At 44.5% G+C, this 144,179-nt stretch overlaps 1 protein-coding gene across 1 annotated transcript; it reads right to left on the bottom strand.

Moving 5' to 3' along the window:
* Positions 1 to 33,464: 33,464 nt before the first annotated feature.
* On the bottom strand, positions 33,465 to 93,242 carry MSH4 (MUTS-like protein 4). The gene is made up of 24 exons (XM_087381518.1): positions 93,130 to 93,242; positions 92,072 to 92,281; positions 91,953 to 91,988; positions 91,740 to 91,852; positions 91,384 to 91,429; positions 91,100 to 91,146; positions 90,760 to 90,867; positions 89,170 to 89,245; positions 88,390 to 88,462; positions 88,111 to 88,256; positions 87,934 to 88,019; positions 87,353 to 87,492; positions 87,123 to 87,265; positions 86,972 to 87,022; positions 86,822 to 86,885; positions 35,583 to 35,726; positions 35,389 to 35,459; positions 35,126 to 35,184; positions 34,852 to 35,008; positions 34,635 to 34,687; positions 34,409 to 34,507; positions 34,161 to 34,275; positions 33,809 to 33,931; positions 33,465 to 33,635 (listed from the first exon to the last, which is right to left on the bottom strand). Exons 1-24 carry the CDS (start codon positions 93,211 to 93,213, stop codon positions 33,465 to 33,467), a joined length of 2,415 nt encoding a protein of 804 aa, XP_087237644.1. The 5' UTR covers positions 93,214 to 93,242.
* Between the last annotated feature and the right edge of the window lie 50,937 nt (positions 93,243 to 144,179).

Here is a 144,179-nt window from a genome sequence, read left to right as displayed (position 1 = left end):
CACTGTGCCGAGAGGACTGTTATATTCTCTCAAAATTCAAGACATTGACCTTTCTTGAAAGCTTTCCTCAAGCTCTGTGGCACTGTTGACGTCCCCTTTTGCATCGTGGGCAGCGCTTCACAGCTTCCTGTGGCCATTTCTTATTTAGAGTTGGCGTTGCTCAATGGATTTCTTAGATACTGCAGTAAATTTTTAAGCTTGAATGGCATATATGCTTGCGATGTTGCGTTCCTGATTGCTGACCTTCAACTTGCCAAATGGATTCACGCTATGTATGCTGACCTTTCCTTGGGCTTGTGTGCTATACAATGAGCGTCATGTTCGAAAGGTTGAGAGCAGCTACAACCATTGAATGTTTGAGGAGCATTGAGACCCATTCCACATAGAATCCAATATAGATGTCGATCGTGCCTAAAGAAGACGTGGGCAGACAATATTGAGGAGGAATTCGAGCTAATTTTAGAGATTATTGATGACTATAACGAGTTTCCTGGTATCCTGATGCGACCAGAGTGGACTCAGGAAAACCACGAATATCACTCGGAGTTTCTGCAATATTGAGGAGGAATTCGAGCTAATTTTAGAGATTATTGATGACTATAACGAGTTTCCTGGTATCCTGATGCGACCAAAGTGGACTCAGGAAAACCACGAATATCACTCGGAGTTTCTGCAAATGTTTCAGAGGACTCAAGAAAGCCACAAAAATCACTTGGAAGTTGGTGTAAAGTCCCCAAAGAGTTGATGGGATATGGTGGCACCGAAGCAGAAGAGCAAGGTAGCAATTGATGGACATGTGAAACCAAGCTAGTGCAAGAAAAGAGCGAGGTAGCAATGGATGAACAGTTGCAAGTGACCCAAATACATCTATGAGGGAGGCAGGAAGAAAATACACAAGAGGCAAGACCATGACATGGAGACGCTAGGCTCTAGAACAAGTAGCTGAGTCATGTAGAGAATCCGACTAAACTTACCACGAAGTCTTTGTACACCTTGACAAGCAACACTAAGGTCATGCACAATCCATTCCACCACTGGATGCCGTATTGCACAAGTGCAAAGGAAGAGGCATGGAGACAAAGGCAATGCAAGTACAAAAGTATGGCTAGGAGTATGGAGAGAAAGGTGAAGGTGCCATGGCTTTTGTATTCGATGCCCAGGGACTCTGGACCTTGGAGATCGTGGACGAGTTAAATATGTTCTTTGCAAGGGCGTGAGATGACACAATCGACACTATTGACATGGACGGCGATGCTATTAGGGAGCAATGAGATGTGGCAAAGAAGGCGAGGGAGCATGTGGTGGAGGTGCACCTAATTATACTTTTTCCTTTAGGTTATCACAATACAAAAAATGAAAAAAAAAGATGGTAAAGAAATCAATATATGCTACCAATACTCCCTCGAAAAAGGCTTGCTAAGAATGACTTAAAGCACCTTAAACAAAATTCTTAACACAATGATTTCAATTTGATCTAAATTCAATTTGTTCTTTGGATATATGTTCCATAAGATGTCTTAAAACCTTTCAAATTTAGTTTTTAATGTGATGTATTTTTTAATTGCTTTTTCTCTTATTCGTTTTATCTATATGCATTGTGATAGTGTTGCTAATTCTATCTATTTCTTGGCATTCAAATTACTCAATGTACAAATTCATAGCCATTTAAAAATGGAGAAATAAGATGGCAAGGCCCTCAATATGCGCTACCAAATGCTCCCTCTATAAAATATTGCTAAAAATGACTTCAACCACCTCAAAAAATGATTAGGTGTTTAAAATAATATAGTTTAAATTTGCAAATTCTAAAATAATAAAATATGGAATTTAATAATAAAGCAATCTTTAACCTATTAACCACTGGGAAAAAAAGGACATGTGCCAGTTTAGAGAACAAGAGCTTGCCACGTTTCACAACGAAGGAGGTCCTAGATGGAGAAAAGGCAGGCTTTGAGTAGGGAGGAGGTGGAAAGACAAGAGGCAACTTGAGGATATGGAAGGTCTCAGAGCCTTAGATTAAGACTTAGCTAGAATTTCGAAAGCCAATCCAAGTTTCTAAAGATCGACATCATGCATCACGATGAAATGAAATCTTGAAGAGGACGCCGATCAACGCATGTGCCAAACGGAGTTTTGAGTGTTTAAAATATGCATTTGTTTCGGCCTTCGTCATTTTTTAATTACTTTTTAGTTGATCTATTTCCTTGATTCGAGCAAAGCAGACAAACGGGAGCTCCATTAGATCTAGACAAAGGAAGCAAATTCTACCTTGCAGCATTTAATTTAATAACCACCATTGCTGGATTACTCGAAACTCTTCCACTAAAAACTAATAGTATAATCTCTTGAAGAATAGAGTCACATTTACAGAAGGAGCTAAATGGAGTGGTCATATGCGTGCTTTGGCACAAAGTGCTTGATGCGCTCCGCCTGATGTTGAGATGATGGTCCTCTTCTAATACACAAAGTGGATATCTTGCAACCTCTTACATTACTCTTAAGCCACAGCCAGTTATGAGACCATTCACATAAGAAATTGATCGAAAGATGGAAGCATAACTCCCTGATGGCATTCTTCTCAATGGATTTAATCTCAGCTTCCATAGCTTTCTGCCATGCTGGATTATGCTGAGCATCCTTGAAGCTCTAAGGCTCATTTTCAGCTTCCATCACTGAGGTCATCAAAGCAAAATTGACCTTTTTCTGATTTTTCTAAGTGTTGGCCCTAGTTTTCCCCAAAGTAGGTTGAACCTTAGCATCTTGAATGGTCAACCTTGCCCAACGTGGAATAGATTTCTCTGCTATACCACTCGGGGCTGCATTAACATCTTTGGTGGCCTCACGACGTTGATAATGTTTCCAAACATGAGGCTGTCTATTCTCAATAATTGGCTGCAAATCTGAAACATTTGAGGGAGAGCCATCCTTAACATCTGGCAAGCCATCTGAACTATGAGAAGTAGAAGGGGAAGCATCAAGAGACTCCATCTCATCACTAGATGATGTCCAAAGAGGTGTCATCGTATGGTGGCAAGTCTGCACTAGCGGGCTGCATACACTCATTCTCAGCAAAGAGAACATCTCTGCTGATTATTACCTTCCTGGTAGCGGGATTATGAAGCCTAAATCCCCTGCTTTCAATGCTATACCCCACGAAAATGCATTTGACACTCTTGTCATCAAGCTTTGTCCGATGTGCATCTGGAACCAAAGCATATGCCACTGAGCCAAAAACTCTGAAATGACTAACCTTTGACTTAAAGCCAAACAAAGCCTCAAATTGAGTCACATTAACCAAAGCTTTGGTAGGGCATCTATTCTGAATATAAGTGGTTGTCACCACTGCTTCTCCCCAAAAAGCCTTTGAGACTCTCTTGAATTTCAGCATGCATCTCGTCATCTCCATGAGAGTATGATTCTTCCTCTCAGGGATTGGATTATGCTATGGTGTGTAAGGGCATGTCAAGTGATGTTTAATCCCATGCTGCTTCAAAAATCCCCGGAATAGATATTGTCACTGCTGAGATGAGCTACTGCTCCTCCCCGTGAGCTACTGCCCCCCCCTCTCCCTCTCTCAGCCAGCCCCCTCTCCCTCTCCCTCTCCCTCGCTGCCCCCCCTCTCCTCTCGCCAGCCCCCTCTCCCTCCTCCCTCACCCTCCCTCTCCCCTTCCTCCTCCCCGCCCTCCCTCTCCCCCCCCCCCGCTGCCCCCTACCTCTCCCTCCATGCTGCCCCTACCTCTCCCTCCCCGCCCTACCTCTCCCCCACCCGTCAGCCCCCTCGCCCCCCTTCTCCTCCCCCGTCCCCTCCCCCGTCATCCCTCTGCCCCCCCGCTGCCCCCTTCTCTTCCGCCCTCCCTCTCCCCCGCTAGCCCCCCTGCCCCCTTCTCCTCCCCCGCCCCCCTCCCTCGCCCTCCCTCTCCCCCCGCTGCTCTCTCCCTCCCCGCTGCCCCCTTCTCCTCCGCCCTCCCTCTCCCCACCAGCCCCCTCGCCCCCTTCTCCTCCCCCGCCCCCTCCCTCCCCCTCCCTCTCCCCCCTTCGCTGCTCTCTTCCCCAAGGAGACCCCCCCCCCCCCCCCCAAAAAAAAAAAAAAAAAAAAAAGAGTTAAAAAAAATAAAAAAACCTCCTCCCTCTCCCTCCCCACCCCCTTCCTTCCTAACTCGGCTCCCCACGCCTCCCCCTCAACCTACCTCTGTCTCCCCCTTCAGTCTATCCTCTCCTTCCCATCCCCTCTCTCCTGCCCTCTCTTTCTCCTTCTTCCTGTGCCCCCGTTCAGGGCGTCCTGGGTAGTAGTTTCACAGACGGAGCTTTTTCAGTGTTCGGCCTTTTCACATCGATTGGCGAATGGATCCCCATTCAGCCAATCTCCATCCACCTCCACCGGCCGCGAGAACCATCATTTTTTCAGAAGACAAGTTGCAGCAACTCAAGAAAGATGTGGAATTAGAGGGCTCCACATCACTTTTCGCCCGCATCTTTGGGTCACATCCTTCCAAATCACCGGCTAGAGACTGGATGTTGGCGGCATTACCAGGAGACCTTGCCCCACACCTTAGGGATATTCGACTTTTGGGACGTGGATTCTTCCAAGTAGTTTTCGACTCCCACGAGTCCACAACCCTTGTTCTCAAAGCTAATCCCCTGGCTTTGGGTTCGAAGAGGATCTTTCTTTTACCCCACACCTTGGGCTTCGATCCGGTCGAGGAGGACAAGCAGGTCACATCACTGTTCATTAGATTTCCTGGTCTTCCTCAGGTCTACCATCGACTGCTTGCCACTATCGGAGCCACATTCGGAGTGGTCTCACTGAGATCCCCTCCCTTCCTGGCATGCCTTCTTCCTTGGCAGAGGCAGTCAGTGCAAACAGGGTGCCTCGTGTTAGGGTCATTGTCACCCTAACATCTCAGATGACCACATTATGCTTCAGCGTCCAGACGGCTCTCTCTTTCGACAGAGAGTCGAGATTTCAGGTAGATAGGACCAGTGCACGATTTGCGAGACCCTTGGGCACTTTGCTAGAGACTGCCCAAGGAAGAGAAAAAGACCCAAGAGGTCTTCTGGTGCGGCTCCTTCATGTACTACCACGACTGCACCTTCCCAGCACCCTGTACCACGCACTCCAAGACCACCAAGAGCAACAGGGTGCCCTGCTTCGTGCACCCCAGGACCACCAAGGGCAGCAGGGCGCCCAATGCCCACAGCACACCTAGTACCACGATGGAGAGCTATCAGAGCGGCTCCCTTACCTCAGGAGGAGACTTTTGATCATGTTCAGACAGACGCCTTCCAGACTCCAGAGGTGGATGTTGCTGCAGCCCCAAACACTACAGTTCCACATCAGGAGGGGCCTTTAGATCCACCAGCCCCACTCACTTTGGTTTCTGACCCCTTGGTTTCTGACCACAAGGGGGATAGAGGTACTTCTTCCCCATAGACTGTTCTTGCCACAGTCAGGATAACCGAGAAAGTGCAGGCGCAGATGAGGGCTCCTGATTCCTCTTCACCCTAGCCATAGGCCTCCTCAACCCCCAGCTCCAGTTGCTGATAGAGGCCTGGCAAGTCCTTCTCCTCCATCTTCCACAAGTGCAGGTCTTCTTCGCACTCCTCGGCCAGACTTGCTTATCAAGAATTCTTTTTCGGCACTGGCAGATTCGGTGACTTTCATGGATGATGAGGAGTTTGTGCCCTCCATCTTAGGGGTCCTGATCATTTAGATTCCTTCTGACAGGGCCTCCCTTTTAGCAGGTGTGGGGATCCTTTCACTTGTTGAGTTTCCTGCCCTCAGCAGGAGTGTTTCGGCCAAGGGGAAGCTGGTCTCCTCTACTAGGTCGGGTAAGCCTTTCCATCCAGCATCCTCCTGTCGATGAGCATAGTCAGCTGGAACATACAGGGCCTAGGCGGAGTTCGACACCGTCGCCGTAGGTAGCTAATCCGGAACCAGCTTCATCCAGGCATCAATGGAGGTGCTATTGATATCCTTTTTATCTAGGAACACAAGCTGGATGCCAGTGATTGCTCTAAGTCTGGCAAACTGCTTTCAGGACATACCTTTTGGTCGCTTGCTATGGGCACAAGGGGAGGTACTTGCATTTCGGTCTCTCTTTCTATTCTCCCCTTGGTTGCTGGTCATGGTATTATCTCCCCTTCTAGAGCTCAATGGATCATTATTTTGATTGGAGGGCGTAAGATTGGTCTTCTCAATCTTTATGCTCCCAACAACAGAGGGGAGCGGATCTCCTTTTGGAAGGAGTTACTCTCTTGGGCCCCCATTACAGATTCTTGGATCATTGGTGGCGACTTCAACATGGTTGAGTTGCCTTCAGACAAAAAGGGAGGCAGACAGGGTGGAATTTATTCTTTGGAGAGGGCAGCCTGGGATGCCTTCCTCTTTCAGTTCAGTGGCAGGGACACTTGGTTGGATGATGCCTTTCATCTTATGCCACAGTCACTCCTGTACTCTTGGTCGAACATGAGAATACACATGCCCATTCATGCACGGATTGACAGATTTTATGTAGACGATTGGGCACTTGACAGAGGAGGATCTGTATGCATTTCTACTGGGGTTTCCACCTCAGATCATTTTCCAGTGGTGTTGCAGATTCTTGAGCCTCATCGGAGAGGACGCTTTGCTAGTGTCAGGATTTCAAATGCTTTTTATGTAGAGGAGAGCCTCATGGAGGATATTTTACAGATTTGGGTTTCTCACATACAAGGTGGAGCTGTCCACCCATCTCAGGTAACTGTAGCCTTATCCGGAATTAGTGACTATTATCATAAAGTCGCTGATTCTAGGAGACGTGAGATTCTCAGATGTGAGATTGGTATATGCTAGCAGTTAGCGTCCCTTCAGAGGGAAGAGCAGAAGAGGCCCACAGATGCTTGGATTCAGGAGCGCCTTGCTGCAGCAAGGGTTCATTTGCAGACATTGTTGGATCAGATTGGATCAGATAGCAGAATATGCCTTTCATGCACGAGAATCCTTTTGGATTCAAATGGGTGGGTCAACAAACACTTTTTCTCTACTCATGGGCCCAGACATAGTAGAGATAGTGTTTTGCAGCTTGTTGACTCAAACGGGGTGTTACAGTTAGATCCTGATGCTGTCATGCATGTAGCTTCAAATTTTTTTGCATCGCTTCTTACTGTAGATCCAGGCACACAGGCCATTGATGATGCCAGAGAGGTTATTTGGTAGTGTATCCTTGTATTGGTGAAGGATGAGATGTATGTTTCTCTGGATGCACCTTTCACCAATGCAAAATTCAAGACTGCATTACTTGCCCTTCACAAGGGCAAGTGCCCAAGTTCAGATGGACTTACCTCCTCCTTTTTTATTACTTTTTGGGAGCAGATTGGTGATCACATTACATCAGCCCTGCAGGGCGTGTGGGACTTTGGTGAGATGCCAGACTCACTTACAAATGGTCTCATTCATCTCATCCCAAAGGGGGGTAATAGGAATCTTGTGTCTCAATGGAGACCCATCACTCTATTGGGCACTTTTTACAAGATTCTGGCAAAAGCCATTAGTCTACGGCTACAGGTTTTTCTTCCAGATTTGATTCATGACACGTAGAGAGGGTTTGTGCATGGCAGAAGTATTTTTGATAATATTTTCTCATTTTGGAGGCCTCAGAATGGGCCATGCAGAGCCGCCAGAGATTGGCCATTCTACTCTTGGACTTTGAGAAAGTTTACGACGAGTAGACTGGGATTTTTTAGAGGGTACTCTATCTCGCTTTGGTTTTTCAGATGCATGGATTAGAGGAGTATCCTCTCTATACAGATCAGCCCATAGCCAGTTGCTCATTGGGGGGGTAAGAGGGGACAGGTTTCAGATTTCCATATCCGTCCGCCAGGGATGTCGTCTTGCCCCGTTTCTTTTTCTATTTGTGGCGGAAGCTATGAGTATCTACATTAGATCTCAAGCTGATATTTATGGGATGAGGCTTCCTATCCGCCGAGAAGAAGAGCTCCTGGATAGTGAGTTAGCAGAGGACACGGCTGTTTTTTTGGATGCCTCCCCCAGGACAGTCACTTCCTTCCGGACAGCCTTGGATTTGTTTTGCACGGCTGCAGGTGCACACATTAATTGGCATAAATCCAGTGGTTTTTGGATTTGCGAGGATGACACCCCGGATTGGGGTAATGATATTGGCTTCACTTGGGTATAGAGGGGCATCTCCGTTAGATATTTGGGCTGCCAGGTTGGGGTGGGCATCTCTCTTTCACAACAATTTGCTCTGGTGTTGGAAAGCATCAGAAGAAAGCTCCTTTTTTTAGAGCTCAGCCAAACTTGACTTGGCCTCCAGGGTGGTGGTGGTTAACCAGGTTCTTCTAGCCACAGCATGGTTTGTATGCTCTTGTTGGTGCCACTCTAGGGATTGTATCACTCAGCTTAAGAGGCCTGTACGAAACTTTTTATGGAGTGGTCTAGATGGCACAACTGATGTTACAGCCAGGGTGGCTTGGGAGACCTTGATTCTTCCTACAAGAGAAGGGGGTTTGAATATCATCGACCCAGATCTACAGTGCAGAGCTTTACTCTGCAAGTTCGTTGTGAGAGGGCTTATGCCAGGGCAAGAGTCTTGGAAGGATTTTTTTATCAGATGCATACAGTCTCGCATGCCCACTTCAGGAGAGGATTGGACACACAGTACTAGATGGGTTTTCACCACAGCCCACCTCAGTTCTCCCTCTTCCCCTCTTATGGTTGCTATCATGAAAGCATGGGCCAGCTTCAAGAGTACTCTTCGCAGGATTCCCCCATCCACCCGTGAAGAGATTGAAAGGCAGCCTATCATGTGGAATGACAGGATTTTGGATGAGCTTGGTAGACCACTTGGAGCTTCTCCTTACATGCAGTGGCCAAGATGGGAGAGGGGCCTTGCATCTACAGTGGGAGAATGGAAAGCCTTCAAGAAGCTTCCTGTAGACCAACAGGCCCAGATGGTTCTTAACCTCAGAGGGAGTGCAGGAAGAGTCCAACAGATTGATGCAGCCTTGCCCTTGGATTGGGTGGACACAGATGACATGCCTATTACTTGCTCCACCTAGATGGGGGCATTTTCCAGATTGGGAGTTCCTTTACAGGTGATTGCTTTTCTTGACCCACATAAGGATGCCTTAGTATTTGATGTTTCTCCGGGGGGCAGGCTATCCAAATCCACAGACGATATCTTGTTGGAGGTACCGTTTCAGCCAGTCAGGATAGTGGGCTTCATGGAGCATGGCTCTCTTTCACAGTGGTACTTGGATCCTAACCCGTGGATCCTGACTACTTCCATGCTTCATCGATGACAATGCGACAGTCGTGGTTGCAATAAAGAGACGATTGCAGTATGTACACAACTACGCTTACGGCCCGGTCTGGCCAAACGTAATCACCGCTTCTCCTCGCCCTTGGCTTATGGAGGTTGTGACTCTATGGAGGTATCCCAATTAAGTTTTTGCAATGGGACCCTAGGGAATGGGAATGGATAGATGAAGGGCACCGAGAGAAGGGCATCCCCTTCTTTCGTTACACGGTCAGTAATGCCAGGAAATTCAAACTCAGCTGTAGGGGTTGGAGGCCTACCAAAGCTCATCATTGGGAGAGCTTTTAGATTCCTGCTGACTTGCAAAAAAAATTTTGGCAGAGACTCTGGAAATCCCACCGGAATAGAAAAATCACTCTCTTCTTTTGGCTTTCTATTCATGGTGGCATAGCAGTAAACCATTGGAGGTCCAAGTTCGGAGCTGACCCTTCTTGCCCTTGCTGCCTTTCTGCTTTGGAGACAATACAGCACTGCCTTTGGGATTGCAGACAGGCGAGAATCATATGGAAGGGGATTGCAAGACTTTTCAGCACTTTTGTTCACCTACCTTTCTATATGACCTGGGGATCAGTGGCTTGGCTTACTCTTTCAGGGCCCCAGGTATTTTTTGAGAGACTTGATTCCTCTTGGGCTCTTCACATCCGACGACATCTTGTGGAGTCGTGCTCTCTAGAGGATGTTTCGGCCACTCTTTTCAGGGCTGCTCACTCCTCAGTTGACTCTCCATGGGAGATCCTAGCTAGCATTGCAGGATGGCACATTTGGAGAGCCAGATGCACTGAGGCTTTGGAGGGTTCTCAGGTTCACCCTTCTCAGATCTTGGCCAGTACTTGGACAGATATGATACACACTCACACTCTAATGGCCATTTGGGCGACCATGCAGGGATCATCTCGAGCAGCTCGAGCAGCCTCCTCTAGGAGAGTTACTTTTCTCAGAGATTGGAGAGACTCTCTCTTCTTTGCTGAGACTTCTACAGGGTTGAGATGGCATTTTCAGCCTTAGCCTTGGTTTCTTTCTACCTCATTCCTCTGAGGTGTTTTTTATTACATGCTTACCATGGTGTATTTCTGCACAGAGCTTGCTCTAGCGGGTTTCTTTCTTACTTAATAGAAGTCTCTTCTTTGGGGGAAAAAAAAAATCCCTGGAATGCATGTGACATGTACTCTCCCCCTCTATCTTCTTGAAATTCAACCAACATATGTTGATCATGGGCAATGTTTGAAATTGAAATTAGGATTTTCCTCAAATCTGGAACATACCAAACATCTCGGATATACTTAACTTTCCCATTATCAAGCTGAATGGGAATGTGCCCAACTCGGATGATGTCTTGAGAAGCATCATTGGCACATGTAACCTGTCTGCCATGAACAGGTGTGATGCTCTCAAACCACTCCTGGCAAGGAGTCATGTGCTTAGTAGCACCACTGTCGATATACCATGTATCACTTGCAACAAGGGAAGCATCCCTTGATTGATTTTCAGCATTCAAATTCCCCCTCGCATCCATCTTCTTACTAAATGTAGCAAACACAAAATCTCTATCACCTTGGGCAAGATGAGTTTCACCATGTGCATCTATAGCACGAGTTTCAGTGGGGGCAACAAAATTACTGCTAGAGCTATCCCTTTGCCTTTTCTTTTCATTGGCAATCCTTTTCTAACACTCTACAATGTAATGTCATGGCTTCTTGCAATAGTTGCATTTACCCGTTTTCTGATTTTTGCTTAAATTGCTTGCATTCCCCTCCTTGGGCTGAGTTGTATGGCTGTGTTTTGGCTCAAACTTTTTCTAAAATTTGCCCTTTCCACCCATGGCAAGCGCTTGTCACCTTGACGAGAGGCTTTAGCAACATTTGAGCATCTCTCCTCTTCCTGCAACAAAAGCCCAACTAACTCATCAAACGAGAGTGGGGCTGCCCTGAGAACAATGGTCAATGAAGTGACGGATGTGCCATATGAGGGTGCTAAGCTATTGAGAGTAATAGAGACGAGCTTCTTGTCTTCTATTTCCTCATCAATACTTGCGAGCTGATCACGTAGATCAGTGATCGTGGCAATATGATTAGTGATGGCCTGGCCTTCCTGCATCTTGAGATCCTTGAGCTAATTTGTCAAGGCAATAGCCCTTGCCTCATTCTCAACATGATACATGTCATCCTGCCTTTGCATCTTTGCACGACTTGATAGTCATCATAACGTGCCTCTTCACATTTGTGGCAATCAAAAACATTGCTTGGGCACTGCAGCGGTCAAACTTCTTCTGCTCCTCCGTCGATGCTATGGGACTAGCAGGAGGGGCTGTAGCAGTCTGCTATCTACCTGTAGTATCTACCTGTAGTCTGACCCGAAGAAGCTGTGCTGGGTGTAGATGAGCCTGCTGGTCTCACCTCATCCCCACTAACAATATCCCACAAGCCCTTACCAACCAAGATGTTCTTAAGCATGAATGACCACAAGGCATAGTTTGGTCCATCCAGCTTGTCACCCTCGAACAAATTACCAAAACTATGGGAAAGAGTTGACATGATGCAAAATGGGATACCCACAAGCTGCAAATGTACCTGCAAAAAGAACTGCAAGTCCCAAAAGTGCAACTGGCTGCAAATGTGCCCACAAATCCCAAACAAATGCTTGCTACAAATGCAAAGTACGATTGGTTGCTCTGAAATGCCACTGACTGCACAATGCAATCGCTGCAAAAATGGCATAAACCAATCACTGCACTTTGCTACAATCTGAAGTGCAATCCCAAACTGAAAATGCACAACCCAAATCTGAAATAGCGCACCCACGAGTGCTCAAATGCATCCACCGGAGCTCAAAGGCATCCACAACTGTAAAGTAACTCCAAATGCACCCAACAATGCAGAGTATCTGCAAATGCACCTGAGAGTGCAAGAGTATGGGCTGCAAAAACAGTCCCGAAGCAAAATACACAGCTCAAAACACTTACTGAAAGTGCATCTAGGCCCGAACCACCTGCAAAACAGTCCACTGACTGTGTGGGCAAGCTGGAGATGACAAAGGAGCTGAAGTGAGCTGCTTAGAGCTGAATGAAGCTGTCGGGAGTACTTCTGAACAAAATACATGTGTAGGGAAGAGCCTGGAGAAGTATGGAGATGCCTGGACCTGCTGGAACACACCTGGGAGAAGCTAGAGCTGAAAAGGGTCCAGATCTGAGAAAAAATGCCAAAAAACTGCCGAAAACTACTCGAAATCACCTTCCGACAAGTCACACGGACTCCTAGCATTGTCGCGCAACTGTACGGACAAATCCGTACGGACATACAGACAAAAAACAGAATTTTTTTTTTCGCCCGAAATGGTGCGGAACAAGTTTGTTTGTATGCGGGTAGCTCAAAATTTTCGAAAACGTCAAAATCGGACCTCAAAAGGTAAAAAAACAGCCGCTGGACTATTGGAGCTACCTCAAATGAAAGCTAGAGAGCTAAATGTGAGAAGCAGAAATGCGCACTAGAGCACCAAGCTTGCGGGAGTCTGGAAGCAAGCACGGGAATGGGTGCACATACAAGAAAGCTCCAATAGAAATGTTCAAATGAAACAATTCAAGTACTTGGTATATATAGTACCCAAGTACTATTGGTCAACCATAGGGTGGACTTTATGCCTATAACAACATATCTTTGTAATCTCTTACAGCTGCTAGTCGGTTTTTGTGGAGCAGGCCTTGGGCCTATATAAAGAGGCCATTGGGCCTCATTCATTCATCACTTGGAGCAGCCCTCAGGATAGCAGACAGGAGCAGAAAAGGGGGAGCCTTAGGCCTACATTCAAGAGGACAAGGTGACCTAGGAGAAGCTGCAGACTGAGGTAGAGTGGCAGCCCACCTAGGTTGGCTTCCGGATAGCAAGGTGGAAGGGATCTAGACAAAGAGTCTACATATGCTCGAGGTGGAGTACGCGGGATCAGAGATCTAGAAGTGCCAAGCTTGTAGTTGAAGAACCTTTTGGTATTGTATCCTATCATAGTTTCTAGACGAACGGAAATATAAAGTGTTGCTTCTATATTTGTCTCTGAGTATTGTCTATTTACTGGGTTGCACATCTATGCACATAAGTTAAGGAGTTTGTGATTCCACACCCCACACCACATTGTGTGAGCTCCTGGGCATTATTATCAATCTTCCGCTGTGCGTACCCTCTGTTGGATCTTTTCTAACACTCGCCCTCTCATGCATTGCTTCCTCTCACCTCTGCTCATCCTATTGGCTGCCCCTTCCGCTTCTCTCTATTTTCCTATTCCACCTACTTTGACCGTTTCTGCCTCACACCTGCTCGTTTCTTTCTGCTGCATATCCTCGTGACTGGCCGTTTCTACCATGTCTATTTGTCTGCCCTTTCTGGCCTTTTTGGTCTACCTACTTGTTCACATCTGCCTTCTACAACAACAGAGGTAGTTATGGTTGACGGGGTCCCGAGGGTTTGCATCATTGTTGCTGACTCCTAACATCTTTGATGATCATATTATGCTTCAGATACCAGATGGCTCCTTTTTTCAGTAGAGAGTTGAGATTTCAGGTCAGTGAGACGAGTGTCAGATTTGCACTTTTTGGGCATTTCATTGGAGATTGCCTAAAGAAGATGAAAAGGCCCAAGAAGACTCCAAGTGGCACCTCCCTTCAACAGGGTGGTCCGTGGTTCTGTGGTGCCCCCTGCCCCTACTCCCCCTCGTCTAAGATGGGTTGTGATCTCCACTGGTAGAGTCTTAGGTGCAGTTCCAGCAGATCAGGAGACCCCTTCTTTGGATCCTGGCACCCTTAACAGCCCCGTTTACCTTCAGTTGAGCAGGTACTTCATCTTGATTCTTGAACGTGGTCCTAGAGGGACCCCTGCCTCCATTTCCACTATTTTGTAGGCACGGATCCTATGGACTCATCCACATTTTTAGGTGGTTTAGGATCATTCTTTTTCATCTTTGGCTGATTGCCGAGACTTGGCCAAGTTTATATCCTCCACATTTGTCGACGGTCATCCTCCAATTCAAATTAATAGAGTTTTGATGTCCACTGGTTTGGGGATCCTTCCCCAATGGAACTTCCTCCCCTGCATTATTCCAAGAGATCCTTCTTGCAGGTGGGGGTGCTTCTACCACTAGGTCGGGGAAGCTGTTTTAGCCATCTTCCTCCCGTCAATGAGGATTGTTAGCTAAAACATTCGACGCCTTGCCAGTATTCCTCATCGCCATAGATGGCAGCTGATTCATAATCAGCTTCATCCAAGTGTTATTGGGGGCTGTATTGACATTCTTTTTATCCAGGAATACAAGGTGGATGGTGGAGATTGCGAAAAGTAACGTAGATTGCTTTCAGATCATAATTTTTGGGCTCTTACTTTGGCACTAGGGAAGGAACCTATATTTCAGTTTCAAATCCTTTTCTCTACCTAGTTGTTGGACATGGTATCATTATTCCCTCTTGAGCACACTAGCTTTTGCTTTTGATTGGTGGATGTAAGGTTGGTTTTCTCAACCTTCCAACAATAAAGGGGAACGTGTGTGGTTTTGGAAGGAGCTGTTATGCTTGGCCTCCATTGTAGACTATTAGATTACTGGAGGTGACTCCAACATGGTGGAGCTACCATCACATAAAAAAGGGGGAGCTTTCACTCTCTTGAGAGAGCTGCCTATGATGCCTTCTTATTTCAGTTTAGTGGCAAAGACTATTAGATAGATGTTGCTTCTCACGCTATGCCTTCATCACTCCTTTTTTCTTGGTCGAATGGGAAATGTCACGTGCCCATCCATGCACGTATTTTCAGATTCTATGTTGATGATTGGGCACTGCCTACAGGATGATTAGCAAGACTCTAGGAATTCTATTCAAATCAATTTCTAGTGGTCTTGTCAAGTTTTGAGATGTGTATTTCTGCCTACTCTGCTAATGTCTAGATTTCAGAGGCCTTGTATGTAGAGAAGCCTCTCTTTATGCAGTGTTACAGATTTGGGTAACTGCTAGTACCAAGAGACATGATGGTATATGTAAGCATTTAGCAACCCGACAGGGTCGAGAAGAAGTGGCTTGTAGATGCTTGGATTTAGGAGTGTCTTGCTGCCAGCAAGGGTCCAACGACAAACACATTCTCGACCAGAGAGCTGAATATGTCTTTCACGCACCAGTCTTTTTGGATTCAAACACTTTTCCTCTACCCTTTGCCAAAGAAAGTGTTTCGCACCTGGTTGACTCTGATGGGGTTTTGTAATCAGATCTTGATGTCGTCATGCATATTGCTTGCCTTTGCCAAGGTCTATATGCAATGCCCAAGAGAGTAATGAGCTTCTAATGGGTAACCAAATTTATGCCCCTCTTGCTTTGAGTCTGAGCTGCTCCTTGCTGCCCCTTCGTCCTACACCCTTGTCCCCTCCCTCCCCTCCCTTCCCTTCCCCTCCCTCCTCCTTTCCCTGCCAGCCCCTCCTCCTGGGCTGCTGCTCCCTCCCTCGCTGCCCTCTCCCACTCCCCTCCCTCCCTCTCCTGCTACTCCCGCTCCCCTCCCTCCCTCTGCCGCTGCCCCCCCCCGCTCCCCTCCCTCCCCACTCTTTGCTCCCTCCCTCCCTACTCTCCGCTCCCCTACCTGCCCCTCCCTCCCTTCTCTCCCACTCCCCTCCCTCCCTACCCCCCGCTTCCCCTCCCTCCCTACTCTCCGCTCCCCCTATCTATGCCTCCCTGCCTACCCCCCACTGCCCCTCCCTCCCTACTCTCCGCTCCCCCTACCTGCCCCTCCCTCCCTACCCCCAATTTTCCTTCCCTGCCCCTCCTTACCCCCCCACTGCCCCTCCCCCCTTACCCCCCTGCTGCCCCTCCCTCCTTACCTTCCACTCCTCCTACTCCTGCTCCCCCCTACCCCGCTTTCCTTCCCTTCCCCCGCCTCTCCCTCCCTTCCTCCGCCCCTTCCTCAGCCCCTCCCCCGGCCTCAACATCTCCCTCCTTCACTCCCCCTCCCCTCCTTCGAAAAGGCCCAAATGATTTACTCCAGCTTCTCATCCTACTTCTACACGCGCTACCAGAGCCCCCCCTTCTCACCCAGGACCTTCGGGACTAGCCCCTAGACCTGGACCCTCTTCTTCAGCGCGCACAGAACGATCAGCACGTCCTACTCCTGTCATCCCCCGTTGGATGCTTGTGAGGCTTGCTGACATGCTGCCACCTCTACAGGCAGGTGATATTCCTGTAATTGTTTCAGGCATAGATGTGGTTGCCCTAGTCCCCCCACTTTCTCATCAGGAGGGGCAGCCCATCTCTTTAGGTCCTATCACTGATGTTCCCCTCCCCTCTGTTAGTCACACTTCACCTCTTGATAGAGGTAAGGGGGTTATTTCTCCTACTCCCTCGAGTGCAGGGATTCTTTGCACTCATGTGCCAGTTCCCTCTTACAGGAACTCCTTTGTAGTACTGGCAGATTTGGCAGAGTTTGAGATAGAGGAGGAATTTGTATCCTCTACCCGGGGGGATCTGGTTATTGGGATTCCGTTGGATAGGGTTTCCCCCTCCGTTGAAGTGGGGTTTCTTTCACCAGTTGATTTCCCTCCACTTGACAGGAGGACTCTATCATAGGAAAGGATTTTCTCAACCACCAGGTCGGGTAGGGCCTTTCACCCAGCCTCCTCCTCCCGTCGATGAGGATCGTTAGTTGGAGCATTCAGGGCCTCGGTGGTATACTTCATCACCGCCGTAGGTAGCTGATTTGTAACCAACTCCATCCAAGTGTTTCAGGTGGTTTTAGCCAGAAAAGTAATCGAGGCCAGAGGCTAGAGGCTAAGTATGGCGACGCTCAAAGGCCATAGAGAAAAGGAGATCAAGAGGGCGAAGGGATGTCATAGGGGTGAAAAAGGAATTAGAAGTGGAGGGAAGGAAAAGGGAGACTATGACACAAGGGGAAAGGGAGAGGGGGAAGAGAAGCATGTACATGAAAGGAGGAGGAATGTTGAGATGTAGACATCAAGGGAAGAGAACCATACTTTATTTGAAAGAAGGGATGAGAGGGAAATATCAAAATACTAGCTAGGTGGCTTTACAAGAATGAGCGTGTCAATCAAGGAATAGCCCCTTCCTTTTATAGCCAAAAGAGGGGGTCTCTCCACATTAAAGTATCCTCCCACATGCATGGTGTGTGTGAAAAAGTCTCCCATGTGGGCTAAGTGGGTACGCACTCTCAATTGTGTGCGACAACCCTTTGCCTCAATTTTCCACATAAATCAAGCCCCATATCTCAAGTCTATGATACTCCCTTGGTCTCTTTCCAATTTTATAATATGTTCAAACCTCTAGGAGGACAAGTGGAGGGTTGGCACAAGGAATCTTGCCACCTCATCCTACTTTCCCCATTATTTAACTAGCTCTCTTGGTCCTTCTAAACCTCCCCCACATGGGCCTATCTCATATGGAGGGTATAACTCAATATAATATCCATCTCCACCTATTTTATATTGCTTCTCCCATGGACTTTGAGCCATATCTCACTAAATGCAGCCTAGGTGGAGGGGTGGCACATGGAGGAGCCATGCCACCTTGCATTTTATAATATTACTATTATGGATTATGTACAACACACCTTATGGGTCCTCTTACATGGAAGGGTGGCACATGGTCATGCCCTGCCACCTCAACCTTGGGCCCTATGCACACCATATTTTATTATACTATTGCCACATATACAAACACACATACATATTAATGCCTTTTTCCTTAGAGAATTTTATCCATAACAGTTCCCCCCCCCAGGCAAGGAATGCACAGCATTTCCATGCCTGGGACCATCACGCACAAAGAAAGGCTTGAGGTAACGCTTGTTGATCACCTTCTTGCCATATGGTTCATGCAGCTCCTGAACTTGTACAGACCCATTGCTACGTTCTTTGATGACTTTGTATGGACCAGCCCATAGTGGCAGAAACTTCTTATCCATTTGGTGGTCCAATCTGTTATCAAAGCATAGCACAACATCCCCCTCAGCAAAGTGTCTTTCCCATCCCTTGCAAATCTTAGCATCCAATCGGGCCTTTTGTCGATTCTTTTGGATCTCTGTTTGGTGTAGTGCATGGCGTCGGGTCTCATCTAACTTCTCAAGTTGTACCAATCTGGCCTCTACATGTTCATCTTCTGACATCCTCTGTTCCTGTGCCAATCTCAAGGCCGGAATCTCTATCTCTAGTGGTAAAACTGCCTCAGTACCATACACCAACTCAAAAGGGGTGTGACCTGTAGAAGTTTTATGAGTGATGTTGTAAGCCCACACGGCTTCAGTGACCTTCTGATCCCATTGGCTCCTATTCCCTGCGGCCATTTTTCCCATGGTTTTACAAAGGAGGCCATTGGTCCGCTCTGTTTGACCCATGGATGCTGGATAATAGATGCTAGAAGTGTGATGATCAATGCCCATGCGATCCATGAGTAACTCCACTGCTTCATTTAAGAATGGACTCCCATGGTCAGAGACTATCTCCATGGGTGTCCCAAACCTTGTGCAGATACGTTCAAATATGAAACTTGAAACTGCCTTGCCATTTGCAGCAGAGAGAGCGATAGCTTCAGCCCACTTAGTGACATACTGAGTGGCTACCAAAAGATACTTCTTTTTGCGGGCAGTCATGGGCAAGGGCCCGACAAAATCTATTCCCCACTTCTGAAATGGATGGATGGACATCACAGGGTGATGTTGCCCGGGACGCAAATCCTTCCTACCAAAGAATTGACATGGACAGGTTTTGCAATACAAAGTGACATCTTTGAACAAGGTCGGCCAATAGTATCCAGCATGTAAAATCTTCTTAGCTGTATAGTCACTGGCATAGTGGCCTCCACAAAATCCATCATGATAATGCTTCAATACCTTAGGCACTTCATCTGCATCAATGGCCCGTCTGAGTACCCCATCCATGCCTTGACGGTACAACACCCCATCAAGGAGGGTATAGTGCCTACTATCTCTGCGGATCTTCTTTCTCTCATAGCTAGTACTTTCTGAAGGAAAGGAGAAAGCGGTCAAAAACTTGTAGATACCACCATACCAAGGATCCCCAACTTCTATGGCTGCTACAAGGGTTACATCAAGGCACTCCTCTAAATCAATCAAAGCATTCTTCAAGTTGGAACAACCCCCTTTTACAATTTTGAAAGAAAAATCATATTCTTGTAGAACTGCCAACCATTTGGCCAACCGGCCCATGGGATTTGGTGATTGAAGAACCTGCTTTGCAAGACCAGTGCTAGTGAGTATAAAGAAGGACTTTCCAGCCACATAATGCTTAAATTTCTCAATGCAAAACACCAGAGACAAGGCATGCTTGTCGGCCCCTGAATAGCGTCGCTCAGTGTCGAGCAATTGTCGAGAAGCAAATCGAACGGGATACATGAACCGATCCTCCCCTTGCTGGAGAAGAATACCTGCCAGAGTGTGCTCACCAAACCTAGGATTGATATAGAAGGTCTTTGACCAGTCTGGATTGCGTAGAATGGGTTCTGAAGCCAGAGCATTCTTGATTTGTGCAAACCCATGATCACAATCCTCATCCCAAGAAAAATCAACCCCATCTTTTAATAGCATAGTCATGGGCCGTGTCAAAGCAGCATACTGATCAATGAAGCGGCGATAGTATCCTGCTAGATTGACAAATGAGCGTACCTGACGTTTGGTTGTAGGTGGAGAGAGCTTGAGGATGGCTTCTACCTTCTCGGGGTCAAGCTTGATGCCCTCGGATGAGACAACATGTCCCAATAACCTCCCTTGTGTGGCTCCAATGGTGCATTTCTCAGGGTTGAGACTGCCATTTGCATCATTGACCCTTTGGAAGGCCAATCTAACCTTCATGATGTGCTCCTTTCGTGACGAGAATATACAGAAATCATCTAAAAACACCTCCAAGAAATCCCCCAAATAAGGAGCAAACACCATCTGCATAAATCTTTGAAAGGTGGCAGGAGCATTGGTGAGGCCAAATGGCATTACTTTGAATGCAAATGTCCCCCAGGGTGTGGCAAATGTGGTTTTAAGCACATCTTCCTCGGCAATTCTGATTTGATAAAACCCAGAGTAACCATCACAGAAAGTATACATCTCATGACCACTTACCTTCTCAAGAATGAGGTCTTGAAAGGGCAGAGGATGATGATCCCTCTTGGTGGCAGCATTGAGTTTCTTATAGTCGATGCAGACCCGCCACTTGTTGTTTTTCTTTGGGATGACTACCACTGGTGAAACCCATTCAGTATTGTGAACCGGAACAATAAACCCAGCCTCTACAAGCCTCTGCAACTCTGAGCGCAAAGCGTCGGTCTGCAGGGGCCCTAATCTCCGATACTTCTGAGCCACAGGCTTTGCATCAGGCTTTAGCTCTATCTTGTGCTCTATGGCAGTCACATGGCGAAGGTGGTGGTAGCTAGTTGCAAAGAGGTCAGGGAAATCTTTGAACATTTCAAGAAACTCGTCTTTCTCACCTAGAGTGAGGTCTGGAGAAAGCATTGATTCGAGCTGTTGAGGACTAGCTGTTATCTTTTCTGCAGGTGGCAGGGTCGGAGACACCCCCATCATGTAAGCTTCCTCCTCTGAGAATTCGTCCCCCCCGTCTGATTCTTCCAGGGACTCAGACACTGAAGATGAGATAGTATCACTGTCATGCTCCTCTTCTTCTTCCGGTTCCATGGCACCAGGTTGCACTGGGATTTTCTCCTTCGAAGCACCAATTGTGTCCTGTCTTCCAATAGCTAACTGCATCACTTTTTCTCAACCATGGTCTCCCGAGTATGGCAGGGTAACTTCTGCCTGTATCTTCAATGTCCACTACATAGAAATTGACAGTGGTAGTCAACCCATTGACAGTGATGGGCAAATCCTCAATGACTCCCATGGTGGAGAGTCGTCGACCATCTGCTACCTTGATTCGAGTGGAGGAACACCTTGTACATTTCAAATTCAATTTCTTCATGATGCGGGGCACCATGATATTACATGCAGCTCCCCCATCAACACACACATTTTTGACACGGCAATTATCTATGATGACATCTACTGTATGCGGATGCCGATCGATTTCTTCAGAGATAGAAGATACCTCTCGTACCTTTCCCTTTTTCTTGCTCTTCCTTGTTGAGAGACCTTGCTGTAGCTCACGTCTCACCTTAGGGCTTAATGCTATTAGTTGAGGGAGTGTGATGCTCAAAGACCGATGAGCAAGGTCCTGAACGACCGAATAGTCCTCTTGCCCTGAGCCGATGGGAAAATCCGAGGGTGACCACTTACTCCTGCGAGATCTTTTAGTCTTCTCTGTTGGTGGGTCTGCCATCTCAGCATCTGAGGGCTGTGAGAAGGACACCTTCTTCCTGGGGCGGCCTGGTCCACGGTTTGGAGAGGGGTCCGAGGTAGCACGAGTTCTTTTCCCGAGATCAAGGATCTCCACATCAGAATCCTTAGTGCCCGACCCACTTAGAAGATTCACCCTTGGAATATTGGGGCATTCTGTGGATAATGACCCTTCTGGTGGCACTCGTAGCATACAACATTAGCACGATCTCTTGGAGGGCGGTTGGCTTGATTTCTGATGCCCACCATCTCAAGCCGAAGATCATTCAGGGCCTTGGCTAGGTCATTGACTCCAGGTTCTGTTGCAGGGGGGGCCTCTTTAGTTGGAGGGGCCACGGGAGTAGAGAGGAGGGGAGCTCGTGGGCGAGGCTGGGGAAATCTTCGAGGCGGAGGATGAGGATATCCACCTTGTTGAGGATAAGCATCTAAGGGAGGACCATACATTTGAGGTGGAGGCAGTGGATACATCCCTGATGAGGGGTGGGGGTATGCCCCTGAGTTAGACCCCCCAGGTTGTTGTTGCAGGAATGAAGGGCAGGAATGGAGGGGGATGCGGAGGGACACTCGTCTTCTTTGAAGCGGGGTCAGACTGAACTTTGTCAAACTTTTGAGCAATCTCATGTGCTAGCACCATAGTTTCTGGATTCTCCCATTTAAGCTTGAGGCGGAATTCATCACTCGCTCCTGCTACAAGGTAGCCCAGCACATGCTGAGTCATTCTAGCTCGAAACCCAACATTGTCCTCCTGTGTGGCAATCAAACGGTCTAGGAGCATGGCCGCTCGATCCACATATCGACGCGCCGTCTCACCTTCTGACTGCTTCAAATTTGCCACCTGCAGGTACACATTCTCCGGCTCCTCTTCTTTGCCGAAATACTCAATCATTGCTGCTGTCAACCTTGGCCAGCTTTGGCGAACATCTTCGGCTTGCTTCTCATACCACACTTGAGCCAAACCTTCTAGAAATGTGGGAAGAACCAATAGCCATCTGTCTTCAGTAAAAAGTTGAGAGAAACACAACGGTGCTTAAAAGCCACAAGATACTCATTTGGATTTTCTTCTACCCGTCCACAAAACACGGGAATGTCAGCCATGCTTGGAAGATGGAAAAGAGGGGCTTATCTATGGACGAACAATAGTAAGAGGAAGCTTGAACTGAAAATCGGGTGAAGATACATCCAAAAAGCACACATAGGCAGGGTAGGGTGTGACTGGTGTAGTGTGAAATATTACACGAGAAGAATCTTCAGCATAGAATAGCACATAGACAATCTTAAAAGGACCAACCCTCATGATATCACATTGATCATTACACGCGAGGGTTAGAGGCGCGGTGTTGCATGAGGTTGTTCATCAAGGCAAACAAGAATGCCATGACAAATGTCAACAGTTGGAGAGCTTGCACATCACCTTCAGCTTCTTCCAGTTCTTGTAGTCGCCATGCTATTTCTTCAAGGGGTGTGCGGTCTGGCATCCTTCTTTTGAGCAATGTCCTTGAGAACCCTCCTGATGATCTTCCGAAGTCGGTGAACTCGTATCAAGTACGCCCAACACTTAGTTTCATGATGACCACAACCTTTGCATTCCTTACAAATGATTACCCTCCTTCGAGGCTTGCGGCTTTGTTGGGGTGGCGCTTCCACTCGCGTCATGCGTGATTGAAATACAAGCTTCACGTGCCAAGAAATCAGCAACAAGATTTCGAGCTCGAGGGATATGCTGAATTTTTACCTCTTCAAATTCGTTGCAAAGTTCCAAGGCTTGTTGATGTCGTGGAACCAAGCCTTTGCTCCGCACCTTCCACCTTCCACTAACTTGTTCACACACTAGTTGAGAATCTCCTTGCACCTCCAATTGCTTGGCATGATGTTCTTGTGCCTTTTGTAGCCCAAAAATGAGCGCCGAGTACTCAGCTTGATTGCAAGTACTTGCGGGTGAAGACTTGCTGTAACAGTACTCCTCACCACCCGGTGAAGTGAGCTTCACACCCACGCCAGCCGCCTTGGTCGAAGGTTTGTAAGCTCCATCAAATTGAAGAATCCAAGATGTCATCACACCAGGACTAAAATTCGGACATCCCAAGTTTCTCGGTAGTCCAAGATAGGTAGGAGGAGAGGGTGGGGAGAATTCAACACTTGAGCCAAACGTTCAGCACCAAATAAACTTGCAATCCTTTGTTGATAGTTTATCTTAAGCCCAAAAAGAATTACAATTTGAAGCTCGAAATGAGGCACAAAAGGCTGATTAGGTACAAATGGATTCCTTGGTCGAAACATTACCAACCATAGCCGAGGCCTAGAAACCTTTGTAATGAGATTGTGAATAAACCATATAGGACGAGCTTTTCCACAGGAATCAACAAGCAGATGCGCCAAATCTCCCCCCAAGCTTGGGGAGCATCCCACCCTTCGATGAAAGATACCGTTTTAATTACCTCTGAAGCAGCAAGTAGTTCGATCACCGCACAATGAGTAGAAGTAAAGTCAAAATCCTCCCAGCGTATCAGTAGTTCTTCACCATGAATCATCCACGGTGTGTCATTCCACCCATCATCACCATCAATAATGCACTAGACAATCAGCCATTGAAGGTCGACATGAAGATCAAGGAAGACATCTCGTGCATTGGTAGCCGTAAGGTGCGGAGGAACAGGCACCAATTCCTTAAACGCGTCAAGAAGTGACATAAATGTCCCCCCTTCTCGTGAGGAGTTTGTCCGTGAAGTGAGCTTGGAGAAGTTCTGAATTGGCAATCTAGCAAGAGATGTGGATAGAGCACATAAAATGAAATATTTTTGCTTTTACAGCAAGAGCAAACTCCTTACGGTTAGAGAGTTACAGCTCCTGCAATTTCAATATATGAACAAAAATCATTACATTTTTACCACTTCCAACTTGTTGGCCCAATGATAAGACTTTCTTTTGTGAAGGGGGAGGTCTTGGGTTCCAATCCTACTCTTTAATAAAAAGAGAGGAGAGGAGAGGAGAAGGAGAAGAGAAAGAGAAGGAGAAGAAGAAGAAGAGAAGAGATAGGGGGGCGCGGGATCTGCTGTTACTCTTTTGCAGGGGCTCAGAAAACAGTCTGCGACCAGAGCTGTCGAGAGAACTGTCGCACAGAAAACTGTCCGCAACCAGAAGTCGTAGCAGTCCAGAGAACTGTCGCGCAGGTGAGTGCAGAAAACTGTCCGCAACCCGAAGTCACAGCAGTCCAGAGAACTGGAGCGCAACCCAAAGTCACAGCAGTCCAGAGAACTGGAGCGCAGAAAACTATCCGCAACCCGAAGTCGCAACAGTCCAGAGAACTGTCGCGCAGGAGACGCACGAATCGAATGCACGCACAGTAGCTTAGAAAGAGCACAGATGGTATAGTTTTGTTGATGTAACCCGTACGAATAGAAGATTCACCACCAGCCGTGGAGATTCGGATCCCAGCAGCCACACCAAAACTTTTAGCCGGAAAAGTAATCGAGGCCAGAGGCTAGAGGCTAAGTATGGTGACGCTCAAAGGCCATAGAGAAAAGGAGATCAAGAGAGCGAAGGGATATCATAGGGGTGAAAAAGGAATTAGAAGTGGAGGGAAGGAAAAGGGAGACTATGACACAAGGGGAAAGGGAGAGGGGGAAGAGAAGCATGTACATGAAAGGAGGAAAAATATTGAGATGTAGACATCAAGGGAAGAGAACCATACTTTATTTGAAAGAAGGGATGAGAGGCAAATATCAAAATACTAGCTAGGTGGCTTTACAAGAATGAGCGTGTCAATCAAGGAATAGCCCCTTCCTTTTATAGCCAAAAGAGGGGGTCTCTCCACATTAATGTATCCTCCCACATGCATGGTGTGTGTGGAAAAGTCTCCCATGTGGGCTAGGTGGGTACGCACTCTCAATTGTGTGCGACAACCCTTTGCCTCAATTTTCCACATAAATCAAGCCCCATATCTCAAGTCTATGATACTCCCTTGGTCTCTTTCCAATTTTATAATATGTTCAAACCTCTAGGAGGACAAGTGGAGGGTTGGCACAAGGAATCTTGCCACCTCATCATACTTTCCCCATTATTTAACTAGCTCTCTTGGTCCTTCTAAACCTCCCCCACATGGGCCTATCTCATATGGAGGGTATAACTCAATATAATATCCATCTCCACCTATTTTATATTGCTTCTCCCATGGACTTTGAGCCATATCTCACTAAATGCAGCCTAGGTGGAGGGGTGACACATGAAGGAGCCATGCCACCTTGCATTTTATAATATTACTATTATGGATTATGTACAACACACCTTATGGGTCCTCTTACATGGAAGAGTGGCACATGGTCATGCCCTGCCACCTCAACCTTGGGCCCTATTCACACCATATTTTATTATACTATTGCCACATATACAAACACACATACATATTAATGCCTTTTTCCTTAGACAATTTTATCCATAACAGTGGCCCCATTGATATTCTTATGCTTCAAGAGCATAAGTTGGATGGTAAAGAGTCAGGTAAGCTTCTTTCTGGCCATACTTTTTGGTCACTTGCCTTGGGCACCAAGGGAGGCATTTGCATTTCTATCTCTTCTTCGATGCTCTCCTTGGTCATTGGACACGGAGTCATAGTCCCCTCCAGAGTACAGTGGGTTATTTTGTTGATTGGTGGGCGTAAGGTTGGCTTTCTTAACCTTTATGCACCTAACTTGAGAGGGGATCGTGTCCTCCTTTGGAAGGAGTTGCTCTCTTGGTCCCATACTGCAGATTCTTGGATTATTGGGGGCAATTTCAATATGGTTGAGATGCCTTCAGACAAAAGAGGGGGTAAGGAAAGTAGCATTCACTCCCTTGAGAGAGCAGCATGGGATGCCTTTTTCAGTTCAGTGGCAGAGATGTTTGATATGATGATGCTTTTCACACTCAGCCACAGTCTCTTCTGTTTTCTTGGTTGAACAGGAGAGTAAGGATGCCTATCCATGCACGGATTGACAGATTTTATGTGGATGATTGGGCATTGGACAGAGGTGGGACAGTATGCATCAGCGTTGGGGTTTCAGAGCCTCGGGTGAGAGGCCGCTCTACCAGTATCAGAATTCTAGATGCCTTTTATGCAGAGGAGAGTCTCACAGAGGCAGTGCTACGGATTTAGGTTTCTGACTTGCAGGGTGGGCAGTCGTTCCCGCCAGATGTGGCTGCAGCCTCACTGACATTAGCAGCTTTTATCATTCTATTGCTGGTATCAGGAGAGGTGAGATTCACAAGCGAGAGATTGCCATTCGCTGGCAGCTCTTCAGAGAGAAGAGCAGAAATGGCCTACAGATGCTTGGATTCAGGAGCGCCAGGATCAGAGGGCAAAGTATGCCTTTCACACCAGAGAGTCTTTTTGGACGCAGATCGGAGGTAGAGTCAACAAGAAGTTCTTCTCTACTCTTGGCCCTAGACATAGTAGAGAGAGTGTTTCGCAGCTTATTGACTCAGACGGGGTACTTCAGACACATCCAGATGCCGTCATGCAAATTGCTTCAGATTACTATGCCTCCTTTCTAACTGCAGATCTTGATTCATAGGCCAGAGATGATGCTAGACAGGTTGTTTGGCAGCATATTCCTATGTTGGCGGATCGAGGTATGAGAGCCTCACTTGATGCACGCTTCACCAACATAGAGTTCAAGACTGCTCTTACTGCCCTTCATAAGGGTAGTTGTCTAGGGTTAGATGGACTTACACATTTTTTTATTTTTTTTGGGGATCAGATTGGGGATTACATCACCTCAGCCCTGCAGGGCGATGCTAGACTCACTCTCGGAGGGTCTCATTCATATTATCCCAAAAGGAGGTTGCATTAATGTCTCAGTGGAGACTGATCACCTTACTGGGCACATTGTATACGATCTTGGCGAAAGCCATCAGCCTGCGATTGTAGCCCATCCTACTAGATCTTATACATGACACCACGCAGACAGGCTTTATCCATGCCAGAAGCATTTTTTATAACATATTCTCATTTTGGGAGGCTTCTGAGTGGGCTATGCATGAGGGCCATAGAAGTCTATCCTACTCCTGGACTTTGAAAAAGCATATGCCAGGGTAGATTGGGGTTTTCTAGAGGGAACCCTTCTTCGCTTTGGATTTTCAGATTTGTGGATTAGAGGGGTTTCTTCTCTTTACAAGTCAGCCCATAGCCAGGTATTCATTGGTGGAGTCAGGGGAGACAGGTTTCAGATTTACAGATCAGTCCGACAGGGATGCCCTCTAGCCCCCTTTCTAGTCTTATTTGTGGCTGAAGCTATGAGCCTCTATATTAGAGCTCAAGCTGATATTTTTGGGCTGAGACTTTTGTTGAGATAGGAAGAGAGTTGCTGGACAGTGAGTTGGCAGATGACACAACTATTTTTTTGGATGCCACTCCACAGACACTCACCTCTTTCAGGACAGCCTTGGATTTGTTTTGCATTGCAATAGGAGCTCACATTAACTGGAACTAATCCAATGGTTTCTGAATTAGTGATGAGGACACTCCAGATTGGGGTGCTGATATTGACTTTACTTGGATTCAGAGGGGTGTCTCCGTCAGGTATCTTGGATGCTAGGTTGGGGTGGGCATTTCTCCAGTACAGCAGTTCGCTCCTGTGTTGGAGAGCATCAGGAGGAAACTCCTATTTTGGAGTTCAGCCAGACTTGACCTTGCATCCAGAGTGGTGGTTGTAAACCAAGTACTGTTGGCTATAGCCTAGTTTGTTTGCTCTTGTTGGTGCCAATCTACAAGCAGTATCACTCAGCTCAAGAGACCTATCAGGAATTTTTTGTGAAGTGGATTAGACGGCACTTCAGATGTGATAGCCAAGGTGGTTTGGGAGACTCTTATTCTACCCACCGAGGAAGGGGGTCTCAATAGTATTGATCCAGACTTGCAGTGTAGAGCCTTGCTCTGCAAGATGGTGGTCAGAGGTTTGATGCCTGGTCAGGAGCCATGAAAGGAATTTTTTCTTACGCAGTATACAGACATGCACACCTTCTCAGGGAGGAGATTGGATGGACAGCCCTAGATGGGATCTTTACATCAGCCCATCTCAGATCTCCTACCTCCCCTCTCATGGCTGCCATTCTGAAAACTTGGGACAGCTTCAGAAGTACTCTTCGGACAGTTCCACACTCCTCTCGTGAAGAAATTGACAGGCAGCCCATCATGTGGAATGATAGAATACTAGATGAGCATGGCAGATCACTGGGCGTGTCACACTACATGTAGTGGTCTAGATGGGAGTTGGGCCCCGCATCCACGGTGGGCGGTTGGAAAGCTTTCAGGATGCTTCCAGAGGATTAGAGAGTTCGTTCAGTTAGTCACCTCAGAGGAAGTGCAGTCAGGATGCAGCAGCATATAGATGCAGCCATACCAGTGGAGTGGATGGATACATACCATTTGCCTATTTCAGAGTCCACCTGGTTGGGGGCTTTTACGAGGACAAGTATCCCTCTGTAAGTTATAGCCTTGTGGGATGCACATGAGGATACCCTTGTCTTTCAGGTTCATGCAGGAGACTGACTCCACAAATTTTCATGGGACATTCTCTTGGAGGCTCCTTTTCAGCCTATCAGGATTGCAGGATACATGGAGATGGGTAGAGACTCACAATGGTATCTTGATCCAGACCTCGTTCTCCTAGCTCTTGGATCTTAGAAGCTTTGGTTGTATGGAGGGTGTTGGAAGATGAAGCCAAAGTGAGTAAAAAATGAGTGTACTAGTGGTTTTATAGTCTAGTGAGTCCTAGACATGCCACGTGTCATATTGGGAGATATCCCATAGACATTGTGACTTTCTAGAGTCTAGTGACACACTATATATTGTTGTACTTGTCTATCGTCTAAAATATCAGTCAACATGAAGCTATCAATACATTGTGAGTATTTTGGTTATTGCCTTGCACTTGTACTTTCCTTCATTTCCATTTTTCCTTTCATTATGCTTTCCATATTTACATTCCGTTCCTAGCTAGCTACCATGTCTCTTCATATGGTATCATAGCCTTCCTTCCTAGCCCTTCCCTTCCTCCTTGCTTCTCCATGAGGTAGAGGGTGGCCGGAAAGAGAAGCTGCCCTCTCTTCTCTTGGAGGAGCTCCCCTTCCCTACTCCTCTCCATTGAAGGCTTCATCAACATTGGGATTCTCCTCCAATGTTACCTTCTCCAACTTAAGCTTCTACCACCTCTCTTCCCTTTCCTTGGTGAGCTCTTCTCCTTCCTTCAGCTACAAAAACGTCCTGGAGTGGTGTTGTTTCTGTTGCTCTCTATGACCTGTGGACGATGTAACGCTTCTATCCGGATCTAGAAGTAGAATCACGGCTTTGTGTCTTCGGCAAAGTTGTACCTTGAGTAATACAAATTTCGTTTTTACATCATTTCAATCCGAGTTTTTTGTGAAAAGTTACAGCCCTTGCAAGAAGTGACGAAATTTGTTTCTGCACACGAATTTTGCCCGCCATTTGCTCCTTCTGCCCGACATTCTCTTGGAGCTGCTCCCCGCAAGTTGGTGCCCGTATTCTGCCTTTCATTCTCTTGAAGCTGCTGTCCTTCTACTTCTTATCTGCCCGTCACTTGATGTGAGCTCTTGACATTACATTACGGTGACTCCTTCACATGACTACTCCAAACTTTGGTGAAGACTTCCCGAGCTAAATGTGAGTTCTCCGATACTACTTCGACACACTCCATTACAGTGATCTCTTTGATTAGTGCATTACATCGAGCTTGATGTAGACCACTCTACATCAACAAGTGACTTCTTCAACATTGCTTATTCGATCGGTGCCTAAGGTACTTTGCATTGATTGTCTTCCTGATTGCTCAAGGTACCTGAGGCTTCTACTTCAACATTAGTGACTCTCCTTCTTGCATTTTGAGAGTCATCATGTAATTTCTCCATGTAGCTACCCATGGACTTCACCGAGACATTTTTTAGGGCATTCTTGCCTAGCGCTTCATCGACATCGTCATCGACTCGCAGGGATGTGCACACATGTGCATTAGCTATTTGGAGGACATCTCTTTCACAAAGAGATATTTTTATTTATTACTACACGCTTGATGTATTTTGGGGTCCTCTGCCCTGGGTATCTAAAATGATATGTATTGAGTGTTTAATTTTCATCTAGTCTGAAGGTCCTTTGCCTTGGATAGTCATCCTAAAAAGATGTATTGGTTTTCCCATTTTAGTGTGTGGCTTCCTAACATGTCCTGTTATGAAGCCAAGGGGGGATATACTGTGGAAGCCATGTATTGGCTTTGATAGGTTTAGAGGGGGATGTACTGTGGGAGCCATATGTATTGGCTTTGATAGGTCTCGTTAATCAGGCCTGGCCAAGTTCCAGGATGGTGGTGTATTCCTAGACCTATGAACTGGTCATGTAGCCATGCTATAACATGAGCCTCTGAGCATGTTGAGTCTCAAGCCATGAGAGTGCTTGGATCAACCTCTAAACACGCTCAGACATTAGCATCTGAGTTACATAGGGTGCACAGTTTGATGACCGTCATTGTCATGTTCTATTCTTGGTTCTATTCCAATACTCCCTCACCTTAGACCGTCATTGTCATGTTCTGTTCTTGGTTCCATTCCAGTAGTCTCTGACCTTGCATTCATGGGAGGGTGTTGAAATATGAAGCCAAAGTGAGTAAAAAATGAGTGTACTAGTGGTTTTATAGTCTAGTGAGTCCTAGACATGCCACGTGTCATATTGGGAGATATCCCATAGACATTGTGACTTTCTAGAGTCTAGTGGCACACTATATATTGTTGTACTTGTCTATTGTCTAAAATATCAATCAACATCAAGCTATCAATACATTGTGAGTATTTTGGTTATTGCCTTGTACTTGTACTTTCCTTCCTTTCCATTTTGCCTTTCATTATGCTTTCCATATTTCCATTCCGTTCCTAGCTAGCTACCATGTCTCTTTAGAGATTCCCCTATTAGACAGTGGGATCTAGGGGAATGGAAGTGGATAGATGCAGGGCACCGAGAGAAGAGCATCCCCTTCTTTCGTTACATGGTCAGAGATGCCAGGAGATTCCAACTCAGTTGTAGAGGGTGGAGGCCCTCTAGAGCTCCTCATTGGAATACTTTTTAGATTTCTGCAGAGATGCAAAAAAACTTTTGGAGGAGATTTTGGAAATCCCTCAGGAATATGAAAATCACGTTATTCATCTGGCTTACTATTCATGAAGGGATTGCAGTGAACCTGTGGAGATCCAAGTTCGGGGCTGACCCTACATGTCCTTGATGCCACTCAGCGGTTGAGTTAGTGCAGCACTGCCTTTGGGAGTGCACTCAAGCGAGGACGATTTGGAAGGGTGTTGCTAGGATACTTTGCATTTTTCATAGAGCACCATTCTTCATGACTTGGGGATCAGTTGCTTGGTTGTCACTCACTGGTCCTCAGGCTTTCTTCGAGGGGCATGACACAGACACAACTTTGTTTGTTCGACGACACCTTGTGGAGTCATGCTCCCTCCGGGATGTTCCATTTACTCCATTCACAGCTCCCCACACTTCTATAGACACATCTTGGGAGATTCTGGCTAGTATTACAGCATGGCATATTTGGAGAGCCAGATGTACAGAGGCTTTGGAGGACTCCCAAGTTCACCCTTCTCAGACTATGGCCAGTATCTGGGCATATACTATACACACTTTGATGGCCATTTGGGTGAACATACAGGGAACCTCCAGGACGCTACTGCTAGGAGGGTTGCTTTTCTCAGAGTCTGGAAGGGTTCTCCTTTCTTCTCTGACTGTCCGTCAGGGATGAGGTGGCATTTTCAGCCACCACCTGGTATTTTTATTTGCTCATTCTGAGCTGTTTTTTCTCATGCTTGACATGATGTACTCCCGCACTTGAGCTTGCTTTGTGGTTTTTATTCATACTTAAAGTAATAACTTTTCTTGAAAAAAAAGATCAGGAGAATGACACCCTCTATAAGTGAATTAAGTATATCACCAGAGTCCAAAACGCTTCGCACAGAAGAAGTGAAATGATCACTAATAATGTCCAAAAAGTAATTAAGAAAGAGGGGGCCAGCCCTTTTGGATTCAAATGGGAGGGAGAATCAATAAACACTTTTTCTCTACTCTTGGCCCAAGACACTAAAAAGAAAGTGTTTCTCAGTTGGTTGACTTTGATGGGATTTGTACTCAGATTCTAATATCGTCATGCATATTGCTAGCCTTCAAAGATGATATATTCCGCTCGCACAACAGGATAAAAATGAGAGTCGGAGGAAGGTGTGCTAAAACGTTGAATGATGCCATAGCAATTGTGTTGAACTATGATTGGACAATGATGACATTATTTAGTGGGTTTATTCCGAAGCAAGTATTTTACAGGGGGCTGAAGGATGCATCCAGCTCAAATCACTAATATAGCAAAGGTTTTAGAAGATGCATACACTTGGGATGATCTTTCTTTTGAGCTATAGCACATGACAAATGGTGAAAGAAAATTATCCAAAAAGTGACTAGAAGTGGATGAACGAGACTAAAAGGAGAAGGGAGGGGCAGCAAAGAGAAGAGAAAGGGGCTAAGAAGAGTGGAAAATACATGTCTAGAGAGGAGGAAGTAGCAGATAAGGAACACATTCACCGCTAAAGACCAGGATGACTAAGTTTAAGCATATCTGAAGTCTCTATCCAGTCCAACCCACAACAGCAAAAGAAAAGATTGGCATATTGCTAGAAATATTCCTTTCATGTAAGAAAAGATGGCATATTGCTACAAATATTCCTTTCATGTAATGATATTCTCAATTACCTAAAACCAGAATACATATAATCAGGTACAATAATAATATCAATTCTAGGTTCACCCAGGTAAATTTCCATCTGTGTAACCGTCCTTCAGATTCTGTAGATAGCTGCGAAGGTTCTCTTCACTAAGGTTTGCATATTTCAAGCACATCAGCCTTTGAGCAACATGATAGTCCTTGCGAAGTGGAAAAGTTGAAGAGTAACCTAGATTCATTCTTCCAGCCTCCTGGACCACATAAAAAAGGTCAACTTAGGATTTACAAACATAATATCCTAGACTTGGCCTGCGGCCACTGCTTAAGGTGCATCACCTACTAAAAGGCAAGTTACAGGCCTACTTTCAGGAGACGCAAAAGAAATTTCATTATGTGACATGATATTTTTTCTTATGGGCCACACCTTCTCGGTCAGCCTCTCCGTAATCATTTTGGCTTCTTCAACTACCTTCGATGGAAACCCAGCCACTTCACAAAGCCGCAGTCCATAATGAGGAACGTCCGCATGACCTTCTTTTAGGGAAAACTGACGTCCATACATTGCAAGGATTAGAATGTGTGAAGAAAAAGCTGACGTAACCAATGTTTTGAAAATATATTCGTCCACAAGTTCAGCTTCTTGTTTTTAAAAATCAGGGTGCAATTTTTAGCTGGATCAAACAACACTTCTATAGTTATCCGGTTCTATGGGAAGGAGTGAGCAGGCTGAAACTACAGAGAACAGCTAATCTTTGTGCTGAAGCCCATGTTTTAACCTTGAAATCAAGACGATTATTTGTGATCTGTACATGAAAATGACAGGCTTTCACATTGGGATAAAGACTGGAAAGCTCCACAAGCCTTTGCATGTGAGTTGCAAAAATAGTGTACCTAATCCAAAAAACAAGACGAGAAATCACATTACCCTTTGAGGTAAATTGAGCACAATGTAGAAACAGAGGACTGTATCTCCATTAGCGAGCAATTTCTTGATGTGAAACATATGGGTGTGCTTGGTACTTACGCCTTGAGTGACAATAGATATTCACTACAGCTCCACGCAATAGCCATTCCATCCACTGACGATGTTGCTCGGCCGAGCTCATCAAGTAAAACTAAGCTTCTGCGCACCAATATACATGAAATAACACAACTCTGAGGCAAAGCTATTGCTTCTTGTATTTAGGGAATTTAAGAGACAAGACACTTTTGGATGAGGATACTTTAAAAACTCCCAGAAGATCCTTTACCTTGGTGTTACATTTTGGAGTAGAAAAGCTGTCTCTCTCATCTCTGTCATGAACTACAGAAATGAAGACTTCATCATGAATCCCACTTGAGAATCAAGCAGAAAACGCCATTTTCTTTTCCCATGTGCGTGTGAAAGGCGATTATTAAAGTGTTTTGGCTTACTTATTATTTAATAATGGCACTGGCACAGCTGTACTCTGCTACAGCATATATTACCGTGCTTGAATTGGACTCTATGCTATCCCCAGAACCTATGCGAGTGAATATGTGATCCACAATCCTAAAAGATGCGAATCGAGCAGGAACATAGCATCCAATGTGTGCCAGTATTGCTATCAAAGCAACTTGGCGAAGATATGTGCTTTTCCCACTCCTGGTGAAACGCGTATGGACAGAGCAATAGTGATCAGCAAACAGAATATCAGCAGTGCGAAAAAATTTCTCATGTACAGAAATATAAATCACTCATCAACAAAAGGAAGCATGTTACATGTTGGGACCAGTTACAAGGACCATGTTTGAGGCCTCTGAAAGGAAAGTGTTGTTTGCCTGCAAAATCATTCTACCATTATTTGAAATCAAACTTCATGACTCTGAGATTACAGACCAAGCCAAGCATAATTTACAAACTCTGGAGAACCCATGATGAAGTATTCTTATCTTTTTGGGAAAACGACTTGCAGGTGATGCTGAGCTTATTCTGCCCTTACCTTTGCAAGGCTATGCAGGCAATTGGGGTTTTTATCTGCTTACCACAAAGTCTTCCAGGTACAAAGCCTCCAATACAGGATGCCGCCCAGCTTCTATAGCTATGGGTCCGTCATCTGCATTAACATTACAAAAGCTCAACTGATAACTTAGCTAAAATTGCTAAATTTTATTTATTATAATCGGTTGCCAAACTGGGATGGACTGGAGTGTATAAATTATTAGCCTATGCATTGAACCTGTGAACTCTGGTCGAGTATAGCTTCCAACTTGCTTGCTTGATACCATGTACGCAAAAGAATTTACCATCATGTCCAAGAGAGAAATGGACTCTGACAACAGTGTAAGAAGTGGGATATCTTCCCTCACTTTGTTGATAACTCCTGCACCAAGTACTCACATAATTGATTAAATGAAACGTATTGATTTGTTCATATCTTAGGCTGATGCACAAGTTTTCTTCTATCTTAACACTCACGGACATTGTAAATGCATCTGCAAAGACTTTCCTGAATTAACAAATGCATCATACTTATTAAATCAAAAGATTAAAGGGTTTCATATTGAAATGAACGCTACAAACCTAGATTCCAAGATGATGCTAGGGATTCCTATTCTTTGTGCAAATCTTTGCTTATCAATTCATGAGAGAAAAAGGGGAAAAGCTTGTTTCCACAGATGAGGACAAAATAGTCCAAAAGCCAAGGGTGAGGCAAAATTCCACACTAAATGTGATACTGTAACATCCATACTCCAAAGAAAATGTTAAGGGAATACCAAGCAAACATCGAAGGTCCAACAAACTCGTGTTAAACATTATAAGCATCACATAGAACCAAAAAGTCCCACAATAAATCCAGAAGTACAAGCCAGCTAGAATAAAGTCTTCACACTATATCTTGGAAACTTTGGAAGTCACACAGAATAATTGATGCCCTTTTTACATACATATATATATGTGTGTGTGTGTGTGTGTGTTTGCTATTGGGCACTTTGGACTCTATGGAAGGATAGAAATCATAGAGTCTTTAGTGATCCTACTTTTTCACTTTTTTCTTTCTTTAGGTACCCTCTGCAGCAGCAATCCTTCTATCATTGTTTGCAGACCAAGTACATAGATCATGATGTATATGTGTCCTATGTTGAGGTTTCATCTTGATGTATTTTCCATCATCCTATTCTAGGATGGTGATTCTGTAATATAAAGCAACTCAAATTTTCACCCAAAAAAAAGTGTGTGTGTGTGTAAACTAACTTTTTTATTCTATCCAATCTTACAAATTATAATTTTATATAGAACAAACAATAGAACAAAGGAAAGAAATTATAAATAAATGAGAAAAAGGAAAAAGAAAAAGGAAAAATCCTCATCCCGCGAGCAGCCGACAGCACTCTATTGCCGACTTCATGCTTCCGCTGTCTCATCCACCTAGATGGCCTTTAGAAAAAATTATGAATAAATGAGAAAAAGGAAAAAGAAAAAAATTAGTAAGCAAAGCCACAGTTATGTTCTCATTTGTACCCAAGCATAAGTTGCCATCTGGGTTTCAAAAGATTCTGGAATCTCTGAGTAAACCGACCACTTATTAAGCTTGAAATCCCAACAAACACTTCGATAGCAAAAAGGAAGAAATAAAGCAGAAAATAAGAATAAGAAATGCACACAGAGAGAGAGAGAGAGAGAGTTTATTAAAGTTGTCGAAAGACCGATGGGTCTATGAGATTGTGAGAATCCTCATACAAACAAACTTTGAGAGTGGAGCTACTAAACGAGCATCCACACCAATGCAAAATGCAAAAAGCTAGTGCTAGGTACTACAAACTCATGACAGAGTGATCGACTACACATTCGTATCATCATCCTCATCCTGTTTGAAATTGACAACAGACGTTCATTTTCAAGTGCGCATGGCGGATCATCGCAAGGTGAAGCCTATGGGGGCGGTCAAAGGTGTTCACATGAAGATTGGAGGAGTTACATTCTTGTCCAATTTTATCGTACTTGATATGACTGAAGGTGAGCAGACTTATCCTCTACTTCTTGGCAGACCATGGTTACGCTCAGCAAGGGCCATTCAAGATTGGTTAAGTGATGAAGTTCGGTTGCCTTTGGGATCCATATCCCTAGAAGTAGACATGGTTACTGGAAGGGCTTGTCACCGACCAGTGGAACTTGGGGAAGAGGATTTTGAAGAAGAAGGCGTGGAGGAGGAGCAATGGGCACTAGGGGATTGGCCCATATGGAAAGAAGAGCTGGTCTATGTGGAGGACTCACCCTTCCAAGATGAAACCTATGCAACAACAGCATGAGATGATGGTGAGAGCTTGATGTACTTGTTGGAACATGATGGACCAGATGAGGAAGAAGGTGTCATCTTGGATTGGATGGGGGCCCTGGGATGCTTAGCCATCAACATGGTGGAGTTGTGCCCAGAAGTGGATCCTGAAGCCCATCTTGGTACTTCACAGAATGCGTAAGAGGTGAGCCAAGAAGCCTCTGCACCACCTGGTTTGGCTGACCTAATGTATGAACGGATGCCTTTTGGTCTTTGTAATAATCCCCACCTGTACCAATGGTTGATGACCACATGTACCAGACAAAGTGGTGGAGAAGTCAGTAGGGTGACTCAAAGACAAGACCATGAAGCAGCAATGGAGACACACGACACACATGCCTCATACCAGGAAAAAGACCATGGGGTCACAACAAAGGAAGAGGATGCTATACAAGAAGATGATGAACTGGCTGAGCACAGTGATGGTATTAAAGAAGACACTCATGAATCTGCAGAAGAAGAGGATGAACACATAAATGATGTACTGGCTGAGCGCAATGATGGTATTGGAGAAGGCACTCATGGATTTGCAGAAGAAGAGGATGACCACCTACTTACTGATGTCACTCGAAGGCGGGTGGTGCCGGAAATGACTCTTGGAAGGGTATTGAATCCATTGTGCATCCTAACCAACCCAGAAGAGGCCAAGAGATTGGACAACTTGAAGGAACCGTCCACATTCACACTGGAGTCTGGAACTTCAGACCTGCAAGGCAAGCCCATAGCATACAAGGAGAAGAAGATGTCGCGGATGTTATGCTCTAGCCGAGATAGCATGACCTCGGATAGATCGGTGGGCATTTTCTCTTAGATGACCAACTTTTGTAATAATTAATGTGCGTAATTAAATGGTCAAGAGAAGTAACTGCCAAGGTCCTAGGTGAGGGCGTAATGGCATTGACTAGATAGTTCTAATAGGGCTTGGGCCTAGGTGCATCTAATGTGTAAATTGCCAAGGGGCAATTGTTTTAAAAGGGAACTCCAAGAGAGGGGTGAAAAAGGATGCATCTAAGTAAGGGCCTAAATTGTGACATGTGGCCAGGAACTATCTAGGGAGATTGGGGTCTCAAGGATAAGGATGAGGAAAAATCATGAAGAAATATACGTAATGAGACGACTCCTACCTTGAGAGTTTGGCTGGGTGGATAAACGAGTTGCCAACGCCCGTGACTACTCGAGTTTAGGAAACGAGCTTAGGGAATCTGTAACACTTGGTATCAGAGCACAGGAATTTAGAGAGGGTTCGAGGGACAGACGGAATCTATGCTGGCGCTACTCGTGGATTACGAAAGGGAAAGGCGTGGAGCTGAAAAACAAATTGATATCCAAGTACGGAAGCACTTTTACGTAGGTTTTGTGCTGTCGAATCCGATGAGCAGATTGCGCTGGCGAAAGAGAAGCTGGACAGGTTGCGGATGTTTTAACCCGAGCATGGGAGAAATAACAGGGTAAAAATAAGGCAAGCCTTTCAACGGATGTGTAACGCGGGATTGAAACCGCTAGAAAACCCACGGTTGGTGACGTCGTGACGCCGTTTGGGAAACTGTCCTATCAGCGCAGCGTGGGAAAGGAATCGTGGGAGACCTGAGTATACAACGCTGAGCGGTTGCAGAATCGTGAGCCTGTGAGAAACCAGTGACGTCAAGATGAAATAGTCGACTACATTAAACAAGGTTGAAACGAGAAGATAGCCACGTAAGGAGTCTATTACGTTCGTTCGTTGGGAAGATAGTCGCAGGTGCGTTGATTGACGACAAATATGATTCCAGCATGACGTGTCAAGGCTCGTGACGGAGGGGGTCTTCTGGTTGAAATCAGAATAGGAACGCAAGTCTGCACAATGGGATTGGAACTGGAGAATCCAGGAAGCATTTTTTCCCTTTTTTGAAAGAAATCCTGAGTTGTAGTTAATTTGTTCTATACAGCAGGGATTGTCGTTTATCTTTTATGTGTATAAGAAATAGGGGGGAAATCCATTATTTTATTTATTAAAAAAAAAAAAAAACCGCCCAACAAAGGAAGAGAAAAAAAAAAAAAAAAAAAAAAAAACCCCATCTTCCACTGTGAAACTATGGAAGCAGAAGGACAGAATTCAAGAGTGAATCCTAGTGAGTCTAGAGTACAGTCTACACAGCAGATGTCACATCAGGCAGCACCTACTTTGATTGGTACGATTTCGATATTAGAGGATGCTTTACAGCAGATTATGAACCAGCAGCTTCAGGTGAATGCTGGTCAAAATGAGATCAGGGAGATGGTGCAAGCCTTGTCGGCTAGACCGTCTAGGATTGATATGGGCAAAGCTCCAGCAGAGCCAGAGCCCAGTGTACATTCCTTAGAGCGCGCAAGGGTCAAAGTGCCTAATATTGCTAATTATAGACCGGAGAAGTACGCTGGTCGGATGACCGAGCGCAGCTCTGATGTGATCGAGGTTTGGTTGCACAAGTGGGAAGAAGCCTTCGCCATTTGTGAGATTAAATCCGATCTAAAGAAAATCCGCGAGGCCACACACCTGTTTATTGAGGCAGCGGACAGATGGTGGATAAAGCAACAGAAGGATCAAGTTGCTCCAACCACCTGGGAAGGGTTCAAAGCTGAATTCAAGAAACACTTTCTCCCACCTGATGAAGAATCCTGAGCTTGGGATGCTTATAGAAATCTTCGTCAGAGGAGCTTGTCAGTGGCAGAGTACACTGACAAATTCAGAGAATGTGTTATGAAAATAACAGACCCTCTCCCTATGTCGGTTCAGTTAAAAGACTATATCTATGGACTGAACGACAAGATCAAAATGGAAGTTCGGGCTAAATATGTGACTACATTAGATGAATCTATAGCAGTAGCCCTCAACTATGAGGATGCCAGAGGTAGATCTGGTGGATTTGTGCAGGCAGGGACTCAGTATGAGCACCCGAGGAAAGGGGGATTTCAGAGGAAATGGGTCTCAAAGACAAGTGTCTCGCAGCCAAGTGGCCAAACCAAGCAGGTGAAGCCGGTTGAGGGACCAGTAAAGTCAAGTACCACCGTTGGGGTGAAAAGGAAAATAACTCCAATGGCAGCCCGGGCTTGGTCAAAGTCCTCATTGACCCCTGAACAAAAAGAGAAAGCTAGGAAAGAAGGATTGTGCTTCGGCTGCCTTCAGCGACATCAGTGGAAGGATTGTCCACTGAACAAAGATCGTCGCACGGCTAATATGATAATATCTGAATGCGACGTAGAAATGCAAGAGAGTCCCAGTGCGGAACATATGCAGATGCAACTGGCGGGACCTTCTCAGAGGTTAGTACCTTGTTTGTTATGTGTATCTGTTGCTAAGTTAGTGACGAGTGCACCTGATAACATCCTATCTAAGCCCGCAGCAACGAGGTATACAGCCTTCAATGATACGGAGTTAATTAAAATGAAAGGGCAAGTAGCCGGTCATGATGTCATTGTGTTGTTTGACTCAGCGTCAACTCACAATGTGATTAACTCCAAGCTCGTGAAGAGGCTGAAATTAAAGACAAGTCCATCTGACTATGCGTATACAGTCAGGATGGCAGACGGAAGTTCAACTGAAGTATGGGAGCAGAGGGTTACCCAGTTGGAGCTTCGGATTCAGGACTATACTGAGAAGCTTGATTTTGAAATGACCAAGCTTGCTCATGCGGATATAGCCCTGGGAATGGCGTGGCATTCTAGTAAGAATCCAGCCATTGATTGGAAAAAGCACGTATATCAATTCAAAATGAATGATGTGCTTTATGTCTTGCGAGGTGAAAAAGATATACCTCAGGGACCGTTGGTTTCCGTGATGGAAATCAGAAAGGCTCAAGTAGAGTTTTTGTACCTTTGCACCGCATCGGTAGAGCCGGTGGATGAGTCTTCGGCTAGCACTGATGTTACGCAAAGTGGTGAGATGGCCAAGCTGGCTAATCTTATAACAGAGGAGTTCTCTGAATGCTTTAGGGATGAACTACCTTATGGGTTACCTCCAGAGCGGAATGTTCAGCATAAGATTGAACTGATCCCGAGGGCAGAACCTGTAAATAGACCTCCCTATAGAATGAGCTTTACTGAAGAAGCGGAGGTGCGTAGGCAACTGGAAGAATACCTCAAGTTGGGGCAGATTCAACCAAGTTTCTCACCTTTTGCTTCACCAGTGATATTAAAGAGGAAAAAGGATGATACGTTTCGCCTCTGTATAGATTACAGAGCATTGAATAATATCACTGTTAAGCACAGGTATCCGATGGCTCGGATTGATGATTTGCTAGATGCATTACATGGAGCCGTGATTTTCAGCAAGATAGATCTTAAGTGCGGCTATCATCAGATCCGGATTAGAGCCGAGGATGTGCATAAAACCGCTTTTAGAAGCAGGTTTGGTCATTATGAGTTTTTGGTAATGCCCTTCAGACTTACCAATGCTCCAGCGACCTTCGTCATGCTTATGAACGATTTACTACGTCCGTATATCGGAAAGTTCATAGTACACTTTATTGACGATATCTTGATATTCAGTAAAAGTGTTACTGAGCATCGTGAACACTTAAGGATAGTGTTCAGTACTTTGAGGAAAGCCAGTCTTTACGTGAATAAAAAGAAAACTATACTGTGTATGGTTAGGCTTGAGTATTTAGGGTTCATAATTACTCCACAGGGGGTAGAAATGGATCCGAAGAAAGTGGCTGTGATACTAACTTGGCCAATCCCTCAGAGTCTGACCGCGTTGCGATCATTCTTGGGATTTGTCCAGTTTTATAGAAGGCATATCAAAGGATATTCCGGAATAGTATCGCCATTGACTGATCTGACCTCAGATAAAGTACCTTTTATTTGGGGACAGAATCAACAGGAAAGTTTTAACACCATAAAACAAGCTGTGGTCTCAGGACCGGTGTTAAAAATAGTTGATCCCCAGAAACCGTTGTTCCTAGAAACCGATGCAAGTGGCATTGCGGTAGGAGCAGTCCTCCTTCAAGAGGGAAGGCCAGTAGCCTTCGAAAGCAAGAAGCTTTCTCCCTCTCAAAGGAATTGGCCAACTCATGAATTGGAGTTGTATGCTGTTATCCATGCTTTGAAAACATGGAGGCATTATCTGTATGGTTCAGAGTTTTATGTGGATGTAGATCATGATACTCTGAAACTTTTTTGTAAACAACCTGACTTGAGGGGCCGCCAAGCTAGGTGGGCAGAGCTCATGCAGGAGTTTAATCTAACGATTCGGTACCGAAGAGGAAAAGACAATAAGATAGCTGATGCGTTGTCTCGCATTATGCACAATCTGAGTTTCACGGTATTAGAGAGTGCTCTAATGACCGAGATCAGAGAAACTCAGAAGGTGGACGAGTTTGTCCAGAGCTTATGGCCTAAGGCTCATGTGTTAAAACCCGGGGAAAATGAAAAGGATGACCTGGCATCCAGAAAAGGCCAAACTTATGCAAGATATACCATAAGGGATGGTATGCTAGTTAGAAATGGCAAGGTTGTAGTACCTGGTCAGAATGATCTCAGGCAGAGAGTCATTCGACAATGCCATGATAGCCCGTGTGCGGGACATCCAGGAGTCGAGAAGACCTATGATCTCGTGAAGCGAGATTTCTTTTGGCCAAAGATGAAAAAGCATATTCATGAATATGTGACACGGTGTTTCTCGTGTCAGGTAAGTAAGGCCGAGCGGGTGAAGCCACCCGGACTTTTACAGCCCTTGGAAATACCACTAAGCAAGTGGGAGAGCATTTCCATGGATTTTATTGTAGGACTACCTGCAACGCAAGGAGGGTATAACTCTATCCTTGTGGTGGTTGATCGTCTAACCAAGATGGCTCACTTCATTCCGACTAGAGAGTCTATTAGTGCCCCGCAAGTAGCGGAGTTGTTTATTAGACATATATTTCGTCTGCATGGATTGCCTAGATCCATAGTGTCAGACAAAGATGTCAGGTTTACCGGTCACTTTTGGACAGCGGTATTCGAGACACTGAGGACTGAGTTAGGAATGAGTAGTGGGGATCATCCTGAGACGGATGGTCAGACGGAGAGAGTCAACCAGACTTTAGAGGATATGCTGAGAGCATATGTGTCATTGAGGCAACATACATGGGACAAGTGGTTGCCATTGTTGGAGTTTGCCTACAATGATAGGAAACATTCATCTACTGGGTTCAGTCCGTTTGAACTGAACTATGGTTATAGGCCAGCCAATCCAACTATAGTTGGAGTACCTCAGAAAGTGCCTAGTGCCGCGAACTTTGTAGTTCAGATGCGGGAGATGCTAGCACTTGCGAGAGCTAATATCCGCCAGGCTATGGACAGAGCCAAGGTGTATGCGGATGAAAATCGGTCTATAAGAGTATTTGAAGAAGGAGAAAAAGTTTTTCTCAGAATTCCTTCGCACTCGAAGTCGTTGACTTCAGGAGAGTGTGCTAAGTTATCACCTCGATACTGTGGGCCGTGGTTAATTCTGAAAAGAATAGGCAGTGTAGCCTATAAATTAGAATTGCCACAGGGGTGTAAGGTGCACCCGGTTTTTCATGTTTCGCGCTTAAAGAAATTTTTGCATACAGGTGACTCACTAATCGAAGGTGTGGTTTTGTTTCAGGAGATAGAGGATACTGCAAGACGCAAACCAACAAGGATCCTGGACCGAGGAACAATGCAAATACGAAATCGGAAGATACCCACGGTGTTGGTTGCATGGCATGGTCAGCCTCTATCGGAAGCTACCTGGGAATCCGTGTACCAGTTGCGGAGAGCATTCCCAGATTTCATCATCGAGGACGCTGATGCTTGAAGAGGGAAGGAATGTTATGCTCTAGCCGAGATAGCATGACCTCGGATAGATCGGTGGGCATTTTCTCTTAGATGACCAACTTTTGTAATAATTAATGTGCGTAATTAAATGGTCAAGAGAAGTAACTGCCAAGGTCCTAGGTGAGGGCGTAATGGCATTGACTAGATAGTTCTAATAGGGCTTGGGCCTAGGTGCATCTAATGTGTAAATTGCCAAGGGGCAATTGTTTTAAAAGGGAACTCCAAGAGAGGGGTGAAAAAGGATGCATCTAAGTAAGGGCCTAAATTGTGACATGTGGCCAGGAACTATCTAGGGAGATTGGGGTCTCAAGGATAAGGATGAGGAAAAATCATGAAGAAATATACGTAATGAGACGACTCCTACCTTGAGAGTTTGGCTGGGTGGATAAACGAGTTGCCAACGCCCGTGACTACTCGAGTTTAGGAAACGAGCTTAGGGAATCTGTTATAGCGGACCTTGCTCTACTTGACTTATAAATGTCAGAAGCTGACCCCCCAACGACACAGAATGTTCTTGAAACTACATACGAGGTGGATGGACTACCATATAGAGGAATGCTCAAGCAAGCATAAAAGGGCAAAAAGAGAATGGGCCCAAGTGCTGCCTCTAGATCTCAACCATTTCCAGAAGACACCCAACCGTCCTTTCCGAGGTCTTGGATGGAAGAATTAGTGGGGGATTTTTCCTTGGATGATAGTCCTGCACATCCAACAGTGGGAGCATCAGAACTGAACAACTCCACATCAGAAAGCATACCTCAGGTTGACCATGCTAGGGATTGGAGGTATCTTAACATTGGGATAGAGGACCAACCACGACATCTCAAGGTAGCCAGTTGGGTCTAGGAGCATGATTATCTCCTTGCTGCATTGTCTGACTTTTTTCAAGAGTATGTCGATGTCTTTGCCTGGTCATATAAGGATTTAAAAGGAGTACCCGCCGCTGAGTTCATAGAACATCGCATCGATCTGTATGCAGAGGAAGACCCGGTGATCAAGGGACCATATCGCATGAATCCAAACTATGGCAAGGCTGTCCATGCTGATATTCAAAAGATGGAGAAGCGGGGTTGATCTACCCTGTTGACTACTCCGAATGGCTTAGTGGCATTGTAGTGGTGCCCAAAAGAGAGACTGGCAAACTCCGTGTTTGTGTCGACTATAGGAGTTTGAATACTGCCACACGTCAAGATAGGTTCCCTCTCCCCTTCACTAACAGGGTGCTAGAAACCGTAGCCGGTCATGCTCTCTACTCTTTCATGGATGGATACAATGGGTACAACCAGGTTTGGGTGCGAGAGCAAGATCAGTTGAAGACTACCTTCGTCACCGAATGGGGAACTTATACTTACCGGATGATGCCCTTTGGTCTATGCAATGCACCGGCAGCGTTTCAACATCTTGTCACCAAACTCTTCCAAGAGAACATTGGAAAGTTTCTCGAGGTATTCTTGGATGACTTCTCAGTGTTCAATGGTAAGAATGCTTCTCATCTCGAACCTGTTGTTCAAATTGATCACATGAGTAAAGTTGAGGTGGGTTTTTGATAAGTGCAGAGAGGCCAGGTTGTGCTTAAATCCTAACAAGTGCTTCTTGCTCGCCTTGCGAGGGGTTCTTCTTGGCCACATTGTCTTTGCTGAGGGAATGACTATGGACCCAGCAAAGGTGGAGGTGATATTGACCTTGCCTATTCCTCGCATACCCTAGGAAGTCAAGTCCTTTTTGGGACATGTGGGTTATTACAGAAGATTCATCCGGTTCTATGCCGACATAACGGTGGCGCTGACGGAACTTCTTCACCAAGAACAATCCTTCACCTGGTCCGCACCTCAACAACTGGCCTTTGAGAATCTCAAAGACCGTCTAGTGAAGGCACCCATCTTGCGGCAACCTCAATGGGATGTTACTTTCCATGTACATGTAGATGCAAGTGGACTGGCAATTGGCGCTATATTGGCCCAACTTGATGAAGAGCACAAACTGGACCTACCTATGTATTTCACGAGCAAACAACTCAACGGAGCAGAAAGAAATTATAGCACCACTGAACGTGAGGGTTTGAGCATGGTCTATGCCATGACAAAGTACCGGCATTATCTCTTGGGCAATAAGTTTATAATCATTACTGATCATCAAGCTCTCAAGTACTTGTTGAATAAACCCACGCTTGGGGGCAGACTTGAGATCAGGACGATTGCATCAACCTGCAAATCACTTGTCAAGGATCTCTTCTGGTGAAGCAGCCACATGAGTTGATGATGACCTTCCAGATGTGGGCCTCTTCCGTGTCGGTGTCACAGTACCAAAAGATGACTGTCTGTTTGCGGTGGACTGCTTCCCACCATGGTATGCAAACATTGTACATTTGTTGTCCATAGGTGAGTTCCCCAAAGGACTGACCCCAACACAAAAGCGGAGGCACATTGTTCAAGCTGCTCCTTTCAAACTTATTGCGGGTTAGCTATACAAGCTGGGGAAAGACCATATTTTAAGGAGGTGTGTGCTCCCTCATGAAACACAACCCATCCTTCAAGAGGCTCACTCAGGAATGGGGGGAGGTCATATGGCTCCAGAGACCACGGCTAGAAAAGTGGCCAAAGCCGTTCCAAGACTACTATGCTCATGTGCACCACTGTGACTCATGTCAAAGAGGTAAACCAAAGCCTACTCGGAGGGAGTACCTATCCCTTCAACCCTCCAACCTTGTACCACCCTTCTATAAATGGGGATTGGATTTTGTTGGACCAATCTCTCCTGCCACTTGAAGAGGGAACAAGTACGCCCTGATTGCTACCGACTACGGCACCAAGTAGGTGGAGGCCAAGGTTGTGAAGACATGTACCGCTCAAGTTGTAGCTTCCTTCTTGTATGATCAAATCATCTCAAGGTTTGGATGTCCTGTGAAATTGATGAGTGAGAGGTACCCATTTTCTCAATGATGTTATTGCTGACCTCATCACCCAACTACAAATCATTCACAAAACATCTAGCTCATACTACCCTCGAGCCAATGGCTTGGCTGAGAGTCCCAATCGGACCATGTCTCATATTGTGGGTCGCTTATGTCATTGGGTATTCACCATTTCAACTAGTTTACAGCCTGGAGGCGGTTATGCCCTATGAATTCCACATGAAGACCACTAGGATTATGGCAGAGATGGATGGTAACTTGGAAGCATGCACGCTTGAGTGATTATGGGATCTTGAAGCCTTGGATGAACATCGCCATGAAGCAGTCCTTGCTCAAGAAGTATGGCAGAGGAGGCAGAAAGCATGGCACGATAGGAATCTCAGGAAGAGGGAGTTCAAAGTTGGTGACTTGGTCTTGTTATATTCGAGTAAGTTCCTGAAGCATAAACCAAAGTTCATTAGTGGGTGGACAGGTCCTTTCTACATCATCAAAATTATTCCAAGTGGCAGAGTTTACTTGGCCACCTTGGAAGGGAAAAGGTTAGCAGCACCCGTACATGGATCAAGGGTACGGAAGTATTATGTTCAGTAAGCATATCTCTCATGGTGATTCTTGTATTACCCTTACTTTAAAAATAAAAAAAAGGGTGTTCTATCTCCTTCACTTTGATCTCTAGGTAACCCATGTCATCCCCTTTCAAACTCTTCACTCTTGTCACTGGTCATCCAAGTGACAATTTGTTCACCCTGGTTCACTATGCTCACTCTTGTCACTGGATCATTCCAGTGACATCCTTGTCCCTCCTGGTCACTCTGCTTCACTGGACACCCAAGGTTCACTCTTGTAACCCTCCTTCACCATGTTTACTCGTCACCCTGCTTCACCATGTTCACTCTTGTCATCTTGCTTCACCATGACCACTCTTGTCACTGGGTCATTCCAATGACAACCTTGACACCGTCCTTTACCATGTTCACCCTCCTTCACCATGTTCACTCTTGTCACCCTGCTTCACCATGACCACTCTTGTCACTGGGTCATTCCAATGACAACCTTGACACCCTCCTTCACCATGTTCACCCTCCTTCACCACGTTCACTCTTGTCACCTTGCTTCACCATGTTCACTCTTGTCATCCTACTTCACCATGTCCACTCTTGTCACCTTGCTTCACCATGATCACTCTTGTCATCTTGCTTCACCATGTCCACTCTTGTCACCCTGCTTCACCATGTCAACCTTGACACCCTCCTTCACCATGTTCACCCTCCTTCATCATGTTCACTCTTGTCACCCTGCTTCACCATGATCACTCTTGTCATCCTTCTTCACCATGTCCACTCGTGTCACCCTGCTTCACCATGTTCACTCTTGTCACCTCATTTCCCATGGACTCATGTCCCTTGGTCTTCCAATGATCACTTTCTCCCTTTGCCTCCATCATCACTTGGTCACTTCGTCTTCCCAGTGACAACCTTGTCACCCGTCGTCCCAGTGACAACCTTGTCACACCGTCGTCCCAGCGACCACCTTGTCACCTTGTCATCCCAGTGACAACCTTGTCACCCCGTCGTCCCAATGACCACTTGTCACCTTGTCATCCCAGCGACAACCTTGTCACCCCGTCGTCCCAGTGACCACCTTGTCACCACCTTGTCACCTCGTCGTCCCATGACAACCTTGTCACCTTGTCATCTCAATGACCACCTTGTCACCTTGTCATTTCCGTGACCATCTTGTCACCTTGTCCTCTCACGACCACCTTGTCACCTTGTCATTTCCGTGACCACCTTGTCACCTTGTCGTCTCAGTGACCACCCTACCACCTTCTCATCTCCATGACAACCTTGTCACGTCCTTCTCAATGGGTGCTCCTCGTCATTCCAACGACATGGAATGACAACCTTGTATTGGGTCACCTGGGAAAACTTTCGCTATTTTTGGCAACGCTTGCTAAAATTGGAGGGAACTCACTATGTTGGGCAATCTTTGGCTGATTTGGGATAAAGTTGGCTATTTTTATGCACCTCGCTATTTTTAGCTCACCCCCTCTATTTTGGCCATCGCTCCATCCTTGAATACTCCTCTTGCACGTTGGCTTGCCACTTCTCCCTCTCCTTGCGCCACCTGCTCCAAGCTCTCCCTCTCCTTGCACCACCTTGCTGCAAGCTCTTGCGCCACCTCTCCTCCTCCCCTAACCTCCTCATCTCTTCCTACGCAGCCCTTTCTTCAGCCATCAGCCTCCCTCCATCTCCTACGCAGCCCCTAAGCCCTCAGCCCCCCCTCCATCTCCCACGCAACTCCTTCCCTCCCTTATCCCCCCGACGCAGCACCCCCCTCCTCTATCAACCTCCTACCTCCCTCGCCTCTCCAACAGCGCACTCCCTCTCTCCATCCTCTCCAACAGCTCCCTCTCACTCTTCTCCATCGCACCCCCTCCCTCCCTCTCCTCTCCATCGCAAAACCCCCCCCCCCCTCCCTCTCCATCTCACCTCCCTCCCTCCCTCTCCTCTCCATCGCAAACCCCCCCCTCCCTCTCCTCTCCATCGCAAACCCCCCCCTCCCTCTCCATTGCACCTCACACCCTCCCTCTCGCAAACCCCCCCCTCCCTATCCTCTCCATCGCACCTCACACCCTCCCTCTCCTCTCCATCGCAACCCCCTCCACCCCCCCCTCCCCCTCCCTCTCCTCTCCATCCCCCTCCCTCCCCCTCCTCTCCATCACACCCTCCTCCCCCTCCTCTCCATCACACCCTCCCTCTCCTCTCCTTCGCCCCACCCCCCTCTCCACCGTACCTCACTCCCTCCTTCTCCTCTCCATCGCACCCCCCTCCCTCACCCTCCATCGCACCCCCTCTCCCGCACCCCCTCCCTCCCTCTCCTCTCCATCGCTACCTCCCTCTCACCTCTCCATCGCACCTCCCCTCCCTCCCTAACCTCTCCATAGCGTCCCTCCTCCCCTCGCCTCTCCACCAAACAGCCCCCTCCCTCCATCACCTCTCCATCGAATAGCCCCCCTCTCTTACTTCTCCATCAACAAACAGCCCCCTCTTTCGCCTCTGCATCAACATCCCCACCTTCCTTCCCCTCGTTCTTTGGTGCATCATGGAGCAACTTCCGCCAAGCAAGTTCATGCCACAATCACATCCTAAGTACAAGCCTCGCCTACCGAAGGACACTCTCTTCACTCCCTTCTATGCCACGATGAGTTCCAAAGCTCCTTCGGATCCCACCCTCGGGTCTTCTCCTCTTCCCACTTCTCCCCTTCCCATGCAGGATTCCCAGGGGACGCCTTCTAGGAAATCCCCTGAAGACATTTCACGTCCGAAACGCCCTCGACCAGACATCACAGTGATTTCGGATGAGGATCGTGCCCATCCCTCATAGCGGGCTTCACCCACCTCCTCTCACAGTGCGTCAGCATCTAGTTCTGATCATGGTGGTTCGGACTACTCTCCTCCAGCAAGATCTCAGGCCCTCGACCCTAGGTATACAAACTTCTGTTCGATCCCAATCTCTCGCTCTCATCTGTCTTGTCCACGTCGGAGATTGAGGCATTATTCCACGCAAAGTTTGACAAAGTGGTTTTTCCCTCAGTGGATGGGAAGCTGTGCATGACTTTCATCTGGTCTTATGACACGGATAGCGACACCTTTGAGTTCCTCAGTTCACGACACACTCTTACACCAGCCCTAGTGTCCACTTACCTGCACCTTCCCACCCTCCCAGTCCAGCCAGCTTTTAGGGAGTCACAGTTGCTTCTTTCCTTCCTTGCACAGTGCAAATCTCAGCGGAGGGGACACGAGTGTCGTAAAGCAATAGATGCTACAAGCAAGGAAGCCATCATCACCCGTTACTTCTTTTCATGCATATATTCTACACCAGGGCATTTTTTTATTACGAAGGGTATTCGGCCAGCCCTCAACGCCCTCTTCATCACTCAACCATACGACTTTGCTGCATTCTTTTGCTCCTCCTTTCGAAGTACAATCCGCAAGCGTTAGGGTACACATACTTGCAATGTGGCCCCCATCTCACGTACTTTTTGCATCAGTGGAGTGCAGCGTGCCCTTCCCCTCTGACACGGATCCTTCCTTCACCTTTGACCTCTGCATCTCCGACAGTTATTGCCACTTCCACTCCCTCATCTTCCTCACTTATTGTTCCTTCCACCTCTTCAGTTTCCCCCACTATTCCATCTTACTTCCCTACTCTCCCTCCTACCTTTGCCCTGCCCCCTCCCTCCCGTCCTCCATCCCCTCCTCACCATCTCTCCCCTTCGACAACCCCCACTTCTTCCACTACTGGAGTGTCTCAGCAACAGGTGATCGATGTCCCAGATACTCCTCCAGTGGAATCAAGGGGCCAGGTGCTACCAATACTTTCCGCGGGCACAGGATCAGGAAGGTGACTGTAAGTTTGCACATTCCTTCTCCTATATGTACAGTCAGTGATCCCATCATCGCCGCCTCCTCCATCCATGATGATTCTGCAGCTCCCATGGCCTCCACGGACTAGTTCGTTCCACTTTCCATGCCACACGTTAGTTCTGTGGAGGTACCCTCTTCCTACAGGGCACCATTATCTCAGGCATCTGGGGGTTTTGATCTCTCGTTGGCATTGGGCCTTCGCTCTCCTCTCAGTGGGGTGGTTGCTCTCTCATCAGGACAGTAGGCTCCTTCTCTCACCCCTCGGTGACATCAGCCATGTCCCTCATCAGGACAACAGGTTTCTCTCTCTCAGGACAGCCAATTCCCTCTCTCTTCATCGTCACTTCCTCAGGACAGCAGGTTCCCTCTTTCTCAAGATAGCAAGCTCCCTCTTTCATTGTCAATTCCTCAGCTCCAATATTTCTTCCTCCTCGATGACATCGGATGGGACCACCTACCATAGCTCCACCCGGAATAGGTCCCACTATTTTTGTGGCCACTTCCTTGCCCCTTGAAGCTGACTGTGCTCCTCTCAAAGCGAATGACATGTTGGACCACTATATCGCAACATCCTCGGGACAATCATTCTCTATTGATGCATAGTGGGAGGTGCAGAATCAAGATTACGACAAACTCCTTCGTGAGCTCAAGCGCACACGCTCTCCTGTGGATGTGGAGGAAGAGGATGTTGACCAGGTCATGACCATTCCGTTGCGCAATGCCTTGTCCACCGGCGCTCTCAGATCTACAGCTCCTGCATGCGTGCTTAGTTTGGATGCCCTCGCCCTGGTGGAGGATTTCGACAAGTTGGAAGATCGAGCCATGGCAAGAGTTTTTGAGGAATTTGGTGAGATCCTAGAAAAACTAGACAGGTTGAGCTACGGGGACCGCTATGCTTGGGCAAAGTGCTCTGTTCACATGGTGCACAGGATCCTTGACGACACATTCAATCAATTTGGTGTAGCACTTCTCAATTCCACGGGACATACATAGCGCATACAATCTCAGATGCAGCACCTTCGATTGGAGTATGAGCGTCTCACGCACACACAGCAACAGGGATGGGAGTCACAACTTGCAACAAAGGAGGCTCTTTGGCACAAAGACAAAGATAAGCTTCAAGGGCAACACCGCATGGAGCAGGAGGATTGGAAAAAGCCTTGTACTACTACTCTTCCAAAAAAGATTGGCCTCTGCATAATCCATTCATCCTCATTCACCGGCACGGTGAATGATAGTGGCGGGGAAACTGTTGCAGATATTCAAGTTCAAGCATTCAAATTCAAGCCGAGCTGACCAGGTGACAACTATGCTAGGGAGCTGTCCAGATGACAACCATGTCACCAGTCCCGACCAGGTGACAACTATGTCAGGGAGCTGTCAAGATGACAACCATGTCACTGGGTGACAACTATGTAAGATAGCTGACCAGGGTGACAACTATGTCAAACAGCTGACCAGATGAGGGCTAAGCGGCACACAGAGAGGTGTACATGGGGTATCAGCGAGGTGCATAGAGAGATGCACATGGGGTAATCATATCACCAACTCGGAGGAGGCTGGCAAGTCAGAAGTAGTTGAAGCCATGAAGAATCCTAGGGGTGGAATGGCTAAGAGACTGAGAGCCACCACCAGTGAGAGGGAGGAAATGAGATTTTCAGCGAGAGAGAGGGACCCTCCACGAGAGCGGAGGAGATCAAGGGGATGGGGAGAGGAGGGAGAGGGGCATCCTAGGATTGTAAGGGGAATAGGAGAGTGACACGGAGGTTTTGGGTGACCTCTCCTAGTGTAACGTTGTGATGTCCTACTGATGTACTTCTCTTCTACTCTGAATACTATGCTTCTCCCCCTCTCTGTTCGCAACTGTAGCTTCCCTTCATCCCGTGTATTTCCCTCTTCATCCCCCTTCACTTGGTATAATGGTCCCTGTGTTATGTGGCTTGAGTTCTCTTGTGTTCATGTTGAGGGATGGCTCTTGTAACTTCATTTCGCTAGGCCTTGCATCACTCTTGCACCTCTTGCACTCGCTCGCACCTTCGACGACACCATTGTTTTCATGCATACCATCATTGACAACATCGTTCTACATGCACCGTCGCCGCTCACGACATCATTCTACATGCACCCTGGGTGACACCAGTGGCCCTCGCTTACTTGATCCTCACACCGGTGGCTCTAGCCTCCGGTAACACTTATGGAAGTGTTAGGACCCCCCTCCCTCCTGCCTCAGACAATTTATGGCGATCATGGTGGGACACTGCTAGTGATGAGTAGCACAAGTGAAGTGGTGATCTAGGGTCCTAGAGAGAGGTCTTATGCCGAGTAGTTCTGAAACATTTGAAGGAGCTAGTGAGAGGACTAGGAGGTACTTGAGGAGAGTGGAGAAAAGACTTCCGGTAGACCAAACTCAGTACAAGAAGCATTACATGCGACATAAGTTTGCGAAGTCCTCAACTCGAGCACAAAGTGAGCCCATTGGAGCAGTAGCCAGAGCAAGTAACTTCATCGACACTCTCATTGACTTGGATCAACAGAAACCCTAGTTGTCAGATCCGGACTCTGGAGAAGAAGAAGTGCAAAGCGGAGAACAGGTGAAAGAAGAGGTTATGAAGGACGAGGGCTTCTCAGGGACTCATCAAGATCAAGGCAGCCCCTCTCCTCCTCTTGCAACACGAACCCCTCCCTCAGACAATGATACACTTGAGTGTGAGAATGTGATCCATGGTCCTATGATGGCGTCGGAATCTAGCTTGTCCAGTTGCTCCAAGTCCCCGGCACTCTATGAATCGATTGACCTCAAAATCAAGCACTGATGCATAAATCTTGGACATGACATGTCCAATCATAATGGTCCTGTAGTTCTTCGGGCTCATGGGATCCCCTGCCTTGTGGATGGGTGAGATAGTGTTAACAGTCGAAGTGCGTGGAAACCCCAAACAAATAACTTCATTAAAGAGCTTTGTTAAGATCGGGGCTAGAAGATCAATCCCATATGAGATAAATTCAATGCATAGGTCCTCATGATCTTTCGCTCGGCCATTATGAAGTTTCACAATGGCATCCTTCACTCCCCCCCTAGTGAAGAGTGTGCAGGATGTAGGGCGAGATATATGTGAGATGTCAGAAACTAGCTGATTTGGGATATCGTAGAGCGTGCGTGCATCGTCATACTAGATCTGAGTGTCTGTGAGTGGTGAGGAGGACCGTCCCTCTAGAAAACAAAATATTTAGTAGTTTCTTCTCGTTCCAGTGAACGAAATCCAACTTCTTCCAGCGTACCAATCGACGATACTCGCGTAGCGTCTCCGGTTCGTTCGTAAGGTTATTTTTGGTTTCGAATCTGAGATGACAGTGTAAAGCCTTGTACTCATCATAGTACCAACTATTAAGTTACAGTCCAAGGTGGTGGTGGACGGGTGGAGCGAGTGGTGTGAGGGAAAGCGTGAAGGGCAGCCTCGTGTAGCGAGCAGGTGATCAGGGCAGCACGGTCCTCTGGTAGGGGTATGAAGTCAATATATGTGAGAAGTATGTAAAGGCCGGCTGAGTATATAGGTGAAAGATCGTGATCGAAACGTATGTCATGATAGGTGGTGTAGGAGATCTGTGGAGTGGGAGATGCTATGAGGCAGGGTGTAGAGATGCTAAAGAAGAGGTATGCATGATCAGCCCCTGTAGAGGGAGGTGTGATAATAAAATCCGTGATGCGAGATGTGAAGGCAGGGGATCCCATTATGTGATTGGCAACACTAGAGCCCCCCCCATGTGGAAAGCATGTGAGCCCACTAGACCATCTATCAAGACCATGATAGATAATGAGATCATGCATCCTGCCTAGATCTAAAAAGGCCTATCCATAAGATGTGACAAGGGCTCTCTTGTCAGCCGAAACATGCAGCATAACCTACTCCCTCAAGGTCAATGTCTAGTAGTAGAATGGAATCGTCCCTGAAGTTGAGGAGTGGTACCTGACGAGTGCTGCCTTGTGGCTTTGCTAAGATCGGGGCTAGGAGGTTAATCCCATATGCAATGAACTCAGTGCATAGCCCCTCAAGATCGGGGCTTTGCTAAGATCGGGGCTAGGAGGTTAATCCCATATGCAATGAACTCAGTGCATAGCCCCTCATGATCCTTCGCTTGGCCATTATGAAGTTTCATTACGACATCCTTTACCCCTCTTTACCCCTCCTCTGTTATGCTCTAGCCGAGATAGCATGACCTCGGATAGATCGGTGGGCATTTTCTCTTAGATGACCAACTTTTGTAATAGTTAATGTGCGTAATTAAATGGTCAAGAGAAGTAACTGCCAAGGTCCTAGGTGAGGGCGTAATGGCATTGACTAGGTAGTTCTAATAGGGCTAGGGCCTAGGTGCATCTAAATGTGCAAATTGCCAAGGGGCAATTGTTTTTAAAGGAACTCCAAGAGAGGGGTGAAAAAGGATGCACCTAAGTAAGGGCCTAAAATGAAGACATGTGGCCAGGAACTATCTAGGGAATTGTGGGTCTCAGGGATAAGGATGAAGGAATTAACGATGGGTATTATGAATGATCACGCATCAGGTCCCTGAGAGTAGGCTGGGAGGAAAATAAAGAAAGCCATCGCCCGTGACAAATAATAAAGAAAGAGAGAAGTAGAAGTAGCGTAAGTCTAGAGTTATCGCATGAGTAGTGACGATAAGCAGATGTAGCCTTACATTTGGTATCAGAGCGAAGGTAAGGTAGAATCCGTCGTTTTGTGACGGACAGCAGGTGAAGGATCAGGGGATACGGGATGAGTGACGTGCACGATCTACGACAAATTAGAATTGCTGGCTGTCGTGACGAGAAGACAATCACGTCCGGTTGACAGTCTGAGGTTGCGACAATTTGCTCATCGTAAGACTTCTAAAAGAGAGCGGGATAGCGGAACATGAGGCGACGATGAAATAAAACCCGAAATCTTTTTTCCCCAACATTCCTTGGCTTTGTCGATCATACAAAAAGTCTGGAAGGACACCCCGCTATTTGAGGCTTGACTTGACGCAGCGGCTGGTAACGGGCTGAATCGTGATAATTACCTGCGTAGTGGAGAGATTTACTAGATAAGAGAAACGACGACAAGAGATTAGGAAGAACATTACGCAGGCAACTAGCTGCCACTTTCAATCAACGCAAACAGACGACGACGAACAACTGGTGGCGAGCCTTCAATCCCTCTTGATCAACGCACACGTGATGGCGGACTTGAATCTAGGAAGCATCTTGTCTTTCGGAAAAATTCTGAGTTGCAGTTAATTCGTTCTTACAGCAGGGACTGTTGTTTATCTTTTTTGTGTATAAGAAAAGGGGGAAATCCATCATATTAAAAAAAAAAAAAAACCCCAATAAAGGAAGAGGGAAAAAAAAAAAAAACCCATCTTCCACTGTGAACCTATGGAAGCACAAGGGCAGAATTCAAGAGTGAGTCCTAGTGAGTCTAGAGTACAATCTACCCAACAGATGTCACATCAGGCAGCACCTACATTGATTGGTAGGATTTCAATATTAGAGGATGCTTTACAGCAGATTATGAACCAGCAACTTCAAGTGAATGCTGGTCAAAATGAGATTAGGGAGATGGTGCAAGCCTTGTCGGCTAGACCGTCTAGGATTGATAAGGGCAAAGCTCCAGCAGAGCCAGAGCCCAGTATACATTCCTTAGAGCGCGCAAGGGTCAAAGTGCCTAATATCGCTAATTATAGACCGGAGAAGTACGCTGGTCGGATGACCGAGCGCAGCTCTGATGTGATCGAGGTTTGGTTGCACAAGTGGGAAGAAGCCTTCGCCATTTGTGAGATTAGATCCGATCTAAAGAAAATCCGCGAGGCCACACACCTGTTTATTGAGGCAGCGGACAGATGGTGGATAAAGCAACAGAAGGATCAAGTTGCTCCAACCACCTGGGAAGGGTTTAAAGCTGAATTCAAGAAACACTTTCTCCCACCTGATGAAGAATCCCGAGCTTGGGATGCTTATAGAAGTCTTCGTCAGAGGAGCTTGTCAGTGGCAGAGTACACTGACAAATTCAGAGAATGTGTCATGAAAATAACAGACCCTCTCCCTATGTCGGTTCAGTTAAAAGACTATATCTATGGACTGAACGACAAGATCAAAATGGAAGTTCGGGCTAAATATGTGACTACACTAGATGAATCTATAGCAGTAGCCCTGAACTATGAGGATGCCAAAGGCAGATCTGGTGGATTTGTGCAGGCAGGGACTCAGTATGAGCACCCGAGGAAAGGGGGATTTCAGAGGAAATGGGTTTCAAAGACAAGTGTCTCGCAGCCAAGTGGCCAAACCAAGCAGGTGAAGCCGGTTGAGGGACCAGTAAAAACAAGTACCACCGTTGGGGTGAAAAGGAAAATAACTCCAATGGCAGCCCGGGCTTGGTCAAAGTCCTCGTTGACCCCTGAACAAAAAGAGAAAGCTAGAAAAGAAGGATTGTGCTTCGGCTGCCTTCAGCGACATCAGTGGAAGGATTGTCCCACTGAATAAAGATCGTCGCACGGCTAATATGATAATATCTGAATGCGACGTAGAAATGCAGGAGAGTCCCAGTGCGGAACATATGCAGATGCAACTGGCGGGACCTTCTCAGAGGTTAGTACCTTGTTTGTTATGTGTATCTGTTGCTAAGTTAGTGACGAGTGCACCTGATAACATCCTATCTAAGCCCGCAGCAACGGGGTATACAGCCTTCAATGATACGGAGTTAATCAAAATGAAAGGGCAAGTGGCCAGTCATGATGTCATTGTGTTGTTTGACTCAGCGTCAACTCACAATGTGATTAACTCCAAGCTCGTGAAGAGGCTGAAACTAAAGACAAGTCCATCTGACTAGGCGTATACAGTCAGGATGGCTGATGGAAGTTCAACTGAAGTATGGGACCAAAGGGTTACCCAGTTGGAGCTTCGGATTCAGGACTATGCTGAGAAGCTTGATTTTGAAATGACCAAGCTTGCTCATGCAGATATAGCCCTGGGAATGGCGTGGCATTCTAGGAAGAATCCAGCCATTGATTGGAAAAAGCACGTATATCAATTCAAGATGAATGATGTGCTTTATGTCTTACGAGGTGAAAAAGATATACCTCAGGGACCGTTGGTTTCCGTGATGGAAATCAGAAAGGCTCAAGTAGAGTTTTTGTACCTTTGCACAGCATTGGTAGAGTTGGTGAATGATTCTTCGACTAGCATTGATGTTACGCAAAGTGGTGAGATGGCCAAGCTGGCTAATCTTATAACAGAGGAGTTCTCTGAATGTTTTAGGGATGAACTACCTGATGGGTTACCTCCAGAGCGGAAAGTTCAGCATAAGATTGAACTGATCCGGAGGGCAGAACCTGTAAATAGACCTCCCTATAGGATGAGTTTTGCTGAAGAAGCGGAGGTGCGTAGGCAACTAGAAGAATACCTCAAGTTGGGGCAGATTCAACCAAGTTTCTCACCTTTTGCTTCGCCAGTGATATTAAAGAGGAAAAAGGATGATACGTTTTGCCTCTGTATAGATTACAGAGCATTGAATAATATCACTGTTAAGCACAGGTATCCAATGGCTCGGATTGATGATTTGCTAGATGCACTACATGGAGTCGTGATTTTCAGCAAGATAGATCTTAAGTGCGGCTACCATCAAATCCGGATTAGAGCCGAGGATGTGCATAAAACCGCTTTTAGAAGCAGGTTTGGTCATTATGAGTTTTTGGTAATGCCCTTCGGACTTACCAATGCTCCAGCGACCTTCGTCATGCTTATGAATGATTTACTACGTCCGTATATCGGAAAGTTCGTAGTACATTTTATTGACGACATCCTGATATTCAGTAAAAGTGTTACTGAACATCGTGAACACTTAAGGATAGTGTTCAGTACTTTGAGGAAAGCCAGTCTTTATGTGAATAAAAAGAAAACTATACTGTGTATGGTTAGGCTTGAGTACTTAGGGTTCATAATTACTCCACAGGGGGTAGAAATGGATCCGAAGAAAGTGGCTACGATACTAACTTGGCCAATCCCTCAGAGTTTGACCGCGTTGCGATCATTCTTGGGATTTGTCCAGTTTTATAGAAGGCATATCAAAGGATATTCCGGAATAGTATCGCCGTTGACTGATCTGGACTGATCTGACCTCAGATAAAGTACCTTTTGTTTGGGGACACAATCAACAGGAAAGTTTTAACACCATAAAACAAGCTGTGGTCTCAGGACCGATGTTAAAAATAGTTGATCCCCAGAAACCGTTGTTCCTAGAAACCGATGCAAGTGGCATTGCGGTAGGAGCAGTCCTCCTTCAAGAGGGAAGGCCAGTAGCCTTTGAAAGCAAGAAGCTTTCTCCCTCTCAAAGGAATTGGCCAACTCATGAATTGGAGTTGTATGCTGTTATCCATGCTTTGAAAACATGGAGACATTATTTGTATGGTTCAGAGTTTTATGTGGATGTGGATCATGATACTCTGAAACATTTTTGTAAACAGCCTGACTTGAGGGGCCGCCAAGCTAGGTGGGCAGAGCTCATGCAGGAGTTTAATTTCACGATTCGGTACCGAAGAGGAAAAGACAATAAGGTAGCTGATGCGTTGTCTCGCATTATGCACAACCTGAGTTTCACGGTATTAGAGAGTGCTCTAATGACCGAGATCAGAGAAACTCAGAAGGTGGACGAGTTTGTCCAGAGCTTATGGCCTAAGGCTCATGTGTTAAAACCCGGGGAAAGTGAAAAGGATGACCTGGCATCCAGAAAAGGCCAAACTTATGCAAGATATACCATAAGGGATGGTATGCTAGTTAGAAATGGCAAGGTTGTAGTACCTGGTCAGAATGATCTCAGGCAGAGAGTCATTCGACAATGCCATGATAGCCCGTGTGCGGGACATCCAGGTGTCGAGAAGACCTATGATCTCGTGAAGCGAGATTTCTTTTGGCCAAAGATGAAAAAGCATATTCATGAGTATGTGACACGGTGTTTCTCGTGTCAGGTAAGTAAGGCCGAGCGGGTGAAGCCACCCGGACTTTTACAGCCCTTGGAAATACCACTAAGTAAGTGGGAGAGCATTTCCATGGACTTTATTGTAGGATTACCTGCAACACAAGGAGGGTATAATTCTATCCTTGTGGTGGTTGATCGTCTAACCAAGATGGCTCACTTCATTCCGACTAGAGAGTCTGTTAGTGCCCCGCAAGTGGCGGATTTGTTCATTAGACATATATTTCGTCTGCATGGATTGCCTAGATCCATAGTGTCAGACAGAGATGTCAGATTTACCGGTCATTTTTGGACAGCGGTATTTGAGACACTAAGGACTGAGTTGGGAATGAGTAGTGGGGATCATCCTGAGACGGATGGTCAAACGGAGAGGGTCAACCAGACTTTAGAGGATATGTTGAGGGCATATGTGTCATTGAGGCAACATACATGGGACAAGTGGTTGCCATTGTTGGAGTTTGCCTACAATGATAGGAAACATTCCTCTACCGGGTTCAGTCCGTTTGAGCTGAACTATGGTTATAGGCCGGCCAATCCAACTATAGTTGGAGTACCTCAAAAAGTGCCTAGTGCCGCGAACTTTGTAGTTCAGATGCAGGAGATGCTAGCACTTGCGAGAGCTAATATCCGCCAGGCTATGGATAGAGCCAAGGTGTATGCGGATGAAAATCGGTCTATAAGAGTATTTGAAGAAGGAGAAAAAGTTTTTCTCAGAATTCCTTCGCACTCAAAGTCGTTGACTTCAGGAGAGTGTGCTAAGTTATCACCTCGATACTGTGGGCCGTGGTTAATTCTAAAGAGAATAGGCAGTGTAGCCTATAAATTAGAATTTCCACAGGGGTGTAAGGTGCACCCGGTTTTTCATGTTTCGCGCTTAAAGAAATTTTTACATACAGGTGACTCACTAATCGAAGGTGTGGTTTTGTTTCAGGAGATAGAGGATATTACAAGGCGCAAACCAACAAGAATCCTGGACCGAGGAACAATGCAGATACGAAATCGGAAGATACCCACGGTGTTGGTTGCATGGCATGGTCAGCCTCTATCGGAAGCTACCTGGGAATCCGTATACCAGTTACGGAGAGCATTCCCAGATTTCATCATCGAGGACGCTGATGCTTGAAGAGGGAAGGAATGTTATGCTCTAGCCAAGATAGCATGACCTCGGATAGATCGGTGGGCATTTTCTCTTAGATGACCAACTTTTGTAATAGTTAATGTGCGTAATTAAATGGTCAAGAGAAGTAACTGCCAAGGTCCTAGGTGAGGGCGTAATGGCATTGACTAGGTAGTTCTAATAGGGCTAGGGCCTAGGTGCATCTAAATGTGCAAATTGCCAAGGGGCAATTGTTTTTAAAAAACTCCAAGAGAGGGGTGAAAAAGGATGCACCTAAGTAAGGGCCTAAAATGAAGACATGTGGCCAGGAACTATCTAGGGAATTGTGGGTCTCAGGGATAAGGATGAAGGAATTAACGATGGGTATTATGAATGATCACGCATCAGGTCCCTGAGAGTTGGCTGGGAGGAAAATAAAGAAAGCCATCGCCCGTGACAAACAATAAAGAAAGAGAGAAGTAGAAGTAGTGTAAGTCTAGAGTTATCGCATGAGTAGCGACGATAAGCAGATGTAGCCTTACATCCTCTAGTGAAGAGGGTGCAGGATGTGGGACGAGGCATGTGTGAGAGGTTAGGGACTGGCTGATTTGAGATGTCATAAAGTGTGCGTGCATAATCAAACCAGATCTGAGTGTCAATGAGCGGCGGAGGGGACCGTCCTTCTAGAAATCTCCGCCAGAAGTCCTTCGAGTTGTTACGAAACAAAATGTTCAGTAGCTCCTCCTTGTTTCGACGAACGAAGTCTAGTTTCTTCCTCCGTACCAGTCTACGGTATTCGCGTAGCATATCTAGTACACTTGGAAGACTGTTTTTGGTTTCAAATCTGAGTTGCCGGCATAAAGCCTTACACTCATCATCGTACCAACCATTACAGGGTACGGTTCCAGGGGGTGGTGGGCGGGTGGAGTGGGTGGTGTGGGGAAAAGCGTGAATGGCAGCCTCATGTAGTGAGCAGGTGACAAGGGCAGCACGATCCTCTAAAACGGGTATGAAGTCAATATAAGCGAGAAGTATGTACAGACGGCCAGAGTAAGAAGATGAGTGATCCCGATCAAATCGTATATCATGGTAGGTGGAGTAAGCACTGAGTGGGCAGCCTTCCAAGGAGGAGGAGGTAGAGTAGCTTCATTGGCCTCCCTCACCTCAACCTCTTGGAAGGAAAAGGAAAAGAGAGAGCAGGGCTAGGAACATGGCTCTGATACCATATGAAGAGACATGGCGGTAGGAGAATGCCAAGCTAACTAGGAACGGAATGGAAATATGGAAAGCATAATGGAAAGGCCAAATGGAAAGAAAATGAAAAACAAGTGCTAGGCAATGATAACCAAAATACTCACATGTAGATAGCTTGATGTTGATCGATATGATAGACAATAGACAAGTACAACACTATATAGTGTGACACTAGACTCTAGAAAGCCATAATGTATATGGGATAACTCCCAATATGACACGTGGCATGTCTAGGAGTCACTAGACTATAAAACACACCTAGAACACTAATTTTAGACTCACTTTGTCTTCATATTCCAACAGCTGTTACAGCCACCTTTGGATCTACTACTACTCCAACCACACCTCCTACACCTGAACAGGCTAGATGGGATGGTAGAGATGCCCAAGCGCATTCTATCATTGCTTTTTCAGTGAAGAGACATATCATTCCTCACATTCGGTCTTGCAAAACATCAAAGGTTGCGTGGGACATCTTGGCTTACCTTTACCAGGTTCGCAATGAGGCATGTGTTGCTTTCTTACACAGGCGAACGGAGAATGTCAAAATGTAAGAGGGGGACAGCATGGATGCATACATCACAAAAATCAAGGATTTTCAAAAGAAACTCATTAATGTGGATGAAATTATTTCAGATGCTTAGGTAGTGTCCATGACACTCAATGGACTTCCTGTACCAGGGGTTTGCTACTACATCGAGGTTGGTTGCCATGGGCAATCCCAACACTTACATTTTCGACCAGCTTGTTTCCCTTCTCCTGTAGGAAGAGCAGAGTCGCACAAATTGTGTTGCCTCTCAAATTGCAAATCAGGCTTTTGTCGCTAATCACAAAAATAAGGAAAAGAACGGGCAAAATTACAGCAAACCCAAGCCTTCTGGAGGCTCATCTACTGCTGGACACTCATCTAATTCTGCCCAGTCTGATGCAAAGAAGTAAAACAGCAAACGTTGTAATTATTGCTAGAAGCCAGGACATGACATTTCTGAATGTCGCAAGTACATCGCTTCTTAAAGGAAAAAGCAGCAAAAGGGACTTGCTGTCACTACTACTGCTGCTGCCCCAGATCATGGTCATGAGGCAGCAACATTGCTCACCATGAGTGGGCTTTCACGGTGACATGCTAGTACCATCCAAAGAAGCATGCTATATCCTTGTCTATCTTAGATTCTGAGTTAGATTGGTGCTTCGACAGTCGTGCTTCCAAGCACGTCACTTCTTGAAGATCACTCTTTCAAACATTGGGGACTACTCCACATGGTGGCACAGTGACGTGCCAATAATGCATCATATCCCATGAAAGGGATTGGCCAGGTTGAGGTCACTTCAGTTTCAGGTGATATGATAAAGTGCATGGATGTTTTGTTTGTCTCAGGTATCAAGAAGAACCTCATCTCCATTGCAGTCATATCCTTGAATGGCTTTCAGGTTCTCTTTGATGGCTATCGATGTGCCGTGTATGACAACCGTTACGATGACATCATAATATAGAAGCTTGGTTAAACTGCATTCACAAAACATGGTGGTTGCTCTCCCAACCATGCATGCACTAGTTAAACATGTTTGTGAGGGATGCTTGTTGGGCAAAATGCACCGTTTCTCATTTCCAAAGGATAAGACAGTTGGTGCATCCAAGAAGCTTCACCTTGTGCATAGTGATGTGGGGCTACCTTTACTTTTCTACCTTTGTGGATTACTACACCAGATTTGCTTGGATATGGCTTGGATATACCTTTGTGTTCCCATGCTTCAGACATTGGCTTGCCATGGCTGAAAATGAATCAGGGAACAAGCTCCTTACTCTACACACTGACAGGGGAGGAGAGTACATGTCCCATGAATTCTCTGATTTTTTGGCAGCTTAGGGTATTATTCATCAATGTACAGTGCCTTATACTCCGTAGCAGAGTGGGCTGGCAAAGAGGAAAAATCAGTCAGAGCTGGAAATGGGCAGGTGCATGCTCAAAGGAAAGTCTTTGCCAAATAAGTTTTGGTTGGATGCTGTCATGTGCTCCAACTTTGTGCTCAATCGGGCACCCACAAAGTCATTCAAGACTATCACACCTTACGAGGCATGGCACGGTCGCAAACCTGAAATTTCTCATATGCGGGTGTTTGGGTCATTGGCTTATGCTCATGTGCCATCTCAGCTGAGGCACAAGCTTGAAGACAAAGCTGTAAAATGCATATTTATTGGTTATAGCACAAAGAGCAAGGAATACAAGTTGTATCAGCCCAACACGGGCAAGGTCATTGTTAGTAGGGATCTTGTACCTTGGCTGGAATGCAAAAAACAGCCTACTGTTGATTCCTCAAATGTCTTTGATACATTGTTGCCTCTTTTTCAGTCGCCCACAGATCCAGAGCAGCTAGTGTAGAGTGTTGTGCCATACACTTCTACCAGTGCACATCCTCAATAGTTCCTGCTTAGCCTGATATGCCTTTAGTTGATGATCATGCTATTGAGTAGGCAGTTGCACAGGAGAGTGCTATCCATAAGACGTGACCAGGGCTCTCCTATCAGCCGAAACACACAGCATAACCTACTCCCTCAAGGTCAATGTCTAGTAGTAGAATGGAATCGTCCCTGAAGTTGAGGAGTGGTACCTGACGAGTGTTGGGTACAGGAAGCAATGGAACGGGAGTGGAGTGCGGGAAGCAAACAACAAGCTGGAGCAAAACATAGTACTGCTCAAATGGATAAGAGGAAAATACAAAGGGTGGCCTATATGGCCCCCAAGTCAACCATATGGTTGACCAAATAAGTCAACTCATAGAGTTGACCTGACCTACAAAGGCTCATACCAGGGCTAAGTGCTAACAAACCCCCTTCCATGGTATGGCTGAAGTATCTTGGAAATATCTCAGGAATACCTGAAAGCTACATCATGGTTGCACATATTCGTCCCAGAGGGATATAGCAACCTATGATATGTACAGAGTGATCCCTCACGTAACAAAAGGAGGCAAGTGTAAAGCATGTCGAAATGCCTCAAACTTGGTCCGTGGTAAAGCTTTCGTGAAAAGATCTACCAAGTTGTCCTCGGAGGGAACATAGGACAACTGGATGTCTCCACCAGACAATCACTCTCGAACATAGTGATATTGGACTTCAATATGCTTTGTGCGCACATGAAACACTGGGTTTCTAGCAACCGCCAAAGCACTCTGGCTGTTGGTGTAGATCATAGTAGAGTCCGGCTGAATGATATCAAGATCTGCAAGTAACTTGTGAAGCCAAACACACTCTGCTGTAGCTGTGAAAGCTGCTCTATACTCGACCTCACAACTGGATGTGGCAACTGTAGGCTGCTTCTTACTGAACCAAGAGATGCATGAAGCTCCAAGCAAAAAATAGTTGCCGCTGTGTCACATCCTAGTGTCGTGACATCCTGCCCAATTGTTGTCTATGAATGCATGCAAAACAATTTGGAGCCTCTGAACCGTAGAGTAAACCCAAATGCTGCATGGCCTTCAAGTATCAAAAGATCCACTTCACTGCTTGCCAATGCTGCGTACTAGGCTTGTGCATGTACCTGCTGAGGTGGGAAATGGCATACTGAAGATCAGGCCGGGTATGACAAAGGTATATGAGGCAACCAACACCCTATTGACAAAGGGATGCATCAAATGGCGGACTTCCATCCTCGGAGGAGAAACGAAAGCTAGGCTCCAATGGAATAGAAACTGGCTTGCAATCCTCGAACTGAAAGCGATCAAGGAGTTTTCCAATATACTTGGACCGACTCATCATTATATTCCCCTCAACATATGCACACTGTATTCCCAAATAATAGTACAACTGGCCCATATCTGTCATGGCAAAAGACTGCTGTAAATCAGCCTTGAAATCTGCAATTTGTTTCATATTTGGCCTAGTGATAAGCATGTCATCCACATATAAAATCAGAATTAAAAATTCTGATGCACTCTTTCGGACATAAAGAGTGGCCTTGGTTGGGCATTTCTAAAAGCCAAGGGCTGTCAAAAATGCATGTATCTTCGTAGACCATGCCCGGGGTGCTTGCTTCAAGCCAAAGAGGGCTTTTCTAAGCTTGCAAACCATATTTTGAGAACCTAATTGTTCAAAACCAGGTGGCTGAGTTACATTTCCTGAAGATCACCATGAAGGAAGGCAGTCTTGATGTCTAGCTGATGAACCTCCCAATGCCGATGAGATGCCATAGCAATAACAGACTTGATAGTAGTAATGTGTGAGGTGGGAGAAAAGGTCTCCTCAAAGTCAATGCCGTGCTGCTGTGGATATCCCTTTGCAACCAAGCGGGCTCTGAGGCGGTCAACACTGCCATCAGCTTTCCTTTTCACTTTGTATACCCACTTTGTGCCAATGGCATGCTTGCCTGCTCGCAAGTCACACAACTCTCAAGTGTTGTTTGCATGAATGGATTCAAGCTCAGCCTTCATGACATCCATCCATTCCTTGTTGTCAAAGGCATCCTTGTGACATAAAGGTTCCTCTTGTAAGCAGTAGCAACCAAAGCTACAGCCAAATAGTTACCATGCATCTGTTTATGCGCACCTCTAGTGTGGCCTCGAAAAGGCAGCTTGTTTGGTGTCCCTGTGTGTATCCAAAAGCCATCTCGGGATTGATTTTTGATGTTTAATGGCAGCACTCTCCTGTGCAACTGCCTACTCAATAGCATGATCATCAACTAAAGGCATATCAGGCTGAGCAGGAACTATTGAGGATGTGCACTGGTAGAAGTGTATGGCACAACACTCTGCACTAGTTGCTCTCGATCTGTGGGCGACTGAAAGAGAGGCGACAATGTACCAAAGACATTTGAGGAATCAACAATAGGCTGGTTTTTCCCTTCCAGCCAAGGTACAACATCCCTACTAACAATGACCTTGCCGTGTTGGGCTGATACAACTTGTATTCCTTGCTCTTTGTGCTATAACCAATAAATATGCATTTTACAGCTTTGTCATCAAGCTTGTGCCTCAGCTGAGATGGCACATGAGCATAAGCCAATGACCCAAACACCCGCATATGAGAGATTTCAGGTTTGCGACTGTGCCATGCCTCATAAGGTGTGATAGTCTTGAATGACTTTGTGGGTGCCCGATTGAGCACAAAGTTGGAGCACATGACAGCATCCAACCAAAACTTATGGCAAAAACTTTCCTTTGAGCATGCATTTGCCCATTTCCATCTCTGACTGGTTTTTCCTCTCTGCCAGCCCGCTCTGCTACAGAGTATAAGGCACTGTACATTGATGAATAATACCCTGAGCTGCCAAAAAATCAAAGAAACATGTACTCTCCTCCCCTGTCAGTGCGTAGAGTAAGGAGCTTGTTCCCTGATTCATTTTCAGCCATGGCAAGCCAATATCTGAAGCATGGGAACACAAAGGTATATCCAAGCCATATCCAAGCAAATCTGGTGTAGTAATCCACAAAGGTAGAAAAGTAAAGGTAGCCCCCAAGAGATGATGTCCGTATCGGCCCGCACACATCACTATGCACAAGGTGAAGCTTCTTGGATGCACCAACTGTCCCATCCTTTGGAAATGAGAAACGGTGCATTTTGCCCAACAAGCATCCCTCACAAACATGTTTAACTGGTGCATGCATGGTTGGGAGAGCAACCACCATGTTTTGTGAATGCATTTTGACCAAGCTTCTATATTATGATGTCATCGTACCAATTGTCATACACGGCACATCGATAACCATCAAAGAGAACCTGAAAGCCATTCAAGGATATGACTGCAATGGAGATGAGGTTCTTCTTGATACCTGGGACAAACAAAACGTCCATGAGTGTGATCGTATCACTTGAAACTGAAGTGACCTCGACTTGGCCAATCCCTTTCATGGGATATGATGCATTATTGGCACATGTCACTGTGGCACCATGTGGAGTAGTCCCCAATGTCTGAAAGAGTGATCTGCAAGAAGTGATGTACTTGTAAGCACGACTGTCGAAGCACCAATCTGACTTAGAATCTAAGACAAACAAGGATATAGCATGCTTCTCTGGATGGTACTAGCATGTCACCGTGAAAGCCCACTCATGGTGAGCAATGTTGCTGCCTCATGACCATGATCTGGGGCAGCAGCAGCAGTAGTGACAGCAAGTCCCTTTTGCTGCTTTTTCCTTTAAGATGCGATGTACTTGCGACATTCAGAAATGTCATGTTCTAGCTTCCGACAATAATTACAACGTCTGCTGTTTTTCTTCTTTGCATCAGACTAGGCAGAATTAGATGAGTGTCCAGCAGTAGATGAGCCTCTTGAAGGCTTGGGTTTGCTGTAATTTTTCCCGTTCTTTTCCTTATTTTTGTGATTAGCGACAAAAGCCTGATTTGCAATTTGAGAGGCAGCACAATTTGTGCGACTCTACTCTTCCTGTAGGAGAAGGGAAACAAGCTGGTCGAAAATATAAGGGTTGGGATTGCCCATGGCAACCAACCTCAATGTAGTAGCAAACCCCTGGTACAGGAAGTCCATTGAGTGTTGTGGACACTACCTAAGCATCTGAAATAATTTCATCCACATTTATGAGCTTCTCTTGAAAATCCTTGATTTTTGTGATGTATGCATCCATGCTGTCCCCCTCTTACATTTTGACATGATGTATGCATCCATGCTGTCCCCCTCTTACATTTTGACATTCGCCATCGCCTGCGTAAGAAAGCAACACGTGCCTCATTGCGAACTTGGTAAAGGAGAGCCAAGATGTCCCACGTAACCTTTGATGTTTTGCAAGACCGAATGTGAGGAATGATATGTCTCTTCACTGAAAAAGCAATGATAGAATGCGCTTGGGCATCTCTACCATCCCATCTAGCCTGTTCAGGTGTAGGAGGTGTGGTTCGAGTAGTAGTAGAGCCAGAGGTGGCTATAACAGCTGTTGGAATATGAAGCCAAAGTGAGTCTAAAATTAGTGTTCTAGGTGTGTTTTATAGTCTAGTGAGTCCTAGACATGCCACATGTCATATTGGGAGTTATCCCATATACATTATGGCTTTCTAGAGTCTAGTGTCACACTATAGAGTGTTGTACTTGTCTATTTTCTATCATATCAGTCAACATCAAGCTATCTACATGTGAGTATTTTGGTTATCATTGCCTAGCACTTGTTCTTTCATTTTCTTTCCATTTTGCCTTTCCATTATGCTTTCCATATTTCCATTCTGTTCCTAGTTAGCTTGGCATTCTCCTACCGCCATGTCTCTTCATATGGTATCAGAGCCATGTTCCTAGCCCTGCTCTCTCTTTTCCTTTCCCTTCCAAGAGGTTGAGGTGAGGGAGGTCAATGAAGCTACTCTATCTCCTCCTCGTTGGAAGGCTGCCCACTCAGTGCTTACTCCACCTACCACGATATACGCTTTGATCGGGATCACTCACCTTCTTACTCTGGCCCTCTGTACATACTTCTCGCTTCTATTGACTTCATACCCCTTTTAGAGGATTGTACTACATGAGGCTGCCATTCATGCTTTCCCCCATACCACCCGCTCCACCTACCCACCACCCCTTGGAACCGTACCCTGTAACAGTTGGTACAATGATGAGTGTAAGGCTTTATGCCGTCAACTCAGATTCGAAACCAAAAACAATCTTCCAAGTGCACCAGATACGCTACGCGAATACCATAGACTGGTACGGAGGAAGAAACTAGACTTCGTTCGTTAGAACGAGGAGGAGCTACTGAACATTTTGTTTAGTAACTCTAAGGACTTTTGGTAGAGATTTCTAGAAGGAAGGTCCCCTCCGCCACTCATTGACACTTAGATCTCGTTTGATTACGCGCACACACTTTATGACATCCCAAATTAGCCAGTCCCTAACCGCTCACACATGCCTCGTCCCACATCGTGCACCCTGTTCACTAGAGAAGGGGTAAAGGGTGCCGTGTCATGAGGGGCTATGCACTGAGTTCATTGCATATGGGATTAACCTCCTAGTCCAGATCTTAGCAAAGGTTTTTAATGAAGTATCTATTTGGGATTTTCACACAGTTGGACCATTAACACTATCTCACCCATCCACAAGGCAGGGGATCCCATGAGCCCGAAGAACTACATGACCATTATGATTGGACATGTCATGTCCAAGATTTATGCATCAGTACTTGACTCCGAGGTTAGTAGACTTGCATAGTGTCGAGGACTTAGAGCAGCAGGACAGGCTGGATTCCGGCGTGAGCAGCAGGACAAGTTGAATTCCGGCGTGATCATGGAACCATGGACCACATCCTCATGCTCAGATGTATCATCGAGGAGGCAAGGTCACGGAAGCAGAGGGTTTATTATTGCTTTGTGGATTTCCGCAAGGTATTTGACACGGTTCTGAGAGCCCGCCTCATACGGCGCCTAGAGGACTTGGGCTATGACCAGAAGATCATTTGGGCTGTCATGGCACTTTACGAGAGAGTTTTTGGCAGAGTTCGGGCAGGATCTGGGTGGACGGATGAGATCATGAGCACCATCAGGGTCAAACAAGGGTGTCCTTTGTCGCCTACCTTGTTTGGCCTCTACATTGACGAGCTTGAGACAGTGTTGCAGACACAGGGGGATGTAGGTTGCTCTCTTGCGAGCACGCTGATCCAAATTCTGCTCTATGCAGATGACGTGGCTCTCTTGTCTTCCTCAGCAAAGAGGCTACAGAGACACCTAGACGCACTACAGTCCTTTTGTGAGTCTCATGATTTGAAGGTCAACCTGCGTAAAACCAAGGTCATGATCTTCAATACATCTCGAGCCATCATGCGTCAGGAGTAGTTCACATTTGCAGGGTCATCTGTTGAGATAGTTTCATCATACACTTATCTTGGGGTTATCTTCTCCGGACCCAGCTTCACTATGAGACCTGCGATGCAGGCATGCTTGAGTAGAGGGTATGCTTCATTGGCCAGACTAGAGAGGCACTGCTTCTGCTCGCACTTTCAGGATCCACGCACCAAGGGTTGCTTTTTGACTCCTTGGTTCGCCCAGCGGGGATGTACGGCAGTCCTTGTTGGGGGCCAAACTTATCGGATACAGAGTGGGCCCGTGTGGAGCGGCTATAGGTTCTCATGTTATCACGGATGATTCGTGGTAAGTCATCTGTTCCTCACCACATCATTCAAGCTGCGTTTGGGTCACCCCCTTTACAGCTAGATGCTGCATTTCAGGTCATCACATATCTGTACCGAGTTAGGGAATATGGGGATTATACCTCGGGGTGTAGCAGGCTACCATGGATAGCTCTATCCCCTTCTATGGCACTTGCAGCAAGAGCAGACCAGAGGTGTTGGTATGCACGTACAGAGAGATGGTTTGAGCGATTGGGGCTCCACATGGATAGACTACCTCTCTTCCAGTATAGCATGGATGCTCCGTTTTCTCCCCTCTTATCACACAAGGTCAACCAGCTTATCCATGAGGATCTACTACAGCTACACACATTTCAGACCTGGTTGGGACCGAGTGAACTTCCAGTGAAGCTTAGCTTCTACAGAGATCACTTCTTACATATCACAGTGGAGGGTTTCATTGACCCACCAGGATACATGCAGATTCACCTACCCCACTCGCTGAGGATCTCTCTTGGGCAGTTCCGGGTCTCTTCACACAAACTTTGCATCGAGAGCGGCAAAGCAAAGTGACTACCCAGGAAGAGGCGCATATGCACACTGTGTGACATGCAGGAAGTTGAGACAGAGGAGCATTTCATCTTCAAGTGTCCTATATACTATGAGATCCGAGGGCGGTTCCACTGCCTCTTCAGGGATAGTTATGGGATTTTGGCCTGTTTCCTCTCCTACCCTGACCAGCTCTATTTGGCAGGCACTTAGACACCGTGAGAGGATACTTCGAGTACAGAGACAGGAGCAGACTTCTTCCTCGGCTGATCCCTCTCAGAGTCCCATATACACTATGGCTTTCTAGAGTCTAGTGTCACACTATATAGTGTTGTACTTGTCTATTGTCTATCATATCAGTCAACATCAAGCTATCTGCATGTGAGTATTTTGCCTATCATTGCCTAGCACTTGTTCTTTCATTTTCTTTCCATTTTGCCTTTCCATTATGCTTTCCATATTTCCATTCCGTTCCTAGTTAGCTTGGCATTCTCCTATAGCCATGTCTCTTCAATAGCTGCACCAGCGGTGGTAGTAGATCTAGAAGTGCCTATAGCAACTGCACCAGCTGTAGTAGTAGCAGAAGTAAATGCCACACAGAGGAAGGTCGAAGATCCGATCCTGAGAAAATACCCCAAAATTTTTTGGCAACCACAAATGTTTCAACATGTATGACCACATGGGATAATTGGGTCCATCTAGCTTGTCCTCAACTGAGAGCATACCCATCCAATCGTTGCTTCCCATGGCAAAAATAAATCCCTGAAGGAAAAATGTGCACTCAAGAGTAGCCTCAAGGCTTTCACTGCAAAATGAGCTGGCTGTCCAAAAATGACAGCAAAAATGACCAACCAAAAATTGACTGCTCAAACAATGAGCTAAATGCACGTGCTGTCCCCAAAAAAATGACCTGCAAAACAATCTCTGTCCGGTCAAAGGACCCCCCTGCCAAAGATAGCTGTCCTGCAAAAATATCAGCCCAAAATAAGAGGTAAATGTCTGCAAATGTATCCAATGATCAATTGAGCTGTAAATGTCCCAGATGGAGGCTGCATGCCTCAAATCTAACAAGACAACAAGCCCAAATCAAGGAGCAAATGCATAATATACCCAAATTGAGGTGAATAAAGCAAATGTCACTGCAATGGACAACAAATCTAGCAAAAGCCCCAAAATCTGAGAGGACAAATTGGGAAAAGGCCCAAAATGTGCTGCAAGTTTAATGTGCTGCAATTCCAAGCCAATGTCAATGTTCCTGCATGTCAATGTCTACCAAATGCCCGAAATTGGCTGTACCAAGCCAATGTCACTGCAAATTTCAACAAAATTGACAAAACCCCTTATTTTTGGAAGGACAAAACTGTCAAATTTGGGGCAAATGACCAAAAGCCCCAAATTTTACTGAAATAAAGCAAATGATACAAAACAATATGCAAATCTAAAAATATCCCGCAATCTGTCAGCAATAGATCCAAAATCCCCAGTGTCGGAGTGTAAATGAAGTCAAAATAGGCCAAATATTGCAAAAGCCCCAAAATGTGACCAAAAGAAGCAAATGTCACTACAAAATCTGCAAATGTGACACAAAAGCCCCAATCTCTAGAGTAAAATCACCTCAATGTCATTGCAATGTGTGCAAACGTGACATAAAAGAGGGTGAAAAGCTTCAAATCCAACTGTACCATGTAGATCTGAGTCAAGAGGGAGAGAATCCCAGCCAAATGGTGTTAGAGCAGGTTGGAGCACCTGGAGGAAGGCGCGAATGACTAAAAAGAGTCCAGATCTCAGCAAAAAACCTCAAAAAACAGTTCAAAAATGCTCGAAATCAACTTCTGACAAGTCATATGGATTCCTGGCAGCATCGTTCACCTGTCCATACAGCCGTACGGATGTTTGCACAACTGTACAAACAAATTTTTTTCGGCCAAAATTGTGCGGGACAGGGTCGTATGTATGCGGGCAGCTCAGAAATTTCAAAAAACGTTGAAATTGGACCTCAAAAAGTCACAAAACTGCCACACTGGACTGTTTTTCTGCTCAAAAAACAGGCTTCTAGCGATGAAATGAAGCACCAGACTAAGCTGGAGCAAAATGGCAGGTAGGAGCAATGGGAGAGCACAAGAGAAGGAAGGTATGAGCAAAAGAACCTGCTCTGATACCACTGTTATTTGCTTCCCGCACTCCACTGCCGTTCCATTGCTTCTTGCACCCAACAACGGGTGCCTGTCCTCGCGTTGAAGTCCCCAACGAGGAGGACTTCTCCGCAGTTTGAGAAGTCGACAATGGGATGATGAAGAGCTGCATATGGTGATGTCTCAGCCTCATCTCGGATATCTTGAGCAAAGTGGGAGGACTCGAGAGGGAAGTAGCATACTGCAATGAACAAATCCCGTCTGTCCATGTGTCGGTCCAAAGTCTGGAGTGTGTATCTCTCTACTCTACTGAGCTGGTTCCCAAAAGGGTGGACTTATAAAGGAGTGCTACTCCTCCTGACCCTCGCACTCTCCCTATGTCCCTCACCTCATCTCTGTAAGTAGACTCCCATGTGTACCCACTGACTACTAATAGTAGGCACTCTGGACTCTGATGTGTCTTTGTATAAAAGACTATGTCATGGCCTATATAGGATTCTGAAAAGTTCCTCGGTTCTGACCATAAGGTACCATTGCAGTTCCAAATGATACAGGATAGGGTGTTGGAGGTTTGAGTCTCATAGATCCCGCCTCCCTATGTGGGGGGGGAGGTGGGTGCCTAACGAAGGCCTGTAAGTAGTCGTCCATCTCGAACCACTGTCGCCCACTTCCCCTCCTTGCGGGTCTGATCTCGTTGCTGTAGCAGAGTGCACCTCTCCTCAACTTGTAGGGGGGTGAGATCCTCATCCATGGAGATCGATGGCTAATCCTGTAAGACTGACCTATGCCATAGTGCTGAAAGTCGTGCCTGAGCATCATGGAATCGTATGATAAGGGGTTGCTCTCGGTTGGGGTCTCTCCCCACCCGCCATGCCCTCTTGATCCTATGCTCAGCTACCTCCAGAGTAGTGGCCACAAATGCAGTCGCATCACTCATCAGTGTGCCTCAGTGCGTGGGATGCCAGAGACTCTAATGTTGAGAGCCTTACTCGCTCTCTGCTGCTGCTCGATGAGAGTAGCCAAAACGGTTGCCTTCGTAGGTTCCTGTTTGGCAACATCGACCCATATGGAACTCATCTCGATTGGGTACTCCCTCGGACCGTGTGTATGGTAGTGACCAAGCTGTGAAATGTCTCGTATGAGCCCCTGAATAAGGGTACCCTACTCGTGTATGACACGACTCTGTTCTTGGGCAAAGCGGGCCTGCTCCTGTGCGAAGTGGGTCAACTTTTCCTCTCGTACTCGAATGTTGTGCACCTTCATCAAGAGGGACTCCCAGGCATCAGGTGGGATGGCCCTAGGAAAGCCCGGTACTCGTGGATCGAAGGGGGCTAGTACAAATGACGGACGATGGGATTGGATGATGGGCGAAGCTCGAGTGGGCTGAGTGGGAGATGACGGCGGTGAAGAGTAGCTCTGGAGCGCAGGTGTGGTAAGGACGGATGAAGCAATGAAGGCTGGTTGGTTCAGGGTCAATGGTGACAGGAATGAGGCATACTCAGTTGAGGCTGTCCCTAATGATGGTGTTGCTGTAAGACCTGACCCCTCCATGGATGGAGTGGATAGCGAAAAAGAAGTTGCTGTCAATGATGGTGATGATGATGTGTGCTGAGGTGGGAGCTGATGTGGAGGTGGAAGCTGATGTGGAGGTGAAAGCTGATGTGGAGATTGCTTGCGTGGAAGCCCTGGTGGTTGCCTTTTGTGTGGCAGTACTATCCACCTGTAGGCCACTCTGATTGTTGCGTTTGTTGACATCCTCAAGTGTGAGTTGTTACCTTTGTTGTTTATCCTCTTTTTTGTTGTTGGGTTTCTCTCTGTCCTTATCTCCTTTGTCTCCCTTCACCATTTCGGGGGTGGACTGAAGTGAACTCCTGTTTTTTTAATCCCAGTGGCAACACCTAAGTCCGTGAGCAGGTCGAGGTTGGGCCATTAGTTGGTTCTTGATTTCCGACTGGCTTGGAGCAAGATACAAAAAAAGAGTATTCAATATGCCTTATGATGTCCATCCTTGTTTGAAGTAAGCAGCAGGGACATCAGTAGATATCCCTTCCCCAATTTGGTAGAATAGTGCCCGTTGTGGACCTAAGGAAGCCCCATCACCCGCTCCCTCTCTTCCTGCTTGCCCCGTCTTTTATGTCCCCCTCCTTCTTGCTTGACCCCTGTCTCTTTCCACTCCCCTCTCTTCATGTTTGCTCTGTGTTTTTTTGTCCCCTCCCTTCCCAGCCTGCTTGGGGCTGATCTTCAGCCCGTTTTTGGGCTGGTCCTTGGCCCATTTTTGGGTTGGTGTTACATCCTTCACAGCCTTCCTACAAGGGACTCTTGCCACCTTCTGCCCTGTTCACCCCTGGTCTTGCTGCCCTAACCCCTCGAGGTTTTTGGCAGCCAGCGAGGGGCTTTTGACGCCTTCTTTTACAGTTACAGCCAGCCTGTTTTTGCCTGTTCTAAGGCCTCCCTCGGTTTTCAAGATTCTGCTGCCCCCAACACTTCTTTATTTTTCATCTTCTTTCTCTTGCTAGTAGTCAGTTTGTTTGACAGTGGGTAGTGATCCCAAAAGGTGACCTTTTGGTTCTAGCCAAGAGGGCTCACATCACCTCAGCCATCTTTTCTTCCCTTTCTCCAGAGGACTGTGTAGAAAGCTATCTTCTGCCCTCAATGGCTTGTTCCCGATGTTCTTTTGCTTCTTTGAGAGCACATTAGCACTCCCCTGTGCTTAGCTTTTCAGGAGATTTTTAGCTCGAGGCTGCTCCCCCAATTGCTAGCTAGAGGACGGATGTACCTGATCCTAAAAGGGAAGGACCAAGCTAACATCCACCAGTGGATACCGATCCACATTATTAGACACAACCTACACGATCTTAGCCAAGGTCTTGAGGTTGAGGCTTCATCCACACCTTCTCGACATCATCCGCAACACCCAAACATGTTTTGTTCAAGACAGGAATAACCTGGACAACATCTTTACTTTGTGGGGGGGCAATGGCCTTGGCATAAGAGGAGGACTAACCTCTCGCTATCCTCCTACTAGATTTCGAGAAAATGTATGATAGGGTGGATTGGGATTTCTTGGAGGGCACCATTCAGAGGCTAGGCTTTTCAGACCAGTGGGTGAAGGGGCTTTCTACCCTTTAAATAGGCAGCCTCAGCCAGGTTCTCATAGGAGGGCACATAGGGGTGGCCTTCTCACTCTCCCGCTTAGTGTGACAAGGCAACCTCTTCCTTTTCATGGCAGAGCAACTAGGGCATTTCCTCCACGTTAAAAATGTTTTGACAGCTTGAAAGTATCTTTCAAACCAGATTCTGTAGCAGAAGATTCACAGAATCTAAAAGAGACATATTCATCATAACTTTGTGCGAACAGAGAGTCCACAAACACTCGTAGATGCTATTGCAAACACAGCTGAGCAGAGGTACTACAATTTAAAGATGGGAGTAGAAGAGCGACCCAAGTGAGGTGGGTGCTCTTCCACTGGTTCTTACACCAACGCCTTGACAAATGTGAATCCTTTGATTCAGCATCCCCATCAGGCATATCTGATTCACCTTATGATAATACCATGAACGAGGTGAAGGATATGATAACAAACTTTCATCAGACAGTCTATGAAAAACTTCAATCTTTGGCTGCTAATGTAAGAAAGCACATAACAGAGCGGACCGCAGAAGGCCAGATGTTGCTAAAGTGGGTGCTATGTGCCAGAAAATAATTACTACTCACATGAATGACCCACCATGAGATGTGGGTATTGTTCAAGACCAGGTCACAAAGAAGAAGTTATACAACACGGCAAAGAGTGAACCAGGACAGAACAATCATCGGTCGAAACCCCCTGAGACAAGATCAAATTGAAACACCATAATGAATGGGGAGGCGTTCAACGGAGCCGCTACTTCAATTCGACGTCTACCAGCTATGTGGGATGCAAACTGATCATACCCACCAATGACTCAATCATCAAAAGCTATGAAATTGAATGATGAAGAGGTTTTGTTCAACACTTTGTCAGTGGAAATCATGAATAGGTCAACTATAGGCATAGAGGATAGACTGGCAAGTAGCACAAAAATGTGAGAATCCCCTTTGAATGGGATTACCTACCTTCTGAGGTGTCCCTTTACGATCGCACTAACCACGAGTTTGATATGGTGGTAAAAGAAAAAACCAAGCGACAACGGGCCATGTATAAGGCCGAGCGAAGAAGACAACATGGGCAAAGTCATGGCACTTGTAGGGCCTCTTTCTTCATTTAAAAAAAAAGTTGTTGAATGCCTCAACAATAGATGTGCAGACAGTGAAGGGCAGCTTTGTAGGAGCTAGACCTGGTCGGGGTTGACAACATGAGCAGGCGGTGATAGAAGCTGTTAGCATAGATAACGGCGACAATTGAGGGGATGTTAGGTGTCTTCAATATCTAGATGAAGATGCCCATTGCCACAAGCACCGGTCGCTCCCATCGTCAGTTTAGGAGCCGCTCCTACTGATCTGTCACCACACTGTCCTTCCATTCTGAGCCGTTCTTGCCTATAAAATAAGGCTTGTACTTGGCAATCGGCATCAATCAAACTCGGTTGCCTCCATTGTGTCTCCATGATTCCAATATGGTATTAGAGTACGGTTCTTGCGCAGCGTGCATATCTCATGGATCTGCTGCACAGCTGTCCAGCCTGTTGTCTAGAGAGGCATCGCCTGCTGCAATAGAATCTCCTTGACATCATAGATGAATCACATAAATAAAATCAAATCTACTCCCAAAGGTCAAGTGACACTTGAAGCTCACACAAGACAAACCACAACCCCATTCACAATGACATGAACTAGAAAGCTGCTCACATTGAAGACTCTGAAATTACCCAACACCTTGGTTGAAAATAATTCAAGCTATGATGTTTCAAGAAACTAAGGTAAACCTAGACACAAGGAGCTACATATAGAGGGGAGATAATCGGGCTCATTTGCTGCCAGCAAGAACAAAGATGAGCAAAAAGGAGCACCCTAAGGGCAGGAGACCAATCTTGTCAATCATGAAGGACTCCATTCCAAATAAGTGAGATTTCTTACTGAAAAAAAGGAAAAAAACATATAGAATAAGATAAGCCAGTCACTGGATACCACAAACTACTAACCTACCCAACTCATGGGTCATGATATTGAAAATGCCCCTGCAAGTGGAGCTGATTGAGAAAGACGCTTGGTCTCGTGCTCTGTTGAAGTCTATCCCTCACCAAGGGAGGTGAAGGCCTTCCTAGACAAAGGACGCCCCACTCTTTAAAAATGAGGATATCCCAGAGACATGATGAGTTCCTGTGTAACATCGGCACTCCTCCCTGCACAAGCTTTCCTAGACAAAGGAACATAAAACGAGGTCACCTCAGAAGTATGATTACTTCCCTTGTAACGTAGGTTCTCCTTCCCTTCACTACAAAGGACTTTCCTAGGCTTGCTTCTGTTGGAGGCATGTCCAGCCAAAAATTGATGGATCCTGGGATCAGGGCTGGAGCAACCTCTCATATGCCATTATGGTCAACTCATGGCTCTAGGGTTCCACATCAATAGGATACCTCCTTTTCAGTACAGTTTAGATGCCCCTCCGGTACTCCCACCCACCATCCCGATCGGGCCACACACCAACCAGGTCATTCGAGAGGATCTCCTGCAGCTACACACCTTTAGGACCTGGTTGGAGCCGAGGGAGCTTCCAATGAAGCAGTGAAGCTGAGTTTCTACAGAGATTACTGTCTTCGTATCTCGGAGGAGGGATTCATCACACCACCGGGGTACATTGAGCTTCATATGCCTCACTCACTACGGATCTCCATCGGACAGTTTCGAGTATCATCACACCGCCTCCGCATAGAGAGCGGCAGAGCAGAGGGGATTCCTAGGGAGCATTACTTATGCATATTGTGCGACTGCCAGGAGGTTGAGTTGGAGGAGCATTTTATTTTCAGGTGCCCAGTGTACTATGAGATCCGAGGTCGCTACCACTGCCTCTTCAGAGACAGCTTCGGGCTCCTTTCCAGATTCCTCGCCTACCCAGATCAGAGATGCCTCGCGGCCTTCATTCACGAGGGGGTCCGACACAGAGAGTACTTACTCAGGCAATGGGGTTTGGCCACATCATCAGACACCTCTCAGAGCAAGATCACAAAGTTCTTCCCATCGAGTGACATTGATAGTCCAGTCTCTAGCCGCAGACGTGACAGAGACCCCAACCCGATGATTGCAGCACGACATACGAGACATCAAGGGGACACACATATCACTCTGGGGGACCTCCCGTCATTGTTTAGACCTGGGATACGTCCCACGGGAGTCACGGTGGCTCTGGTCTTGTGTCGAGCTGCGTCCAAGAGACTGAGACACACGGCACCCCTTGACGGGCGCCAACGTCCCATCAGCAGCTATGCACCAACCAGGGCAACATGGCATACAGAGGATTCCGCTCCGCTCCAGTCCTTTTCTTTTCATTGTTACATCCAGATGTATTTGATTATGTATGATCAAACTTAGGATTCAGCACGGGTGATGATGCTCGTTTCAGTAGCTCCACACTTACTGTGATTTGTATCAGGTTTTCTTTTAGTCTCATAGACCCATCGATCTTCTGAAGACTCTAATAAATTTTTTTTATTTCTTTCTTTCTACCCTGCAAAATAATAGCACCTTTGGTAAGTTAAAGGAACTGGAGTCATAAAAGGGCTCAAAGGGATTTGAGAGACCAAAGTTGACACATCCCAGCACTCCTGAAACCTCTGATCTGCAAAACAAACACACACCACGTGAGAACTGAGCAGGTGCTCACCACCCAACCATGACATCTACGGGATGTGATCCCGAATCTGGAGATGTCCCCTCCGAGCCACGAGTTGAGCTACTGGCACGAACTCCCAATCAGATCCAAACCAGCCTGGTGTCCCATACCACCAGGTGGCGCTGTGAAGCCCTGGATCTGCCACTGGGCCTTGGGCTACGCTAAGATGCAGGCGCGCGTCCGCGACTCAATCCAGGAACAGACCTAGCACTTGGGAACCAAACTTGCTCCCAACTGCACACTGAGAACTGAACCCCCTGGGCCCCTTTTATAGACTCAGGCCCCGAGCGCCAAAAATAGCGAAGACCTATAAATAGTTCGTACCCTTGCCACTCAACCCGAGAATCAAGCCTGCCTAGCTCTAAGCCTCCCCATGCTACCTGAGCTAGTCATGTGTACCTAGTACACGTCAGATACCAATCCGTGCACATGACATACTCCCCCTCCTCTAAGAACTCACTCCTGAGTTCGCTAAAAAACCCGGAAATGTTCTTTGGAGGTTTTGTAATGTCTCCCATATTGAGTGTCGTCTAGCTTCTTACTCTCAAAAGCTACAGGTCTGCCCTCTTGGAATAGAGCTGCCCCAATCGCATAATCACTCACATCGGCCTCTAAAACATAAGGCCGGGTAGGATCAGGTAATGCAAGAACGGGTGCTTCCTTGATAGAAAACTTCAAGGTTTCAAAAGCCTTGTTCATTGCATCATTCCAAGAGATCGGCTGGGTAGACCTGTGTCCACGACCTTTCAATATGTTTGTCAATGGTGCCGTGATATGTGAATAATCACGCACAGATTTCTGAAGAAATACCGTGAATCCTAGGAAAGAACGAAGTTGTTTCACAGTCTGAGGGATAGGCCATTCTAAAACCTTCTGGATACGATCCAGATCAATGCTAATACCTTCAGAAGAAATCTTGTGTCCTAAGTAAATGATCTCCTTCATAAAAAAGTCACATTTACTCATCTTGGCATAGAGCTTATGCTGTCTTAGAATAACTAAGACGATCCGGAGGTGTCCTATGTGATCCTCAAGCGTTCGACTATATACCAAGATGTCATCTAAGAACACTACAACAAATTTGCCCAGAAAATCCCTGAACAAATCGTTCATCATCTGCTGAAAAGTAGCAGGAGCATTGGTCAAACCAAAAGGTAATACAAGAAACTCGTAATAACCATACCTAGTTCGGAATGTGGTTCTATCTATGTGTTTAGCATAGATACGGATTTGGTGATAACCTGTACGCAAATCAATCTAAGTGAAATACTTTGCTCCGGCCAAACGGTCTATCAAATCATCGGAACGAGATAGAGGGTATCGATTCTTAATTGTCACTTTATTTAATCGTTTATAATCTATACACATTCTCCAGGTAGAATCATCCCAAGGTGATTTACTTGGGCGTATATAGCCCATATTCAGGTAATCCTGAAGCTAGGTAGCTAACTCATCCTCCTCTACCTGGCTCATCCTATAAGGTGGTACACTAATAGGTTGAGCCCCTGGGACTAAGTCTATGCGATGATCTACTGTCCGTTCTGGAGGTAAATCGTCCGGCAGTTGAGCAGGGAATACATCCTTAAAACTATCTAACAACATTCTCAATTCACGGTGTTCAAACACACTTAAATCATTCTTGTTAATTACAGAAACAACAAATGAAGAAAGCGGAATCAAAACACACTGATAAATATCATAATGAGAAATGTTTAATATATTCCGAAGCTGCATCGCAGATTCAATAGGTCCCTGAGAAGAGGGAATTTTATCACACTGAATACAAAATTGGGTGTCCTTATCTACAAAAGAAAGCGTATGCTCCGTCCATCCAATCTGAATATTGTGGGTTTTAAACCACTCTATTCCGATCAACAAGTCTACATGCTCCAGGTGCATAACATAACAGGTGAGAACCCCTGTGTAGGCTTGAATCCGGATAGGAAGCGCTTCAACCTTGCGATCCCAAAACTGCTTCCCAGCTGGAAGCTGCACCTCATAGGTGTGGTCGCTAGGTACTGTGGACAGCCCCATCTTCTGCACAAATTTGTAATTAACAAAATTGTGAGAGCTGCCCGGATCAAAGAGAATGTCAACCTGTTGGTCCCTAACTTCTCCATAAAAGATCATGGGAACCAAACAACGAAGTATTAAAAGTGCAATTATAAGAGAGTGGGCAGGTAATGACATTTACAGAAATACCTGTCATCGAGACTTGGTTCGCTCCCTTGGCTGTGGTACGTGGACCCGCCTGGAGCTTCGGTCCAAGCACTAACTTTTGATTCTTGCGCTTTGGACACTCATTCTTGGTGTGGCCCCGCTTCTCGCAATAGAAGCAACGTCCTTCTTTCTTGAGTCTCAAAGTACGAAGGAAACGGGCTTTACCATTCTTAGCCTGAGTCAAGTGTTTCTTGGAGGCGTTGTCCGTAGACTTCGTCTCCCTAGTACCAGTCGTAGGCTGAAAGAACTTGCGTTTGTTCTTTCCACTCGTGTCGGAAACTGTAGTTGCTTTAGCACCGGCCATGGTATCATCATAAATGCGCGCATAATTCATGGCCTCTTGCAACGTTGTGCATTTGTTGTTCTTTATTTGCAACTTGTATGAATTTGGCAAACCATCCACAAAGAAATCTAACAAGGTCACTGGATCCATCTTTGTGGCCCTGGTCTGCAGATCCCGAAATCTTTGAAGATAAACTTCAAAGGACAAGTTTAGCTTTGACATATCGAGGGCTTTAAGCTTGCCAACAATATCATAATCGTCCTCCTTCTTCAGGAACTCCTTCCTGAAGATCCCTTTGAAATCTGTCCATGTATCTGGCTTAGGCTGGAGTTCCTTCCAACATAGCAACGCTTTACCTAACATAAACCCGGCTGCAAGCTGGATTTTCTTCTCATCTGGGTATGGGTGGAACTGAAAGTGTACCTGCCACTTGTGTAACCAAGTGTCAACTACCTCCTTCGTTCGAGACTTTTGATCTCCCGGAAAAGGGTCTGGAGTTATATTCGGGCCTAGCACTGAAGCCATGGCATCCACATGCGTGAGTGCCTGCACAGTGCTAGCCAGAAGAGTGAGAGTCGCCTGAATCCCTTGGAGTTGCTGTGTCAACCCCGTTTGATTTGCATTAACCTGCTCGAATTTTCCATCCAGAGCAGTGGTGAATTCACTAAAGGCCTTTTTCGTAATCAGGTCATCATAAAGACCCTCATCCTCCTCTCCCACAGGAGTGTAATCCAAATCCTACTCTCCCATGGTGAACTCGGGATTTGCAGAATCAGACATAACTGAAATCTGATTTGAATATAAACTGAGAGAAATAACTGACTAAATCAAAGCGGAAAGGAGAATGGAGCAGAGGAAAACCATCCCAAGAGATGCTAACGGAAGGAGATGCTGAAAACTGGTGAACCGGAGGTGCAACAATCCCGAAGTCTGGCTGAACTCGATGCCGGATGCAGCGTACGGAATCCTGCAGCAATCCGGAATCCTGCTGACCGTACAGGTGACGCAGCTGTACGGATGGCTGACGTGGCTGTACGGTTGCTGACGTGATCCGTACGGCTGCTGATGCAGTCCGTACGGCGGCTGACGTAAGCCGTACGGCGGCTGATGCAGGCCGTACAGCGGTTGACGCAAGCTGTACGGCGGCTGATGATGCAGATGTACGGATGGTTGGCACAAGCTATCCCGCAACTCGATGGCGCAGTGAGGGCTGTTTGCGAAGGCTATGGCTGGTGGTTGAAGCCCTGCCCAACTATATAGGGGACAGGGCAGCCTAATTAGGAAGCCCTGCTTCCAAAAAAGGCCCACCCTCCCAGCTTTGGAGGGTGGTGCTTTTTCGAAAAAAGCAACACACCTCCCAGGGTGGCCGCACCCTGCTCCTGCACCTTGCGCCTCTCCCTGCCCTGGCCGAAAACTGTACCAGCCATGGCGTCCAATCTCCGCCTCCCCCGCAGCCCTTGTCAGTCCTTCCGCCTCTCTTTCCTTCTTCTCTGCTCTCTCCCTTCTACATTACCCTTTCTCCCAGCACCCTTCAAGAATTTCGAAACTCTCTCCTTCTTTCTCCTACCTTTTCCCTACATCCTGCTCACCCCTGCTAACCCAGGAACCATGCAGAATTTGCAGCAGCAAATTTCGAATTTTAGGGCATACCTAGAGAAAGAATTCGTCAAAAATTCTCGCATAAGAAGTTCCTACCTCAGGAGCTGGCTCTGATACCAACTGACACATCCCAACACTCCTGAAACCTCTGATCTACAAAACAAACACACACCACATGAGAACTGAGCAGGCTGCTCACCACCCAACCATGACATCTACGGGATGTGATCCCGAATCAGGAGATGTCCCCTCCAAGCCACGAGCTGAGCTACTGGCACGAACTCCCAATCAGATCCAAACCAGCCTGGTGTCCCATACCACCAGGTGGCGCTGTGAAGCCCTAGATCTGCCATTGGGCCTTGGGCTACGCTAAGATGCAGGCGCGCGTCCGCGACTCAATCCAAGAACAGACCTGGCACCTGGGAACGAAACTTGCTCCCAACTGCACACTGAGAACTGAACCCCCTGGGCCCCTTCTATAGACTCGGGCCCCGAGCGCCAAAAATAGCGAAGACCTATAAATAGTTCGTACCCTTGCCACTCAACCCGAGAATCAAGCCTGCCTAGCTCTAAGCCTCCCCAGGCTACCTGAGCTAGTCCTGTGTACCTAGTACACGTCAGATATTAATCCATGCACATGACAAAAGTATTGAAGGCATTGCTAGTTGTGCTTCTTAACATTGCTTGGAACATTGTTTGTATCATGCAGATGATGGTGCATCACTGCTGAGAATGGACATTGCTTTGGAATGGTGATAAGCTGCTGATCAGGCTAAAATGAAAGGCAGTGAAATAACATTAAAGGCACAAAATTGTGATACTCCAACATCAATTCTCTTTAAGAAGCACAATGAAGGTACAAATGGTTTCAAACTATCTAGCTTTTAAAGACTTTTGTAATTGAGAAATAAGTTCACAGAGGGAAAACCCATGGCATTAATTCATCACTGCAACAAAATAAATTTCCTAAGTTTATTTCATATCACTGAAGAGGATATATGATAATGTTTACGGACCCTCCAAGCAAACTTCTGTTCTATGATAGCAGTCTGCTGCAGCTTCCTTGTTCCTGATATTCAGCTGTTGTATAGAAGTTAGATAACACAAAACTAAGTGTTTACAAGATGTTACAAGTTTATGCTCTGGTTTTGGTAACAGTGACTCACAGAGATCAATTCCTGAGTTGAGCAATGGATATTTTTTCCTTGTTTTGTCACCTGTGGATGAGTGAGAAGGCATTGGATCTTCCAAATTATGTGATGTTTTCACATACAGATAATTTTTAAAAGAATGTTTGAATGATTCTATACAGTAAACCTGAATAAAAATCCGTGGCAGCCCTTGTTGGCGGACATCTGCCTCCGGAACTGTGATGTAGAAGCCTCGCTTGCTGTTAAAAGGCATCTTTAAATTTAACAATCCCATTTCGTCTCTGTACTTCTTTGCCAGGGCATGTATTGCTGGACAATCAGACAAGTTATATTCAGTTTCAAGGATGGTTGAGTTGCAAGATGATGAGAATACCCCCTAACACATCCAAACCTTACCTTCACTAGTCTCACAGAAAGCCTTCCTGGCAATATCAAGAAATCCATCAATTCCAGATTTGACTGCAAAGCATTGCTGTGTCCGTGCTACAAATGGTGCCCTTGCATGTAATACGTCATCATCAATTGTCTCCTCAATTCTGCACATGTAATAACCAGATTTTAGCCATGTCCTCAAGCATGTTATGTACCTTAGGACGTGACCGTGTAGAGCACTGATAAATTCAGAAAGAAAGGTTTAATGGCTTGAAAGCTTCAGATCAACAAAAGAGGTCACATGTAATGTACCCCATACATTGTGCCCATCCTGATTCCCTAGGTGAGGGGACTGTATAGACATACAGAGTGCTAGTCTTTTATGTATTCAAAATTCGGGGTAAAAAACTGTGTCCTAAACAACAAATACCTGGAACCAAGGTCACCTCACACATTCATCATGAATACTTATTTTTTTTGTCAATTTGTGCTGAAAACTTTTGGAAGGCTTTACACTTGATGCTATTTTGCTAAATTATTTGTAACAGGTATCAGACTGAATCACATAAGCATATGTAGCTGCTGCAAAGTTGCAAGCAAAGGACCTCTTTTGCAAAATGCTGAAATTTGGATGCTGACAGACTGATTTCCTGATATCAGAAAGAAGAAGACTCTTCGCTGGTTCGAGTACCTGGAAAGTCACATCTGGAACTTCTGAAACAGGTCACAGCGTATGCCAGGCTATGCCAGAGTAAGATGTTGACATAGATGAGGTGTATTACCTGTGCTAGAGCAGGTAGAACCTCAACTGCCTCCTTAAGAAGAATGATACTCGCTACAAGAGTTTGACTTCTTTTTGTGCCAGAAGAACCTGTTGAGTTATCTACATTTTTCTTCTGTCGAAAGCAGAAGTGACAGAGCACCCGATCTCCATTTGCATATGATAGAAAAATCATGTAGAATAGATCGTTAGATTGGATAGTTAATATATTTACAACTTCATATTCAAGAAACTTATTTAAGAGTATAATTATAGAAGCACTGAGATTTTGTGTTTTTACCAATGTCCCTTGGAAACTTTAGAAGAACTTTTGAAAGTCCAAAAAACAGCTTTTCATTTGTCGTCAGTTCCTCCTTTTTGCATCACAATAAGGTAAGGGTTAAATCATCAGGCAAGGAACATTGTCTAATAACGTTGGTTCCAGGTATTTGTTGTTTAGGACACAGTTTTTTACATTAATCAACAAAAAATCATACATTAATCTTCATATTCAACAGATATTCAACATATGTAGCCCTCTTACAGAAAGATGCACTTAGATGACAATATCATCTTTGTTTTAGTACATATAAAAATGATATAGCCCCTTTTTATTTATTCTTCTTCTTCATCATCATCATCATCTTCTTCTTCTCTTCTCTTTACACAAGTTTATCAAAATTGAATATCAAGATATCACCCCTGTTCTGTAACAAAAAATCTTCTCCTTAAGTATACACATTCTGTATTATGAGACAACTGAGAACTCAATATGCCCTTAAAAGTAGCATAATAAAACACTGCTCAAATGTCAGCTGTGCCATGACTTCCGATGGTCAAAATACGTCGAGCATTTTCACTAATGAGGATGTTCTGTATACAATAGCAGGGACTTAGACCGCTAGCAGACATCTTGCGGTGGCTAAATTAGTGTCTCCCTGACAAGGATCTAACCAGAAGAATTACAAAGACGCTTTAAAGTGGCACTAGTAAAATTCATCAAGACTAAGAGCATTGGAAAACCTTGAACCATCTTGAGGGACAATAAACAATTCATGTTGTAATTTCCTTGCTTACTTACCAAGCAATCAAGACGTGTATTTATAGTAACTGCATCTTTTAATGGCTGAAGAAGATTAGCGCGAAGAAGCCTTGTTCTGCAGGTTCATAGTAACAGACATGGTTCTTCAGCTAGTACATAGATGTGAGGAAACATGAAATCATAGCAGCTTCACAAGCATTGAAGACCTTCAGAGAGCAAGAAAGATGACTCCACACGTGTAAGGACTATCAATGTGCATGTACACAACAGAATTGGTTACAATCTCTGCCAAGCTCAACATTTTAATCAACTATTGCATCTCTTATTCAAGGATCCAGTCCAACTGGGGTCTCCCAGTTCCTGGGAAGAATACATATTTGACTCTTTGCACCCTATGAATACAGAAACAAATAAATCAAACAATCCTTGCCAATCTTTTTCAAATGAAAGTGAGAATTTGAATGCCAAAATATGAAAAGGATATATGGATTCAAACTGGATTTTTCCAGCATATAACAAATCTTCAATATCATGATGTGATTGTGAAGACCGGGGTTCCAATTCATAAAACAGTTATATTCCTTCTGGTTATTGAAAGGCTCTCATCCCAACATGTCGGAGCTCTTTTGTTCATTGTGGGCGAATTGGCATATTGTGTCATTAATTATGACCACAGTGGGATACGTAGGTGGTTTATGCTCATACATGTTTTCCTAGAGAAAACCATGAATTTTGGGAAGGAGGATCGTGTGCTGCCATGTGTCCTCAAGGACCACCACTCAGAAAATGCAGATGTGTGCCTATTTAAAAGTCTCTTACTCCATGCAGCATAGCAGCTGAAAAAAAGGGGGATTGTACACTGTAACAAAGGGGCAGCAGGCCTGCAGGCACGCATGCTTGCCACATAATCTGGAGCCAAGGAGGCAACCATCAAAAAATAAATACTTCAAGCATGCCCAGAAGATTTGGACATGTGACTTTTTGGTCCTCACTTTTGAACCTAAACCAATACATCATCAACACGCCGCGTTGAAGTTTTGGTTGGTGTGGACACACACATCACACACGTCAGTATATGTACACATTGTAAATTATATACATACATACATACATGTATATTATATACATGCGTGCATGGGTGTGCGTGTGAGTGTGTGTGTGTGTGTGTGTGTGTGTGTGTGTGTGTGTGTGTAGACAAAGAAAGAGAGAGATAGATAGATAGATGTCCTTATGTTGTTTTAGAGTGGTTGGTATAATAGGTCAATGATCTCATGTTACCACAAGATGTTTAACAGCATGTCCTTAACAGCCACATCTAATTTTATGTTCTCTGCCCTGTATGTGAGTAATAGATACCAGTCTAGCACCCGGAAACTCCATATGCATACCTTTCATGCTCAATCGCCTTTTCTTAAAACAGTAGATGCTTTAATCAATTATCCTTGAATTTCGGGCATGTCATGTTGTTTCTATGGGCATACTTTCAAAGTAATATATGTAGCATCTTAATATCAATACCATAAAGATGTATGATAAGATGTTCGAATCAGCATGTGCATGAGCATTAATATTAACCTTATACTGTCTATTGCAAGGCTGAAAAACTAGCTTATACAAGATGTGGTGTACCCTCCAACAGTTTTGGTTGTATTCAACATTCGAAACAAACTGCTATTTTTTTTCTTGAGCTGTCCCGTTACAGGCAACAGTGGTTCAATAACTTCCAAATTCTGCACGCTGAAAAATGGAAAAATATTAGGCTAGCCTACATTCTATCTTGGAGAAGGACAATGAAATCTTCAGAGTTAAACTATAATCACACGTTCTTCTTTCACTTCAGAGTCTCCTGCCTCACATTCCCAGTCATATGTTAAACCATGCGTAGACAACCTTGTTCCATGTACCACAGAATTAGCATTATCTCCTCATTTCAAACTCATCTTTAATACATTCTGTACTTGTCCAGTACCTTGTGGAGTCAATGCCCATATGGTCAACGGATCCATTGAACGTAACCTGTGCAACCCTCAAATGTTTACTGGGAGGAGGAACTGTTACTATTATGCAAATCTCTTTTCGAAATACATAAGATAAAAAGATTCTTTGACTTATAATGATCAGAAACTGGAAGATTTTCCAATACACTACTAATTATTCTACGCACCTATCATTTGTGAATTTCCCTTTCAAACTATCAAAATGTTAACAGGAAACTGCTCAATTCTACACTGACTGTCCAAAACGTGATTCTACCTGCAGGGAATGATGAGTGAGAATAACTCCTTTCTCATTCTCCACCCTGACATATGAACAGGTAAGGGATGTGGCATAACGGTTTTAATCGTTTAGTAGCAAAAAAGGTGCTTGAAATTGAGAAGGCCATTGCTTGGTAATCTTTCAACATGGTTGAAAGATTACCAAGCAAAGGCCGTCCAGGGTTGAAAGGTTGCGTTTAGGTTACCAAGGAAACGCCGTCTCAACAATACATCATCCGAAGAAAATTAAATGCCTTAACTGCTGTACGAATATGATTTTATCATTTTCTTTGAAATCCACAGAAACGAGCAACTCAGCAAGTCTACAATACAGAATTATCGATGGAAATACACCATCTGATCAAGGCTGCTGCAGCTCCAAGGCAAAGATAAAACTGTTTGTAGTAAGTGTCAAGGCTGAGAGCCGGAGGTTCTTCTGCGGCAAGGTTCTTGACCATCATGGCACCCTGTTAAATATTTCGACACGGGAATAGCTATGAGGAAATTAAAGATGTAAAAACAGAGGAGGCTGCCTCTATGAGACTAGCAAGATTAATGCAAGTGTACCTTTGTATCGTCAAAACAACCACGTGCCAAAACTACCTGTGATTCACAAGACTATGAGGGTAGCGCTTGAGAAAATTGTAACTTGTAGCCTGAACGGTAAGTCGAATTTCTACATTTACCTTTCGCGGTTGGCCTGTTGTATAGTGATCGAAAAGGCCAAATACAGCGGTCATCCCTTGAGGGGCTGTGCCAGAGTTTGGGGGCACGATGATGTCAACAGGATCGAAGAAATGAAGCAAAGTTGTCGTGTTCGTATAGGAGCGACTGGTCTCTATATATTGGGACAGGTGAAGAGAAGCGCTTCTCATGTCGAATGCGGCGAGACCGACCTGTGCAACATTGAAGTAACAAAACATTTGTCCGCGAACTGAGAGCCGCTTTAACCACAACGTTTTACGTGGCTCTTTCTCTTCCTTAACGCGTTCTACACGCTCCAATTCAGTTCAATTTCTCAACGAAGCTGTGTCTGCATTGAGATTTCTCCACCATTTCACGGAAAAAATGACTACTCGACATGCACAACTCGCAAACTTCAACAAGAAACACAAATCGTAGGAATCCCAGTACCAGCTGTTCTTTTAGAACTATTCTACGAAATACTATTACAGCGACCGGGCATATTACAAATATGCTCGAATAACAGCCATTCCCTCTGAGTCATGTAGGACTAAGCGGCATTGTGAACTTTGACAAATCTAGAATAGCAGCTCTTCGTCATCGATCAGATAGAAGTATAAGAAAGTGGCGACGGCGCACACATAACTAAGAATCATTGAATCTCAAATAGCAGCCATCCTGCCTGCATCTCCTCGCTTCGTCGAGTTGAGAAGCCGACGCAGAAAGGAAATTCGGAAGATTGATGTGTTTTTCTTGCAATAAATAGCCTTGCCATCCGATTTCGGAAAATTTGTTGCGCTGTCTCTTTTGTCAAGTTTGAGAGCTCAGACATGAGAAAAGAGACAACGCAACAAATACCGAAACTCTACCACATCAGAGATGCCTAAGCAAGGAAACGTAGAAACCACAAGCTACTTGCCTCACGACGGGTGTCCATACGCTGCAATGTAGGGGCGAACAACAAACGGCAGCTTGTGTTCAAGGAAGAGTGCGGCGTTGCATGAAACGAAACGGTGCTGCAGAAACAAAGAAAATAAATACGGAAGAGAAGGAATTAGACCTCTTTGGCTCGATTTTCGATCAAGGAGACGACGAAGTGCGATTTGATGGAGAGGGATTCTGGCTTCTGTTGTTGTGCTCCCATGGTGTAGGACTGTGGAAGACGATGAGAAACGGAATTTCTGATCGGTGACGGATTTTCTGAGAAGACGGATTTCTGATCGGTTGGAATTTCTTCGTCAACTCAAGTTCCCAGGTACAAATGCCACGTGACATAGCTCAGAACCCCTTTTGAACCCCTCTTTCCCTTCCTGAAATGCCCTCGCTTGGCCCCTTGCCTTATACGTCGGGTGCGATGCGCATCTGGCAACTTGTGACTGGAGGATTATAACAGGGTCGGCTGCTGGGCCCAGGGCCAAGTAATGACAAAGCCAAGTATGTTTATCTGTGGTGCCCGCACCACGGGCACTTGGCTTTGTCATCAATTTGTATAACCTTGGAGAGTTCATCTCGACCGCCCAATCATCATTCCTGGCTCTCTGGGACATTTCATCTCTATTGTCCAATCAACCTTCTCTATCGACATGTATGATATCCTCTATCATGCCGCCGATGTGTAACCAAAACCTTCATCTCACGGAGGATCCATCTCAAATGTCTGATCGACCTTCTCTTACTACGAGGCGTCATATACACATCAGTGGTGTCATAGAGGCTTGGGATTGTTGCCTAATTCATGCTACCAAGCCTCTATGATATCACTGGTGTGAGTACGCAATGCCTTGACTGGCACTACTGTGTCAACATTACCTTTTTTAACTAGTGCCCATCAAGGCTCCCTCCCTCCCTCATTCCACCATCCTCCTCTACTACCTTCCACACTCCTCCTCCTCCCTCCTGCAACAACCATGTCTCTTGCCAAACGCCTCCTCCTTCCTGCCACAATCCTCCTCTTGTTCTCTTCTGCCACATGCCTCCTCCCTCCTCCTCCTCCTTCCCCCTTCGACCTATATGCTCTTCCTCTCCCATATGTGTTGCCTCTAGCCTTGATGTGTTGATCGCTTCCTTCCCTCCATTTCCTACCTTAACCTCATCTCACCATTCTCACTGAACTATCAAGGCCCATTGTAGTCTTTCTGCACTCTCTATCTACTAATGGCACGATTCAAAGACATCTCAAACAAGTATGATTCAAACTTGTAGTTGGATGCTGGGTATGAAAGCACATGAGGAAGTTTGCAGGCAAGAGAGTGCTGAAAGTGAGTGCTACAAGCTTCTTTTTGCAAGGAAAGAAGCACATTACCTTGGGATAAAAGGCAACTTGTATCTTGTAGTCCCTTTCACATAGGAGACAAGTTGCCTTTATGGGGATGGATTGCTTGAAAGAATGATGGATTGCTTGGTTATTGCAATCACTTGGCCCATGCTTAGAAAACGGCTATGCAAGTAAGTGAATTACAGAGAGTCCAAGTAGAATTTAACATCTTTGGCTACTAGAGAATAGGGATATCCATGACAACGAAGTTACACTAAACTTAGAGTGAGAGGGATTCATGAAAAAGGAAGATCTACACATTCCCACATTCAAGCATCCCTTGGAGAGGGCATTGGAGAAGACGACATGACAAGAGAAGAAGCTCGAGGAAACACCTTTCGGAATCAAGGATAGGAAAAAACTATCTCCATCGAGTGGACTCACTATCATAAAAATTGTGGTGCTAGAAACAAGAGAAATTTGGCTACTAGGTTGGCGTAAAGTCTCCCCATAAAACATTCTACTATGCAACATCCGTTATCTTCCTTTATTTCTTGGAACAAATTTATTTTCTCTTCTTTAAGAACTTCATGAAGGATGTGATGGGAGCAGTGGACCACCACAGGGACAATCATAGTATCTTGGAAATCAAGGACGAAGAAAACAAAGAAGCACATGGGGTATGATGTAGAAGAAAAAACAAAATTACCGCAACCAATTATTTTGCACATTACAAAGTTCATAAAGATGCTCGCCAAGGAGGAAGTAGAAGGAGATAGTGCAAATGAAGAATTCCCATGATAACACCATCAAGAAAGACTGAAGGTGATGGTGGTGGTCAGATGAGAGTGAATGAAGATGGCACCCAAGTGACAAATGACGACAAAAAGGACATTCAAACAAGAAAATGTTTGGATCACCCATTTCTGTGATGAGAGAAAAGGACATTCGAACACGCAATCCAAACGATTGCCCATTTCTACTTAACTTACTATAAAGGAAGAATTAAATTATTTAAAGGATCGCCCATTTGTACTTAAGTCACTGTAAAGGCGTAAATAAATTATTGAAAAGGCCAAGGGAGATCCTTTGTACCAAAGACTCATCCAGAGCAATATTTCTTGTAAACTTATGATAATGTAAAATTGCAAGCATAGCTATTGCTATTTTTTAGAGTACAAAAGAGGTTTCCATCATGTCTCATGTCTATATAAACCTTTTAATTTCTTGAATATTCAAGAGTGTTATAGTTTTCTAAATTGAAAGTAAAAAGAGTCTTGCAAGTCTTTTGTGTATACCTTTTTAAAATTTTGTGAATCTTCAAGAGCATGGTCTTTCATGGATTAAAACTAATAACTCAAGGGATTTTTTAAATTTAAGAATACGATTTTTAAAAACAAGAAATACAAAATTAGGATTTAATAGTACTTTTTGCATTATTAGTGCAACATTGTAGAGAGATGTTCTGAAATGTATTATGTGGAAATGACAGTGCTAGAAAGTAAACTTTTAATTCTCGAATGAAATTTTCATAAAGTAAACTTTTCATTTGGGAAGGATTTCAAGGATTAGTCCAAATGTAGACATATGAGTCCAAAATTAATGGAATAAGTGTTCATGGACATTTTAGAATCTTCTAACTCACAATTGAGAACATCATCTAGAGATTCGAAGAAAGAGCCACAAAGATGGATGTGTTTGCTTTCATGATGAAAGACATGGAGATAGATGAATTTCTTCATTCAAAGAAGCAATGCACTTTCTTGAGGAGTATAATAACCCCATTAAAAAGCAAACATGGTTGTTGATAGAATTACCTAGTGGAAAGAAGACTATTGATTGCAAATGGGTGTAAAACATGAAGGTAAACTCAAATGGAGCAATTGACAAATACAAAGCCAAATCGGTTGTTAAACATGAAGATCAACTCAAATGGAGCAATGGACAAATACAAAGCCAAATTGGTTGCGAAAGAATATGATCAAGAATATGGTGCAGTTTATGAAGAGATTTTTGCACCAGTTATAACTTGCAAAGATGACCACTATTAGAATGATGATTGCCCTGGCTTACGTTTTGATATAATGTTTCCATATAGAAAGCAATAAATAATAATATAGCTAAGGAAGAAATAATAATCATGTCCAAGGTATCTATCACATATTTCTAGAGCTTAGAATTTTCAGTCATCGCCAAACTTCTCTACGATACTCCTTGCCAATTCCATGGTGGTGGGCACTTTCCACTTTACCTTAGGTTAGAATGCATCACCGACTCCAATGATAACCCAACTTATGAAGATAAAGTAAGAAAATACACAAGCAACATGGGTGAAGAGCACTATTTTTTATATTAGTTGAATATATATATAAATTGAACCAATACAACTAGATAAGATGATGGCTAGTCATAAGTGTTATGCTAGTAACAAGTGTCCAAGGAGTATTTGGTAGACATATGACATATCTTCAACTTAGCACATATTGATCCATTCCAATGTAAAAACTTCATTGTAAGTTTGCATCTCCTTAAACCTCTCTAGAAGAATAGCTACTTAATGCACAAATCAGCACAGTGTGTCTCCTATTGCCTACTTCAACTAGGCCACACCTGTAGATATGCACATGTGTGGTCTTATTTCTAGCCAAAATGCTCCCCTAAAGCTGCAATCAATAATGACCAACTTTTCTTAATCTCCTTGGCTTGCTTACACACACTTTTTAGTTTTATTGCACTTCAGTCCTATTCTTCCATGGAAAGTTTCAAAGTTTTGAAGATCAAGATGATTCCCATAAAGTGTCATCAAGGCATCCCCATAAAGTTTCATATCCAAACTCATGCCTAGGATCTTTTTACAAATTTCAAGAGCTTGAAAATTGTATATCTTTCCCTTTTACTATACCTCCAAATTCCCTTGAGACAAAAAGTTACAAAACTTTTGAAAAAGGGCTCATGGACCTTTAGGAAAATTAAAATTAAGGCCTCTTTCAAAAGACTCCACTTGTCTTGGGATAGAGTGGGCTATGAGGGATGAACTAGGTGAGGGAGGGATTTGGGTAGAGCAAGAGGGATAGAAAAGGTGAGGGCTATGAAGAGAGAGAAGCCTAGGGGGAGACCATACCTATGAGGGGCATGGGGAGCATGGGCAACAATGAGGGGTGGTGAGAGTGCTTGTGAGAGGAGGAGAGGGTTTAAAGAGTCTTTGCAAGAGGGTTGGTGGTGATAGAAACAATCAAGGAGTGAGGGGAGTCCGTTGAGATACTCTGAGGGGATTGTTGAGTGATGCAAGAATACATACTACAGGGTTTGAGCCCCAAATACCCCAAGGCTAAAGATTCAAGGAAACATGCACAGGTTATATGTTCCATCTAATACCCCAAGGCCAAAGAGTGTAGGCAACGTGCACAAGTTGTATGTTCTGGTTGCAAGTTGCGGTTAAGTGTCTCGCGGGAGTTAAGCCTCACCACTATAGGTTTTGAGCCTCGTACATGGGGTTTGAACCACAAATGGCTTAAGGCTTAAGGGCGCTCATGCAGTTTGAGTCCCAAATAGCCTGAGCCTTGGAGGTGCGAGGCTACTAACACAAGCACTATTTGGGGGCCGGCTAGGAACACCTCCTAATGCCGAGTTTGTCCCAAGTGCTCTTATATGGTTAACACAAGCACTATTTCCACTAGTAGGGAGAGGAAAGAATAGCAATGTGCCTTGGCACCCTATAAGAGCCTTTTATTGTAAAGAGAGGGAGAGTGCTAAAAGGAAAGGGTTGGCCCTCCCTTCTCTTCTCTTCCAAGAGTGTTTTGGGTGTTCTCTTGTTTCTATTGTAGTGCCTTTGTGTTTGCCACTCCATCGCACTTCACTCTCCTCTTCCCTTCTCCTCTCCCTCCCTTGTCTCCTCTTCCCCTTCCCTCTTTCTCTCATGGAAACACCTTGCAACAATCCGGAGGCCGCTTGAGTGACACTTGTGGATGGCTCGTGCCTTGCATTGCTCTCACAAGGAGTAGCTTGGAGTGGAGGCTCCATCGGCATCTCTTCAACATCCCCACGACACATGCGTCATTGTCGAGACCTACACATTTTTGGTGCCGTTGTCGGGGAAAGAAGGCGTGCTTTTGCATTGCAGTTGTCTTCCTTCGTTATCTACCCATTGCAAAAGGCTTCAAGCTTAACTTGGAGCTTTGTTAGTGGATTTGTAGGAGAAGAAAGAGTGAAGAAGTGAGAGTTTTGGATAGAAAAGTTAGGAAAGCTGTCATTTTCTGTTGGAAAGTCAAGGTGCCCTTGAGATTGGATTGTGGAGGCTCAATCATAGGTCTGCATCCAATCAATGTCTGCTTGCAGACTTTCGGGGGTGCAGGCCCACGGCATGAGTTCCTCGGGCTTTGCAATTTGCATTACTTCATCGTCCATTGGATAATTAAGGGACTTCGTGATGATGCGGCACCAGGACTGGAAATTGAGAAGGATAGGATGGGCGGCTAGGGTTTGGAGGTCAGAGGGGCGGAGGAGAGAGAGATAAGTGGGTTAAAGATCTAAAGAAAGATATGACATGGCTACGGTGGTTGGGGTTATGGTGGAGGATTGTTTGGAGGGTGTTAGGAGAGAGTGGAGCTATGAGGTCTAGGTGGAAGATGAGGTTTTGTGCACGGAGTGCGTCGAAGTGCATTTGTAGTGTTTGGGGTATAGTGCGTGGTGTGAGTGTGTAGGTGGCAAGTTATGTGGAGACCTCCCTATACATCCAAAACTCCTACTGCTCCTGGTCTTCCAAACCTGAGTCTTTTGATTGACTGGGGATGCATTGTCATTCGTTCTCTTCTTGGAGGGACACTCTTAGTGCCCGTTCTATGCCAAGAGATCCTGTAGTGATTGGATCTATTGCTCCTAGATCTCTGTGTCCTAGCGGACTGCGCCTTTGCTCCAATGTTGTTCGCAGGCCAGACTGCACCTTATCAACCTAGTCCATGAGAGTTTGGTGGACTAGGGATTCGCTTGTGGGGAGGTCATCTTTGAGCTTTGTTAGGGTAGTATGGCATTGACTTCCTATGTATGATCATAAACTCACTAGTCAGGATTGCTATCATTTCGTTGAGGAAATGAGTTCCTCGATCGCTGACAACTCCAAGGGACATCCAAACTACATGATGACTTGTTCGTATAAGAATTTGGTGGTGGTTCTCGCATCGGCCTTCACGGTGGCTCTCCCTTCTACCCATACTTGGTGAAGTAATCGGTGGCCAAGATGATGTATTTGCCCCTGTTCTTTTAGCTGCTGGGCTTATGGGTCCAATAAAATTGATTTCCCATTTCTTGAAGGGTTGATCGGTCAAGATTCTGGTCAAGGGAATCATGTCCACCTGGGTAGGCTCTACCCCTTTTTCGGCAATGATTGGTTGGGCTGGACCAGGGAGCAAGAGTGGTCTGTTCATCCAATTGGATAGATCACACCACAAATGGGATTTACTCTTAGCAAGCCTCTGTTGATAGGAAGGCAACCAACCTGACATTATCGTAGGGTTCTTGTGAAGACTCTTCTTCCATGGATAACAGGTCCTCAAAACCGTACAAGTCTCCTTCCTCCTATAGGTTTTGCAGCATAGGTCTTCCTCCTGTCTTCCTTCTGCATCAAATCCAAAGCTTCTAACTGATCGAAGTTGAAATGTTCCTCTTCCTCCACTCTTTCTGACACCTTGAGCGATTTTGCCCCTTGGTGGCCCATTAGGTGGGCTAGATGAATAGTATCTGACCCTCTACTTGCTTTGAGTCGATGCTCGAACTTCTCTTGGTAGTCCCGTACCAAGTTCTGGGCATCTATTATGTATTGCTTTTCTAGGCCCGGGTCAGGATAGGTCTCCTTATAGGAGAGTGAGGGTGTTAGGCCTTGGGCCTGCACTCGCATGTTTACCTCTGGACTCGGAGGTACCTCAAGGTCACCCTGGTTGGAAGCACATTCAGAAGCAGAGGAGGTGGCGAAAGTGGCTATCTCCTCATTGGAACCATCTTGGATAAACACTTGGTTAGAGCCATCACCTACCCTTATGGCCTTCTTGGACTGGGTTAGGGGATGTTGAGGGATATCGAGGCCTGGCAATAGGGGCCCTTTATCTTTCCTTGGCCAGTTTCCTCATTGCCTTTGTTGGGGTAAAGGGCAGTGTGCCCACCCACTTGTACAGTGCCCATGTATACTCATATATATATGATAGAGGAATAAGCTGGAGTAGCTTTTGCCCCACCATATACGGTGTCTCTTATCCCTTCTTGAGTGCTCCCTCTTCCCCCACAACTGGTATCAGAGCTAAGGAGAGCTTGGTGACTATGGAGCTTTTTCAATCGAGGCATTTTCTTGCTGGAGTGTTACAACAAATCTTGGCAGCTCAAGTTGGCTTGCAATCCACTACACTGTAATTCATGCGCCATTAGAGATTTTGATAACTATTGCACACATCTTGTTGGTCAATTTGAGACTGTCGACACTTACTATCGCAAGTGTAGCAGCACCGTGTGTAATCAATTACTTCAAACTAGCCTGTACAAATCATCAATAGGCACAAGCTGCAGGGATGACTCTCTATTGCAACAACCACTCCTGTGTGAAATGCAAAGCTAAGTCTCCATGTGCACAGTGACTAGAATATTGGCGTAGAGCTCTTGTTCATGATGAGAAATTGCTAGTACAATATCTGATGCTGTGAAATTGCTAGAACTTATGCACTTGCGCTAGCAATAATAGATGACAAACTCTAAGGTTCCTTATGCATGTTCATAGAATAGTCGAAAGGTGCAAATTTCAGCAGATGTTGATGAGAAGAACTTGCACGCCTGATTCATACACGAGATTGTTTACTGGCTGTTAATTTAACAAGCAACATAATTGGCATATCCATGTGGCAGATTGCTCAAGAATTTTGGCCGCCTGTGCATAGAACAGAAAGCAAATATGTCATTTTTGGACAGAGGCATAGTAGCCCACAACTTGAGAGAAGAATTGGCCTTAAATCTTGATCTGTTCCTTCAGATTGGTCACCTGTGTGCAAGTCACTACTCAAAGCCCGAACATGCGATTACAACCTATAGCAGAGAAATAGTTATGGATTATATCCTTTGATTTTGACATTATGCAAGTTGTCTGCAAGGATTATGAATTTGTTTCAGATGCTTTGATCACTACAAGGAGCATGACCTAGACTCTTAGGTGAGATCAAGTTGTCTTTGGATTTTGGGCACCGTTTGCAAAGTAGATTTTTTGGGCCGAGTTCCTAGTAATGTAGGCACCGTTTTGAGCAGTAATTTTGCCAATTTCGGTGTGCATTTTGAGCCTTGATTGGATGCCATTTGAGTCTCGATTTGATGCATTTATGGATGCAATTTAATGTTGTTTTTGGGACGATTTTAATGTCGTATGCCATGAACAGGCAATGCAATTGATTGCAAGGCTAATGCAATTGATTGCAAGGCTAATGCATTTATTTTCAGATGCTTTTGGCACTAGTTATACTATGGAATTGAGTGCTTTTGGCCGGCAAGTGGTCTTCATCGACACTCTTCTTTTCGAGCACCCTGCATTCATACCATACAATCATCTCCCAGGCCTCTTTCACTCCCTCGTCATAGAGCTCGGTTCTCTCTTTCTAGTCAGTGGGTTGTATATCTTTCTTGCAGGTACATCACAGTGGCAGTGACACATGCTTTGACAGTGGTACATGCCTGGTTGAGATGCATTGATAGTTCGTTGGATGCATGGTTATTTGCCTATGCTGGATACATACGGTGGTACGGTGATGTATTGAGATCCTGTCAGATTAGCATTGTTTGGAGCTATTTCAGGGCTAGTTTGTCAGCATTTTGGGGCTGATTTGTTACCGTATTTGGGGCTGATTTTATGGTATTGTGTTTGCCATTGGTCAGGACATTACAATTGCTGCTATTGCTGTTTTTATGATAAAACAGTCATTTTCAAGATTGAATATCTCTTTCTTGGTGCGGAATTGCACTTTGTGCCGAACTGGAAAGTTGTAGTTCACAGAAATACTACAACTTTGCTTTTGGAAGCAAGTTGATCCGGTATAAGCTGCAGGAGTTACAGCCTCTGCAAAACCACAAAAAGTTGCAGTCTACTGTCTATTTGTGACCAATGTGTAGGAAGCTGTATTTCAGGTGAGAATATCTGAGAATCCACAAGGATTTGGCTCTTGAGGTCAACTGACAAGTTGTAGATCTTTCTACAAGCTACAACTTTGCTGTTTACAGCTTTGGCATCTAGTCTTTTGGTTAAAAGATATCACTGTTCAAAAACAAGGACAGCGTGTTATCTTGCCCAAAGTGGATGTGAATTCTCTTGCACAACAGTAAATTACAAAAAGTGATTGGGATCTCACTTCAGTCCAAGGGCATTATTGGCATTTTGGCAAGTCACTTTGGCACATTTGGCAAGTGGTGAATGCTTGATTTTGTTGCCAAAAGATTGCACACTTGAGGTGATGCATTGGTGATGCAGTAACTGCCATTTCAATGCATTATGGATTTGCATTGGTGGATGCCGCACTGATGTTTATGGATAGTTGAGCTGGGCTCCTATTGCCATTGGTTGAGCAAGCATTGCTCATTTGGTTTAGTGCATTTCTTACTTGGATTGCCAGGCATTGGCAGGTTACTGGGCTGCATATATTCTTGTTTATGCCTCTTTATGGCTGAGTGCTTTTGAGCATTGGATCAGCCAGTTTATTTGGAGACCTGATTGGTTTGGAAAACACTATATTTTTGGTCATTTGGGTTGCCTATTGCACTATACTGCTCTTTGGTTGTGAGCTATTGTGCCACAGATATGGCATCTACAGCTGGTAGTGCCCTCTTTGATATTGAGAGGTTGGATGGATCAAACTTTCAGTATTGGAAAGAGCAGATTTATGATGTGTTAGTGCAGAAGAGGCAACATAAGCCCATTCAATGCAAAGGTGTCAAACCTAATAGCATTAAACAGAGTGATTGGGATGACATGGATGAGCAAGCATGTCTATCATTCAGTCATCACTCTCGAAATCAGTCTACTTGCAGGTATAGGATGGTGTACAGGGTGTAGACTGCCATGCGTATGAGTTCTATACTCGTATATGCCGGATATATGACCATGATAGTGTTATGTTATAGCATGATGGGTTGAAATTCCCTGATGTGCTGAAATACAGCCTTGATATGCACTCCAGAGGTACATGAATTGGTAGAAACAGGTCATGTTCAAGGGGGAATTCCAAGAGCAAGTCTAGCTCTCGAACTTGTGTTAGATGTTTCTATTGTGGAAAGTATGGCCACATGAAAAAGTATTGCTGGAAATGGCTAAGAAAATGCAAGAAGAAGAGCAAGGTTAAGAATGACAGCAAGAAGGAGAAGAAGCATGTTGAGCTTCAAGGCATGGATGCCAGGGTTTCCACTGACAGTACCAGTGATGAAGGCATTCTTTTGTCTATGTCTGACACCTCCTTCTTGGCCACTGTGTACCCATTCTTGGTGATTGGATGTTAGATCCATGTGCTTCATGTCATATGACCCCTCATAGGTCATGGTTCAATGCATATCAGGAATGCATTGTGGAGAGTGGTTTGATGGGCATTGATCATTCTATGGATGTCTATGGTTATGGGGATATCCACCTTGTTATGCCTAGTGGCTCTATTCTTGTTCTATAGAGGGTTAGACATATACCAGGACTTGCTACAAGTAAGATCAGTATTGGACAGTTGGTTGAGGTAGGTTATCATGTCTCTTTGGGTGATCATGCATGGAAGATTGCTACAGGCAATTTGGTTATGGCTAGGGGATCACGGGTTGGATTCTCTTATGCATTGCATGTATCAGGTATTGAAGATAAGATGCTTATGATTAGTAAGCAGCCATCAGTTAGTTTATAGTATACCAGACTTGGACATATGTCTACTGCAGGTATGGAAGCCCTTACAACATTGAGATACATTCCTGTTATGGATGTCTCTCAAATTTTATCCCATGATTGTGATGATGGTCAGTAGTCAGGATCCTCTTTTGTGAGGAAGACAGTCAGTGAGAGGTATGTTGAGCCATTGCAGTTGGTTCATAGTGTAGTTTATGGGCCTATGCCTACCGTTTCACTAGGTGGCGCCTCTTACTTTGTGACATTTATTGATGCTGCTACAAAGTACATATGGGTATATCCGATTCGTCAAAAGCATGATGTATATGATACATTTCAGCACTTTTTAATGCTGAAAATCAGTCAGGAAAGAAGCTATTGAGCTTGATGACTGATGGTGATGCAGAGTTTACCTCTCTTAGATTTCAGCATCTATGTGATACACTTGGTATTAGGAGGGTGTTGACCACTCCTCATCTTTCTGCTCACAATGCCTTGGCAGAAGGCATAAATCGGATTCTATTGGACAGGATTGGTAGCATGCTACAATATGTAGGTCTTACCGAATGCTATTGGGCTGAGGCATGTAAGACAACTGCATACTTGCTTAACAGGTCACCCAGGAGATCTCTGCATGGTAGAGTGCCATTTGACTTCTTGATAGGCAAGGCACCATGTTATGAGCATTTACGTGTGTTTGGCTGCGAGGCTTATGCTCATGGTTCCCGATCAAGGAGGTGTATCTTCCTTGGATACAGTGAGTCCAGTAGGGACTACAGGTTATGGGATTCTTCAACTAGAGAGTTGATACGCAGCCATAATGTTTATTTCAGAGAGGATGCTATGTTTAGATGGCCCAGGACTGTGGATAGCAAGAGAGTGGTGTGCCAGGAGGGTGTAAGTGCACTGATACCTCCGAATTCTTTGCAGGGGCAGCCCATATCCCTTGGAGTGGGAGGTTTTTCCCACTGTGAGTAGGTTATAAAGTTGGGACAGCCACGATTACTTCTTGATTTTGGTCAAAGACAATCAGATGTCTTAAGTATTCCACAGGTTTATACTCCTATGGAGATTGTTGATGCATCTTTTATGGACAATTACAATTTACTCCTCGGATGCGGAGTGCCTCTTGCAGATGAGGATGAGGCTATGCATGGTGAGGAGGATACCTTGGCTAATGATGCCCAGTATAATCCATTGGGTGGTCATGCCATGATAGATGTGGTTTCTGCAATTATGAACTCGTGTCATATTGTGCATGGGCAGGAATCATTGATATGTTTGCTTCGTAAGTGCCTCCATGGCCAGAAGCCAATCCCCTCGAGCTTGGCTTCATAGGTTTGATACCGTTATGAGAGCTCCAGATGTGATGCGCAGTGAGACAGGTTATGGTCTCAGTATTCAGGAGGTTGCTATCCTTCTGAGGTTACTTGCCATATGGTTCCTTATGGACAGGGATGCCTTGCAGTGGGAGCTGCATGGTCTTGATGATGTTTGTCAGATACTTGGTTGTTTCAGTATGGAGAGGGGAAAGTTACTAAGTACTCCATTGCCTGTATTGGCTCCATACTTGAAACACAGCAGGTTTGACAATCACAGATCAGTTGAGTAGCAAGTTATGGTTGATATGGCAGCCATAGTACTTCATACATCCATGACTGTGTTGGGACTTGGTTCTCACATGTTTGCCATTGGGGCTACACTTTCGGTTCTTGCTTCCATTGCAGTGGGAGTTGGTAGCATGATTATGGCAGATTTTGGCAGTAGGGAAGCGATTGTGGACATCAGGTCCTTATGCTTCCAGGAGCAGCATGCAGGTGATGCAGGTTGGGTAGACCAACGGAGGTCTATTGTAGGTCATGTGCTTATGGTCACAGGTTGTACAGAGACATTTTCTTTGCATAGTAATTGTTCGAGTGCTATGGACTTAGCACAGGAGCACGTGGTGGTGAGAGTTCACTCTCCCAGTGAGATCTGGCATGAGATCTTGGTTGACGGGCATCTACAGCTTGTCATTTTCTATCTTGCAAACCTAATGTTTGCTAGCAGCTTATCCTCTATGCACTTTGCACATTGTAAAGTGCCGATGGGCATAGGATGATGGTCTAGTCATCTTGTTTTTCATCCTATGGCTGATTGTATCATATGTGTACTATGCTCCCTTAAAGGCACACTACCTTTAAGTGGGAGGTTGTTGGGGTAAAGGGTAGTGTGCCCACCCACTTGTACAGTGCCCATGTATACTCATATATATATGATAGAGGAATAAGCTGGAGTAGCTTTTGCTCCACCATATACGGTGTCTCTTATCCCTTCTTGAGTGCTCCCTCTTCCCCCATAGCCTTGCCTAATGCCTTGGCTTGCATCCTTGTGATGACTTTTAGGGGCACTGTGGCCACTTGGCCTTGTTCAATGCTAAGCAGGTTAAGGCTAGTGCTCTTTGGCGGGATGATCGAGGTTGTCGGTCTTCTAACGGGACAATCTTGGAACAGATGCTCGGTCCCACACCCCACACACAAGGGTGTGGGGTTAGTCGTGGGTGGAGCAGTAGGGGTAGAATCCCTCTAGGGATAGTTATTCAAGAAATGTGGCCCCTGGCACTTGAAGCAGGACACCAGAGGATTCGAAGCACCTCGGTGTAGGGGCATTCACTTGCTCTGTGGGGACCCTGGCAGGTGTAACATTGGAGTGAGGGCCTTTGAGCGATTGAGTTTAGGTCTCTCACCCTTGAGTTCATGGGAGCGATCTGGAACACAAGGACCTGCTGATCCTCTAGTGGGAGGGAGTGGCTCAGGGTGCCACTTCCTTCCTCGTAGGGGTAGCAATCATGAGGTTCGTGATCTAGATCCATCTCCTCCCAGTCATTGGGCACTTCCTCTACCAACACTTGATTAACTGGAGCTATATGAGGTAGTTGAGAAGCCTCCCTCTGGAGCAAATCAGGAAGAAGTGGTGGTAATAAATCTGGCTGCTGGCTTGAACTAGCCAAAGGACCACCCTATATGTTCAAGGGGTTAGGTGGAGCCGTTAGGGCTAATGGGGGTCTCATTTGATACATGGGTTGGGGAACGGACCTCGAAAATCAACATTGGGAGGTATCGTGGTTTCCCCACCTATGGCAGTGTGCGCAATAGAGTGTCAGCCTTGCCCTTAGGTGTGGACACTCATTGGAGGGGTGGTTGCTATTGCATACCCCACACCAGACGTTGTCTCTCCATAGAAACAAGTGGGGGTTGCTCTATGCCTCGTTGAAGGTTCCTGTCCTCCACTGATGGCCTAGCTGATTTAGCATATTAGAGGCCAGCTCACTCATATCCAAGCCCTTGGGCTCGTTGGTCTCCTTCTTGATCATTTCTACACTTGAGGACCAAACTGATGGAGCTATTTCTGAGGGATTCGGGGTCTTATCCAAATTTGCCTTGTCCATCATGTTGTCACTTATGCAAATGGCCACCTTGCTGCATAGATCAAATGAAGTAGGGCTCATCACCATTAGGTGATCATGCAACTTCGGATCTACCAATCTGATGAGGAAGCGGGGCAACAGTTGTTTGTCATTCATCTGCTCATATGGTTCATAGCGAGCATTGAGGTGCTTGATCATGGCAAGGTAATCCCTAAGGGATTCCCTGTTGTTTTGCTTTACCTCATACAATTGATTAATCGGGCTCCATTTATGGCCGCTGGGGGCAAACCCCACAATGAAGGCCTTCCTCAATGTCTCCCAGTTGATTTTCTCTTTTGGGGTGAGAGCCCTATACCATTGGCATGCTTTGCCATCCAAGCTGAGACCAAATGCATTAGTCATTTCTACGTCCCCAGGAGCACCAAAAGCTTCACAAATCTGCTCAAATCGCTCCTTGTGGAGACCGGGTCTCCTTCTCTAAGGAACTTGGTCATTAACTTGGAGATAGCTATGCTCCTTGAGGGATTTGCAACCCCTGCAGGAAACACTAGGGCAGGTGGAGGTGGTGTGGCCCCCCTTACTAAGGTGTTCACTAAGATGCGCATTGCCTCATCAGTTAACACTATTTGAGCAGGGGGTGGGGGCAGTGTTGCTGTGGGCCTGATAGGACGCAGGGTTAGCCTTAAGCCTAGCCCTGGTGGTGGTATCCACGTAGTTGGTGGTACTGGCATTGGGACAGATGTGCCAATGGGCCTGCATTCATTGGTGCAATGGGTATGGATGGGAAGGGACGTACTCTCGGAGGAGGTGGGTCCTTGGGCATAGGTACGTTGGTTCCATGCAATGGGCAATAAGGTGGGAATTGTGGTGCCCCATAGTTGATGAAAATTGGTGGCACATGGAGTGTTGGGGGTCATAAGGTGCCCCTCAGCTGGGATCTTGCCCTCGAAATTCCCTCATCCATGGATCTTCATCATCCATGCATTCCCATTAGGGAGGTCTTGCATACGAGGAGGATACTAGGTCTGCAAAGGTGGTTTTCGTCCTGGTCTATGGTTCGGGAGCTGCATGTTGCTGACCTTCCCTTCCTACAAGCATGCTGATGAAGGGGTTCTCCATGTCTTTCGACTCTATTCGGTCAGTGAATGGGGCTTCAAAAGCCCTTGGTCCCGAGGGGTCTTGCATTACTTTGTTTTTTCACACATTTAATCAAGGCAGTGGGCTAGGAGGTTAGGTCAGCGGGATACGGCTAATGCACTGGGTCAATGAAGTTGGACGGTGGGATATGGCTAACGGATTGGTCGACGAGATAGCTGTAACGCGCCGACTCGTGGGGATAGTGGAACACTACATCACTGACTAGTTTTTGTGGATTTTTGGGAGATTTTGAGTTTCTATTCTGGTTTTTTTATGTTAGGGGGGTGCTGCACTAACTAGTCTACCTACACAATGAAAAAGACTTGAAAGAAAAACAATTTTTGCAAGCCAAAATGCAAGATTTCTTGAGGGGTGAGTTCTACCACACAAAACAACTTCAAAAATCAGTAAGAATTATCATTTTTTATTGTTTTTTGGGTGTTTGGACATCCCACTTGTCAAAATTCCACCACCACCTCCTCTAGATCCTACCCAACCCACCCAACAAGCCACCCAACCTTCCCTCCCTCAAACAACACTGCCTGAGTATTCTTCCAATGCCTCTAACACCACCACCACACAACATGGGACCTCCTCATTCATCTCCTCTATCGCTCCGATCGACCTTCCTGACGAAGCCTTCAACACGCTACCAAAAGTAGCCAATTTTGTGTAGGTGATTGAAGAGACAATGTCGGGAGGCATAGCAAAGCTAGATCCCATGCCCATTGCAGATGATGATGCTCCGCCTGCTCCTCCTTCCTCCCCGCCAAAGAATGTCCAATGGTGCCCCAACTTGCAATCATTTCAAGAGCTTCTAGATAGTGCGCTTATGCACCATTAGAAGCGCCAACTTGAGGGCTCCCACCTCCATCTTTATGAAATCTTAGAGGTGCATCCCCTCACACAATTCATCACCCAATCCTTCGACGACTGGCGATGCACGCATCCAAAGCACATAAGAGGAGGATACCACCTTGCCCCCGATGCTCTAGTCCCAATGACCGATGTAGATGCCGCGGTCTACAGCCATGATGGCACCTTCCCTTCTTAAAGTTGGAGAAATTTTGGCGATACTATCGCAGTGTCCATGTCAATAGTCAAATCCACCCCTTGTATATGCCAATGGAGTGGCGATGGACTTGGGAAGAATTCAGAGAGCTCCAGCAAAAGGACCCCAATATGTTGTACAAATTTCCAAAGTACAACTTCCCCAAAGAGATGACCCGGGAGGGATTTTGCTTTTGCCTCCAGTCATTCAACGACATGTATGGCTTGGTACCTAATCCCGCCATCGTAGCAATGGTTCACTTCAACTGCCTCCTCCTCTTACTCCTCTGTGATCAGTCGCCCCATCGATGATCACTTTTACAATCTGACCTAACAGATTGTCTTTAATCTCGACATCAATCCCACGTAATTTCAGGACATCTGCCTCTATCTCCACGTTCGCAATCTCCACGGACACCACATTTGCATGTATGAGGATATGCACACCACCCATTTTTAGAAGTATCGCTCGTACCTCACTCGACTCACTCCATGATAGCTAGACCGCTATGCAGTACTCCAAACAATCCTCACCACACACCTCCTCTGGCACAGCTAACCTGAGGGCAGATCAGCAATAGGAAGGGGGGAATGTTAACATCCATAGGGTACAGTCGCCAAATGAGGTAATCAGTGATTAGGCTTCATAGTTTACTTCAACGGTTATAGCCATGGAAGGAGTATAGTACAAGCTCAGGGAGTTTGAGCCCCAAATACCCCAAGGCCAAAGCTTGCAACAATATGCACATTCATGATTTAATTCAATGGTTACAGCCATGGAAGGAGTACAGTAAAAGCTCAAGGAGTTTGAGCCCCAAATACCCCAAGGCCAAAGATTCTAGGCAATGTGCACAGATTATATGTTCCAGTTAATACCCCAAGGCCAAAGAGTGCAGGCAACTTGCACAGGTTGTATGTTCAAGTTGCAAGCTATGGTTAAGTGTCTTTCTTGCAGGAGTTAAGCCTCACCACTATAGGTTTTGAGCCTCGTACATGGGGTTCAAACCACAAATGGCTTAAGTCTTAAGGGCGCTCAGGTAGTTTGACCTACAACTAGCCCAAGCCTTGGAGGCACGAGGCTAACACAAGCACTATTTGGGGGCTGGTTAGGAACACCTCCTAATGTTGGGTTTGTCCCAAGCACTCTTATATGGTTAACACAAGCGCTATTTCTACTAGTAGGGAGAGATGGAAAGAATAGCAATATGCCTTGGCACCCTACAGGCCCAAGAGCCTTTTATTGTAAAGAGAGGGAGAGTGCTAAAAGGAAAGGGTTGGCCCTCCCTTCAGAAGGTGACGTATAAAAGGCCAAAGTGTTGACTTTGATCTTCATTGTTGTTTGCGCAAGTTTGATTACAAGCTCCCTCTTCTCTTCCAAGAGTGTTTTGGGTGTTCTCTTGTTTTCATTGTACTACCTTTGTGTTTGCCACTCCATCCCCCTTTCACTCTCCTCTTCCCTTCTCCTCTCCCTCCCTTTTGCCCTCTCTTCTTCCCTCTTCCCCTTCCCTCTTTCTCTCATGGAAAAACATTGCAACAACTAGAGGCCACATGAGTGACACTTGCGGACGGCTTGTGCCTTGCATTGCTCTCACAAGGAGTAGCCTGGATTGGAGGCTTCATCGGCATCCCCACAACACGTAAATCACCATCGAGACCTACACACACATTACTAGGGCTACGTTGGAAATGAGGTGCTAAGTGGGGAGGCATTGTAGAGAGGGCTAGAGGTTTTGCTAAGAGGTATTAGGCATGGAGTATTAATAGGAGGTGTTAAGAGGGGTAGGCATAGAGTAGTAACATGAGTGTCACTGAGAGGAGGGGGTGAAGAAAGGGAGAGAGATGTGAGGTGAAGAGAATGGGAGAGAGTAGCACAAAGATGATTGGGAGAAGAGGGTGGAGAGAGAGGGCACAAATAGGAGATGGTATAGAGAGGTAGAAGTTAGAGGGGTTTTGTTAGGAAATGGAGTCAATTTGAGTGACTTTTAGTGTGTTCAAGAGTAGTACTACACTACTTTATATCCTAGAGTGCCACAGGTCACTATGGGACTTATCCCATATACATTTGACACTTAGAGTGTGTGTGCCTATCCTATAAAGGCATTGTACTTTCATTGTCATAATCATCAAGCCTCATGCCTTCTTGATCATGCAAGTACTTTGCTTGGTTGTATATTTCTTTCTCGCATTATTTCATTTCCATTATGCTTTCCTAGTCTTGCTTTTCCTTTCCATTCCATTCCATGTCTTGCATCTTCATATGGTATCAGAGCTAGACTATCTTTCAAGAGGTTGAGGTAAGAGATTAAGGACATTGAAGCCTCTCTCCCTCATTCCCCTTGGAGGAATGGCTTCTCCAATTCCATCTTGAGCTCTACTCTCTCCACCCTGAACCTCACCAACAATGGCAACTCAACTCAAGGCTCGTTGCAGCTCCAATGGTGTGAGGCAGCTCAGCTCCTTTCATGGTAGCCCCATGCTTCACTTCTAGGCACCATTCTCTTGGCCTAGTACCCAACTCGCAGAGCAAGCAGCAAGCCCGTCCTTCTGTTCGCTTCTTTGTCTGTACCAATCATATGACTAGCTGTACAATAGTATAGACTGTTATGCTGTATAGTCTACATGTACTCTCTACCCGTACAGCTTGCCCGCTCCTCTTCTCTACTTGCTCTACTGTTCTGCCTGCCATTCCTTTCTCTCCTACATCTCCAATGTGCCCGCCATTTTTTCCTTTGCCCGCCATTTTTCCTTTGCCTGCCATTTCTCCCTTTGCCTTCCATTTTTCCCATTTTTTTCTCAGCCCTCCATTTTTCCCTTAGCTCGCTTGTGCCCTTCATTCTATCCATCACTCTTCTTTCTCCTAGCTGCTAGATTTATAAGTGCACTTTCCACCAACTCTCTTCTTGTGGACAAATTCAAGGGGGATGGATTCCCCACATGGCAAATTAAAGTGTAACTCCTTCTCATGAAGGAGAATGTTTGAGATGCCATCGAAGATGATGAAGCACTTGACGCATCAACGGAGCCTCAAACATGAAAGATTTGGAAGCAACACAATTCGAGGGCCATCGCAATCATTGGGCTTTGCCTAGATGATTCATTGATTCATCATATCAACTTCAAATCCAAGGCAAAGGAGATTTGGGCATGCCTTGAGAATATATTTGGTAATAACATCACCAATTCCAAGGTATTTCTGAAAATGGAATTCTATAAATTGAAAATGGAAGAGTCTGATACTTTGAGTGCACATATAGCAAAAATTCAATCTTTAGTTCAACAACGCTCCAATTTGAAGTGTTACTCAGATGACGAGGACAAAATGGTTGTCCTGATGACAAGTATGGAAGAAATTTCTTGCTTTGAGAATGCTCTTGAAGTACTTCGCATTGCATCGACTACATTCGAAGATATGGTGTCTCTTTTGCTTGAAAAGGATCGACGCAACAAAGAATCTCCATCCTATTCAGCAGATACTACACAGGCTCTTGCCTCCACCAGCAAATGGAGACCTAGGCCATCGACTCCACCAACATGAGGAAATACATTCAAGCCATTCAAGTGCACTTACTGCAACAAGTATGGTCATATGGAGGACAGGTGTTATCAAAAGCTTGCTCAACAACAATCGAAGGATCATGCCAATTGGGTGGCATCTGCCACTACTAATGATGCAGATGAAAATGACCCACCGACACAATATCATGCTCTTACAATTTGTCTCCTCTGCATCTAGAGGATGATGGAGATCATGATTTTGCTTTCTAAACTATATTATATTTGGGTACTCAGCCCTGGGGCTTTTTCTAAAAAATGAATGCAATAAATCATGTGTGTTGAGTCAATAAAGGTCCTCTGCCTTGGATACTCCTCCCAAAATGATGTATTTCTTTTATATTGTTGGTGTATGGCTCCATGTTCCTCATTAGTCTTTGGAGCCAGGTGGGGATGTACTGTGGGAGCCATGTGTTTTTGGCTTTGATAGGTCTATTTGTTGGTGCATTGGTCTCCTAGACCTCTAAGTTGATCATGAATCCATGCATGATGAGCCTCTGAGCCATGCTAAATGAGATTTCTATGTTATGCTCACTAGCCTCTGAGCCATGCTCACTTGCCTCTGAGATTGCATGGGAGCCATGTCTAGTTCTAGACCGGCATGCACAGTTTTGATGACCATCATTGTCATGCTTTGTTCTTGGTTCCATTCTAGTAGTCTCTCACCTTTCCTCCATGGGGGGGTGTTAGGAAATGGAGTCAATTTGAGTGACTTTTAGTGTGTTCTAGAGTAGTACTATACTACTTTATATCCTAGAGTGCCACGTGTCACTATGGGACTTATCCCATATACATTTGACACTTAGAGTCTATGTGCCTATCCTATAAAGGCATTGTACTTTCATTGTCATAATCATCAAGCCTCATACCTTTCTTGATCATGTAAGTACTTTGCTTGGTTGTATATTTCTTTCTCGCATTATTTCATTTCCATTATGCTTTCCTAGTCTTGCTTTTCCTTTCAATTCCATTCCATGTCTTGCATCTTTAGGTCTTTGAGAGGAGAGGATAGAGAAATATGTAGATGTAGGGGTGAGATATGTGAGGTGAGAGGCTTAAGAAGAGCCACACAAGGGTGAGAGACATGAAGGGGTGGAGGGTTGTGTGAGAGGTAGTAGGAAAGGCAGTGATAAGGGTGAGGGGGAAAAGGCAGTAAGTATAAGAGAAAGAGAGAAGGTAGGGCTAAGAGGGGGAATGTGAGAGAGGGGAAAAATGAAAGAGAGAGTAGGAGGGGGAAGGGAAATAGGGAGTGTGGGTAGAGGGAAAGGAGGGGCTAGACTACCTCAAAGGTTCCCTCCCAAAAACAAATAAAAAATGTAAATTCATAGTATTTTTTTTAATTCGATGATGGAAATAGAAATAAAATCGAGGGAAAGGGAAAACAAAGAAAATAGGGGTAAATGGAAAATAAAGGGGGAATAGAAAGCACGGTATATCAAGGGACTCTCAATCCCAATAGCCACACCAAAATTGTGAGAGATGTTTGGAGAGTACTTGATGGTGTCCATAATGGTGGCACATTATGAGCACCACATGCTTGGAGGAGGATACAATGTGGACATACAATTGCAAGGGTGCAAGCTAATAAATAGGGAGAGTGTGCTTGCAAAGGGAAGAAAGTGACACCATGGGGAATGGAATGTGGGGAAGAGAGGAGGGAGTGAACGAAAGAATAGACTCCATGAGGAGAATATGAGGATGGCTTATTGCATTGAGGCAAATTTAGATATGAGGCATCTAGATGGAGCCTATGTGGGAGGGTAGTGAGAGCATGTTGCATGAAGCAATAACCCCCCATTTTATGCCCAATTCTTACCTCATTAATTGGCATCCCACATGCACAAGGTTAGTGGGGTATCTTCCATGTGGGGTATCTTTTATGTGAGCATATTCCCTCATTCGTGTGTGACAACAATTAGCCTCCTTTTTCACATAAAACAAGATCCCTTACCCTAATTCAAGCTTAGATGACTCACCTCCTTGGATCTTTCCGCTATTTTAATATGCACATGAAGCATCTAGGAGGACTAGTGGAGGGTTGGGGACAAAGATGCTTTCCACCTCATTCTACTTCGCCTTATAATATACTATATGCTTGGACTATGCACAACCACCCCATTCAATGCACACATGGCACCATCCATATGGAGGGTTGGTTCATGAGTAACCTTGCCATCTTGATAAAGTTAGCCTCTTATTCTATATTATGCATACCACTTCATATTATACCCATTGAAATTTAATATAACCACATTGAAAGGAGCAAGACCAAGACCAAGGAGCAAATAGCACTACCAAGGAGAGGAGCAAGGGATTGGGTCTAGCAAAGCACAAGGCAAAGAGGAAGGAAATCCATTTGTGCAAAGTCAACATTGTCTTCATTTACCAAAGAAAGCAAATTGCTACAGCATGCCAAGTCAAGATAGCATGTAAATCCATTTGAGTATTATTTCCCCACCACTCCTCATCAGAGGGCTTGTATTTAAGAGTTTAGATGTTAGGAAGTGAGGGTCATCTTATTGCCAATCTAGCTAGTGTGCACAAATTTTGGCCAAAATTAAGTTTGAGTCTCCTCTTCACATGAACTTTTGAAGCTATCTCTTCAACCTTATTTCAATTGGGCTATCTCCAACCTTTCATTTAAAAAGTCAATTGAATTTCTCCATTGAAAATTGAAGGCCCTCTCAATAGGTTTCTATCTAGGTCAATTTATATGTATGGACTAATGAAGGGCCCTTATAACATTTAGATGGGAATTATAGAGGATCAGGAATTAGGTGGGAGCTAAAGTGGGTGTATACAAAGTGTGGTTTGGTTTATAGAAATTGGCCCATAGTCCCTCTTGTTGAGAGTTCACGCTCAACATCATGTGATCATGTGTGCATAGCACCATCACGTGATCATATGTGCATAGCACTAACCTTATAGAGTGCTATAAAGGAAAGGGTTAGATCCCCTAACCCTAACCCTAAAAGGGTTTGTATATATTCTATTTTTTCAACTAATTCTAGTGTACAGTTAGTCATTTGTGGTGTGCTCTCTAGCTGTGCCCTCTCTCCTCATCTCCACTCTTCTCCTCTCCCCTCTTCATATTTTGTCATGGTATCAGAGCTCCCTTGCCTTCCGCTGAGGCATTGTGATCCTTGAGAGTGATTGAGAGATTGAGAGATCGAGTGTTCTCTTCCGTTGAGAGAACTTCTTCTTCTTTCACTTCCATTGAGTAATAGAGAAATTTCTATCCATTGAGAGGAAATTTCCGTCCGTTATTCTTTCTTTGAGTTCTTGAGAGATTTCATTTCTTGAGAAAGAGAGTATTTCTTGTTTATGAGAGAGAGAGAGATCTAGATCTTAGTCTTTGAGAGAGAGGTTTTGAGAGATCTGTGAGAAAGAGAAAGAAGCTAAGCCTCTCCAACAAAGCTCCTTCGACGGCCATCCCTATCAAAAAGCCCCTGAGGCGAGCTCCAACTCCATGCTGCAAGCACTTGCAACAAGATAGGTGCCTAGCTCCTACAAGCTTCTACAATGACGGCTCTACATAGCTCCCTAGCTCGTCATCGATCCGCCAAAGTAGCTCTTCATCAACAGAGAGCTCCCTGCAAGCACAGCACATGGCATCGGGCTTAGCCTCTTGCTCCACACAGCAATGCTCCGTCACGCAGCCGTCGCCAACACTTTCAGCATCCACCCAAGAAACAAAGCCTTGAAGTCTCCAAACGAACTCTGCAAGGCTCCAAACGACCTCGGCTCCATCAGCCTGCACACTCGACTTATTCCAGCAAGAGCTCCTTCGACTACACAATGGCTTCAGTGCCTTTAATCGAGTCTGCTAGTAAATCCTTCCGTCAACAAGGTTGCCTCCAATAGCAGCAATGAACGCCATCGTGGCCTGCAAAGCCTAAGCTCTGCCAGTCCACCGAGAGACACCATCTACTGCGACAAGGCTCCATCTCCAGCATAGCGCCTCGGCTCCACGCTCGACTGCCTAAACGGAGCTCTAAGGTCTCCACGCCCGAATTGTAGCTCCCGCTCTGCACTCACTCCCGACCTGGCTCATCTACGGCGATGCAACGCACAACAGGGTGAAGTGCCAAGCTTCTGCTTATAGCGCCAACCCGCAACGCCGACGGGCTCCAACATCTATCCCTACTGCATGCACAGGCTCTCCAACAGACGCCGCGATGGAATCGGCATCTTTGACAGAATCTCCGAAAGATTCCAGTGGATCTCCTTGCAACACGTGGCAGATAGGACCTAACCAAGCTAAGGTTCTGTCAACCCCTAGTTAGGTGGTTTGATCACAATTGTGCCACATGGCAACGTCATCTTATCTGCCATGTCAGCTGACACGTCACCCCTGCCATGTCATCACTGCCACATCAGCTGCCATGTCATCACTACCACATCAGTTGCCACGTCATCACTGCCACGTCAGCTGACATGTCACCCCTGCCATGTCATCACTGCCACATCAGCTGCCACATCATCACTGCCACGTCATCTGCCACGTCATCAGTGCCACGTCATCACTTGGCATCTTCAGTGTATTTGCAGTTGATTCATACAGAGTTTTTCAGGACACTTTTGAGTACATTGTTTGCACCATGTCGACTAGCAACCTCAATCTGGAGGCATCTGCTAAGTTAGACAACTCCAATTATGGTACATGGAAATACCGAATGGAGACCATTCTTGTGCTTCAGGACAAATGGGAGTATGTCGATGGATCCATACCTAGACCATTGGTCGATCCAGCCACCAGTAGCTCTACTCCATCTGTTGTCACAGCACCAGCAACGGGATCTACATCGGGATCTACATCTACACAAACAGTTTCCGCACCAGTAGCAGATCCTGCCATTGCCCGAGCTCAAGCAGAATGGGATAAGAAAGACAAGTATGCCTATCACCTGATCAAGCAGAATGTGCAAGATGTCATGCTAGGACAGCTCAACACAGTCAAGACATCAAAAGAAGCATGGGATATGTTCGCAGCTCTCTACGAGTCCAAGAACACATCCAGGATTCTCACCCTGAGAAACCAAATCAACCAGAGTTTCTGCAACAGCAGTGAAACCGGTCATGCTTATGTACTCCGCATCAAAGACTACAACAATCAACTTGCAGCAGTAGGAGAGACTATGAATCCCGCAGAAATGGTTCAAGTAATCCTGAATGGACTAGGAGAAGGATATGAGAATCTAGTCCAGAGTATTGCCATCTAATGGCAGATTCCAACACTTGAAGAACTTCAGTCAGTTCTACTTGGTGAAGAACTCAGGACTCAGGCCATTCAAGCACGTAAAGGTCATTCTAATGATCAGGCATTCACCGCTTCAAACAGAAGCAGAGGCAAAGGCCGAAATAGAGGTAGATCATATCAGAAAAGTGGTCATCATCATCAACCAAATCAAAGTCAGAATCAGCATCAGCATCAGCAGCATCCTCAGCAACATCAAAATCAGCAAAGAGGAAATCATTCCAACCGAGGAAGATTCCAAGGACGAGGGAATGCATCCACCAATGTGTCAAACATTCAATGCAACTATTGTCACAAGTTTGGACACTATGAAAGAGATTGCCGCAAGAAGCAGTATGACCAAGGCGGTCAATCCAGCAGTAATCGAGGGAATTCCCGAGGAAGAGGAAATCATCATGGTGGACATTCTAGTCACAGTCATTTTGCAAATGCATGGAAATATGTTTCTTGCAAGTGAGGAATTGCATCAGACTGATACAATGCACCTAGACACTGATTTCAATCCCAAAGAGGATTTCAGCTATCAAGTCGACCAAGTGGAACAGGATCCTTGGTACATCGACAGCGGTGCATCATCTCATATGACAAATCATCAGGAATGGTTCACAGAAATGAAGCCATTAGAAGGTCAAAAGAATGTCATCTACACAGCAGACAATACACCGAATCCAGTTCAAGGGACAGGTGTTATCCCTATGAACAATTTCACTGGTACAAAAGGATTAGTCAAAGATGTGCTCTATGTTCCGAAGCTCAGCAAGAACCTTTTGTCAGTAGGTCAAATGACGGAGCACATCTACAAAGTCATCTTCGACGGTGATGAATGCACTATCAGAGACAAATCCAAAAGAGGTCAGCTAGTAGCAAAAGGTGTCAAGGAAGGACGCTTATACAGGATGCTAGCTATAGTACCAGATAAGCATGCCATGTCAGCTCAAATGCAACAGATGCCACTATCCGCAAAATGGCACAAGAGATATGGTCATGTCAACTTCAAGTACTTGTTAGATCTCAGGAATCAAAATATGGCAATAGGGATTCCGAAGCTACAGTTTCTTGGAAAGGTTTGTGAAGCATGCTGCTTCGGCAAACAAAAGCGAACCAACTTTGTCAGAAGTACCTCTCGTGCACGAGGTATTCTTGATTTAATTCATACAGATGTATGGGGTTATGCCCAGACCCGCAGCATCAATGGTTCACTTTATTACTTGACCTTCATTGACGACTACAGCAGATATTGTTGGGTCTACTTTTTGAAAGAGAAATCTGAAGTGTTTGCTAGATTTCAAGAATTCAAAGCCATGGTAGAAAACCAAACAGGCAGAAAGATCAAGGTCATGAGATCAGACAGAGGAGGTGAATACATGTCTTCAGCCTTCATGAACTTTTGCAAAACTCACGGCATTCGAAGACAATTCACATGTGCAGATACTCCTCAGCAAAATGCAAGAGCTGAAAGGAAGAATGGGACTTTAGCAGACAGTGCTAGAGCAATGCTTAGTGAAAAGCATCTTCCGAATCAGTATTGGGCAGAAGCAATAGCTACAGCTAACTACTTGCTTAATCGGCTTCCTACCGAACCGATACAAGGTATGACTCCTTATGAAGCATTCACTGGACACAAGCCACGCATTGGGCATCTCCGCATATTTGGTTGCATAGCATATGCCCACATACATGATGATCATCGCAGGAAATTGGATGCGAAGTCACGCAAATGCATCATGGTTGGCTACAGTGAAGAAAGTAAAGCATACAAATTGTATGATCCCATCAACCGCAAAGTCATTATCTCCAGAGATGTAATCTTCGATGAGGAATCAGAATGGAAAACCTCACCTACACAGGAGATAGAAGCATCGACTTCACAGTCATCTACAGAACAGGTTGATGAAGAAGAACAAGAATTGCTAGCAACACCCCAAGCAGTGCCACAGCAGCTCAGACGGTCTACTAGGGAAAGCAGACCACCAGCCAGATTGACATATGCTCAGAAAGGCAAAGCAATTCAGGTGGAAACCACCAACTATGCTCTTATGACTACCATCATGGCTACAAAAGAGCCAGTGTACTTCGAAGACGCAGTAAATAAGCCAGAATGGCAAACTGCTATGAATGAAGAAATGGATGCTTTGTATAAAAATAACACTTGGGAATTATGCGACCTTCCACCAGGAAAGAAGGCCATAGCCAACAAATGGGTATACCAAGTGAAGTACAATCCAGATGGTAGTATTCAGAGATACAAAGCCAGATTAGTTGCAAAAGGATTTGCACAACAATATGGCCAAGATTATGATGAGACTTATGCTCCAGTAGCAAAGATGGATTCCATACGGTTCTTGATATCACTAGCGACACTCAGTAACTGGAATGTGTATCAGCTCGATGTCAAGAATGCATTTCTCAATGGTTATCTAGATGAGGATGTCTACATGCAACAACCAGCCGGTTATGTTGAACCAGGAAAAGAGAACAAGGTTTGCCATCTCAAGAAAAGTCTCTACGGCTTAAAGCAAGCACCCAGAAGTTGGTACAGCAGAATTGACAAGTATTTTGCTGATCTGGGATACATGAAGTCCAATGCAGATCATACTCTCTACTACAAAGTTCAAGGGGAAGATATTACTATTGCACTTTTGTACGTAGATGATCTGATTGTGACAGGAAGCAAGGATAGCTTCATCAGACAACTAAAACAAGACTTATCTGCAGAGTTCGACATGAAAGATCTTGGACTTATGCACTATTGTCTTGGAATTGAGTTCTGGAGAGATTCAGATAGCACATTCATGAGTCCGCTCAAATATGTTGACAATCTCCTGAAGAAGTTTCATATGGCCGATTGCAAGATTGCAGCCACTCCCATGGAACAGAGTTTGAAACTTACTACAGATTCAGAAAAGCCTACAGTCAATGACAGATACTACAGGCAACTCATTAGATCTCTTATATATCTGACAATCACACGGCCAGATATTTGTTATGCAGTAAGCTCACTAGCACAGTTTATGGCAAATCCAAAACAGTCTCACTGGAATGCAGCCAAAAGAGTCTTGAGATACATCAGAGGTACAAGACAATTTGGGATAGAATACAGAGGAAGTCATCCACGGTTGCATGGATACTGTGACAGTGACTATGCTGGAGATCATGAGACCAGGAGATCGACACAGGGATATGCATTTTTCCTTGGTCAAGTTGCTATATCATGGTTGTCAAACAAACAGCCAACTGTTTCTTTGTCTTCGACTGAAGCAGAATATAGAGCACTCACTACAGGTGCATGTGAGGCTATATGGCTCAGAAGACTATTGTCAGAAATAGATTACTTTGATGAGTCAAAGCCAACAACAATATACTGTGATAATCAATCGGCTCAAGCATTGGCCAAAAATCCAGTATATCACTCCAGAACAAAGCACATTGATGTCAGAGAGCACTTCATCAGAGAAAGAGTGTTACTTGGTGACATCACACTGCAGCATTGTGATAGCAAAGAAAATGTTGCAGACATCTTTACCAAACCACTCGGTAAAGAGCTATTCGAGAAACACCGACTAGCTCTTGGTTTGATGCAGAGGAAGGACATTCCCATTAAAGGGGTGTGATGGAATGTAATGCTCAGTCCTTCTTCGATTCCCCAGAATCATCATCTTGAGGGAAGGCCTACTTCATGATGTTGATCTTGAGGGAAGGTGTTGAGAGTTCACGCTCAACATCATGTGATCATGTGTGCATAGCACCATCACGTGATCATATGTGCATAGCACTAACCTTATAGAGTGCTATAAAGGAAAGGGTTAGATCCCCTAACCCTAACCCTAAAAGGGTTTGTATATATTCTATTTTTTCAACTAATTCTAGTGTACAGTTAGTCATTTGTGGTGTGCTCTCTAGCTGTGCCCTCTCTCCTCATCTTCACTCTTCTCCTCTCCCCTCTTCATATTTTGTCACCTCTCTCCTCTCCCTTTTTGTCTCTCAGTTCACTCTTCATTTTTCCTTCTACCTTGTATCTGTGTAACTGGCCCATTAATACCCAACATTAGACAATCATTTCCATTGATGAATCAATTGTGCTACATGTTGTATAGAGTGACCACCACAAGCCCACATGTAGCTCTCATGATTGGAAGGCTACGAAGAAGGAGTTAAATATATATGTCTAATTCAATAAGCAATAGAAGTTAGTAGCACAATTTTTGTGCATGTTTGGGCATGGCATCTGACTTAGTTCTAAAGGGGCAAATCCACACATAATTTGTAATTTATCTCCTTGCATGTCTCTCCAAGTGCTTCTATTCCTTTATTGCATGTGCTTGTTGAATTGACATTGCTTGCTAAAGTATGTTGTTGTGTGCATAGGAGATGAAGATGGGTATATATATATATATATATATATATATATATAGAGAGAGAGAGAGAGAGAGAGAGCATGCACTCCCAAAGAGTAAAACTATGCCTATAAGAATGGGATAGGCTAGCTCTCTTCCATTGGCCACATAGGAAGAGAGGGGGGAGGACTTTAGATTCCTCTTTAGTTATGTAAGTAATTATAGCCATGATATCAAGCTTTGGATTTTGTTGTAAGATTCCCCAAATTCACTTTCTAAACTTTGAATTGGTTTTACCTAAGAGGTGACAAGGGGTGAGCATCACAATGAGGCCGTAGGGAGACTCAATACCTACTTTGGACCATGGATGGTGATTATATAATAATGAGGAGAAAGATGAGGATGAGGGCAAGGAAGAAAACAAATAAAAGAGGGTTATGAGGTTGATGACACTAAGAGTTTGGTATACTACATGGGTCCATGCACGTTGTATATACAATATAAAATGGGACTATTAAATACAATATGCATGTTTTTTAAAGATCAATATGACTGATATATGCATCGATATGCTTTTTAAAACTTTGCTTAAAAATCTTATATAAGAATTCTTTTTAATGGTAATACAAATGGTATTATCAATATTCTTTTCAATGGTGATACAAATGGTATTATAATTATCATTTATAAATTATTGATATGACATTTTAATGATAAATTCAATGGCAATTCCAACAAAAACATGCACTACTAATTGTAATTATGAAAATGTCAAAAGGGGTCTCTTTCTATTGTAAGGATAAGGATGGGCAACAATAACCTTGGTTTGGATGTTGAATCTATGCAGTTGCATGTGGAGTTTGGCTTTAGAATGGTTTCTAGCCCCTACCCCAAATCACATTCCCTTAGATTCATAGAGGATTTGGACCTATGCAGGTGTCCCAATAAACTATTTGTAGTGGGACAATGTGGAGTGGGTGTGTATTGATGTAGCCATTGAGTGAAGAGCCTCCCTTTCTTTCATTACATAGTGGAACTTGCTTGGTATTTTCTTTGTTTGATTCCTTTTTGGATTGGTTGTGCTTGTACTAGCTCTCTACACCTAACGAACTCCCTTCCCAATGTTGGTTGGGCTTCTATTATTACCAAGTCACCACTAACTACTAGTACTATGGTGGACTTGCAAGTTGACTAATTGATGGGGAGGAGTTTTTCAAGTAGATTGTTGATGTCATCCACTCTTAAAAAAATGGGGGCAACACAAGCATCCATTGCACATTTGTGGGGTTAGATTGGGACAGCAACATATTGGTTGGTTGCTGGCTATCCAATGTTTCAAGCATAGGAGTATTCGGTAAATTTTGGCATCAAGAGAGTTTATAATTCCCTTATATAGAATTTTAAGAAGTCCTTTTTAGCCCCTCTTATCTAAGCACTACCCATGCGCACATGCGCGCACACACACATGCACAAGCATGCATGCATGCACATGCATGCGTGCGTGTGCACACACACACTTTTTTTTGGGTAATTCTACACACACACACACACACACACACATGCATGCACACACATACACACGGACATGTACACATGCATGCATACACACACACCCACATGCATGCACTGCCCAACTATTTCTTTGCAAAATTCGAAACAAATAGATGACTCCAAATAATGTTTGCTTTATTCACTATAGAATAGTTTACATTCATTGAATAGCTTCAAGCTCTCTATGGATGTTACGCTAGCCATAATCGCATAACCATGCATCTTGGTTATGGTGAGGTGAGAAACCATAGGGCTCAATAGCACTTCCCATTAGTGGTACTTTGAAAGTTTGGGTTTATGATTATTTCTACACCTAGGCAATTAAGAAGAGGTGCAAAGAGTAGCCCATGAGAGGTTGTTTATGATAAGGTCAGTTGTGGGACACATGCCACCAAATATGGAAGTCCCTTGGCAAATGTTGAGCTCAGGGGAGAATTTGAGAGATGGATTTCATCTTGGAAGGAGGAGGATGACTCCTATGTAACCTCGCAAGTCCAAAGCTCATGAGATGGATGTGAGGCTAGCTAGAGCACAAGATGTTGTGAGACAAATGACATGTATTGTGGGATTTTCTCGTTGAGCATAGCCATCATGCAACATTGAGAAGCTTTCTCCATCCCATCACCAACCTACTGCCCTACATTAACTTATAGAATCTGTGTTCTCCCTCCAAGAGTCATTGCCTACCTTGTCTTTATGTTACTCGACCTCTAGAAAGTTGTTTCATCAGTTTTGGGCTAATTTCTTAATGGCTTTTCTTGAGAAATATTTTTTCCTTCAAGAACAAGCATGCTAAAATTATGTGCAAAGAGGAAACTAATGCAAGTCATAGAAAATGGATCCAAGTGGGTAAGTGGCCGAGTACTAAACTGTTGTTGTCTCCTTTCAAAGGGCTTCCAAAATAGTATCTTTCTAGTAGCTAGAGCTCTACCCCTAAAACGGAGCAGTGCTAACAAATGGTGTTGCATGACTCACTAAATCGCCCAACTTTCTTCTGATCCCTACAATGTGCCAAAGAATTGAAGCCCTTGAAAGATTGCCAAACTAACTGAAGCCCTCCAAGGTTCAATGTGGCTAGTTCCCCTTCCACTTTCATTGGTGTGCGGCGCTAGGGCTTCAAGGTTCAATGTGACTAGTTCCCCTTCCCCTTTCATTGGTGTGTGGTGCTAGACTCAGTCTTGATTATTGATTATCTAACAACCAAACCTCAAAGATGCCTCCTCAATATTTGGAATGTTCTCAAAACTCCAAACTCTCCCAATGATCCAATTCTTACCATGGAAGCTCCTCAAACAATTGGACTTGAAACCAAAAAAGTAATCTCTCTATATGCAAATTGGGAAATCTCAAATCAAGTCATTGATGCTAGAAGAACTCTGCTCAAGATTCATTTTCCCTTAGACTATGTGCAACATCGCACACACATGAAGGAGACACAATCATCCCCTTACAAGGAGATTGAGGGGCTCCATGACACTAATGCTTTTCCATGACATGCTCTTTCATGCCACCCTCTAATTTAATGCGACACACCCCACACAGTAGAAGGTGCTAAGCTATGTCTCCACTCCCAAAACATAATCATATTTTTTAGCTATGTGTAGTGCCACACAATCAAAGGATAAGGGGCTCCATGACACCAATGCTAAGATTTACTATGCTCGAGCAAACTTACCATTGAAACACAAAGTGATAGGTGCAGTGACTACTCAACGCGACTACTAGAAATCGGAGCTCTCCTTGCAATAGTTTGACAAGCAAGCTCATCTTCAAAGGAACGGATGTTGAGCTTCTTTCTTAGGCAATTAAATTCAAGTATCTACTACCTGCAAGATTATAGATAGTGTCTTCTTAGCAAGAAGAGATCTTTTGTCTCTATTTATAGTAAAGAATCAAAAGTAACAAGAAATTTGCAAGTAGATAGGAGGATTTTGGCCATTTAGCCTTTGATGTAACTTCGATGTAGTTTATTAAAATGAGGGTTAAACCAACCCATTCATGGAGCTAAGAATCTTGTGGAGTCCCTACTATACTCACCTGTGGAGTGTAGTCTGAGAGCTCATGAATTCTTTACTCATGCACATAGACTTGGCAGTATCTCCAACTAATGGCACCACACATAGTTTAATAGGCTATGATTCACGTCTCCATGAAGCGTATACCATGTAGTGTGCACTCTTGGCATTTAGACACACATAGTTTGGTTATTGTGTCCAACTAGTGGATCCTCTATTGCATGTGGTGCCACAGGCAATTTAACAACTGGTGGCTCCTCTACTACACGTGGTGTCATAGACAATTTAACAAGTTGCTATTTGCTCAAGCATGGCCTCCATTCTACATGTGCTATGCTTCTATTGGGGACTTGAGTAATGTTGCACAATGTGAGAAACAAGAAAGAGAAAGGAATATTGCATTAGGTCCCTCTGTGGAAAACCTTTTACATCAGATTAGTTAGACTAGGTCAAGTTACATTAGGCAATCAAATATGTGAAATTTATAGTTGCTGTTACAAGCATTGGAAATGACCATACATATCTCTTTGGTGACCTTGAAAGTGTAGGAAAGAAAAAATGAGAGGGTGAAGTTTTTGGTCTTCATGATAGTCATTGACATGACTATGAGTACATGGTACATCCTAGAAGAGAACTTATAGCATCTACTACCAAAGTAGAATCCTCTGATAATAAAGAGATGCCTCCTACCTCCTCCAACATTTGAGGTGAGTGGAATGCAATGAATGATGATAATATAGTGCATGAACATGATATAGGTGATGTCTTTTGGGCCATATGTAGGATTGAGAGGGGAATCAAGGTGCATTGTCAAGCATGGCTCTCACATAGTGGCCGCAAGTGCAAAAAACTAATCAGTGAGAACTAAAATTAGAAAAACCTACCACCATTGGTCAAAATCTATAATTTTTCTAGTTTTGTGGAGATTATGTCTCCCATGCATGTTCACCAAGCAATAGAATAATTGGTGCACCACTTGCACTTATGACATGGCAGTGCAAAAGGGAGTGAATTTGACATATTTCTATTCAAGTAACAAAATTGCATGCATTGGGCTTCATTCTTCATGTCCATGATCTTTCTCACATCCGTGGAGGTAGTGACTTCACAAGAAATGGGGTAGGTGTAACAAATGCATCTAAAAAAGTTACACCCTCTTCCACTCATCAGAAAATAAAGTGATGCTCTTCCATTCAAAAGCTTGTATGGAGCACATAGATCACTCATTCAAGTTGCCAACTTTAGTGACCCCTTGGATTGGTACATCAATTGGATGTTGATGAGCAGCTCTTAGTCACAAGTTTTTCTTCCAACCCTATAGGAGAGACATATATAGTGTCACATTGTAAAGATAGTGAACCAACATGCAATTGTGGAGACTTCACACAACACATTTCATAAGTTTTATTTGTGCCTTGCAAGTATATGTACTGTGTGACAAAATATGGATTACATGATGATACACAATCCATGCCTCACATTGAGGTAGTCCAACTATTGACCTCTTTAAGGGTGTATGTGACAACCACAACAACCTAGCTTGATATCATGGAGATTTTCTGGTACCATGCTAGCTATGCTTTGGAATTGACAGTTCACATAATTTTGGGATGTTTTCAACCTTTGATAGTAAATGTGTTATGTGGCTGTAGCCTTTGGATTCTTTCTATCAAAAGCTTCTAGTTCTCAAAATTGTTATTTATGGATTAACGAAATTGATGTAGTCTATCAAAGCTCATGGATTTTGTTTGAACATTTCATTCCAATCAAGATTTTGATAGGTTTTTGCACTAAAGGGAGTTGGCGCCCCAGGGGTGTCAACAACGGTCCAGTTTGTGAAGTCCTTTAGGGCATAAACTGAGTCCATTGTACTCCAATGTCATACCATTGACAAATGCTATAGCCTCAAGATCCATCCTATATTAAAGTATAACAAAAAATTTAGGTACAAATAATATAATACTTTTGCATGAAAACTATAATTACTTTGATAAATCAAAAGTACAATGAGTCCCATTGATACACCTCAAGTTTTCGTTCTCTCCAATGGTATAAGTGTCAATTTCATGCATTGGAAATAGCCTAAAAGGCTTTACAAGGCTTAGATACATGCATAAATGTGGAAAAAAAAAAAGGATTTGCAATGAACTCATGGATAGTGTAAAATGAAATAAAGTACAATTGGATACAAATATGAAGTTTTTCTAATACAAGTACAATATGCTATGTCCACTCCCACAACTGGTACAAATATAATCTGCTTTGTCCACTGCCATAACTGATACAACTTTAATCTGTCATATCCCACTGATACAACTTCCAATCATCTTGAAAGTTTTAAAATCTTGATCATTGCTTAAATGGTAGGATTGTTGTGAGTGTGAAACTGCAGGTGAGCGAATGGACTAACTCCGATTAGGAACTAGTTGAGAAATTTTGAGCATGGCTTTGATTGGTTTTTTTGGACTTCTATCCTCTAAGGATAAACTAATCTACGCTAATCTAGACTACACCTACCGTCGAAGCGAATAAAAGCAAGAAATAATTTCTTTTCCATTGTTCTTTTTAATATGCTTAGGTTGCGAGTTTAATAAAGACAATTACAATTGAGATAAAAATTTTAAGAAATGAGAAAATAGTTTTATTTACAAAAACGAATTTATTTACAACTCATAAGAATTCAACATTCACATTAATAAGAAGTTACAATCTCAAAAAATTTAAATTTGACTTTATGAAAAATAATAAAAACTAAAAATTGAAATCGATTGCAAACTCTAAGCTCTAAATTCTAACCCCTAAACCCTCACCCTAAACCCTAAACCCTAACCCCTAAACCCTAATCCTAACCTTCTAAATCCAAACCCCTAAACCCTAACCCCCAAACCCAAAAACCATACAAATCCCCAAACCCTAAACCCTAACCACTAGACCTAAAATCCTAAACCCTAAACCCTAAACCCTTATCCCTAAACCCTAATCTTAACCTTTAAAACCCTAAAGCCCAAACCCCAAACCCTAGACCCTAAACCTAAACCCCTAAACCCTACACCCTAACCCCCAAATCCTAAACCCTAAATCCTAAACCCTAACCCCCAAACCCTAAATCCTAAACCCTTAACCAGAACCCCCAAACCCTAAACCCTAACCCCCAAATCCTAAACCCTAAACCCTAACCCCCAAATCTTAAACCCTAAATCCTAACCCCCCAATTGTAGACGCTAACCCTAAACCCTAATCCTAATCTTGGCGTTCTAAACCCTAAATCCTAAACCCAAAACTCAAAACCCTAACCCCTACACCCTAAACCCTAAACCCAATCCCCTAAACCCCAAACCCTAAACCCTAATGCCCAAACCCTAAACCCTAAACCCGCAATCCCCAAACCGTAAACCCAAACCCCCAAACCCTAAACCCTAAACCCTTTTTTAATTCAAATTAATTTCACTTAAAACTAATAAGAATTTAAAATTCACATTAATAAGAAGTTTAAATTTTGACAAAGAAAATAACTCTAAATTCTTATTAGTTTGAATCACAAAATTCAAAATTTAACTTTATGAAAAATGTGAAAATTTAAACATAAAATTTAGAAAATAAGGCTTAAAATAAAAAATGCAAAATTTAAGTAAAAGAAAATTTTAATCCTCCCTAAAAGGAGAGAAATTAAACTAATATACAAAAGAACTGACAAAAATTGTGGAGGTATGTTGCAATAGAGTGATCTCTATCATATGATGGGGGGTCGAAGAAGACTGCAAAGACGGTGTGGACAAAGTGATCCAGGGGCTGCATAAAAGATGGAGCCGAAGGTACAAGTGTGATACACTACTTTGCTGATGAAGAGTCCCATAAAATTGACAAGGTACAAAAACCTTTCAGACATGTATGCTCACTTGTCATGAAGCTGAAGGTCTTTTATTGTGTGCATGGCTAAACATCCATCAGCATAGGATGTAGCATCTATCATAGGTTTGTCAAGAAAGAGCATAAAGGCCTAGAGGCCTGAAATACAACTGAAAAGACATATGGTTTCCCTAAGAACCTTGAGGCATATGCGATGCCAAATGTTGATGTAGGGACTGATATGAAGTCCTGGATCCAACCACTAATCTGCATCAAGTATGGATTCTATATGATAGCCATAAGTGCATGCTAAAACACTGAGTCTCCCTAGGTTGCGCTATGGATGAACCCGATGGTGTCCACTGCACTAGGGCAGGACTGTACTTATGCATAAATATCCTCACGTTGAGGAATTATCTGCTGATTGAAAGAGGTGGTGATAACTGGATCCAAGGCCGATGCAATGCGGCATGACTGAGCCGATGCTGAAATGTCCTGTAGACTGATATGTGTTGCTGATGGAAACTTTGTCCAAGATTTTCTCTGTGTCAGAGGTGAAAGCATCAGTGATGGATGCTAGAATGGAATCACATAAGGAGCAGAATGCATTGTGGCATGTATCTCCACATGTGGTTGGAGATGTGAGTGCCTAATACTAAGGACTTACCTGTTGAATAACTGCACGATCATAACTGAACTCTTGCTTTGTATCTGCATCTGATGTGATAGTAGATGGAGTTGGATCCATGCATGAATGTGATGGTTGTACATCACTAGAATCAAATTGTGCTGATGTAGATAGGACTGTCTCGGCTTACCGTCAAGTATGCCTTGTGTTGAGGGCTTATTGCCGAATGTACCTCATGCTTACTGAGAAGTGTGCCTCATGCTGAGGGCTTATCATCAAATGTGCATGATCAAAAGGTGTAGATTGATCCATGCTATCATGTGGTGCATCTGCATCTAATCTCTCAAGGCCAATGAGGCTCGAGTTTGTATCATAGACTGCTACATACCCTATGGTAATGAATGGTCAAAGAAGGTTCTCTTTCCACTCACAAATCTCATTCGGAGTCATGATTGGTGTATCATTAATTGTGTGATGTGAATAAATCCATGTTGGAGGCAGTTTGGTGCTCTTTGAAAGAGGCTTACCCATGTACCGAGACGACAGTGTCTACCCATGAGAATATGTGAGAGTTGCCACTATGGGGCTTATGCTCGAGCTGCTACTGGAGACTTGCACTGAACCTGTAAAATTGTGAACCAAGTCATGTGATGGAGAAACAACGATGTGCCAAGGATCAGGCTTGTAGTGAAAAATATGACAACTGTGTGTCAGCAGTCGCCAAGAGCATGTAGAAGTCAGATGGATATGCACAGGAACCAATGCGAGAAAATAGTCAATAAATATGACTCTACATGGGTGGCATGTGTGATTGCAAGAAGAATGCAACAATCCTGAATCCGAGAGGAAGATGACTCTGCCAAGTGTCACACTGTGTGATGAACTGTCAAATGCCAAGAGACTCAGCTGGTCTCAAATGTGTGTGTGTACACCGATGATAGATCCGATGGGACTGATGCCATTGGGAACTAAACAGATAATGTGGCAATGGCTTGATTAGCTTAGCGGAGTTTCTCCTCCGTGGCTATGCTAGTCTATAGCTATACTACACGTCGATGTGCAAAAGACAACTAAATTTTATCTTGTTCATTTTTATGTGCTGGGTGCACTACAATGGATTAGGATGTGGTTCCAATGAAGAGGATTGGATGATGCTAACCTGTGGAAAAGTCAAAGGTAGATATGAGATGGCTCACCACAGAGCATGATCTGGCGATCATTTTTGCTTTTTGGATCACCTCCAAATTCCACCTAGACCAAAAGTTATGGCTCTCAAAAGGATAGCCACATTTTGATCCCTAAAGGGTGATAAAAATGATGAGGTGGCAAGGAGGGAGATGTGGCAATGTGACATGGCAAGCTTCCTCAATGACACCTCATGTAAGACAAGCAACACCAGGAACGTGCAACTCCAGTGGCTTATAGACAACAGAGGTGCCTCTCAATGCCTCAACAAACTAGAGCACCTACCCCAGAACACTCCAATTGATGGATGTCAAGGCAGCCTACAAGCGACTCTAGACACTCCTACAATTCTCTACAATGCACAAGCTCTCAGCGATGCTCCAATGAGCTACTGCATGCATACGTAGCTCTGATACCATGATAAAGTGGGGGGGGGGAGAGAGAGAGAGAGAGAGAGAGAGAGAGAGAGAGAGGAGTGGATACAATATAGCTACATGTACACTATGTTGTATTGAACATGAACATGAATATATACATAAGTAACCCCTTAGGCTTAAGGTTAGGGTTTGCCCCTAATGCCCTAGAGGTATGGTGCAATTTACATCATCCTTGATAGAGAGTAAAGAGGCCGCATCTTTGGATCTTGTAGATTTGAAGTCAAAAACACTTAAAGAAGCAGTCTCTATTGAAGGATTGGATTTTCAAACATGTAGTCCTACTATCCCCATGCTTCCATCCTTTACTATTCAAGGTTAAGAGTGTTATGTACTATCAGACATACTCATTCTCTTTGACCTGAGAAAATATTACGTCATTGCATTGATTGCTCAATCTTGTAGTCTAGACAAAAACGTTGGAATTGAGGATGATGAATTGTTGATTCTTGAAGATACATTTGACCCCAAGGAAGCCTTATCTATGTGCTTTCAAAAAGCCACAACTATTGACGAGATAGATGATGAGAGCTTCAATCAGGTCCAAATGCATATGAATATTCATCCAAAGGTACAGGAACAGAGAAAAGCGGAGAGTAGCTTGGAAAGAAGCACGGATATTTGGAAAGATAAAACTTTGGAGGATGATGAGAACATTAAGGTACGCTATCATTCTTTTACATGGTAAATCATTTTTATTATGACCAGCGTAAATCTTTCTCATTATTGTTTGTTTGATATTGCAATTGTATATTGAAGATGGCAGTTTTCTTAAAAGATCCATGGGGAGCAGAGAAAGGGGACTTGGAAAATTGTCTGCCTTTAACACTATATCAAAAAGATGTCTTCCGCCAAGATTTTAATTTACCGTAGACAACTAAGTAACGATGGAGAGGCTACTATCTATTTTTTCAAATGTTTGTCAACATTTCTTGGTGGTTACCAGGTAAACTGGTGAAAAGACAAAGTGATATTAATTGAGAAGTTATCTGTCTTGGACATTTTTGGGTATTGCCTAGCTCAAGGGCAGGTTACTTTCTCACCTACACTGTGTATGCTATAGCACATGGAATTAAAAATCCTATACATCCCGATGGTTATGGGAAACACCATCTTATAAGATTTAGAGAGTCAGTATTATCAACTCCAGAGGCTAAATCGATAGAATGAGGACAACTCGATGAGAAAGAAGAAAACGAGTAAAAACCAACTATGTTGTATTTTCTATTGATACAAAGGACTACAACAAAAGATAGTGAACTTTGAATTTATATTATTATTTTTGAAATACATCAAATAGTCTCTACTTTTCTTGAATGGGTTGTACATTGATACATTTCTTGATAAGGTTTTAAGTTCTATCAATCCACTTGTGATCTAGAAAGATCTTTGACTGCCTCCATTCTGCATGTTTTTGCACAGCTGTTGAGTTGTCCTTCTTTTCTTTTGTGCCATGTTGAAGGCAATTTTAACTTGTGATAATGCAACTTTTTTCTTTATTTGTAACCTTTGTAGTATACATCTATAGAACCATTGAAATGCTTCTTTCAGACTATTTCCCTTCATTGCTCCTTCAAAATATTGTGTCAAAAAAAGCATTTTTGCAGTATAATGAGACTTGTCCATTCCTTGTGTAGACCAAATTGCAAGGCATCCAAACTTTTTCACAAAATACAAAAGGTGGTTATACATAATATGCTACAATCACATAAAATATTAAGTCACTATTTTGTGCTAACAAGTACCAAAAGCATCTGCCTTACAAGACAAATTAGTTTTGCTTACCACATAGTGTGTTATGTTGCACCTTGTCCAAGATTGTTTCATTGATGTTTGAAAAGCTTTAAGTTGCTCTTCTGACAAACGGTGATCACTCTTGGTCCATGTCTTTTTGTCACAAAGTATGAATAGCTTGTCCAATGATTTCCATACATATGCTTTCACATTTCTAGCAACACCATCTGCCTCATCATCTTTGATAGCATTATGCACAAGCTTCCAAAGGCCATATCTCACCCTCGAAACATATCTTGACCGTCTACCAAATTTTTCTTCTCTTTGTGGTTCTGATAAAAACCTTCTAGCTTTGACTCCAATTGATGGTTTAAAGGGAACATCCTTTCCATTTTTTGACTTCTTAAGGTCTGTTATGATATGAACATCTCCTCCATGAAGACCTATGTCTAATAATACTTTTTTGAAGGTAGCAATTGCTTTTTTCCTATGCTTGTTTTGTCGCTTCCAAGCAAATCCAATATATTAAAAAACCAACTTTTCAATGATTCAGCATAAAGCATGCAAATTGCATATATGGACGTTGCACAAAGGGATGTCCAAGATTGCTTTGAATTCTGGATCAATCTTATCCCTATTAGAAGCTCTCCTCCACCATTTAGGATCCCATGACATTGACTAGCTTCTTGCAGTAAAGGCATGGAGATTTAGAATTACCTCCTTTACTTATGTTGAACATGCACTTCAAGGGTTTGAGATCCCCTGGCATATGCCAATCAACTTGAAAATCACATTTTCCTTCGACATGAAGGTGCCCTCGTTGAACTTGTTTTTTGATGGCTGTTTGTATTTGCGTCTGGTGGAACACCCAAAATAATGTTTGGTGTTCCTCTATAATAAGTTGGAATATCCATCTCTATTAAAGCATCAAGGTAATATAAATAGAATAAAAAATCAACACGTTTAAAATATGGAAAACCATTTAAAGTCCAAGTTTATGCTACCTCAAATGCACCCAACCACCAAATCTGCTTCTTTGATTGTACACTGAAATATGTTGAGTCTCCTTTTGTCATTGATAGATCAAGAGCTCTATTCATAAGCGTGATGGTCACTCTTTCAATCTTTCTCTCCTTAACAATCTCACATTTATCTGGCTTAATAACAAATATAGGTCGTCCTTGGCACTCTTCAAGTATAATTCCATAGAATTCAACCATCCTTCTTTGTAATTGTTCAAGATCAAAAAAATATTGTTCCAAGGATTCTACACAGTGCTACCTTTGTTACCTTCGTAAATACCCTCAATACGCAACCAATGCCCCTTAACTTCGATACTTCAGCACGATTTGGAAAAAGCACATGTTTGATTCTCTAATCTTTTAAAGTTGATGATATTGCAAAGAGGGAGAGAGAGAATCAGAGAGCCACACAAGTTTTGGTGGGTGCAGAACACCCTAATCTTCTTTTTATTCATTTATATATGTGTTTGAGTATTCTACATAACTGAGGTAAAGGCATAGTGATCTTTAACTCCACAACCTCCCACTTAAAGGACAATGTGCCTTTAAGGGAGAACAACCGGTGAGCAGAGTATCCTATGCCCATCAATACACGACAATACTCAAACCGCTGACTAGGTAGACTCTTCATCAGTATATCTGTAGGGTTATCATCTATATGAACCTTGACAAGCTCTATGTGCTTGTCCTCAAGTACCTCCCTGATGAAATGGTACCTGACCTCAATGTGTTTGGTCTTTGCATGAAAGGCCGGATTCCGTGCTAGCTAAATAGCACTCATGGAATCACTATGCAATGTCAGTACACCTATATGAATCCCAAAATCTCCCACTAGCCGATCAAGCCATATAGCCTCCTTGCAACCCTCTGTGGCTGCAACATACTCAGCCTCTATGGTAGACAAAGCAATGCACTTCTGTGCACGAGACATCCACGACAAGGTGAACACATAACCAAAAGTGGATCTCCTACTATCCACATGCCCTACATAGTCTGAATCTATGTACCCAAGTAGACGCATGCCTCCTCTACCAAAGCAAATGCACATCTCCTTGGTATCCTTCATGTACCTCATGATGCACTTAATTGCCTCCCAATGCCTCTTTTTTGGATTAGCCATATTCCAGCTTAACAACTCGCACTGCAAATGCAATGTTTAGTCTAGTAGCTATCATAGCATACATAAGACTTCCAACCGCTGATGCATAAGGAACCTTGGCCATCATGGCCCTCTCCTCATCTGATTTAGGACTTTTTGTATGACTCAGTTTCACATATGGAGGCAATTGAGTACTCACTGCCTTCCCCCCCTCCATATTGAAACGCTATAACATACTCCTTCTGTGAAAGCCAAAGGAGTTTCCTACTCCGATCACGTGTGATGTGCATACCAAGAATATGACCTGCAAGTCCCAAATCCTTCATATCAAAGGCCTCATGCAACTTGGCCTTTAATGCATCTAGCTCATAAGTATTCTTGCTAGCCAATAGCATATCATCCACATATAGTGCCATGAGTATCAGGCTATTATCCTTAGCCTTTTAGTGTAGAAGCAGTGTCAATTTCACTCCTTCTAAAACCCTAGGACCGAATGAAAGCATCAAACTTTTGATACCATTCTCTAGGCACTTGCTTAAGACCATAGAGACTCTTCTTCAGCTTGCAAACTAAATGCTCTTTGCCCTTATCTTTAAAGCCTTCCGACTGCACCATGTAAATTTCCTCATGCAGATCCCCATGCAAGAAAGTTGTCTTGACATCCATCTGCATAAGCTCCATATCTTCTGCTACCCCTAGTCTAAGCATGCATCTAAGTGTGGTCATCTTCACAACCGGAGAGAATATCTCATCAAAGTCCACACCCTTCTCTTGCTTGAACCCTTTAGCGACCAAACGGGCCTTGTACCTAGGCACATCATCACCTGTGACCATCTTGTAGACCCATTTACATGGCAATGTTTTCTTTCCATGTGGCAAAGAAACCAAGTCCCAAGTCTTATTCTTCATAAGTGAACTCATCTCTGATTGCATAGCATACTCCCACTTGTGTTGATCCTCGTGCATCATAGCCTCTCTGTAGCAAAAACGCTCCCCACAATCAGTAAGCATCACGTAGTCTACCCCTGGAACAAACCTATCAGGCAGTCTAAACACTCTAGATGATATTCTCAAGGGCATTTCAGCTTGCTATCCCACCTGCATATCAACCACATTTGGCTCATCATTTCCACTAATAGATGATCCATCATCTACCCTTGATTGTATACCTGTGGGAGTACTTGGTGGTACCATTTCTTGCACATTTGGTGCATGGACAGCTTGCTGTCTATCAACATATGTGTGTGTGTGTGTGTGTGTGTGTGTAGAAGACATTCCAACACCCCTTTCCATAGTGAAGAGAAGAGAATTTAGAGTAGGAATGAGAAATGTTTTATTGACAAACTTTAAAATAAATAGAAAATGCACTACGAATGAAGTAGCATCACTAGAGGGTGAACACTCAGGCTAGATTAAGGAAATCAATGCTATGTTATTTAGGAATAAAGAAACCAAGAGGACAACAGTAGGTGGATTCACATCCTGGAAAGTGATTCTCCTCATTTCCACATCCCTCATGGGTGCCTTATGCATCTTCTTCTCATTGAAGACTACATCATGGCTGCGTATGATCTTCTTTGCTTTTGGATCCCAGAGATGATAGCCCATCTCTCCACTTTCACCATAACCCAAAAAGATGCATTTCCTAGACTTAGGATCTAGCTTCTTTCAAAGCTCTTTTGGCACATGTGCATATGCCTCACACCCAAATATACATAGATGAGAGTAAGAGGGCTTCTTGCCACTCCATGCCTCTTCAGGAATACCACCATCCAAACTCTTACTAGGTGATCTATTGATCACATGCACTGCAGTCTTCATTGCCTCAGCCCAAAAACCACTAGAAAGACTTGCATTGGAAAGCATGCATTGCAACTTTTCTTGAATGGTACGGTTCATCTTTTCTGCAACTAGATTTTGCTCTGGAGTACGAGGGGATGTGAGCTCCCTCTTAATCCCACGTGTATCACAGAAATGCTGAAAGTCATGACAGAGATACTCTCCACCATTGTCAGTCCGTAGGCATTTAAGCATTCTACCTGACTGATTCTCAACCAAGGCTAGCCATTTCTGAAATACCTGGAACACATCACTCTTTCGAGCTATAGCATAAGCCCACACTTTCGTAGTTGCATCATCAATGAATGTCACATAATATTCAGCCCCGCATAATGACCATGTAGGCATGGGACCACATACGTCTGAATGCACCAAATCAAGCTTTTGAAACTCTTTCTTTCCCCTTCTTTTATGGGCTGATTTAGTCTGCTTCTCATAGAGACAGTGCTCACAAAATTCAAAATTAGAGAAACTCAAATGCGGTACATAACCCAAACGGCATAAGAGTTTCATCCCATTTTGGCTCATATGGCCCAACTGGCAATGCCATAAAGAAGTGCTTGGCTGCTCGGTTATTGCAACAACATGATCAAACACCCCTGATATATGTAAGGGATACAAAGTCCCACACTTGGCACCCCTGGCCAAAAGCATAGAGCCCTTCTGAATTTTCCAACTCTGAAAGCCAAAAGAGGTGTGAAAACTAGCATAATCTAGCTGACCCATTGAAATAAGACTCTTGGTCAACTTAGGCACATGTCTCACATGTTTCAAAACAAATGCAGACCCATTTGCAAAAGAAAACTTTATGTCACCTGCTCCCACTGTCACATGCATAGTCATTTCCAAGATGTACACAACCTGTCTTTCCACTATCATGAGTGGAGAACCATTCCCTATGGGGAGTAACATGGATGAAGCACCAAAATCCAAAATCCAATCCTGGGAATATGCATCATCTGAAGTGGTAAACAACTCTGCAGATAAACTAGACATGAAGAGAATGTCATTGTCACTATCATGTGTGACTGCATTGATCTCCTCGATCTTCACTTTTCCTTTGTCCTCCTTGGACTCTCTTCCTTCTGATTTGCACCCCAATTTGCATTCTTTTTCTTATCCTTTTGCTCTCTTTTCAGCTTGTAGCAATCCTTCTTCATATGACCCTTCTTGCCACAATGGTAACACTCAATGTTCCATGCCCTGGATTTGCTATGAGACTTCCCCCTTTCTTGGGACTCCCCCCTGAACTGTGATATGTCCCGTTACACATTTAAGGCTACATCCTGCTTGTTGCCATCCATAGACTTATGTCTAATCTCCTCCGCCAACAAGCTACCCGCAACATCATCAAATTTCAGTACTCCACCAAGTGCAGAGTTACTGACAGTTGTACGAAAGGTATCCCATGAGGATGGCAATGAACATAAGAGAAATATTGCCTTATTCTCCGCATTAAAATTCATCTTCTAAGCCTGAAGCTGGCTGAAAATAATATTGAATTCATTCAAGTGAGAAGCAATGGAGACCCCTTCCTTCATCTGCAGCTCAAACAACCTCTTCATGAGGTAAACTTTATTAGAGGCAGTTTCCTTCTCATAAGTGGCACACAGTTTCTTCCACAAATCTTCCGTAGTCTGCTCATTTACTACTGTGAAATAAACTGACTCTGCAAGATGAAGTCTAATGGTAGACTTTGCTAATGCATCCAACTCATTCCAATCATCCTCAGACATATTTGCAGGCTTAGCTTCAATCCCTGCCAAGGGTTTAATCTGCTTCTTTTGAATAAGGACATCCCTTATCTGTTCTTTTCACAAAGAAAAGTTTGTCAATGGAACTTTAAAATCCCAACCAATGAGTGAGAAATGGGAGTCAACACTTATCCACTTCCATGTGGCATAAATCTAAGGTTTTAAAACCTTAGAATAAAAAATGCATAACAAAGAGACAAAATCCAATACACAGAGATCTATAACTCTAAAAATACTCCACCGAATCGCGTAAGAAGTGACAGGTAGGGATTTTTAGGCATCCGAAACACACTGGGATAGATGGTTTTGAAAACCGTGGTCCTAATCATTGGGTCTAACACACAGACTGAAAAACGTTTTTGGAAACTGAACTGTTTGTAAACTTCACCGGAGTGCGAATGATGAGCAACATGGAAGTTTTAGGACCTCCTGAGTCCACCGACAGATCTGCAAATGGTTGCTCCAAACTTGAGTTCCAACACTCGGGAAGAAAAACATAGAAATTGACATAGTAAGTCAAAAATCCAAAGAAATGATCCCTAATTCAAGAATGAAGGTGTTTCCAAGCTCCTGAAGTGAAATGGACACCAAAAGCAAGCAATAATTACCTCTACAAGTCAATACGGAGTCTCTGTCATCGAACAGAACAGGAAAAAGCTTAAAAAACGACTTTTTCTTTAAAAACAGATAATAGGCTTCCAAAACCACTTCGCAAAACCAAAATGACTTTTCCAAAGGTTCCTCCAAGGTCTCTGCACACTCGGATGCAAGTAAAGTCACCCACAAAGCTTTTCACAGAGCTTCTCCTTCCTCCCACAGAGTTGTTGAGCTTCCAGGCAATCACGAACGCTCAGCTAGATCACCCGGGCTCTGATACCAGTTGAGAGTGCTCTCAACGGAAGCAAGAATGAAAGAGGGAGAGAGAGAAACAGAGAGCCACACAAGTTTTGGTGGGTGTAGAACACCCTAATCTTCTTTTTATTCATTTATATATGGTTTGAGTATTGTACATAATCAGGGTAAAGGCACAGTGACCTTTAACCCCCATAGAGACTCTTTTTCTCAATCATCTTTTTCGCAATAGTAGTTGAAAATAGACCTTTCATTTGCCACTGGAATAGCGTTCGGATCAACATTCTCCTTTTGAGGCCCTAATTTTTTTTACAAACAGCACGTGCACATAAGAGCTTCGCTCGATTTCCATCCACGCAACAAACATAGCTACATTCCAAATAGTAAAAGCAACTTACCAGGCTTCTTGAACATGCTGCTTGCACCCTCCACTTCCCGCTTTTCAATTCTACAAGGTTGCAAAGTTTTATTTTTATAAGCCTATCCCCCAATGGGATTGCTTTCGATCTTCCTCTCTGCAACTACTTTTTCGTCTTTGTCTGCTCTTCAATTTCATTGTGTAGTTCCTCTTTTATTCTAGATGTTTCGGCTATCTGGTGTATTTTTGCTCATAAAGATGCTTAAGCATTTATGCAACTTGAGACTAAGCTGTGATGTATCCATACATACCTTTATTTCTTTCACCCACAAACTTTAGCAATGTTCTAGGATTTGAAAATGGGGGAGTAGAGTTTCTGAGTAGACATTTTGGATAAATGTTTCCATCACACCATAAGTTGATATGTTATAGGCCTTCTCCCCTCATGTTCTCTCTTTACATGGCACCTATGTACTGTCATTTTCGGAGAGGTGGATATTCTTTTGCTAAATCAATATGAAGATGGTGTTGCTGTCTCTTGTTCACTTATTCTATAGTATTGTAGTTGGACGCTGCCATGTTGAGAGCAATGTTTTTCCATTTCTTCGCAATCTCATTACCTTTTCATAAAGCAAAGATTTGATGATGGCAGTAAACTTTGAAATTTTTAAAAACAAGGCTATGGCAAGATTAGTTTTTAGTGTCTTGACAGGGGAGCTAAACGGAACACGAATGTGGTTGCAAAATGATTGAGAGAAAGAAGTGACTTGTAGGAGCATTCAATGTAAAAGCTCATGTACTACATGTTGAATAGTACTTGTGTATATTTTATTGAGTATTTTATTATTTTTGGATATTTTGAACTAGCAAAATGAAGAAATCGTGAATTTCTCTCAAGACCCCAAAATTAGCTCCCTTTTTCCTAATGTACCCCAACCTAGTATGTGCAACCCTTGGGGAGAATTTTGTATGTGCGTATGCGTGCGCGTGCATGTGTGCGTACGTGTGCGCGCACGCACATTTACATGCATTCACGTGTTTGTTTGTGTAATAATGGCACTGGTAGTGGTAGGGGTAATTGAAAATAGTGGTACTGATAGGAGTAGTGCCAGAGTGGTGATTTTTAAGTGATCTAAACTACTACAAGAATTGCCCTTGAGGTTTTAATTAAAGGTTTGGCTTTTTAAAATCTGACAAGTGTTCAATGTTATGTCGCATGCATGTTCTATACGTTGAGCAGTGAAGGTATTAGTCTTTTGTATTTAGTTGTCTATGGTCCCGATGTGTGCAAAACCAAAACTGAAGAAAATAAAAACTTGAACTAGAACAGTTGCTTCAATTTAGTCTTCTTAGATGAGGACAATTGGCAACATGGAGAAGTCCACATACAAGTTGCACATGGTTGTTCCTTTAAGTTGCATGCTTTGGCCCAATTAGCTAATCAAACCCCAAAATTTGTAACAAATGTGGAAATAAGATCCGATTCGCCTTGTTATTGGATTTGCATGAGACTTTCCATTTTTCTATATTAAATGAAATTTCTCTCCTGTCATCGACAGAAAGGACGTACCTCTCCTCCAATGATCTGCTTTCCATTCACAATTGCTACAAATAGAATTTTGGGAGGCTACTCTTGCTCTTTGTCTCATCACTTGCTTCATCTCTTGTTCTTATTCTCGTGTGTCCAACAGTGTGATAGTCATAGATAAGAGTAAGATCGTATTTGGTCTTGAAGAGTGGCATGACAACCAATCATGTTGGGAAGACATAATTGAAGCAAGTGGTCAAATGGAACATTCGATTCCTTCATCCGACCAACAGGCATGTATGGCAGCCCTTGCTAGGGACCAAACCTCTCAAATATAGAGTGGACTCGCATGGAATGATTATCGGTTCTCTTGCTACCACAAATGATCCACAATAAGCCATCGATTCCCCATCAGATCATTCAAGTTGAGTTCGAGGCATCTCCATTGCAGTTAGATGCAACATTCCAAACTCACTTACCTATACCGTGTGCAAGACTATGGCTCCTGTACTACAAGGCGACGCAAACTTCCTTGGTTGGTGTTGTCCTCTTTGATGCATTAGCAGCTGAGGGTGACCAAATGTGGTGGTATGCACACACATGCAAGTGGTTCGAGAGACCAAGATTCCACATAGACAAGCTACCACCCTTCCAATTTGTCCCATTTTAAGGCAACGAGCTCAACCCGATTCAAGAGGATCTTTTACAACTCACATTCAGGACTTGGTTGGCACCGAGAGAGCTCCCTATGAAGCTCAACTTCTATAGGGAACACTACCTATGCATCTCTAAGGAGGTACACTTAGATCCACTTACCTCACTCGCTTAAGGTTGCCATTGGGCAATTCCGCGTTTCATCACACCGACTCTGTATCAAGAGTGGACAAGCTAAGGAAATACCCAAACAGTCGTACCTGCACACTATGTGACCAACATGAGATCAAGTTAGAGAAACACTTCGCCTTCCTTTGCCCAATTTACTATGAGATCCATGGACAATACAATTGACTCTGTAGAGAACTTCAAGCCCCTTTCCACACTTCTCTCATACCCAAACCACAAATGCCTTGCCACTTTCATTCATGAGGCGGTGCAAAAATATAGTCTCATCAAATCAAAGAGAGAGGGACAAGGGGCTTTATCAAACTCATCTCAGAGTGTGATAGCAGAGTTCTTCTAGCCATAGCATACCGACTCCCTAACCACAAAAAGCAAGCAAGGCAAAGACCCTAACGCAAGACATTCGACAAAGGACAAATGCACACATCACAGTAATTGAGATCCCGTCCATTTCAAACCCAAGGCACAACCGACAAGGGTCACTGTGGCACTTGTCAGACATAGAGCTGTGGCCAAGAGGTCACGACAAGCTACACTCACAAACAAGAAACAACAATCCTCACA

This window comes from Dipteris shenzhenensis, chromosome 11 (assembly GCF_047967505.1).
Source record: "Dipteris shenzhenensis isolate YYH24624 ecotype China chromosome 11, Dip_SZ_1.0, whole genome shotgun sequence".
NCBI lineage: Eukaryota > Viridiplantae > Streptophyta > Polypodiopsida > Gleicheniales > Dipteridaceae > Dipteris > Dipteris shenzhenensis.
The sequence above is the reverse complement of the archived record's forward strand: the minus strand, read 5'-3'. Positions and strand labels throughout refer to the sequence as shown.

Coding starts and splice junctions, on each gene's coding strand:
- MSH4 (XM_087381518.1), bottom strand. CDS start 93,213: ATGGGAGCACAACAACAGAAGCCAGAATCCCTCTCCATCAAATCGCAC. Junction 35,460..35,582: donor TACTCGACCAGAGTTCACAG/GTTCAATGCATA, acceptor ATGTTAATGCAG/ATGACGGACCCATAGCTATA. Junction 35,009..35,125: donor CTTGTAACTGGTCCCAACAT/GTAACATGCTTC, acceptor GCGTTTCACCAG/GAGTGGGAAAAGCACATATC.